This window comes from Anabrus simplex, chromosome 1 (genome assembly GCF_040414725.1).
Source record: "Anabrus simplex isolate iqAnaSimp1 chromosome 1, ASM4041472v1, whole genome shotgun sequence".
Classification (NCBI taxonomy): domain Eukaryota; kingdom Metazoa; phylum Arthropoda; class Insecta; order Orthoptera; family Tettigoniidae; genus Anabrus; species Anabrus simplex.
In genome coordinates, this window is record NC_090265.1 from 1,138,241,743 (window position 1) to 1,138,384,139 (window position 142,397).

The following is a 142,397-nucleotide window of genomic DNA, read 5'->3' on the forward strand; positions in this document are numbered from 1 at the left end:
ATGGAGAAATGCTATGAATATAGTGTGGATGTGCATCAGCTGTTTGTGGATTTTCGGCAGGCTTATGATAGTGTGAAGAGAAGGAAACTGTATCAAACAATGATGGACATGGAGTTCCCAACTAAATTGATAAGACTGGTACAAATGACCCTAACAGGTACTAAATGCATGGTTAAAATAGAAGGAAATCTTACTAAAGAGTTTGAAGTAAACCAAGGTTTGCGGCAAGGGGATGTGTTATCTACCCTGCTCTTCAATGTGGTTTTGGAGCGTGTGATGAGAAAGGTGGAAGTCAGTAATCCAGGCGATACGCTGTTCAACCGTGTAACACAGAATCTGGCTTATGCTGATGATGTTGATATGCTGTCTAGAAGATTGAAAGACCTAGACGAAGGACTGGATAGATTAGAAAAGGAAGGAAGTAAAATGGGCTTAAGAGTGAATAATGCCAAAGCTCATTACCTGTTTGCATCTAGGAGGACCATAGTTAGGGAAGACAAGTGCATAGAATTAAATGGGATTAACTACGAGAGATGTGAAAAGTTTAAGTATTTAGGAGTGCTGGTGACAAAAGATAATGACATGAAAGAGGAAACAAAAGCGAGGATTGCTGCGGGCAATAGGGCTTACTTAGCTTTATTGAAAGTGTTTAGATCACGCAGCCTTGGTAGAAGATTAAAGTTGACAGTCTATCGAACAGTATTACGACCAGTGGTAACTTATGGCTCTGAAACATGGACAATAACCAAAGTGGATGAAGAACTGTTGAACAGATGGGAGAGAAAAATATTGAGAAAGATTTTTGGCCCGATGAAGGAAGGGGAATTGTGGAGAATAAGGAAAAACAAAGAATTGGAAGAACTCTATGGACATCCAAGTATCGTAATCGAAATAAAAAGCAACAGATTAAGGTGGTTGGGACACGTGGAGAGAATGCCAGATAATAGGGCTGTCAAGAAGATCTATAAGGGAAATCCAGGTGGTAGAAGATGGAAAGGAAGACCCTGGAAAAGATGGCTGGATGATGTGGAGGAGGATTTAAGAAAGATGGGAATAAGAAGATGGAGGAGGCGTGCAGAAGATCGTGAAGATTGGGCTGCAATCGTCACAGAGGCCAAGGCCCTACAAGGGCGGTAGCGCCGAGGAGTTTGTAGTAAGTAAGTAAGTAATACTCTTAATAATCTCAATGCAAAAATGAACATAAACATGCATGATATTTCATGTTATTTTCCGCTCTTTGACATGCTAGCGGCCAGTGGCGGCTCGTGATAAAAATTTTAGGGGGTTCACAACAACATATTTGTTCATGTCTCTAATCAGCAAAAAAGTAACATAGGCACATAAATGACTTCACTAAAAGTTCCTTGTACGGTTCCTTTCACACAAATAATATGGTAGAACCCCTGTAATCGAGAATAAATTTTATACTAGACTAATCTGTTAATGTAGAACAAAAGTAAAATTCATAATAACGCTACTACACTGCGAATATTGAAGGATGCGAGTACTATTCTTGCTTTTACATAGCACGAAGTTCACCTGGGTGATACCGTAGAACAAAACTAAACCCCATGGCCTACCGACAGCTAGTCAGCCCGGTGGCCTGCAGATTATGAGGTGTCGTGTGGTCAGCACGAAGAATACTCTCGGCCGTTATTCTTGGCTTTCTAGACGGGGGCTGCCATCTCACCGTCAGATAGCTCCTCAATTGTAATCACGTAGGCTGAGTGAACCTCGAACCATCCCTCAAATCCAGGTAAAAAACCCTTACCTGGCCGGTAATCGAACCCGGGGCATGCGGGTAAGAGACAAGCTCTACTCCCACACCACGGGGCCGGCTGTGTTAGTGTAGAACAAAAGTAAAATTAATAATAACTTTACTGCACCTCGAACATTGAAGGATGCGAGTACTATTTTTGGTTTTCAAATAGCACGAAGTTCACCTGGGTATGGCGAGAAGCATAGAAATAATGTGTACCGCATTTACCGGTCGATTTTTAAAAAATACTTTTTTGCGAATTGACCCCAATAGTCTCCACATTATCTCGGTTAATCAGAGTTCTACTGCATCACATGTTAATTATTCTCGTCCTGGAAATTATAGACAACACTAGCATAGGGAATTCAATACTCGCGTTTTTGTGTGCATGAGAATTTTCATGTTTATTTATTTTTGCAGTCAAAAGAGGAAGGTCTGTGCACCCAGCTGAATTCCATACACTTCTTTGTTTGTTGAAAAATAAAAAGGGCAAACAAAAAAGCGCATTCCTAGACCTACATCCACAGAGGCACTGGCGTGTTTCGTACACTTCTCTCTTAAACTTACGCCTATACTCGCGTTTGTCAGTTTTGTAACTTTTTCGATAATCAAATCTGGTCTGCCCGGTCCTAGCCTTTTAATTTCTAACTTATCGTGAGTTTAATACTTTGCTGGTTAAAATTACCTGATTTGAATTAATTTTCTCTTGCACAAAGAATACCATGCTTACAAATCATTCAAGCAGAGAAGCAAAACACAACACTCAAATAAATTTCAGTTGAAAAGATTTTCCAATCACAAGATAGAGCAAACTTCTTCCCGCGATTAGGAACACCTGTTCATAACGAGCTAGAAAGTGCCTATTCATAATTACTAGCGAAATCTGCCGGTAATGTAATGCAATAGTAGCTCCTGGGAGGCTGTGGCTAACCGCAATAGGGGAGGTGGCGGACCCTTGTGGTCAACTGTAATACTGCCACTGGTTTGAGGGTAACTCTAGACTGAAAGGCACATACCTTACCGTGCTCCTCGCTATTGAGAATATCAGTGCATAAACCATGACGTCATCTGCTTTGCGCATGCGTATAGTCTTCAGCACAATAGCGCATTATCCTGAGTGCTCGCTGCACTGTCACCCAAACAAACAACTGTCGGTGTAACAGAGCTTCGATATAAGTTGAATGCTTTCGAACAATTGTCGAAATCAGGTCGAAAGAAAGGGAAGTTTTAAATTATCCATGAATGCGTAAAGATGTATTAAAACTGGGTGTTCACGTGCTCATGTGCTCCTGATAGCCCACCGCCACTGCCAGCGGCCCGCAACTAGAGTCAAGTTAGTTAGAAGTCGCGAGGCTTTATGCGAAGCGACCGTGCGGCCCCGCAATGCGCATCAGGTTAAATTGAAGTGACCAGGCTTCATGCGAACCGAGCTCAGTGTTGGAGAAAAGCCTATTGCATCTCTGGAGCAACTTCGGTGCAGTCAGCGGTGGTAGCCATTTTTAGAAGAAGTCTGGATTCGGTGTTCGGCTGTTGTGCAGTGCACACGTCTCTCTCCGGTCACTGGTGCAGCGGCTTTTCACGTCTGTAGATAAGTAGAGTGCTTTGTGTTTTGTATCCTAGTAATTCTTCCCTTGTAGTTGTATAGGTGCTTGTATAGTGTAATCATCTTTCGGGGTACTATGTCTGTAGATAGTGGCGGTGGCCCTTTAGGCAGACCTCCTGATAATGGCAAGGATGCCATTAGTGAGGATTTACACATGGACGCTAGTAACACGGATACCCAAGGAGACAGTTCTCAAGATACAATACGTGACATGGATCAGCGCCAGCACGTTCCTGTATCTAAATATTCTAACACTCATATTGGCCCCTACATAGTTTATGTGGAATCGACCGAATCTCAAAATAAAATCGGACATATTCATCCTATGACTCTGGGTCGGATTTTCTATGAAAAGCAAATTGGGGAAGTCAAGGCCATTCATAGGAAGGGACGAAATAGGATCCAAATTACTTTCATGTCTAGCAAGGCTGCAAACGCCTTTCTTTTTCATCCAATTCTGAAGGAAAAGAAATTGAAAGCTTTTATTCCGTCATCGAATATTCATCGCGTAGGAGTAGTACGGGGAGTAGATACTACTATTTCCGAATCCGACATTCTCACCTATTTAGAATCGCCATATCCGGTAGTGAAAGTACAACGTCTAAACCGTCGATCCTCCAAAGAGGGAAAACTGAATATATTCCTACAGGTACTGTGAAGGTTATATTTGAAAGTCAACAACTTCCGAAAAGTGTGTCCATTTTTAAGGTCATTTTAGAGGTTCAGGCCTTTATATTTTCTCCTTTATTATGCAAACGATGTCAGCGGTATGGACATACCGCCACTAATTGTCGTTCCAGGGAGCCGAGATGTGGAAAATGTTCACTAAATCACTCTACCGAAGATTGCACTCACCAACTAGTTAAATGCGCTAATTGTGCAGAAAATCACCCTGCGGGGGCTGAACGTTGTGAAATCCACAAACAACAGAAAGAAATTAAACGCATTATGAGTGTTGAAAACAAATCATATTTCGAAGTAAAAAACTATTTTGCCCCATTAGAGTCCATATCTAACCCCCTTATGATGCCCCAACATTTCCCTCCTTTACCCACTAGATCTTCCCACTCGGAAGAAACTCTCCCTCGAAAGCGTAAATTTACTATGGTAGTTAGTAACCCCCCGCCCACCTGTCACACTAGGTTATGACAGGGCATCATATCTGAATTTAATAAGTAATCCGAAAACGGTTCCAGAACATTCTGGCACTCCAATAGTGCGTTTGATACCTGCTACTCCTACCGAGACTGCATCTACATCACGGAAGCCAAGTCCTCAAGGGCAACCTTCGGATCCCCACGCGCCAATATCGGCATCTCTCTCTGTCATGGCTTTACATTGTAAATCAAACGTTAATTCTAATGAACAATGTCGAAACGCCTTTAACAAATTTGCAGATATACGCGAAGAAATGGGCCCAAACGTCCCATGGAAGCATAAGTTAAAATCAGTATATGATGAGTTTCTTCTATACGTGGGACCTTCCCCTACTGCCAAGTAAAACATGCGGATACTGCAATGGAATTGTAGGAGCATATTAAATAAGAAACATGAATTAGTGAGTTTGATAAATTCTTTTGATCCTGCGGTAATTTTATTGAGCGAAACTTGGTTGAAATCTCATTTTCATTTTCGTATGAAAGGTTTTACGGTCATACGGCATGATGCAGCCATCTCTGGAGGTACATGCATTTTACTCAAACAAGACATCTACTTTCAGGAAGCTCCATTAAACTATACCATACCGGGCACTCAAGCCTTTGTAGTAAAAATTTAAGATTGGACCGTGGTTTCAATATACTGCCCGCCTTGGATAAAAGGTAACTATGTCCAATGGGACAAATTTTTTTCACAATTCTCACAAAACAACACCCTAATCGGTGATGATTTTAATGCCCACAATCCTCTTTGGGGGAGCATATCTAGTTGCCCCAAAGGGCGGAATATTGGAAGAATCACCGTAAAACAGGAACTGGTTATCCTCAAGACGGTTCTCCTACTCGTTTAACAGCTCCTAACATTAATAAAAGTGCAGTAGATCTCACTATTTGCACAGTAGATTTGGCACATAAAACAAATTGGAATGTAATTTATGATACCCATCAAAGCGACCATTTTCCCATTCTAATAGATATAGGCCCACAGGTTATCAGGAATGTCTCTCACTTTACTGCATCCCGTAATCTCCGCTCTTTTGATTCTACGCTATTCACGACCTTTCTTGCAGATAAAATCCGCTCTACACTTCCAGCTCCCCATATTCTTGACTATGATCTACTATTATCCTTTATTCATTCTTATTTAGATACTTATCATCCTATTGAACGCAAGCGGTTTTTTAAAATGCAGAGAAATGCTATTCGTTGGTGGGATTCCGAATGTGCGTCTTCAGTTCGTCGCAGACAAGCTGCCTTAAAAGCTTATAGAACATCTGGCTCATATGATCACTATATCCAATATAAAAAAATAGTCGCTTCTATACAGACTATTTTTAATGAAAAACGACGAACAGCGTGGAAAGTATTTGTCACATCTATCAATCGACAAACTCCTCTCAAAGATATATGGGCAGCCATCCAACATTTAAGTAATACTCATACAAATTCTGTTTCTCAATCGCACCCTCACGGAATTGCCCAATTTTACCACCAACTAACACCAGATTACGTGGAACCTTCTTATGAATATAGTTTAATACCTTCCTCCGAAAATTTTCTAGTCTATTACAGAATATCTCCCTCCATGAGCTAGATATGGCACTCGAACATCGAAAAGATACTAGTCCGGGCAGAGATTCTATCACCTATAAAATGTTGAAATATCTACCGTTCCACGCTAAGCAAACGCTGCTAAATACATTTAACGCCATACTCGACAGCCATGCAATTCCTGTCGATTGGAACGATTTTCAAATTATACCCCTATTAAAACAAGGTAAACATCCTCAAGACCCAAACGGGTATAGAGGGATCGCTTTGGGTTCCTGCCTTCGTAAAACTTTTCAACGAATCCTCTTGCACCGTCTTCTATGGTGTTTAGAATATTATAATATACTTCCAGTGTATCAGTTTGGGTTTTTGAAAGGCCGAAGTACGGCAGACGCTCTTAATATATTTTTTTTAGAGATTTATTACTCGCTCGAAGTCGAGGTGACGTTTTGACGGCTATATTTCTCGATATAAAAGGAGCATATGATAATGTGGACATTGGAGTACTTCTTGCCAAATTACATAAGTGGCAATTTCCTCTTCCGTTTATTAATATCATACGGCAATTATTCACCAATCGTCACATTTTTCTAAAGACCAATGGCCAGAGTCTCGATTCTAGGTACACTTCTAAAGGTCTCCCACAAGGTGATATTTTGAGCCCTATCTTATATCTGTTATATACCTTTGACTTAGAGCGGGTGATTTCTCAACAGGCTAGAATCCTACAATATGCTGACGATGTAGTTATTTATTCCATTAAAGAATCGGCACTTGAATCCCGTACTACCATTGAACGTACATTAACGATCCTCCATAGATGGCTCCTACATCATAATTTAGAAATAGAATTTCAAAAATCCTCTGCAATGATTTTTACGAAGAAACGAAATTATGATCATACGCCAATTACCTTTGGTTCCTATGAGATTCGTATCAAAACTTCGATCAAATATTTAGGCATTAAAATTGATAACAAATTACTCTGGAAAGAACATATCGAATATATTCTTTCCAAATTAGAAACTAAATACCTTATCATTAAATCTCTCACTAAACGCACTTGGGGATCGGATCCATATGTCCTTCTTACGGTATATAAAAATATTATCCGGTCAGTATTCGAATATGGCTGTCATTTTCTTGATATAGCATCTAATAGCCAACTACGCAAACTTGATACCTTTCAGTTTAAAATACTCCGCTTAATCATGGGGGCTATGTCTTCCTCCCCAACGAACGCACTTTTAGCTGAAGCATCGGAACCGCCATTAAAATTTCGACGACGACTACTCGCTAGCAAATATCTTCTTAACAAATTAAATAAATATCGCCACCCAATCCTCCCGAAACTACAGCTGTTACACGAATATTATCAAAACCGGAATGTTAATGAAGAACATCAACCGGCTCTATTATGGGCATTTAACCAATTCGGTCACTTTCGTACTAGCTTGGTACAAACATTAAACCACCCGAAATACTCTATACCTTTTCGAGCTAGTACATTTAAACCCGACATTCTTCACACTATCTTCGAAACTAGTCCTCCAATACTACGAACAAATAATCATGTCACGAACAGTCTATTTCAATTTGCGTTCAGTAGGCATAACCAAGAGCAATATATTACTTTTTACACTGATGGTTCAAAGAATCTATCCCCAACTGGTGTAGGTGCTGCATTTTACTCCCCCCAACTGGATGTGAACAAAAATTACACTCTCCCACACCTCGCTTCTTCTTTCACGGCCGAAATTTTCGCCATACGCCAGGCTTTATTGTACATAAAATATTCTGGAATATTAAAAGCTCTCATTTGTACTGACTCCTTAAGCACCTTGGTGGCTTTAGACAATCCCGAACATACCAATAATTGGTACATTCAAAATTTACGCAAATTAAGTTATGACTTGTCCCTCCGTAATGTTAATGTATTATTCGCATGGATTCCGGGCCATTCTGGAATACACGGTAACGTCACAGCAGATATCCTAGCTAAAGAGGCCGCCCAGGGTACTGGATTAGACTACTATATCGCAGTTCCACACACAGACTTATGGGAACACTGTCGTCACTTCATCCACGATCAGTGGTGTGCAGAATGGCGCCGAACTTCCCAGTTGAAAGGTAAGCATTTATTCACGCTTATGCCTGATATTCCTCATAAACCGTGGTTCACCGGGCGAGTTGGCCGTGTGCGTAGAGGCATGCGGCTGTGAGCTTGCATCCGGGAGATAGTAGGTTCGAATCCCACTATCGGCAGCCCTGAAAATGGTTTTCCGTGGTTTCCCATTTTCACACCAGGCAAATGCTGGGGCTGTACCTTAATTAAGGCCACGGCCACTTCCTTCCCACTCCTAGGCCTTTCCTATCCCATCGTCGCCATAAGACCTATCTGTGTCGGCGCGACGTAAAACCCCTAGCAACAACAACAAACCGTGGTTCGCCTTTGGTAACTACACTCGGCGTCATATTACTACAATCATACGGCTCCGTTAAATCATGTCTGTACGCCTCCTCATCTCTATCGCCTTAATCTTATCGAAAGTAACTTATGTCCATGCGGTCGGGCAGTAGGTACTGTAAATCATATCTTTTTTCAGTGTCAGACATATGAACATCAACGTCGCGAATTCATAGCTAAGCTTCTTCATGCGGGTTACCAACTGCCGTTAAATGTTTCGTGTTTAGTGTTCCAACCGACTTTTCGCGTTGTAGACTTAATACTTACTTTTTTAGTTACCTGTAATATCCAATTGTAACTTTTTCGTTCCCTATAGGTACGAACTTTCGTATCCCAACCCCTATTTGTGGTCCGGTCTTGTTTGTTTGTAGTAAGACGTCGTGACAGACCACACAGACGTGAAGCATTAGAACCCTGTGTCCCAGTGTTTTTGTGTTATGCCTTGATAGTTTAGCCTCCATATTATTGGTATTTTCCTCAGTTTCATTATTACCGGCTGTAATTAGCTTCATTACATAGCTAACCCTACTATCTCGTAGTGTACTAATTTCTTCTAATGTTGGCACCTCTCCCAGACATTAATTATCCCGCAAACCCAGTGACTGGACGTAGCGTCTTACGACGATGTCCAATAACTAACCAAGAAGTAGAAGAAGAAGAAGAAGAGCTCAGTGTTCGGAGTTGATGAAGTCGACGCTCTCGATTCCAGGCTTCAGTCGTGCCTATTCCTACAGTGTCGTGCGAGCATTCAACTGAAGCAGATCGCTGATAGTGTTCGCTGTTCTTGCCTGGTGCTGAACTGTTCGGAGTGTGTGAAGCGACTACGTCCTGTCACTGGCTACCTATAGATAAGTAATAGAGTGCTTAGTTTTAAGGGATGTCTCTAGATAGTGGAGGTGGTGGTTTGGGTAGACCTCCAGATTCGATTCCGGTATCGAAAGAAAATCTAATCCTGGAACAAGTTTCTTTAGAAGGGATGATTGTGGATAAAGATATACCTAATCAAGAAGTTATGGATAGAGACAGAGTTACAACTCCTAACACTAATAATAATTCAGTGTCTCACAATGATAAACCCAACACTTATTCAGACATGCACATAGGGCCGTATATTGTCTATGCCGAATCGGATGATCCTGAAAAAAAAATAGGATACCTCCACCCGATGGCTTTAGGCAGACTTTTTTATGAACGGCAGATTCCCAACATCAAAGCCATTCATAAAAAGGGCAGAAATCGAATTCAAATTACTTTTAGCACTCGAAAGGATGCCAATCATTTTCTTTCCAACCCGATTCTTGAAGAGAAACGCTTGAAGGCATTTGTACCTTCCTCAAATATCCACAGAGTTGGTCTGGTGCGGGGGGTAGATACAACTATATCAGAGACTGAACTATTAAAGTACATTGATTCACCATACCCAGTGATCAAGGTTCAAAGAATGAATCGCAGATCTTCCAAAGAGGGTAAGACCGAACACATCCCTACCGGTACGGTAAAGGTCATCTTTCAATCTCAACAACTACCAAAGACCGTTTCCATCTTTAATGTCATTCTGGAAGTCCAAGCATTCATTTTTGCACCCCTCATTTGTCGTAAATGCCAACGATATGGCCATCCATCGACAAATTGCAGAGCTAGGGAACCTCGCTGCGGGAAATGTGCATTAACTCATAACACCCAGGAGTGTACACAGACATTGGTGAAATGCATCCATTGTGACGGAAATCATCCGGCAGGGGATGAAAGGTGTACCGAACATCAGAGACAGAAGGAAATTAAACGGATCATGAGTGTTGAGAATAAGTCCTTCTTGGAAGTAAAAAATTATTTTGCTCCTTTGGAACAGGATTTTAATCCTTTAACATTACCGCAACATTTCCCCTCGTTGGTACCTTCTTCTAGTACGTCTGACCCATTAACCCCTCGTAAAAGGAAGTTTTCTGCTATTGTAACTAGCCCACCCCGAAAACCATGTAGACCAGGTTTCGATAGAAGTAACTACATGAATTTGATAAGGGACCCTTCACGAGACCAACAATCGATTCCGGCAATCAGATCTCAGTTACTTTCTAACTCTGGGAATGTACCCCAAATTCATAGTTCTACTAGTACAGACCAAGTCCGTTCTGGGAACTGTGTTCCTGAGGCTTCTGTCTCTAAGAAGGGTGAATCTTCTAATGTACGCATTCAGTCTGAGGGGAAATTTCAAGAATTATCGAAAAAAATTGACTTCATAATGAATCAAATGGGACAAGATATTCAGTGGCGTCATTTACTTAAAGTTTTACACGATGAAGTTATTACTCTATTAACACATCACTAAAAATGAGAATTTTGCAGTGGAACTGTCGGAGTATTTTAAACAAGAAACACGAGTTAATTCAGATTATACAAGTTTTTGATCCACAAATCGTTATCCTTAGTGAAACATGGCTCAAACGAAACTATCACTTCCGAGTCACTGGTTTCAATGTCATACGTTTAGATGGTTATGTTGCGCATGGTGTGTGTATCCTTATTAAAAATAGTATCGATTTCCATGTCAGAGAGATCAAATATGAAATTCCCAATGTTCAAACAATCGCAATTACTATCAATAATTTAACCGTAGTTTCCTTATATTGTCCTCCTAAAATTAGACCGACATATGACCAATGGAAGAATTTCTTCGCACAATTCCACACGTCCACTATTATTGGGGGCGATTACAATGCCCATAATCCAATTTGGGGAAGTGTTTCTTGCTGCAAAAAAGGCCGGGATATCGAGAACATCATAAATAAATCCCCTCTTACAATTTTGAATGATGGATCACCAACAAGGATCACTGCGCCCAATACTAATCCCAGTGCTGTCGATCTGACTATTGCAACTATTGATTTGGCTCATAAGCTTTTGTGGCAAACAGGGAATGATACCCACCAAACTGATCATTTTCCTATTTTTATTACTATCACATCAACCGAGCTCCGAAAGCCACAAAAATTTCCGAAGAGTGTACGACAAATGAAACATATGGATACTTCCTTATTTCAAAGGTATATTCAGGATAACTTGTCCCTTGTCGATAACGAAGGGAATAATGATCAATACCAGACATTACTAAATATTATAACGCTGTATTTAGACACGTACCATCCACCTGAAATTAAATACCCGTCTCAATATTCCCCACACGTTCGATGGTGGGATGAAGAATGTTCGGCATGTGTACAGCGTCGAAAAAATGCTTTAAGGAAATTCCGGCATGACGGGACAATGGCGTCTTATCTTCAATACAAAAAAATAGCCGCCCAGATCCAAAAATTATTCAATGAGAAACGACGATTGGCTTGGAAAATGTTCACAACTTCATTAAATAGGCAAACTCCTCTTCAAGACGTCTGGTCTGCAATTCGAAATTTATGCAACTCCAACCGCAATAATCCACCCCATAACGACTGGGATAGTACGACTCTCCTTCAATTTTATCAAACTCTAACTCCTGATTATGTCGTACCTCAGCTCCAATATCCGCTAACTGGTATTACGCATAAATTTCAAACCTTGCTGCGACCTATCATCCCATCGGAATTCGATGTTGCTTTATATCATACGAAAACCACTTCCCCAGGAATGGATTATATATCCTATCATATGCTTAAAAGTTTACCCCCACAAGCTAAGAATATCCTCCTTCACAAATTTGAATATATCTTGGAATTTGGTACTATACCTATGGAGTGGAACTATTTCGTATTAGTACCTATCAAGAAACCTGGTAAACCGAAATATGATCCAACTAGTTACAGAGGAATTTGTCTAAGTTCTTGTATTCGGAAACTGTTTCAAAAGATCTTACTCAACAGAATAATGTGGGCTCTAGAATATTATGAATTACTACCGAAGTACCAGTTTGCATTCCTCAAAGACCGCAGCACGACAGATGCTTTGAATATCTTATTAGTCGATATATTGTTAGCAAAATCCAGAAAACAACACGTTATGGCTGCCTTTTTAGATATTAAAGGTGCTTATGACAATGTTCATATTCCCATCCTACTCCAGAAACTAAGTACTATGGATTTTCCTTCCACGTTGCTTAATATCTTAGGACATTTATATACGTATCGACGCGTAAGTCTCCCTCAAATCGCTCATCAAAGCAATTGCCGCTCTGTATCCGTTGGGCTTCCACAAGGGGACATTTTAAGTCCGATTATGTATATGTTGTATACTGCGGATCTTGAAAAGGAAATTGTAAAAACGGCTCGGATACTGCAATATGCCGATGATATAGTAATCTACTGCACTCAAAATACCATAGAAGAATGTCGTCTTACTCTAGAGAAGACTTTAGAATTCCTGCAGACGTGGATGATACAAAATGGTTTAGAGATAGCACCGGCAAAAAGTTCAATTCTCATATTTACCCACAAACGTATATATGATAAGTCTCCCATTAGATGCGGTGAACAGGAAATCTCCGTCAAAGAAACCGTTAAGTATCTAGGGGTAACGATTGATAATAAACTATCGTGGAAAAATCATATTACAGAGATCTGTCGCAAAACGGAACAAAAGCTACATGTATTAAGATCCTTAACGAACAGAACCTGGGGAGCTGACCCAGCTACCCTGTTAACTGTATATAAAAACATTATCAGGTCTGTTTTTGACTATGGTAGTCAGTTTATCGATATGGCTTCGTTGGATCAAAAACAGCGATTAGACAAAGTACAGTACAAAGCTGCTCGACTGATTACAGGTTCAATGAATTCGACTCCTACAAATGCTTTACTAGCTGAAATTACCGAACCACCGTTACATTTACGACGCAAACATGTCGCTACTAAATATCTTCTCAAGAAAATGGCCCGTTATCATCATCCGATTCTTCCCAAGCTGCAGTTATTATCTGAATATTTTGGAAATGGACCTGTAGTACAACACAAATATCCGGCACTCCTGTGGGCTTATGTTCAGTTTATATATTTACGACCTCAGGTTGTTCAAACAAGAACGCACCCTAAGTACTCTATCATGTTTCCTGCGACTATACAGTTACCTAATATCATCCGTACAAAATTCGATGATTCCAGTATCTCCGAGAATTTAAACAGACTGATAGCAACTAAGTCATTCAAAATTATTATAGATCAATATAATCAATACATTCCATTTTATACTGACGGATCAAAACATCAAGACACATCTGACGTAGGAGCTGCTTTTTATTCCCCTCTGCTGCAATTATCTAAACAATTCATCTTACCCCAATACGCATCCATCTACACAGCTGAAATATTTGCAGTTCGTCAAGCGTTAATATGTATTAAACATTCTACGATCCAAAAGGCCCTCATCTGTACAGATTCTCTCAGTGTTCTTCAAGCATTAGAAAATCCTACAAAGGCGGACAATTGGTATATAGAAAATCTACGACAACTCTTGTATGATCTAACTATACTAAATCGTTCCGTATTATTTACATGGGTGCCAGGACATTCTGGCATAACAGGCAATGTCATGGCCGATAAACTGGCCAATGAGGCAGCTGATGGACGAGGACTACGCTACCATATTGCACTCCCACACAATGATGTATGGACAATTTGTCAGAAATTTCTCCGAGAAAAGTGGAACGAACATTGGCGTCAATCTGCACAATTTAAAGGTACACATTTCTACAATATTCAAAATAACATTGCTATTAAACCATGGTTCGCAAAAGGCAAGTACACTCGACGTCATATCACTACTCTAGTCAGACTTCGCTTGAATCATGCCTGTACACCGGAACATCTGTATCGTTTAAAGATTAAGGTAAACAACTTGTGTAATTGTGGTCACTATGTCGGCACTATAAATCATATTTTGTTTCAATGTGAGAAATATCCCCGACAGCAACAACATCTTATTTCCACTTTACTATCACTCGGATTTCAACTTCCTCTCACTATTTCTTGTTTAGTATACCATCCGACAGTTCGCTTAGCTGAGTTACTGACTAACTTTTTTCACGCATGTAATATCCTGATTTAATCTGTACGATCCTGCCTCCCTTATTTGTGATCTGGTCATGTATGTCTATAGTAGTAAATCGCCGTGATAGATCACACTGGCGTGAAGATGTAGAACCCTGTGTCCCCGTGCTAAATCCCTGCAACCTAACACATGTCAACTTGTTCTGTTGTACATATCTGTAGTATTAGACGCCTCGAATATTCCTCATGTCTCTTTCCTACACAACCTCTCTCAATACACTAGTGTGTACTTCCGTTTCCCACTACCCTCCAATCTATCCCTTTTTGTAACAGACACTTTGATTGGTAAAGTTTAAAACAACCCAGTGACTGGACGTAGTGCGCTGCGCAGAGTCCAAAAACAAACAAAGAAGAAGAAGAAGAAGTGCCTATTCCTAGTTAGGGATATTTCATTCGTACGTTTTGGCTATCCTGGACTGAGTTCGATCGAAAACGAAGGAGAATTTACTATGGCGGGAATGAGTGATAGGTTTGTATCGATGTTCAGAATTTTTTCAGTTTTGGAGTTTGAAAATCGTTATTGGAAGTTTTATATTTTTTAAATGTGTGTATTTATGCTGTTTAAGGCTTGGGAAATGCGAGGTTTGCGACGATGATGATGCTAAGTACACGTGTCCCAAATGTGAGGTTAAGACATGTTGTTTACGATGTGTGAATATCCACAAGCAGGAGTTGCAATGTGATGGTGTGAGAAATAAAGTGGCCTTCAAATCAATAAGTACATTCACGAATTTGGACTTGCTTAGTGGTGAGATATTAGTAATGTATATTTGTTCACGTGACATTTAGGTGTTTATTACATAGTACGGGCCTGTGTATATGTAGCCTAGTTAATATTACATTTTAAAATATGTAACTTACAGATTACAGGTTGCTAGAGGAAGTGACCCGTTCAGTCGATTCATATGTAAGAGATCCGCTGAAGAATTACACAAGACAGTTCAAAGACTTGCCTGTGGTAAGTGATCTGTGTTCGTATACTACTACTACTACTAACAACTTACTACTACCCTACATTGTTACTGATTAACAGTCTGCCTGGTGGCCATGATGCTTAAGGCGTCACTGTGGTTAGTAGGTTCCAGTCCTGCTGGTCCAAAAAAATGTCACCATCAGAATGTTGGCTGGCAAGGTAGAAGAGCTGGTGGTAAAAGTTTAGACTTACTCACGCAAGTTTATAACATACCGGTAGTAATCATGGCTGACGGTGGGCGAATGGACACTGCCATTGGTTGAAGGCTAGTCCAATGAAATGTCGTTCCCATAATTCAATGCAGGAAGAAATTATGACCAATTTACGCCATGAAAAGACCTAAGAGTGAGGCAATGTAAAGGAATAACCATATGAAACAAATAAGATTAACAATATCTGGCTATCTTGAAGTATGGCAGTGACATTTCATAGGGCAAATCTTCGGGCGATGGCACAGTCCATTCGTGCCACCGCCAGCCACGATTATATAAGAACATGTTGAAATAGTTGAGACGTTTCGATGCAGTAATTACGATTCTAAACACTACAAACCATACAAAGAAAGTATTTTTTCTAGCACTGGCATACCAAACACATTCCCGACCCCCTTGTACTCGGCGACAACATGAAAAAACACGATTGACAGATGCACTGCTGCCTAGACGTGGAGGTGCTATGTACGAAGAAAGATGTAGTAGGCTTTGCTGATATCAATTGTATCATTTCCTGACCAGTAACCCACATAGAATGCCGTGGTGTAGTAATGTGAAAAGAAAGGTGATTGTGGTCCAGGGCTAAGTACCGTAACATGTGAAGAGAAATGTAATTGTGGTCCAGGGCTAAGTATCCTAACATGTGAAAAGAAAGGTAATTGTGGTCCAGGGCTAAGTACCGTAATATGTGAAAAGAAAGGTAATTGTGGTCCAGGGCTAAGTACCCTAACATGTGAAAAGAAAGGTAATTGTGGTCCAGGGCTCAGTACCATAACCAATCCAGACCAATGGTCTTATCCATGCCCTACCCTAACTGGGGGCTTACCCCCCTCCCAGATCCCCTTTGCTAACAGATGGACTAGTTCCTAAGTACAGTGGTTGGCAGCTTTGTGCTTCGTCATCGGCGAGTCATACCGCGCATAGATATTGCCGATGCAAGCGGTAACCATGGCACTAATGCTGCGTGAGATGGACTGAACTTTTAATGAGCTGGTGATATACAGTTGGTTACGGTACACATTCATGCTATCTCCAGTTCACTTGTAGGCGCCGTGGTATGCTATTTGATATGTTCATTACGCCTACAAGGAAGGAAAAGAGGTGCGAAAATACTAGGTTTTTGTACTATTACTTGCCACAGAGATATATCTCACTTTATACCCGACCCCATAGAGAAACAGGACATGGGTTGGACACACATTGTTACTGATTAATGCAATGGTAAGCATTCTAAATGACAAATATAACATGGCTGTGATATTGTCACATTGATTGTTACATGCTCCATATTTCATTGTTCCTCCTTTGTAAGTAAGAAAGTGGTAATTTAGAATGTTTGTGTAACAGGCTCATTCCTGTCATGAATACGACAAACATTACTTTGTAAAAGTACCATAATTTGAGTGAATGTAGAGCAGGGTCAGCCAACTGCATGTGCATGTGATGTCAGGTAACACGTCACACACTGCTCGGGCAGCGAAACGAAGTACTTAGTACTGTAACTGAGAAGTGAAGGCTGGAGGGGCGAGGGGAAACACAACGTCATTCGTAGGGGGAGGCCCAAGGGCTGCAAGTACAATGCAGTATGTGTAGTACATATTTCTCTCTACATATTTTATTGTAATGTAACTTTGTTATGAAGTAGCATAAGAGTTATAAAGCAACTTTATTTCTACATATACAAAATAAACTTGTTTCCTTTCGGTGCATCTTTGGAACTAATATGGAACAAAAAAAGTTGCTGTGTTTTACAATATCATGCACTGTAAAAAGAGTGCTAATAATAACAAACAGTACAGTTTTACAACAAAAATAGTACAAAGATTAATCTGTCAACTCAAAACGTACTTCCTACCTCATATCGATACTCAGTTGCCACTCATGGGTTTCCTTGATTTTTGTAGTCTTTTTCATTGACTAGTTTTTCAATATTTGGAGTTAATGTTTGAGAAACAATAAGTTTAAGAGCACACTTCAAATTGTGATCTGACAACTGGCTTCTCTCTTTTGGTTTGGTTGTTTTTAAAATAGAAAATACTAGGCATACATAGAACCGATATTACTCAACATTCTTGCTGCAAACCTATGCAATCGGGGAAAACTTTTTTGTGAAAAATGTCTATAAAAGTAACATAAATCCTTCTTATTTACAAATTTATCTCTTAGTTCTCTATCACATTGCAAATCTATTAACTCTAATTGTAGGTCTGGATCAACTTTATCTACAACAACTGAATATGGCGTGGTTAAAAGTTGAAAATCAGTTTCCAGACACTCCAAATTGTTAAATCTGGAATCAAATTCCAAATAAAGGTTTTTTTTTTTTTTATTTTTATGATTTTGACCTACCTATCAATATCCTCAGCTGTAGCACATTCAAACACTGTAAGCAGTTATTGAAAATGTGGAATAGTAATGTTCATGAACTGACGCTCCCACATACACAATTTTAATTTGAACAACTTCACTCTATCAAACATTTCTGTAATTATTAAACCCTTTCCCTGGAGAGAAACATTCAGAATGTTCATATGACCTGTTAAATCTGCAAGAAATGCGAGGTCACAAATCCACCTACTATCTTGTAGTTCGGGGACTGGCACATTTTGTTGCTCCATAAATGTAGCTATTTGTCGTAGTTGAAAAAACACATTGAGTACTTTGCCTCGACTAAGCCAGCGAACAGCACAATGATAAGGCAAATCACCAAGTTCACTGTCATTTTCTGCTAGGAATTCCTTGAATAGCCGATGACGTAAGGTCCTTGATCTTATGAGGTTAGTAATTCTAACCACTGCTATATCTTGTCGTAGTTGAAAAAACGCATTGAGTACTTTGCCTCGACTAAGCCAGCGAACAGCAGAATGATAAGGCAAATCACCAAGTTCACTGTCATTTTCTGCTAGGAATTCCTTGAATAGCCGATGATGTAAGGTCCTTGATCTTATGAGGTTAGTAATTCTAACCACTGCGGTCATTTCATTGTTCAGTTCAATGCTTTTTGCACATAGATTTTCTAAATGTAAAATACAGTGAATTGGAACAACTGTGTGAGCTATATTGAGAGTCTTCATTTTTTGTATTATGAGCCCAACTACTCCAGAATTGCGTCCTACCATAGAAGGTATTGCTATTGAAACTATTTTGTTCCATGGTAAGGAAGCATTTTCAACAACACTTGCAATACAGTTGAAAATGTCGATGCCTTTCGTGGTATTCTTCATAGACACTGAATCCAGTAGTTCCTCCCAAATTGTAAGATTTTCGTGAACCCCTCGTATGAAAACGAGGGCCGTGTCGGAAATATCTGTGCTCTCGTCAATTGCTAAGGAGTATGCCCGGAAGCTTTTTGTCAGTTCTAATAATTGTAGGTAGACATCATCAGATAGGTCTTGAATTCTTCTCGACACTGTGTGCGCGGACAAGCTGGTAGCTTCAAACTCATCAATGATATTTGGACAAAACTCCTCACCTGCTAGAATTAAACATTCCTTTACGAATTCACCATCACTGAAAGGTTTAAGTTTCTTTGCAATTAAATATGAAATTTTATAATTCAGTCGAACTGCTGACTCGCTGACAGTCAGGGCTGCCAACATGCTCAGTACTCCCTACACGTGCCACGGGTAGCCTGAGGATGGCGCCAGCTCTACTTTAGATTCTCATTACTATTCTGTTCAGCTGCCTGCTAGCCACTCACTGCACAGCACACTGGCGTTGTGAAGTTAGTCCTCTGATTTTAACCCTACCCTCTCATACCTTCGATATGCCTGTGTGATGTCACAAATGAAATTGGGCATGAGGAATTGCAAGATACTTTTAAAATAGGGCAGAAATCACACCTAAAATTTCCACATTCCTCCACATCAGTGTTACAAAATCCAACCAATCAGGTGATAGGAAGAGGCAAAGCCGATTTGGAAACACATACACACACTTTCTCTCTCTCTCTCTCTCTCTCTCTCTCTCGTACGTTAGTATTATCCATAACCACCCCTCTCCAATGCATTTAGAAGGAGTAAATCTCTTACTGTCAAAGAAGATAAGCTGAGATGGACATGGTTGAACCAGTATATGATTTTGTTACATACAAGCTTTTAGGCCTCACAAGTCACTATCAGTAATCTATATATATAAAATAAGAGTTTTGTCTGTACATTGCTCAGAATTTCAAAAGGATGGCATTTCTGTACCAGCCGTGCCCACAGTAACAAGGAAATGCACTTTTTACTTTTCCGTAATTTCTGTCTGTCTGTCTGTCTGTCTGTCTGTCTGTCTGTCTGTATGTATGTACACGCATCACGAGAAAACGGCTGAAGAGAATTTAATGAAAATCGGTATACAAAGTCGGGTAATATGTCGCTATAACCCAAGCTATAAATAATTTTACTCACGCTGAGTGAAATGGTAATTTAGGGGAAGGTCTAAAATTTGATTCTCAAATATTTGTTATTAATGGTCGTATCTTAACGAAAATCGATAGGGGAAGTCGAGGAATAAGTCTCTACAATCTAGGCCATAACTAATTGTATTCACGCTGAGAAAAATGATAGTTTAGGGGAAGGCATACAGTGGAATTCTCAAATATGTATGTTATTAGTGGTCCTATCTCAATGAAAATCGGTATGCAAAGTCGGAGAATAAGACGCTATAATCTAGGCCATAAATAATTTTATTTACGCTGAACGAAATGGTAGTTTAGGGGTAGGCCTAAAATTTAATTCCCAAATAATTATGTTATTAGTGGTTGTATCGATAAATACTACGTAAGATATGTAGTATTATATTTCCGATTATTTATGTCTTATACATTGTTACCATACCGGCTATGATCACAGACATTCATGAATTTGGATTTTTATTACTAAGTCCTTATCAGCGTCGAGTCACGAGAAAATGGGTAAACAGGATTTAATGAAAATCGGTATGTAAAGTCGAAGAATAAGGAACTAGAGTCTACGCTATAAATAATTTTATAAGACGCCCTAATATCACAGAGTCTAAAGAAAACTAAATGTGAAGAACTACAATGAAGAAAGCTTATAAAATTGATCAACAGTAACATTACATTGACCATTGTTTGTTGTGATGTGCTTTGTCTTCTGTTTCCATTCATCTCCGATAAATATTGTCCGGCTCCATGGCTAAATGGTTAGCGTGCTGGCCTTTGGCCATAGGGATACTGGGTTGGATTCCCGGCAAGGTCGGGAATTTTAACCATCATTGGTTAATTTCTCTAGCACGGGGGCTGGGTGTATGTGTCGTCTTCATCATCATTTCATCCTCATCACGACGCGCAGGTCGCTTACGGGTGTCAAGTCAAAAGACCTGCACCTGGCGAGCCGAACATGTCCTCGGACATTCCCGGCACTAAAAGCCATACGCCATTTCATTTCCGATATATAGGATTACTGCTGCGTACCGAGTATTTTTTTTAACATTTGCCTTACGTCGCACCGCCACAGTTAGGTCTTATGGTGACGATGGGATAGGAAAGGGCTATGAGTGTGAAGGAAGTGGCCCTGGCCTTAATTAAGGTACAGCCCCACCATATGCCTGGTGTGAAAATGGGAATCCACGGAATAACATCTTCAGGGCTGCCGATAATGGGATTTGAATCCACTATCTCCCGGATGCAAGCTCACAGCTGCGTGCCCCTAACCACACAGCCAACTCGCCCAATTGTAGAAATGGAACAGTCTGCCTAAATACTGGCGGGAAGTACCTGGGGAGTTATGTAACTTTCTTCTTTAGCATGCCATTCCTCTGTTTCATAAATTTTCCGATACTAAAGGTACGTAAACACACTGGTTCATCATAGTATTCAAGCTATTCAATCCCTACTCTGAGGCACTGATTGGAATGTGAAGTGTGCATATTTAACGGAATAATAGCAGAGAAGTGTTCACGGCTGTCTGTGGCCTGGTCATTCCAGCTCGGGGACACTGTACTGTGATAACATTGCTTTTAATCGCTACATTCCTACTGACGTTTTTGTAATGACCTATGTTGACTTCAGTTAGGAAAACCACAAAGTCAGTCTTTCTGAGAACCCCGTAGCGAAGCACGGGTACATCAGCTAGTTTTCTCATAAATACTAACCCAACTGCCACTGCCAGTAATTTTTACGGTGACAGTAATAAAAATTAAGGTCGCTGCATGACCTAATCAAACAGTGCTTTGCAGTAAACCAGAATCTAACCCATCGCTCACAGTACTTTTCGGTAAACGAGAACATAATCAGTCATTATGACCCTGTGGGATCATTGAGAAAGGGGTTTATAGCCCTCCCTGGACGTGTCGTGACTAACACTAATAAGTATTAATGTCACGGCATAATTTAACATTGCTTTCCGGTAAGCCATAATCTAGCACTAAGCCAGAGCTTGACTAGTCGCTAAGTGATTGAAAGAAATCAGCTTCATTTCCCATATCAAATCGTATTTACATTAAACCAAATTAAACCAAACAACAAAACTCACTTCAGAAAAGAAAAGCAGCTGTAGAGAACATTTTTTAAAAATAAGATGTAACATCGATATGATAAAATCCTTTTCTAAAACTTAAAAAAAAAATGAACAATTAAGAAAAACATATTACTCGCACACTTTTTAGTGATAGATTTTTGTACAGGGGTGAGGAGTAAGGAGGGAGCTCTCCCGGTTCCAGTAATACTGCCAACTGAATGGAGATGAAATCTGAATTGAATCGATAATATGATTGATCGATATGAATTTTCTAAACCTTTATTATCTTAAGCCAACAACTGTGTCATACACACATTATATAACATGTCTCGTTGCGAACCTTGTTCCTTGTTAATATGTATGCAAATGGTACCTATTAATAGAACCACTAAAATAGTAAAAACTAATCTTTCCAAATTCAGTAAATTGACTGTAGGTGAGATAGACGAGTTTGTTCAGATCCTCAAATTTACATTAAATAATATTTTCTTCACTTTTAATGATACTGTATACCAACAGAAGGGTCTTCCTGTGGGATCACCAGCCTCGGGAATCCTCGTTGACATTTACATTGATTTTCTTGAACACACATCCTATGCAAAATAACAGTATCAAACACTGGACACGCTAAGTTGATGACACTTTTATTTAGATTCCCATACTATAGACTGCAATACAGTACTTTAATTTCTTAGTAGTTTTGACCCTCATATAAAGTTCACGATAGAATCCAAAACAACAACTCTTAATTATATCAATCTATCACTCGCAGTCATAATAAAACCCCTTCCTTTGATATTTACAAGAAGCCCACTCACACAGTTAACACAATTCACCAGACTTCTCTACACCTGGGGATGCAGGCGAAGGCAGCTTTTAATAGTATGATTTTCAGAGCACTTGCTATTCCTTTATCCCGTAAGAATTTTAGGAAGGAAATTAACACCATTTATACAATAGCTGGATGCAATGGTTTCAATAAAGCCTTTTGTGAACAAAATTCTTAATAAATTTAGAAGTAAACCCAAGACCACCTCGGAAAAAGAACCTCCCCCTAAAAGAGAATTTTACCACATTTACCTTTAACAATAATAACATATATCCGATTTTTAAAAAAAGTTAAAAATAGCTTTCAAGACCACTCACAACAATGCTAAAATAGTTTATGATTCCCGCACCTTCAATGGCAACAGCAAATTTATGAACTCTGGGATATACAAATTTAAGTGCCAGTCTTGTTTTTCAACGTACGTAGGACAAACAGGCCATAGTTTCAATATAAGATACACCGAACATCTTGATGCCTTGAAGTATAACTTCTACTCAGCCATGAGAAACATTGTAAGGAACAAAATCATAAATACACAACAATTGACCAGGACTTAAAGATTTTATATTATGAACAGAAGGTCCCTTACTCAGTATACTGGAGAATATTTATATCAGTATTGACCAATAAAACAATTCCTCACACAACCTAAATGAAGTCAACGAGAAGAAAAATGTATTATTGGAAACCTTTGTCCCGCTCCTCTGTCAACAATTTATTAATAAAAAAAGTTACACTACCAACGCTCCAGAACTAGATCCACCCTTCCCTCCTTCCGTACCTTACTCCTCCTCCTTCCCCTTTCCTCTTCCCCACCCAACCACATCAGCACAGATGTAAGCTATACAAAAGCTTAGTGTCAATGTGACATGAGACTGACAAGGTCGTACCACTTGAGACGACATACCTTTTAACAGGTAAGTTGATTGAGCCTTTTCTTTTCACACGATATTTTTGGTTTTGGTTTCATCCATTCATTCTCTTTCTTCCCATTACAGGTGATCCACACTTATTAATCCCGCTGCACAACACAGTGTCTCACTTTTTAAAAAGAATCAGCAAGTTTTATGTCAATCCAACGATTTTTCAGACGAGAGAATTTTTTTTTTACCTCAACATGTTTTTACTTTGTCAATTATGATCATTGTATTTTAATTCCACTTCATCAGTATTTTTAATTTGTTTGTGTAGTGTAGTAATTGAACTTCTACTGAGGATGGCCTTTAGATTAGGCCGAAACTTGTATAGATATCATCCCATCTAATATAGATGGTTGTTTTGTATTGAAAAGGAGGATCATATAAATACTTTTTATTTGTAAAGTGATAATTTCAATTATTGTAAAGTGATAACCATCAATACGGAATGAGATTTGTAACGTGCAATAAGTAGATCCATCTTCCCTTCCCATTTCACTGCCCCACCCAACTCTCCTCACATATTTTAGTTATTTTTATCTTCTTAAATTAGTTTTGTTTTAAAATCAATAATTTAGCCCTGGAGACAAGACTTTCACACGTGCAGAACGACTGTCTTTTGTTTACATGCTTGCAGACTTCTCTGGAAGGATGTTGTCAAGCGGTGCTCAATGCTGCCAACCTCTTTACTTAGCAACTGATGAGTGAGTGGTGCTTCGATTGGTGGTGGTGGTGGTGGTGGTGATTATTGTTACACCATTGATCTGGACTGGTTCTTGCCATGCAAATGGTTAAGGTAGGACCTGGACAAGACCATTGGTCTGGATTGGCTCTTGTCGTGTGGACGGTTAGGATAGGATCTAGACAAGACCGGAGATATAGGGACAAGCAAAGGGGCGCTTTTATTGTGCTGGGGTTGGTAACGGATTATGATTATCATAATTGATGGGAATGAGATCACGTGCCACTTTATGTTGGCCAGTAGGAATACAAGTAGCTACTTCAGCAATCAAATGGCATGTAATACTCTTCATTAGGTTATAAAAGTAAATGTATTTCTGTGGGCAGGATGGTGGGTTCCTGGACATCGCTATGAACACATTTCTCCTCTGAGACGCATTCCAAGTAAGATTTCATTCATTTCCGCTTATAATGTTAGAAAAATCTTGTCTCAAGGGCTTGGAGTTTTACCTTTTAAGCATAACAAAGGTAATATTTCAGCATGGTTTTTTGAGAAGAAAATTATGTGTAGTTTCACCAAAGCAATGTTATGTAGCTGAAGGTGTTCCTGAGGAATGAAACATGTTCTACAAATACTATATATTTGCTTAAAGCAAATATATAGTATCAAACAGGTGAAAATTTACTTTTATTGATTTAATGTAGTCACTAAATGACCATGTGGGGTCTCCACTTCTGTAGTATAACGGTTAGCGCAGTTAGCTGCCATCCTCTGAGGACCGGGTTTGATTCCCTGAACTGCCAGAAATTTAAGATTGTGGTTAAAAGATACATGCAGCTCATCTCAATTGTGGGTGTGCTTAAGAAGTGCTGCACCACCTCAGAATTAGGGCATGAAAGTGAAGCTTCCACGGTGTGTAGAATTATTTAGGTCTTTTTCCGAGTTAAACCGTGGTGTTGTTTTCTGTACATTCCATACAGTTTGCCGATGTTTCAAATACATTGCAGTATTCTTTGTCAAGGCGACTGAAATACCCCTACTTGATCCGAGGTAATCAGTCTCTCAGGTATCAATCACACTATGAGAGTGGCTCCTGGCCTTGGCCTTATATATCCTATCCTCTCTGGCTGACGTAAGCCCCCTCTCTTTCTCGTGAGAATTCTGGAACGTGTGTGTCACAGCCAGGGATGAGACTTACCTGCACTTTTATGTAATTAGAGGTTCATCCTGCGTGTTTATGTTGAGGTCTGTATCTCTTAATCTATGTATGATAGGCATCCAAGAATTGCTGATTTTATATCTTTCTAAATTCATATTGTTCGGGTGTTTCTTGATTTAGATAGCCTCACGGATTTTCCTTTCGAGATTCCAAGGTATAGCTGCTATGATCTTGGTCTTGTCAATTCATATTCAAATATAAATTTAGAAGGAGGATATAAAATCAGCAATTTTTGGATGCCTATCATACATAGATTAGGAGATAGAGACCTTAACATAAAAATGCAGGACGAACCTCTAATTGCATAACAGCGCAGGCAAGTCTCACTACCTGGCTGTGACAAATACCGTACGTTCCAGAATTCTCACGAGACAACCATAGGGTTTATGTCAGCCAGAGGGGGTATGATATTTAAGGCCAAGGTCAGGAACCACTCTCGTTGTGTGATTGCTGCCTGGGAGACTGATTACCTCTGAGTAGGGGTATATCAGTCGCCTTGACAAAGAATACTACAATGTATTCGAAGCGTCAGCAAACTGGATGGAATGTACAGAAAACAACAACAACACGGTTCAACCTGGAAAAAGAACTAAATAATGAATTTACAGTTTACCATGTGTGGTCATTGGGGTGGGGGCTCTCATGGTACAACTTCAGTAAAAGTGCTAGGGTAGCACCTCTAGAGCACACTATAACATGCACAGGGGGCGATGCTACCAGTTAATGAGGAAAAGCCTTGTGAGAGGTGGGTGAAGACCTTTATTGGTCTGCGCACATCCTTGATAGTGGCAAAAACCAAGGGTGCTCAGCAAAGAGTGTCTTGAAAGGAGCATGGCTCTACCACTGTTTCGTGACAGACCATTGCTTTAATCAGTAACAACCGGGCAAGTTGCCCGTGCGGCTAGGATTGCAGAGCTGTGAGCTTGCATCCGGGAAATAATGGGTTCGAACCCCGCTGTCGGCAGCCCTGAAGATGGTTTTCCATGGTTTCCCATTTTCACACCAGGCAAATGCTGGGGCTGTATCCTAATTATGGCCATGGTTGCTTCCTCCCCACTCCTAGGCCTTTCCTATCCCATCGACACCGTAAGACCTATCTGTGTCGGTGCGCCGTAAAGCAAACAGCAAAGAAAAATAATCAGTAACAATATTATGTAAGACTAGCTGATGTACCCGTGCTCTGCTACAGGATTTTCAGAAAGACTGGCTTCGTTGTTTTCCTAACTGAAGTCAGCACAGGTCATTACAAAAACGTCAGTAGGAAAGTAGTGATTAAAAGCAATGTTATCATATAAAATACTTGACCAAATGAAAAATTGTACATTTTCTCACTTTTAACGAACAGTACTTGGGTGCCGATCTAACAGTCCAAAGTTCCAGAACTGGAATGACCAGGCCACAGATAGCCGTAAACACTCTTCTGCCCTTATTCCGTTAAACATGCACTCTGCTTATTCCAATCAGTGTCTCAGAGTAAGGATTGAATAGCTTGAATGCTTTGATGAACCAGTGTGTTACGTACCAGTAGTATCAGAAAATTTGTGAACCGGAAGAATGGCATGCTACAGAAGAAAGTTATCGAACTCCCAGCTACTTCCCGCCAATATTCAGGCAGGCTGTTACACTTGGTATGACCGGGCGAGTTGGCCGTGAGGTTAGGGGCTCGCAGCTGAGAACAAGAGTTCCAAATGGAAACTGCAAAAAAATCTCCGCTAGTGCACAGGAATCAAAGAAGTGAGCAACATAAGGGTAAAAAAAATTACAGAAACAAACTTAAAAATATATCTTGCCCGATTTCCTGCGATACTTTGCCTCTGGAACGTCTCTTCATAAGGTCCAGCAGTAGTCGGACAACATAGCAGTGCTCCAAGTGCCTAGATAACATTTTCCGTAGGAGAAATATCCTGTTGGAACCGTTCGCCAGGTTCGTCACTAACAGTGCCAAGGTTATCTGGGAAGAAGTCCAAATGATCGTAGTTTAAGTGATGTATTACATCCCATGTAGTGGTATGATCTCAGTAGTTCCTGTACAATATTGCGATAGCTTTCTGCCTTGTGGTTGCCTAGAAAGTTCGTGCACTTGTGAAAGACAGCCACGCCATATTTTCAACACCACTCAACAAATCAGGGAAATGTTCGTTAGTCATTAGTTCCCTAATTTGTGGTCGTATAAATATTCCTCCCTTTATTTTTGCTGCATGATCGTAGGGAACTTCTCTTGCAAGTACTTGAAAAAATGAAATGAAATGGCGTATGGCTTTTAGTGCCAGGAGTGTCCGAGGACAAGTTCGGCTCGCCAGATGCAGGTCTTTTGATTTGACGCCTGTAGGCGACCTGCACATCATGATGAGGATTAAATTATGATGAAGACGACACATACACCCAGCCCCTGTGTCAGCGAAATGTCAGGTTAAAATTCCCGACCCTGCCAGGAATCGAACCCGGGACCCCTGTGGCCAAAGGCCAACACGCTAACCATTTAGCCATGGAGCCGGACTTGCAAGTACTTGAATGTATATGATGTTTTGTCTATAGCTTTGACTAAGTTTTTGGCAGACCCAATTTAATGTTCAGTGGAGGTAGATACACATTGTAGGAGTCAACAAGAGGAGTGTTCACCACATTTCTCCGTCTAGGCAGTAGTTCATTCCGAGCAGGTCAGTTTTTCCCATAGTAGTGGTTTTGCCTGTCCCTGCTGTCTCACTCTCATAGAAAGCAGCAGTAGTTTGTATACCCTAACTGCATGCCAAGCAGAATTGCAATTACCTTGAGATCTCCACATATGTGCCATTTGAAGTTCTCATATTGGATAAGTGTGATTAACCGTTTAAAGTTTTTATGTCTCCTTCAGGTTAACTGCGTGAGCAATCGGAACAGAAGGAAATTTGTTCTCATTGTGGAGAAGTACTGCTTGGAAACTTTGCTAGTATGTATGAACAAGCGCCACTCATTTACACACTGAAATCATGGTCTAGAGTCTCCATAATGGAGTCAATATCATTACAAGAACCATGTTACCTTCCTTGGAGAAATATTCAGAAAAAACAGTATGGTAGTCATGAAAAATACTCACGTTCCACGACAAAGAAGATTCCATCCTTTTAATTGCAATGCTAAAAGCTCAGTTTGTTGCTTCGACAAATTTAAATCACGAACAAGATCATTGAGATCCCCTTGAGACAAAAAGTGTGGTTCATTTGACTCTACAGGGCCCAAATGTTGGGTCGGCATGAAAATCTCTTCCTCAGTTTTCTTTGATTTTGTCACTGTATTCACCTTCACTCACTGTCACATTTGCTGGAGGTACTGGTACTGGTAATTCTTTACTGTGACAACCCGGCCTTATAGCAGATTTTAATTTAGGATACTGCACAGTTCTCTTTGTTTTCAAGGTGATTCCAGCTACTTATTTATTTACATGGCGTGACTTAGGCAATGAAGCCTGCTATGCTGCCAGACCATGTCTTTATAATGTTATTATTAATACAACTTCCCCCATTAGGAGGTTGCCACAAGGACAAAGTATGCCAACTACACAGTATTTTGTCTTCTAAGTTACTGGTAAGTTTGCTAGTGTGCCAGATAGAAATAACCACCACAAGGCTCAGGAATAAATTTGCAATGAATTTGGGATATGGCATGATATATGGTTCTTCAAATGTTGTATAGATGATTGCGGAGTATGGTTACTGAACCTTGTATTATGGCTATAGCGATGTCATGAAGTCGTGTCTGGTTGAGACTGAGAGAATCCCATAGCTGTACAAGTAATTTAGGGATTGTGCCTTGAGCTGAGATCATGAGTCCATGGACGGAAATATTGTCTTATAGTCCTTATAGTAGTTCATGGTTGGCTGGTAAATCGACTTCTTTTCAGCGTCCATCTCTTCGGCCTGGCCGATGTGCCACTCGAAGCGTATTGTGGGATCTAAGATTACTCCTTGCTTGCTAGCTGGCTGAAAAGCTATCATGTCAATACGCCTGTTACTCCCGCCGGTAGCTAGGCGAGAGACCTCTTCGTGCACCGTGAAACTGTGATCCCTCAACGAGGTCGCAATCGTGTGTCGTATTATATGATGGTGGGAATTTCTCAATACCTTCCCGTGAGGATAGGCACCCGAGACATGGGCAAGAGTTTCGTGCTCTCTGTGGCAACACCGACAGAGTGTGTTGTCCTGGGACCTTCCCGGCACGGATTGAACGGCGCACACATTCACTGTCATCTTGATGGCCCCTCTCCATTCCGCACAGGATAAGCCTCGGTGATCTCTTATCCATTTGTTCCCTGGCATGTATTCCTGGAAGAGAACTTCTCTTATATACTGTTTAACAATATATTACACACACACACACAGTATAATTTGGAAGGACATTAGAGAAGCTGGATTGGATGTGGCAGAAGTAATGGACCAGGAAAAGTGGTAGGACAGAAAGGAGTGGAGCAGGCTTGTTAACCACACCCGGGCGACTGGAGTGGGACATTGATGACTGTATAATACTAAACTTTACACTTAGTTATAAAATCACATTAAAGGAAAGAAATGTAAATAAAATAATCCAGAATAAATAAAATTGTCCTAATGCATCAATGAAAACAAATTTAGTAATACTTGGTGATAGATGGAATGAAATAACAAAAGAGATAAACAGGATTCATGTATTTACACTCAACTTGATTCGTCCAAGTACTGCTGCGAGCATTTCTTTTTAAATACTGGCTCAGATAGTGTCCCTTAGGTCATTGGGCAACAAATTCCATGTTGGAATTGTACTGACAGCAAAAGAATTATTGTAGAAGGTGGATCTGTAATTTGGTATTTTGAGAGTTAGGTTAGCTGCAGCTCTGGTCGGGATGTTGTGAATGGTTTAGAGCAACTGGAAAAAAATCTGTTAGATAAGAGGGTGTCTGCTTGTATATTATTTTGTGGAGTAGAAGCAACGAATGATAGTTATGACACTGGTTTAGTTTAAGCCAATTTAGTTCATAGAATGCAGGGGTTATATGATGAAATTTTGGAATGTTCAATATAAAGTGGACGCAAGCATTCTGAGCTCTCTGAAGTCTATTAGAGAGGGTGCCACTTAGTCTGCTGTACATGATGTCACAGTAGTCAAATAAAGGCATTATTAGCTGTTGAACGAACAGCTTTCCGACCTTAAGAAAGGAAGTGAATACTCTTTGGCATATAGCGGTTTCGTGTTCTGTCCAAAAGATATAAATTTCTTGATGATTGATCCGTATTGAACTGTGATCACGGTAATACTTTTTTTTTTTTTTTTTTTTTTTTTTTCATTTTGCTACTTGCTTTACGTCGCACCAACACAGATAGGTCTTACGGCGACGATGGGACAGGGAAGGGCTAGGAGTGGGAAGGAAGTGGCCGTGGCCTTAATTAAGGTACAGCCCCAGCATTCGCTGGTGTGAAAATGGGAAACCACGGTAAACCATCTTCAGGGCTGCCGACAGTGGGGTTCGAACCCACTATCTCCCGAATACTGGATACTGGCCGCACCGAATATACCGAATAAAATAAACAATGTACAGACACAATGGTCTTAAACTGTATGCACAACCCATAGAATTCAAGTTGGGATTTGTGTGATTTGCTTTATGGCTGATGATGACCTACAGTTAGGTCTAAACTAGTCCCTGAAGGGAGATGTAATGTAAACATTGCATAGTTTGTATTGAAAAGTTGGACCTTAAAAATAAAATATTTAACTATTATTGTTCTGTCCAGTCTTTGTTTTTGTCCATTAAACCTAAATCTTTAACTTTGTTTTCAAAAGGGATAATGATTTAATTTAATATTATTGGGTAGATATCTACATTCGTTAAGTGATAATGGGTCTTGGATGTACCTATCATTGTAGCTTGAGATTTCATGGGGTTCATTCCGAGTCCATTTAATCTAGTCCACATTTCAATGCGCGTAAAGTCACATATAGCTTCATGAATACCTGTTAATTTTGTGTGAGCATAGACCTGCAAATCATCTGCATTTAGATAATATTTACGGTTTTCAATATCCCTTTAATCAGCCTAACACCTGTAACTCCTGTCAAACAGCAGCATAAGTGGGGAGCCTATTTCTTGTCCTGGTCACCAGCCTTACACCTGAAATAAAAGTTCGTAGCACTTTTTTATAAGATGAGTAAGGTTTCATTTTTCGAACTTCAGAGTTAACTCTCCACATATATAACAAAAATTAATTGCACTATTTACACAGGTTTGAGTCATTTCTTCTTAATTAGCACAAAACACAAACCTCACAGACCTAGAACAAGAACAACAAGCAGACACATACAAGTCACCTTTCATGCTGTCAGAACTCTCAATGCAGAATTGCAACTGGAAAAACAAACACATCATGATCAGTATCATCCCACAATATTAAAGGGTTCCCACGCAAACTGTAATTTATGGAAAAAATGCGAGTAACAATAAATCTCAAAGTATGTTTGTCTGTGTTTTTTTCATGTAAAAACTACTTGACTGATGGAGCTCAAATTTGGCACACTTTTAATATTATTATTAATATTATTATTAATTATATACAGTCGTATCAGCACACACTTTATTAAAACATAACCGGTTTTCGGACACTAAGGTCCATCATCAGTGTTAAATTTAAATTTAATTTCACATGAGTGTGTTGTCAAAATTGGTTAAAATGAGTTTAAAATGTAGCCCTGTTGACATCAACTGTAAAAATAAGAAAAAGAAAAAACAAGTGTAAAAGTATGAAAATAAAACATATAAACTTACAATGTTGTTGTAAAAGGTATGGACATACCATAGGAAGGGCTGGCTTTTCCTCGTGCTCAGGTTGTTGGTCGAGTACTGACAAATGTTCACCTTTAAGACCGGAACCGCGCTGCAAGCACATGATGTTACGTCACTTCAAGGTTTCGTTGGACACACCTGATGTTACGTCAACTCAAGATTGTAAACAAAAGGTTGCTTTCGGCCGGTTATGTTTTAATAAAGTGTGTGCTGATACGACTGTATATAATTATTAATAATAATAATAATAAAATAACTACATCAGCACTGTTAACAAGAAATGGCTTTGATATTTTATAATGATTATAACACTTTTAATAGCTGATACCTTTGGTTAACTAACAGGGTACTTACTATCATGCTAGCTCTTAAGTGGCCTATGTAGGGAAAGAAAATGTGAAGGAGTTCCGAGGAAAGCGTACACTGGAAACCCATAAAATTGAATACACTGCCTACACAGTAGGTCCCATTGTCAGTGAAGCACACCAGATGTATCAGAAATTTGATTTGCCAGAAAAATGTTTATATGAACTTTTGTTTGTAACTCTAATAATTTCCTAGAAAAGAATGTTTCTGTTTTGGCGCATACTTTCGTGGATTGGAGTGTGATGTCCTTACTTTGAATAAATAAAATGAGCCACAAAATGGTGGAAACTGTAGCATTTAATTCTAGAACTGCTACACACATTTGTGCGCGATTCACAGTGCCCACTCACTCTCATGCCTTGTCTTTACTTTTTGCAGCAACCAAGTACAAATTATATACAACTGACTCCACTAAATGTCTTTGATTGGCAAGGAACTTGAAATGATTAAACAAATGACAAAACAGAAACATACTTGGTCACCTATCATGGAATGGAGGTTCACTGCAAGATACTGAACTAATATAACTGAGATCGTTTTAACTCTCGCTCAGTCGCAGCATTCCAGATTCATAATAATAATAATAATATTAATAATGTTATTGGCTTTATGTCCCACTAACTACTTTTACGGTTTTCAGAGATGGGGAGGTGCTGGAATTTAATCCCATAGGAGTTCTTTCATGTGCCAGTAAATCTACTGACATGAGGCCGACGTATTTGAGCACCTTCAAATACCACCGGACTGGGCCAGGATCGAACCTGCCAAGTTGCAAGTTGGGGTCAGGAGACCAGTGCCTCAATCGTCTGAGCCACTCAGCCCGGCTCCTGATTCTTAACATTCTCCAGGTTGTTATCACAAATTTTAGTGATATGTCTTGGAAACATACTGTTCTTTAGGGAACTGTTTTTGCATGATATCCATACGTACGCCAACTATCCCATATATATATATATATATATATATATATATATATATCAAAAATAAAATATTAATAAAAAATAAGTTCTCCTTTGAATTTGTACATATGCGGGCACCTATTAAAAATGCTTTATTTCATTAATATTGCTGTCATATTGGTTTTCTGTCCTTTGCCAGATCCTTTAAGACTTCGGGAAAATTACAGAGAGAGTTTCTGAGGATGTAAAAAGAGCAGGTGGGGAGTGAATGTCTGCGATTATAATGAAAAGTGCCCAACTTGATTATGGCTGGCAGGAAGCAAGGGGACATGCCATTACTGTGAAAATTCGTAACCCAGTCTTTATATGGGAAATGACGTATGGCGACTTCCCCATCGTGTTTCTGGGGTAACGCTAAGAGCTGCGTAATTTAATGAAATTTTACTCACAAGGTGTATCCTACTTCACCTAGAATTCTGTATAATTCGTAGAATTCCGTAGTGAAGCATGGGTACATCATCTAGTAATATTATAATTACCAAGCAAGTTAGCTGCGCTGTTAGGGTCGTGTAGCTGTGAGCTTGCTTTCGATAGATGCTGGGTTCAAATCCCATCGTCGGCAGACCTGAAGGTGGTTTTCCGTCGTTTCCCATTTTCACAGCAGGCATCTTAATTAAGTCCACAGTTGCTACCTTGGTAAACCTAACCCTTTCCAATCCTTCACTGCTGAAATCCTTCAATGTGTCAGTGCGGTGTTAAACCACTAGCAAAGAAAATAATTTATCTCTTTAATTTCTGTAACTTTTATAACAAAGTTTTGTGACAATAAACCAAACATTTTTGTGCCTGGGATATTTGGGAAATGGACCTAGTTTTTTAAAGTGTCACAATTCCAATAATACTCGCTCAATTTAGGCAAAATTTTATTAATTGTAGTCATATTAAACAGCAGCTTGAATTTTTATTTACTGAAAGACGTTTTAACAGAGACCATATCCTAATTAGTTGCTGAACAGTAATTATAATTATACTAATTTGCTAGTGACTGTTATTTGTAACCAGATCTTAACAGTACCTGTGTAGGTCTAACACCAAAATGACCACATGCCTATGCTATTTTTGCAGCAATTCGTGTATTATAGACTGAGGGAGGCAGTTTAGAGTGTAGGATGTAAGTGTGTTGACTGGCTTTATGCAGTCACTGACACACTGTGTGATATTATTACCCTTCTTTGTTAAAATACCAAGATAGTTCCTCTATATACATGTATTATATTTTCTAATTTTGCTTTACCCCATTTATTAATGCAAAAAATACTTAGATCTGTCTTAGAAAGTTTCTCCTGTTGCAGCATCTATATAAACTGCGTGCTGCTGCTACAAAACGAGGCACAAGACTGTTATTTTTGCCTGCAAACTTTTCACGGCATAAAGAAAATACAACATATTTGAATTGGAAGACTCAGGTGATATCATGGAGGATCGAGTGGGTGTTCTCACAAAGTGATATTAAACATATTGATAACAGGTAAATGTTAAAATTATGAGTAGAATTCATTTATAAGCTAATACTGGGATTTTCTTTAGCCTGTAATAATAATTGGACAAACTTTCATTGAGGGTATTCAGCATGGTAACATGCACATGACACCTAATGCTTTGCCCAGCATGTATAAGTAAATGAATGATAGAAAAAATTAACACACACTTTTCAAAGAAACCTGTTAGATACCCTCTAAGGAAGTTTTACCTCATGTTTATTGGTTAGAAACCATAAAATATTATTTTCTATCCCTAATGTGGATATTAATATTAATGATTGAAGAAGGTGAAATGGTATTACTGGACTTCTCTAAATGTTAACAAACGACACCTCTAAAGGCTGTCTAGAAGTGAGTGGGATGATAAAAGGAGAAAGCAGAGTTTTAATATTGAAAATGTTTTTTAGATCACACAGTATAGGGCCCCACTTCATCCAAAACGTAAAGTTAAGCTATTTCACTCAATTGTGACTAAAGTATTGAAGGTAGAGAAATTGTGAAGGTGTCAAAACACGTGTTTTGGAGAAAGAAAATTTTGGAAATTCATATGTTATTTACGAAAAACCCATAAAAAGGGCAATTTTTAATATGAACTTGTTCCACAATTATTATCCAATCTTTATTTTCAAGACCCGCATTTAGTGTTAAGAAAATGTTAAAATTCTCAAATATTTATTTCTATTCGTTTTGTTTATGGGACATGAAGAACCTATGAAAAAGATATCATAATCTTGCCAAGGATGATTCAAGGTAGAAGAGGAAATTAGAGCTCGGCACTTAGGACTAAAGTCAGATGTCGGACTCAAATGCACATCCGACCGCGGCCGCTGTAGCAGAAGAGAAACCCTGTTTTAATGACAATGTTATTTTAACCTTCAAAGTATTGAAGGTAGAGAAATTGTGAAGGTGTCAAAACACGTGTTTTGGAGTATCCTTTAGCAGTATCCTTCGGTTACAATGAGAACCCTTTTACTGATTCATGTGTTATTATGGGCAAATTCGGGCGCATTAGTTTGTATCCGTTATCAATATTCATACACTCTGCCAAATACAGATGACTCTACTCCAGCGTTAATATTGAGTGCAATCGATCATCTTCCGTATCGATTCCTCACTACGTGCGAGTGAGTTGATCTTGAGCGAGCGTGAGGTCTCCTCACAACTCCACTCCACTCATTCTCTTTGCACAACTCCGAGCCTCCAACTCATGTAAACAAACATCGGGATAATGTGTTTTTGCAATAAGCGCAGTGCCAGCAGTTGTTAACTTCTCAGGATTAAAGGCTGAAGTAAATGATTGCTTAATTTTATAACTATGTACTGAAATAAAATAAGAATGTGATACTTCTTCTTCTCGAGATACTGTGGTGTGCATAATTTCCGAGATTAGGTTATATACTTTCATGTCTTGTTAAATTTCAGAAAGGCTGTTCTTGTGTAAATTTATAGTGAAAATGTTTCATTATTCTATGGGGAGCTTGAAATATGTTTTCATAATACATGCACGGTAAACCTAGGTTAGGTAACGCCGTTTGAAGTAAGAAAATGGAAATGTTTGCCACAAGCCTCTGGAGTGATGCTATTACAATTAAACAGAATGAAAATGAATATTTGTCTTCAGACTATTGGAATTAGAAAATACGTGCTAATGAATAACCCGCTGCTTGAAAAACATCCGCAAAAATGTTTAAACAAACCGATTGTTGTTTCATACTTATTTTAATGGGGTTTTTTATGCAAGTTTGGCATCTTTCCCAACTTTTATGGAAAATTATATATAATGTTATAAGAACAACCTTAAAGTGAAATGTTTCTGCATTCACCAACAAAAATCTGTCAAAATGAACCACAAACCGTAACTACAGGGTAGATATATCTTGTTTTATTGCTGTCACTGTGTACCGGTATATAATGTACTGTATGATGATACAATTTATGTTAATACAGGCAGATGTCTCTTGAAAAGGTGTGCTTATTTTGAAACCTTGAGTTAAGGTAAACCCCCATTTAAGGTTAAAAAAATCAGGTCCCTGTAAAAACGTTAAGTAGTTGTTCTACTGTAATTATAGTAATAAATATTGTATACATTGTAAGATTTTGTTGATGAAAGCGTTTCAGTTTCTTGATGTCCCAGCGATATAGGGTCCAGGTTTCACACCTGTAGAGTAACATAGAAATAACAACAGCTTGGTACACCATTATTTTTGTGCAGATTCTTAGATCTTTATTTTGGAATACACAATGTGAGAGATGTCCAAAGGCCACATGGGCAGCTGTATTCTGTTTTTAACGTCTTTCTCAGAGGTACAAGGCGTTGAGAGAATACTCCCAAGGTACGGGAAGTGCTCCACCCTTTCCAGATCTGTGCCAGATATGGTGATATCAAAATCTGGGGAGGTGGGGGAGGGTTCCAGGAGCAGGCTGAATGTTGACAGTTAGGCCAAAACGTTCATAGGCTGTGTTGAAGAAGCAGATGACAGATTGTTGAAGCTCTTCTGGTATGTGGGCTGGTGAAGCATTATCATCTGCATATTGCAATTCTCTGACCCGGATGAAATAGGTTAATTTTTGGGGGCGAAGTCTGTCTGTTCTTTCATCAACAAAAACTTGATGCATCATGAACATCAAATGGGATGACTATATAACTAATATAGCAGTTCTCGAGAAAGCAAAGCTAAACAGTATCGAAGCCACTATCATTGGTCATCAGCTTAGATGGGCAGGCCGCATCCATCGTATGAGTGCCAGCAGACTCCCTCGGCAAATCCTGTATGGTGAATTCAGCACTGGCAAGAGGACTCGTGGTGCTCCTCTGAAGCGACATAAAAGACCAACTTAAGCAGACCATGAGAAGAGTAGATATAAACCCAAATACTTAGCATACTCTCGCATTGGATCACCCTCGCTGGCGTGCTACCATCTCGGCTGCAGTTGCACAGTTTGAGCAGGAAAGTCGAAGATAGGAAGAGGAAACTCGCCAGAGAAAGAAGCCACTTCAAACACTGCCACGCCCCCCACCTTCCAACGGATGAAACGTGTGGCCGCATGTTTTATGCAAGAATTGGTCTGATAAGCCATCAGCGCCAACTGCAGGCACGAAACGAAAACTCGTATAAGAGTATCGGCCGACAACGACAACATTGTAAGCAATCTCATGGTTTACTTCTCCTTCATGTTCTAAAAGTTCCCTTTTCCACATTTCGTGAAGGAACATTTTCAATGTTCAGTTGCTTGTCTAAAGGACTAGAACTGTGGATGGAAGATCTGTATTAATGTCCTTTGATTTTATGTGGAGATTTCAACTTTGACTTCAGGTTGAATCCTGCTGCACAAACAGTCATTACTTATTTACATGAGAAGCATTTTTTAACGTATAGTATTAAACACTTGGGGATCAGATACTCATAATGGAACAACTCTCGATGTAGTTTTCAGCAAGATGACACCACTCAAAACGATGTATTATACTTTAGCACTCACAGAGCAATACTTGTATCGGTACTCAAACAAAAGAAATCACATGTTGAGGATGTATCAATCACGAGTCTGGCAGCTGATGAAACCATTGACGTTTATAGACATCATTAGTGAGGAATTCAAGAAGCAAAATTGTTCGAAAAGAAAAAGACTCGAATACATCTGGCAAAAGATGTATTTATTTGTATACAATTATAGTAATAAATATTGTACAGTCAAAACTGGTTAGGATGTTTTTGCGGGGACCAAAAAAGATGTCATAAAGCGGGAACATGCTAAAAAATGAAAAACAACTTTGGTGTTAAATTTAAGGTTAGGTTTGAACGTAAAAATAATTACGATTGAAACAAAGAAACAAGTGTTTACAATTATAATTAATGAACGAAATGAAGAAATAATAAATTTTAAGAACACCAACATCGTAAAATTTCAAGATGTTCTTAGAAATGTGAAAAATTCACGTTGCTGACAATCATGTTTAAAGTTGTAACAGGAAAGTCCAACATTTGGGTGATTTGCACACGTTTCATGTGTGGTTTAGTATCCATTTTCTCAATTAACTTTAATTTTTCATCATCTAAAAACTGTCTAGCTTTCTTTTTCTCCATAACTGAATGTCCTGCAAACCACTATGCATAAGTACAATAGGCCTAATTTATCTATGTTGTTACACAATTCATTTACGAACGTAAAATTAAGCACCAACATGTCAGCTGTATATGTAAGTACAATATGCCAAATTTACGTACATTGTTACACGTAAGTACAGTAGGCCTAATTGACGTACACCAGTCACTCAGGCCTCTTTCAGGCGGCGCGGAGTGAAAATAGTTCATGCGTGCTATGTCCTTCATATTTCGTTGGGAGGAGGAGATGGGTACATTTTGAGGATACTTTCTCTAAATGATATCACGCTTTCCCAAACACGAGACCACTGGTATTTCTGACATTAAAGTTATTAAGTTCTCATTGTCTATTTTGGGTTCCATAATGACCGCTGTACATCACACAGGAAAAGAAAGAAGCACACAAATAACTTCTAAATTGAAAATGAAAAATAAATACTGTACGTCAAATAGGTGAGAGCGGGCCTACTTTTGTTTATCGTCGAAATCCATTTCTACTTTCTTGTAGGTACACTATCGGGTTCTGTACTGATGTCGCGAGCATGGCTGATCCGTTGTGTATGACGACATGCATAAAAACTAATGTCCAATAACAAGTAACTGTGGGCGTGGGACCGCGACTCTCAATAGGCTGCCCGCTCAAACATTTCTCCCGCGTGCTGTTACTCTCCGCCTCCGCATCATCTGGAATATTCTATTTGAACAATCACCTCTTAGTTTAGGATAGGCAGACCGGCGGCTAAAGGCGGAAGCGGGTCGAACCCATTCCATCTGAAAGAAGCCTCCTGAACGTAAAATTAAGCACCAACACGTCAGACGCAAAGATAATAAGACTGGCTTGGGACTGATGTTCCCTGCAGCTGTAGGCCGACACACAACCGCGCTCTGTGGTCATGAAATTAAGTTCTCTACCAAATCCTTACCCAGCCCAGTTGTCGCTGGCCTGTCGTGTGCACGTGGCCGGAAACGGTAATTTAAATTGCTTTTGGTGGGAGTTACAAACGTACTAAAGAGTGACGTAAATGTACTATCCAGGTTTCTTTAGCATGTATTTAATAGGACACGTCTTGGGACTTAATGATGGCGTAATAACCAGGGAAACGTGCTAGAGAGGGACGTCTTAACCAGTTTCGACTGTACATTGTAAGCAATCTCATGGTTTACTTCTCCTTCATGTCGTAAAAGTTTGTTTCCACATTTCGTGAAGGAATATTTTCAGCGTTCAGTTGCTTGTCTAAGAGACTAGAAATGTGGATTTTTTATTTGCTTCAAGTTTGTTGTTTAAGCGAACTAACAGATTATGAAACAAAATTACATCCTATTGCAACACTGCACGTCACTCCATGTTGACTTGACAAGCAACTGTCATCCAACATTCTCGGGTTTTCATTGGGCACCTCATGGCACTGTTTGATCAGTCATCAATCAATCACCAGTGATCTGCATTTAGGGCAGATGAACAGGTGACAGATTCTGTATTTGTTGTGTACTTAGTCTTTTCTTAAACGATTGTAAAGAAATTTATTGAACATCTCCCATGGTAAATTATTCCATTCTGCAACTTCTCTTCCTATAAATGAATATTTGTCCCAATTTGTCTTCGTGAGTTCCAGTTTTATCTTCATATATCGCACCCGCAGTAGAAAAGTGTCGTGTGTCAAAAAATTTGAAGTTTGAGTTACATACATCATCTGTTGTGGTCTTTTATGCTCTTTCATCCCAGAATACTGTCGAAATTTATTTTGTCAATGTTACGATTTTACTGGCGTTACTTCAGTTTTATCTATATATATATAAAATAGCTTGTCCTGACTGACTGACTGACTGATTCATCATCGCCGAGCCAAAACTACTGGACATAATGAAATGAAATTTTGGGGATACATTCATATTAAGATGTAGGTGCTCGCTAAGAGAGGATATTTGGATATTCCGTTGCTGAGGGGGTGAAAATGGGGGCGAAATTTTAAAATGAGTGTATCTATATCTCAAAACTTTAAAAGTTTACAAATGTAAAAATTGGTATTTAGAATCTTATTTAAAAATAAGGAAACACGTATTTTTTTGTTTTCAGAAAATCCCAATAGGAGGGGTGAAAAAGGGTGAAAATGGGGGAAAATGGGTTGAATGCCTTTAATCAGGATACCGGTACTTATATCTCCGAAACTGAAGATATTACAGACCTGAAAATTGGTACTTTTGATCTCTTTTAAAAATAAAGAAACACGTATTTTTTTGTTTTTGGAAAATCCAATTAATAGGGAGGTGAATTTTTAAAATGAATGAATCTATATCTCCAAACTTTTAAAGTTTGCAGATGTAAAAATTGGTATTTAGAATCTTCATTAAAAATAAAGAAACGCGTATTTTTTGGTTTTCGGAAAATCGCAATAGGAGTGAAAAGGGGTGAAAAAGGGGTTGAATGCCTTTAATGAGGCTACTTATATCTCAGAAACTGAAGATATTACAGACCTGAAAATTGGTGTTTGGGATCTCCTTTAAAAATAAGGAAACACGTACTTTTTTGTTTCTGAAAAACCCAAATGGGGGGGGGGGTGAAAAGGGGGTAATATTTTAAAATGAGTGTACCTATATCTCAAAACTTTTAAAGGATATAGATGTAAACATTGGTATTTAGAATCTCCTTTAAAAATAAAGAAACACGTATTCTTTTGTTTTCGGAAAATCCCAATAGGAAGGGTGTAAAAGGGTGAATAATGGGTTGAATGCCTTTAATGAGGCTACTTATATTTCAGAACGTGAAGATATTACAGACCTGAAAACTGGTATTTTGGATCCACTTTAAAAGTAAAGAAACACGTATTTTTTTCGTTTTTGGAAAATCCAAATATTGGGGTGTGAAAAGGGGGGGGGGGTGAATTTTTTAAAATGAGTGTGTCTACATCTTAAAACTTTACAATTTACAGATGTAAAAGTTGGTAGTTAGAATCTCCTCTAAAAATAAAGGAACACGTATTTTTTTGTTTCCTGTAAATCCTAATAGGAGGGGTGTAAAAGGGTGAAAAATGGGTTGAATGCCATTAATGAGGATACATATATCTCAGAAATGAAAGATATTACAGAACTGAAAATTTGTATATGGGATCTCCTTTAAAAATAAAGAAACACGTATTTTTTAGTTTTTGGAAAATCCAGTTAATGGCGGTTAAACAGGAGTGACAAATTGGGGTGAATTTTTTAAAAGACTATATCTACAGAATATCTTGGAAACGTAAAATGTTACAGACGTAAAAATTGGGTGTTTGGAATCTTCTGTAAATGTAAAGAAACATAGGTGATTTGTCTTTGAAAACTCCACTTAAGGGGAACTCAAAAGGGGTGAAATTTTAAAATGAGAATTTTTACAGTATATCTAAAAAAACTTAACATGTTACAGAAGTGAAAAATGGCATTTTTTATCTCTATTAAACATAAAGAAACGTGTATTTTTAGTTTTCGGAAATTCCACTTGGGTGGAGGGGGGGGGGTAAAAGTGACTGAAAATGGTGTTGAATTCTTTTAATTAGGCTACTGATATCTCAAAAATGAAGATGTTTCTGACGTGAAATTTGATATTTGCAATCTTCTTTAAAAGTAAAGAAATACGTATTCTCGGAAAATCCAATGAGGGGGGGGGGGTGAATGAATTGAAAAATTAATTGACTTAATTGTATGAGAATACATACATCTAATAAAAACTATATCTGTTACAGACGTGAAAATTCGTATTTGGATCTCTTTTAAAAACAAAGAAAAAGGCGTTTTGGTGGGGAAACCATCTTGGAGGGCAGGAGTGTAAAGGAGTTGAATTCCTTTCATGAGGACACACAAATCAAAAACTGAAGAAGTTAGAGTTGTGATAATTGGTATTTAGAAGATCCTTTACTATTAAAGAAACGAGTATTTTTTGCGGGAAAATTCACTTAGGGGGAGGGGGGAGTATTGTGAAATGAAGTGAGAAAAGTAAATTATGTTTATGGGGATACATATATCTCAAAACTGAAGGTAATAGACGTGAACATTGGTGTTTGGAATCTCCCTTAAACATAAAGAAACAAGCCTTCTTTTAATTTTTCTTGGGGGTGGGGGGGAGGTGGCGGTAAATAAACTTAACGGCGGTGGGGTGTAGAACGAGGTGAGACCAATTGATTTTACTGTTATTAATGGACTTATAAGGATCCTCCATTGCTCAGGCGGCAGCGCGCTGGCCGCTCACAGCTGGGCTTCGTGGTTCAAATCCCGGTCACTCCATGTGACATTCGTGCTGGACAAAACGGAGGCGGGACAGGTTTTTCTCCGGATACTCCGGTTTTCCCTGTCATCGTTCATTCCAGCAACACATAATAATAATAATAATATTCCGGACTGCGCTGGAAACGGCTCCTGGACGGTTATGACTAAGAATGTAGTCCGGCCACGGGTTCAGTGCCGCCAAGGCACCCAATATGACACCACGCCGGATCTCCTGAAGGATTTTGTCCATATTAAAAATGATTATAGGAAAAGATGGCAAAGATTTACAGACCCAACTGACCGGGAGGAATACCTGAGCCTAGCCCGGGAAGTACGAAATCGATTGCTGGAAAGGAAGATTGAAAAATGGGAGGAAACGTGCCGTAAAATAATAGAAAACCAGTCAGGTCGGGAATTTTCCTGGATTCTCGCAGAAAACGAGTCAGATCGCGAATTTCGGCGGATTATATATCTAAAACAATAAGCATTCATTATAAATTTCAGTATAAAACCGTAGCGAAGCACGGGTATCTTGCTAGTATTTTATATTTTTTCACTAATATCAAGTAGAACACTGTATCATCTAAGTTACGACAGCAATTTGCTTATTAATATCAAATAGAACACTGTGATATTTAAGTTACGACAGTTTCCAGCAGCGATTCACTTCACATATACGGCTTTGTAACTTATATGCGACAGTAATGACATTATTTTGGTGCCTATGACGGCCTTCTTTAATGTGCAATATGCTTGTCACAGTAGAAAACATTGTATGTGAGTACTGCTATTCACATTCTCATTCTGTTCGCATGAGTTAAGTAGCTATAAATACGCCTGGTCAGTTTTCTCGTGGAAAATATTTACAGTAGTTCAGTTAGCTAAGGAAAAGTTTCTATTTGAATCCCAGCAGCAGCAAAATAATGAAGCAGGATACGTTGAAGGTGAATATTATGAAAGCAGTCCATGCCCCTCACTGGATCCAATGATCATTAATGCAATGAAAGATATTTTAACAGAGGGTGTTGAAAATGAGAATGATTATGATGATACACATGTAAGTGGCAATGTTATGTGTTCATTTTTGTTACACTAAATTACGCTAATAATACAAATATTTAAGTTACATTTTGTAATATGACATGTGGTGAAACATATGCAGTATTGCACCTCATTTTAAAAGGCAAATTTGAAGGACAGTGAGGAGTAGGAAGGAAAAGAATGTCATTTCTCAAGAACATTCAAGACTGGACTGGAATAAGAACCGTCGAACAACTCTACCGTGTTAGTGATTATAGAAGAACACTTCCATATTGACAGTCAACATCCAGGAGACTGGGCACGGCATATAGAAGAAGAAGAATTCCTCCTCTAACATTGTTATATAATCTTCTACTGTTAAGTCATCGCACCATATTACTACTTTCTTCTCCTCTGCACAATTTCTGCATTCAGCAGTTTATCCAAATACTCCTTCTATTTTTGCTTTACTTCTTCTGGATGTGCTATCAACTCTCCACCTTCCTCTTTCATCAACTTTGTATAAACTCTTTCCTGTTACTTCATATAATTCCATACAGCATTCTTTTACTACCAACTCTATCCGTTTCCATCTTTTGTGTAAATTCTTCCCACTTTTTCTTCTCTTACCAATTTCTTAGATTTCCTTTATTGGTTCAAGTTAGTTCAAAATTTAACCTTCTTTATTTTAGGTTCAAACTACTGCTTATGTTAAAACTTCTTGACATGATATTAACATATCTGTGATTTTCGTAGTAAAAAGGTTAGATTTTACTACTAATACTACACTATTTACTGAAACATACTAAAATTATGATGTATTATCATTAGAAAAAAAAGGAATGTACTGTATTTACATTTTTATTAAATAGAAAATAATGACTTTGATGTGCAAGTGAGATTAAGAAGACCCATTTCAACAAGTGTTGATCATTTTGAAAAATGGGATGAAACAAAGTTTTTTGGTAGATATATAATTCATAAGCGAACAGCAAACTTTGTCTTGCATCAAATAAAGAATGCAATTAAAATGCTGTCTGCACGAAATAATGCTATTTCTCCAGAAGCAATGATTCTGGTTAATTTTATTATGCTGCAGGCAGGTTTCTCATTAACATCGAGGACCACAGTGGTATTCATGTGTCCACAAGGGGCAAAATAGATAAGAAAGGTTTCTACAGCTTTAGGACATTTATCACAGCATTATATCAACATCCCAGCTGCACATGAAGAAATTGCTAGGGTTAAGCATGGGTTTTATGTGATTACTTATTTTCCTATCTATATTAGTGCAATTGACAACACTCATATTAAAATATAATCCTGTTATAGCTTTATAAATTCCATTACAGTGAAATTTTATAGTACACCCCATGATACTCAGATGATTACATAATTTTAGGCCTTAAATTGTTCGTAAAACCAAACAAAATCTATGTGGTTGTAGGGATAGATGGTACTTAAACAGTCTGCTTATAATATTCCATAATGTACTGTTGGTGGCATGATGTACTGTAATTGTGGTACATAAAAAATATTTCTACATAAACGATATAATACGTCTAAGAAACATAGCCCGTTCGATGGCTGTAATCAATAAGGCATCTAGTCTATATTAAGGTCCAACATCCTGGTTAACCGGTTCAAGTCTCACTCGCCAGAAGTATTTTTACCATCAGAATATTGGCCGGTAGGGTAGGAGAGGTGGTGGTATACAATTTATAATCTCTAGATTGCGTGTCAAAGGCCTGGATTCAATTCCAAACCTCTCAGCCCTGTTTATTTGAGTGAGGACATATGACGGTGTTGATACTGATTCGTCCGTTGGATCGGGATGCTAAGCCTTGAACAGAACCGTTGGTGCTGTTCGACAGCAGTAAGCTATCTCGGCACCAGGCTTTACCCTCTCCCTTCGTACTACCTTATATCACATCATTCATTTCATTGACTCTCTGATGTGGTTGACGTCAGGAAGAGCATCTGGTCTTTAAAACTTTCTACAAAGTTTCATTTCAATTCATACCCGATCCTGTAGAGAAATGGGGCAAGGGCTGGACACACACATACACACGTGTGCGCGCATGCACACACACACACACACTCTACACACACGTTTTCTTTCTCTCTCTCTCTCTAGCGTGATTATGAGTTGTGAAAATCTAAATTCATTTTAATTACTATTAGGTAACAAGTGGTAATTTTTCTATGCTTGTATTAGAATTACATATTTTTAGATTTTAATTATAGATATATTCACTGAGTTTATATTCGAAACTACTATATAAGAATATAACTAAAGAAAATTAGGGAATTGGAGCTTTAGAAGGTGGCATTAGGGCTAATAGTTTTTAGTTTTTCCCTAGGTGTTTAGGCCAAGTATAATTCAAAACAGAACACTAGCAGGAAAAAAAAAAAAATCATCTTGTACTGGTGACAGCCCTTTACTGTATTTAATTAAGCACCATGATCTGGGAGCTTTATTGCATCCCTCAAGAAAGTGTATCTTTCTATAAGAGTATCACTATAATCTTAATTAACATCTCCAGTATAATTTCAGGGATTTTGTGTTAGTACACTTGTCTGAATTATTACTGTATACTTTTTTTGTGTAGGATAGAAGAAAGTTGCAGATTGACTGAATTGCTTGACCGTCATGTGGATCCTGCTCAGTGTCCTCGATTGTTGAAGGAACCTTTACAGTTCTACCAGTCAGCAGGCCATAGTGGCATCAGCCTCCTTTTAAAAGGAGAAAATATACGTAAAGCTAACTCCAGGTTTCACCTTCTGGATCCTTCCATGACATTACGACAGGCCCTCAAGGGCAAGGCAGTTGTCGAATTTCCTACAATATATGTGATTTTAAATAATCACAAGGATGCTTATGAAATAGTGAATTCAGGTAATTCTTCTCTTATAACAAAGATAAATTTTAAGATGGTTAAGGATAGTTTCACTAGCATTAAATAGTGAAATGTCTACAACAATACAGTAAAATATCGCTATAACAAACATCAATATAACAAAATGTTCAGATATTCAAAATTATTTTTAGGCCCCTTCCCTTTTCCTTATTTAATGTGTGTTAAAATATTTCATTTTACCTAAATTCATACTTTCAGTGTAACAAATTTATAGTCAGTCTTTTGCCTATATTTAACTTTATTTTTAAACGTACCAATGCACCTAATACCAGAGAGCACACTTTTTTTATATAGCTGATTACAGTGGAACCTCGATTATCCATTCTCGGAAACTACGTTTTCCCAGAATATACGTTCAAATTACGTGGTCCCGCGACATTGTAATTAAATCACGTTGTAAAAATTCTGCATTATTCGTTCCTCGAAGAAACAATTTCCCAGATCAACCGTCCAGAAATTTCAGTCCCATCAACGCTAAATCCTCGATTAGTCGGTTTTTAATAAACTGTGTCTCACGAAAGGACAGCTGTGGCATACTTATGGATCTTGGCGCTAACACACCGTCATTGTAATAATTATAAAGTAGGCTACTGTAGGTACTGGAAAAGCGATCGGCGTTGAACTTGCATAAGAAACCATCTTAGCATCGCATTCGCGTGGTATTTTTTAGAGAATCTCGGAAAATCCTAAAGCAGAGAGTGGCCTCAACAATTGTAAGGAGACGCAGCGCATTTCGACAGCTCTGCTTGAAGACGGAACGAGTTTAGTCAAATGTTTGCACTTATAAAACATCCACATTATGTCCAGGGTTAGATGTTGATAATTTTTTTTTTTTTCAATCGTACTGCTGAACAGGTTTTCGGCACTTTCCTCAAGGCACTGTAGAGTAAATGGGGTTTTAGGCAGGAGTCGAAACTGCTCCTTATTAGTATTTTAATATTATTGTACACGATTATGTTAGCGAGACCAAAACAGATGTTGCACCTACATTAAAAAAAGAAAGCCATGGGAGGTCTTGGGATTGCCTATTACTGTTTTGGTCTTAATGTAAGACTGGAAATTTTATGTTTTCGTGTTAAAATGCCAAAAACCGCAGTCGTTTTATTTGCGCACGTTACATTTAAATGGTTTGTATAATTTCCAACTCGTACTGACATGTGCAGCGAGCTCACTTTCCAGATGACCTCAAGGTCACGAATAACCGTAATTTATGAAGATTAGATTTTTTTCTCTCTTTCCAATTTAATTGGATTAGTGACGAGCAGAACTGAATATAATGCATTCGAGAACTATTGAGAATCGATACTTACATTCGAAACCGTGTTTTCAAATTCAACATAACCTTTAAAAGTCGATGTAGGCCTAATTTACGCGGTACAAGATTTCCAGAAACTGACTACGAACAGTATACCGGAGACCAAATTACAATGAAAGATTAAGAAAAGAAGGGATTTTGCTATCATGTTGGGCGCTTTTGTATCTTATGAGCTTTATTTTATTAGATGAGAGAATTAAAAACTACTTGTGGTCGATTGTCGTTTGGCTTGGCGTTATTAGATATTTCGAAGAGTTTGGCTAATCAAAGTTGCTGAACTGAAAGAAGTTTTCACAGGGAACTGACGAAGATTCCCCCTATAAAACTGAATATAAAGTATCGAAAGTTTGAACTCGCGTACCGGTTATTAATGCGGTTTCGTGGTCTAACATGCCTGTCATCCATCGGGCCCGCGTTCAGTTCCGAACAGGTCAGGCAATTTTACCTGGATATAATCGCTGGTTCCAGGTCCACTCAGCCTACGTGATTACGTTTAATGAGGAGCCATCTAATGGTGAGATGGCGACCCCGATCTAGAGAGCCAGGAATATCGGCCAAGAGGATTCGTCACACTGACCATGCGTCACCTCATAATCTGCAGGCCTTCGGGGTGAGCAGCGGCCGCTTGGCAGGCAAAGTCTCATTGGGGCTGTAGTTTGGTTCGGTTTATGAGTTTTTGTAAGATTATATTTATACATATTTCATTTTTGTGATGTGTAGCCAAATTGTTGATGGTTTTCATTCATTCCCGGATATTCCGTTTTCCCGTGTTGTACGTTTTATTTTCATGGTCCTTCAAAAAACAGAGAATCGAGGTTCCACTTTATTAGGGTTCGGAAGTTAAAGATCTAAAGATGTACAAATATGCCCTAAAATCTAGCTAAATGTGACTGAAAAATAGTAAAATATGACTTACGGAATTAAGTTATAGATAGAAAATGTGCAAGTATTACTAACATCAAATGTCTTAAGTACCAAAAAGTGATTAGTGATACTACAGCAGACAAATTTATTAATGCGAACAGACAGAGCTACAGTACGTAAAAATTTTCAGTATGCATTCACACTTAATCACTTTACCACCGCTACCTCTACTTCAGATGCTTCACCAGAGAGAATTGTTCCTTCAGTAAGCCTACTGAAGATCTCTTTCACATAATTTCTTAATTTTATAACTTTACTGCATTTCACGTGAGAGAATTCACTGTTGTACTAAAAGTGTGACCATTATGTCTAAATTCGTTGGTGGTGAGAGGGGAAGAAGGCTGTAACTAGACCCATCAAGGATGGACTGGGCGAGAGAAAACGTGGAATTTCCTTGTTTGCTAATTGCTTCTCGGCTAAATACTGTATATCTATTGAAGTGACATCCTCCTCAATGAGACGTCCGCACAGCGGCTCTTTCTCGGAATCAGGTCTTCTAAACCTGCTACCTGTCTATTTCTGGAAAAGAAAAGTATGTCTACTACAGTATTTGGAAATCCTGTGTTCAAAACTCGATGTAGATAAAATGTACCTTGTTAAAGACGATGCCTCAATTTAAGCAAAAATGTTCAAAATATAACCAAATATGACCTTATATAATTATCGTATTTACGTGCATATTCACCTCTACCGCTTATTTTCCCCAAAATATGACCTTATATATTGTATTTACTCCCGTATTTACCTCTACTGCATATTTTCCCCAAAATATGACCTTATATACCATATTCACTCGTTTATTTACATCTATCGCATATTTTCCCTGCTCACAGACTTCCCTGATTTAAGTGGGAGACTCCCTATTTTTGGTCCTTTTCCCTCTCTCCTGATCGCAGAGACTTGTCTCCCGATTTTGGTAGCAGATTTAGTATTCCTGTATTTTTTTTAAATCCAAGGTTTTCTCTCGTTCTGTTAGTAACTGGAAAGAATTGCTGTTCAGTGGGCACTGACAAGACAGATGCAATCAGCTGGTGGTGGTCTTAAATATGACAGCATCTCTAACGTAATGCTTTTTATTTTAGCATTTCCACATAACAATGCCCACTGTGAGGCTATTTTTTAGCATATTTACAAGGACAAAAGCTCAGTCAAAGTTTCCAGAAAAAGAATTCTGGAAGAAAAATAACCTTAAAACCCATTCAACAAGGCCAGTGCTTTGAGCATAAATCTAGTTCAGAAATTTATCAAGAGGCCAAAGGCAGTTACAATGAAAAGTCGTGTTCTAAAGCTCAGATACATGCAGTATTTCAGTATTTATAAATAAATAAATAAATAAATAAGAGAAATTATGTAATTGAATAGTAAAATGTATTAAATATTCTTCAAAGTCACATCATCAATGACGTCATAACATGTCGGGATGTGCTGCAAAAAAATCCTTATTTTTGACTTTTGAAAGTTGGTACTTCTGTGCTCATTTTTTTCAGGACTGAAAACCGAATTTTATTTTTCCCTGCAGAATTTTCTCCACCCTCTGTTTAGCTCAATTAGGCCGATCAGCTGACCAGTTTCCTCGAGTTGCTGCTGGATTTGTGGGATGAATATTGTCCCGAGGTCCCAGCTGTAGAGCTGACAGCCAAGCGATAAGATATGGTAAAAAATACATTTGCAAGAAAAAGCATGAAGTTTAACTTAAACTCTCAACTAAGATTGCACCAGTCACCAAAGCAATTACTAGGGGCTGTATTATTTGGTAATAGCAATATGCACAAAATGTTTTCATATCTTCTTTCTTGCCTATATATGACCTTGTAGGTACTTAAAGTACCGTATTTTAATAAAATGAACTCTCAGAATCTGATTTATTGCACAAATTGCACAAATAATCACAAAATACACCCCACTTCATACGAAAAATTCTAAATAGTTACTGGAAAAGCTCTTCAATAAACGTTGAAATTTTTCTGAGAACTTGACTATTGTAGTTTCCTTCTCAATTGCTTGATAGGCTGTATATTCTCTACACAAATGCACGCAAAGTGATGAGCACTGTGTATCGGATGTATGTGTATTCAGTTCCGTGACCTCTGAGGCAATCAATAAAAATCGGTATATGTTATCGATCACTGCAAATGGCGTTGCGGTCGTAGCAAGATCAGTCGTAGATAACACAGTGTGCATTATGCTCTTTGGCAGTGAGAGTTCGCTACTGGCAAATGTCCAGCATGTAAGTATAAAAATACCAAAAACTAAAGTCACAACAGGTTTTTTTCAACTACTGAGGAATACAACATTGAGGTGTTCTACGTATTTGATGCTGCAAGAAAGATTCCAATGTGTAAGTACTGTAACATTCGTATTACGTGGAAACGGAAAGACACGTGCGATAAACCCTGCAGACAATCAGAAACACACAAAAAGAAGAAGAATGAAGCCAAATTAACATAATTCTAAGCGGTAAATAAGAATCGGCAATACTTCACACATCACAAAGAAGTTGAAAAATGATAGAGAGCACTTTGTAATAGACGCAACAAAAGCATTCATGCAAGCCAGCATTTGTACAGAAAAACAGGATAATCCTGTCATGAGGACATGGATGATTATAAAAGGAAAGGTAAATAATACTGTCTTTCTTGTAAAATACGACAGTATTAATAGGCCTATTGTAAATAAATCACCTGTTTGAGCAGTAATAATGTTATTGTTTTTTGTCCCACTAAGTACTTTCACGGTTTCGGGAGACATCGAGATGCCAAAATGTTGTCCCGCAGGAGCTCTTTTACATGCTAGTAAAACTAGTGACACAGGGCCGATGTATTTGAGCACTTAAATACCACTGGACTGAACCTGCCAACTTGGGCTCAGAAAACCAGTGCCTTAACCATCTGAGCTACTCATCCCTGGTCGGGCAGGACCAGCATATCCATGAACATCTTCCAGGGCTATATGGCTTTACAAAATGCAGTGAAAGCACATTTGGTACAGGGGAAGAAAGAAGACATTGTTAGTGAAGTTTTAGATGGTTTGATAGAAGACAACAGTGAATTTGCATCCAAGTGTTCATAAGCATTATGGTTTCTGAACGTCTAATGTGGTCAACGAAAGGGGCTTCTCTGCTTACACAAAGATACTTTCTGACTGTCACACAACTCTGCATCCTGATAATGTTGAGACCACGCTTACTTTGAAAACAAGTAATTCAAAATGTAAAAAGTGTGAGCTATGTGTAAATTCATATTAGAGCAGATCACCTAACTCCATTTCGAGGTATCAATTATTTATATACCGGTATTTATTTCTATAACATTTTGTATATTTAGTTGTTCTAAGATTAAATAACAATTTAATACATTACAAGAGTTCACTTTAAAACCCCTTATCAAAAATTAGGTTTACCCCATACTATAAGAACGATATCACAAGAAACATCGGTCAGTATGACAATTTATTTCACAAAATACCTACCAAAATAGTGTCAGTTTTAACACAGAGATCAACAGTGTTATTTCCCCAAAAATAAGGTCCTTAGCAATTATGATATTCCCCTATAGACCGGGAATTATGTGTAGAGCTTTCGTTTTAAAAGATATATCACTGGAGGTCAAATTTAGTTAAAATTCTGAAGAAATAGAGTACAGTAAAACCTCGTTATTTCGAAGTCATTGGCACTCAAAAATCGGACTTCGAATTACATGATTTCAAATTAACCGCCAATTCGCAATTCGGAAGTACCAACCCTTGCCGCGTTACAAAATATTCTAAGGCCCGTTACTGCATGCAGTTAACCTTGATTCACAGTTTATACCTTTCAAATGCCACGAAAAAGAACTATTTCCAAAATGTATCCAAGAAGGTGCATTTACAGTATTCAAATAATGCACTCGGATATTTCACTGGCAAACATAACCTCACGCAACGAAAAATAAAGAAAGAAAAAAGCACGATTCAAAGACGAGGAGAAATCTATGCTGGCTCCCATGTAAAAGTGCTTTATTAATTGGATTACTATACTATATGCATTTTAGATGCCTTGTATTTACACAGAAAGTACCCGATGCCCTTAAAATCGAACTTTCCTATGACTATCCTTGTACGATTTCCCGCCATGGCACTTCTCTCGTACTTCAGAAATGTAAACACTTGCCGCGTCACAAAGTATTATAAGACCCATTAATACATGCAATCACCTCGATTCACAGTTCAAACCTTTCAAATGCCATGGAAAAAACATTCCGAAATGTATCCAGCAAGGTGCATTTACAATGTTCAAATAATGCACTTGGATAAATCACTGACAAACATAACCTCACGCAACGAAAGAAAAAAATCACACAATTCAAAGATGAGGATAAATGATGCCGGTTCCCCTGTGCAAATGCATTATTTTTTTGGATTTCTGTACTGTTCGCATTTTTAAATGCTTAGTACTGGCATGGAAAGTGCCCGACGCCATTAAAACATTGTGGCTTATCGAACTTTCCTATGACGAGGGGACAAAGTTTCTCGCTTCCCTGTGCATTGCAACGCACTACTATGACCCCCACCCCGACCCTTGTACGATTCTCCGGCTGGCACTTTCTCCTTTAAAACCATAAGACCGTTTGGGCTCGCATTAAAATAAAGCAATGCAGTTTCACTGGCAATGACAATATTGTACGGTGCCTACGAATTTATTATATGAGCCACGTTTTTTCATCAACTGTCGGCATCGCCAGTGTTCGCGGATTCTGTTTTTCCGCACACTGCCTGTTGTGTGATATTACGGCTTTCCTTAAAAGGTTGAATACAAAAGAATTCCGATTTCATTCAACTTAGCAATCATGAAGCGTACTGTAGACCCGCCGAAGTGAGTGTAAGTGCAGAAAGCTACCCCTCCACGTTCCGGAACACGCGTTCTATTATGACGCGGAGCAGATAAATTTTGAGTTGAAATTACTCTGTAACATACTATTGTTTTAAAATGTGAAGGCAGTTTCGAATTAAAAGTCTGAATTTCGGTAATGGGTCGGACATTGTACTTCGAATTACGAATTATCCGTATTTCGAATTAAACAATTTAAATAACATGCAAAACTGTATCTCATGTTTCCGGGAACGAGAGCGTCTTCGAATTAGGCGGGATTTTGAATTAACCGATTTCGAATTATCAAGGTTTTACTGTAATTAAAAAGATCGAGGTGAAAATTTGGTAAGTTCCCTTACAAATCGGAAGGGTTGACAGGTATATGTTGACGGCTCCACAGTGTGGTCGCACACTGCTGGACGTCTGGCAAACGGCCCTGCTGTTCTGAGCCTCCGGTACAGTTTGCCAGGAAACGGCATCCCCTGAGACAGCTGCAAGTTCCGCCGACAATTGTCTTGCAGATGCACTCCGATTTTATCGGGCGGTTAAGGCCAGATATCGGTCCTGCTGTGGGGTGGTTACCCTTGGTCGACCTGGTACTGGCCTGATATACAGGGTGAAGCGTAATTCGCGCACTCGGGCGTCGCAGCGCGACTCCTCACATACCAGTAATAAAAAAATGTCTCTTGCAAATTTTCGTCTTGCGAGTATATCCGGTAGAAAACGGACGTTGAAGAGTAGAAATCTGGCAACACTGTAACCGTATGTAGGGTAACTACCGCTGTCAGCACGTTCTCGTCGTGCTGTACATTTGGTGCAGTGGGTAGAGATTTTGGTCGGCATGCAGGAGGTCGATGGTTCGGTCTTGGGTTGAGGCGCATTTTTTATTTGCTAATTTCCATCTGACATTACCTACTGTAATACAGTAAGACACCGTTTCTGAGGTCACATGCATCCTACATTTACAACATAATAATAATAATAATAATAATAATAATAATGCATTGAGATACGTACTAAACCGCACGCGGTTACCAGACGCAATGTTGAAAGACAGAATTATTGGGACCATGGTGATAACACATACAAATTGTATATACAAGTTTTGACATTATTCGCAGAGCACGTTGCTAGGCCTACTGGTAACGTAAGGCCCTAACGAAATGTAATGGACCTGAACGAGGCAAGAATAATAGTTGGTACTAATCTATGGGATCATTGGAGGAGGGTACAAAGAAAACAGGTTTCATATCTAGTGGATGAAGTGGTGCGAATGAATTCACGCCCACAATGTGGAAAGGGCGCCTTTCAAAGCTGAGCAATGAAAACGATTGTTCGTCCATTTCTAGGATCGTAGTATGTAAGTGCAAATGGTTTCTAGAGGACCCACTGCAATCGCTGTTGACGATTAAGATGCCAGATACCATACCACCTGGACTACATTTACGAAATTAAAAAAATACGCCTCAACCCAGGATCGACCACTCGACCTCCTGCATGCTAACCCAAAACTCTATCCACTGCACCAACTGTACAGTACGTCTAACTTATGCTGACAGAGGTAGTTACCCTACATGTGGTTACACTGTTGCCAGATTGCTACTCTTCAACGTCGTTTTTCTGCCCGATATACTCGCAAGACGAAATTTTGTAAGAGACATTTTTTTATTGCTGATGTGAGGAGTCGCACTGCGATGCCCGAGTGCGTGAATTACGCTTCACTCTGTAGATGTTGATTCCCATAGGGAACCTATGAGTTAGCTGGAAAATTTATAATGTCCAATAACAGACCAACTACATTGGTATTATAAATTTACTCATTCGGGACAAATATTTCAGGTTCTCTATGGGAATCAACATCTATATCATCTGTTAACCAGGCAGGCATCAATTTTGGAAATGAGACAAAGTGTCTCATAGTACATTGGCACTGCCGGTTGCCTCAAGTAGCCTACGCTGTGGCCTCCACGGTATGCGCTAGCTATGCGTATTGATGTGTGTGCTATTTACCAACTGATGAGCCCAACTTAGCACACTGGGGCGAAACGCTGGCAACCAGGAATGGTTAGCTGGAAAATTTATAATGTTCAATAACGGACCAGCTACACTGGTACTGGCCTATGACTAACATTTGCTGTGCCTCAAAATCATCTCCAAAGCCTGGGAAATGACACTTCATGGCACGTTCAAGGATACGGCCACTTTGGCCTGTGTCTGACCTGCTTCCAGGTGGCTGAGTATTCTACCCTGCAAAACGAGGTCCAAATGGTGCCGTTGTTCCATTATGTTGTCACGTTCACCATGAGGCTACCCTGCACACTATAACAGAGCAAACATGACTGAGGGAATATGGGGCGTAGGCATTGGCTGTGTTTACCTTGCTGTTATGCCGCTAGTCAAAACAGAGCGAACACGTAAGGTTTGTAGGTGCATATGTCATGCAATTTGCGGTCTATTTCCTGTTGCCCTGCTTACTCGTAACTTATGCTAAACTTTTGGACACTAGTGTAGCTGAAAAAATTGATGGTGTAAATTGTCTGTTAAAAATTAATAAGAGTAAATTAATTAAGGTGCATCAGAATAGACTAAAATTGTACATGTAATGGGTCAAAGGGCTGAGAATTGGCTCCTATTTAGGTCACAGTAGGTATGCTTCTCACTATCCCAATGACGTTTTGGAAGTAGTGATGACTGCTGGTAGGGTTAATTTGAATTACCCTGCTAAGTCACGTCCTGAATTTCATGAGAAGAATTTAGAGATTCAAACCTGGATAACCAAGGGGCCAATAAATAAAGTTGGTGGGATGGAGTACCATGTGTACTATCATAACACCTGTCAGAAAGGCTGTGGCTAGCGAGAACACAGCCTAGATGTCAATCTCGCACTTGGGACGACAGGGCCAAGGGTTTAGTCCCATATAATAGCGGAGAACAGGGAAATGAGGTGTCTCATAGACACATCCTGAATACATTCAATAACCGTCTGCTAATAAACAATGTGAGTTCTAAGGAGATAAAGTGCTTTACTCTGGGCTGTCTTGGTGTAGAGAAGCTCCAGCCAGTTAAAAGTGAAAATTATACCCATGGTGTATGTTTGTAGTTCAGAAGAACATTTTTATGGGATGCAATGAATGCACACTAGTGTTATACACAGACAAAATAACAGGGTTTAGGATAAGTTGCAAATTTCTGCACAGATATAGTACTGTGGGAGTACAGTGGAAACTTTTCTTTACAGGTCACCCTGTAAGAAACAAGAAGGCACATATTACACTGAAGATGCATTGTAAAGTTTATGTAATAATTTCAATGTATTTTTCGAGAAAAATAGGTTGGGGAAGGATTGAATTTTCAGGTGACTCCTTATGAGAAAACTCCAGGAATATATTTTTAAAACGAGGGAGATGTACAATTGTCTACCACAGAATTGAGATTGGTAACCTATGTGAACATAAGTAAATTAGCAGGGGCATATACAGTCTTTAGGAAAAACATAGAACAGACTCAGGTGTTATGTTACCAGCTACAGAGTGAGCTAAATATTTTTTGCCAGCATGAGGTGCAAATGGAGATTAGTCGTTTGCAAAGAGTACGGGAAAAGAGGGGCAAATTTAATTTTATTGGCGCGTTATCGAAAACCTTATTCGGTACTTCGGACAGTGATGATGCCGAGTTTTATCAGGGTAAAATATCAGAATTACAGAAGGAACAACTTTCAAGGATTAAGCTTGCGAAAGAATAATTGTAGTAAAGTCTACACTACATTCAATGAACAATACTTTGTATGACGTGACAGCTAACGAGTCAAAATTTTAAAAAAATTTGGAACAAATAAAAGGGTTTATGGAAAACGAAACGAGTCGGTGAAGACGTAGTTCACTCAGATACTGAGATTGCCATTAATCGATATTTAATAGAAACAGAGAATCTTGTATGATCATTATAAGGTTAATATCACCTGGGATGATGTATGCACAGTTAGTGATAATTCAAATGCAAATTTTAAGCCCCTCTGAGATTTTGAAAGCCTATAAATCACACGGACAGTTTCTGTAAGGGATGACCCTCCCATTAGAGTTGGGTATGGCTCAGGATTATTTGTTTTACAGGATTGCAAATGTATTCATTAACAAGAATATGCTGGTGTATGTTGTAGTAATATCTGTAAGCGACAAGAGAATTTTTCAGCTATATGAGATACTTTCTTTCCCCACGCTAATTAAGGAAAACAATGAAATGTAAAATGAAATGGTGTATGGCTTTTAGTGCCGGGATGTGTCCGAGGACTTAGGCTCACGTGTTTTGAAAGCGATCTGGTGTTATTTTAGCTTCGTTGGAGCGGAACATCTTTCCCGCTAACGTGTAGCCTCATGGCGTCTTCAGGTATGCATTCATCTCTTGTTGACGAAGAAATTGAATGTTTCTTCATAAGTAGTGATTCTTGATAATGAAGGTGGAGAATATCTAAGTGGCGACATTGAACTACAAGAAATTGCGAGACAAAGTAGTAATGATGAATCTCATGCGGAATTGTCACCCCTTCCTCAGATAAATTATTTTTCCCCAAATGTAAATGATTTTGATATTACCAATTCTTGGATAAAGAATTTTATATTATATTTCAGTAATAGTATCACCGAGTGGAGTAGCCGCGCATATTAACATGCTACGGCTATGGAGCCAAGCTCTGCACTCGGCAGGCGAGTGGGTTCGAACCTCATTGTCAGCTGTCTTGAGAATTCCTTTTCTTTTCTTTGTGGTTTCCCTTTCCGTACTCCCAAGCAAATGCCGGGTCAGTTCCTATTCATAAGCCACAGCCGATTCCTTCCACTTCTGTACCCAGTTTCATTCACCATCATTCATTTCATATTCATTATCTTCTCAACTGAGGTTTGCGTCGGGAAGGGCATAAGGCCAGAAAATATGGTGTAAAATATAATCTCACTTCATCCCCGACATCGTATTGGGCTGCAGGGCTAAGAGGACGATATGCATTCCATTAATAATATCAGCAAATATGTATCTGTCAAAATGCTTCTTCCTTAAAAAAAACCCGGCCCACAGGGCTCGGCTAGTCATCAAAACTCGGCAGTGAAAAGGTTTAACGTTTCTGCAGGGGACAACAAAAATAAACATGTTAAGCGAGAAAACGTACTACTGAATATGCAAATAAAAGCCATCCAACAGGGATAGGGAAACATACGTACATATATTATCATTATAGACTGTTATGCCTTTCAGCGTTCAGTTTGCAAGCCTCTGTGAATTTACTAAACGTCGCCACAATCCTCTATTTGCAACTAATGCTGTGGCTTCATTTAGTTCTATACCTCTTATCTTTAAATCATTAGAAACTGAGTCTAACCATCGTCGTCTTGGTCTCCCACTACTTCTCTTACCCTCCATAACTGACTCCATTGTTCTCCTAGGTAACCTATCCTTCTCCATTCGCCTCCCATTACCCCACCACCGAAGCCGGTTTATGCGTACAGCTTCATCCATTGAGTTCAATCCTAAATTAGCCTTTATCTCTTCATTCCGAGAACCCTCCTGACATTGTTCCCACCTGTTTGTACCAGCAATCATTCTTGCTACTTTCATGTCTGTTACTTCTAACTTATGAATAAGATATCCTGACTCAACCCAGCTTTTGCTCCCGTAAAGTAAAATTGGTCTGAAAACAGACCGATGTAAAGATAGTTTCGTCTGGGAGCTGACTTCCTTCTTACAGAATACTGCTGATCGCAACTGCGAGCTCACTGCATTAGCTTTACTACACCTTGATTCAATCCCATTTACTATATTACCATCCTGGGAGAACACACAAACTAAATACTTGAAATTATCGACCTGTTCTAGCTTTGAATCACCAACCTTACATTCAATACTGTTGAATATCTTACCTACTGACATCAATTTAGTCTTCATAAGTCTAATTTTCATTCCATACTCATTGCACCCATTTTCAAGTTGCAAGATATTAGTGCCCCCATTATTGCCGAGCTAAGCCCAGCCAGTGAGCGAGAGATCCCAGGGTGGGCCGTTCGTTCCTGGCTTTCCGTTTTTTAGAGGCATTTAAGGGAAAAGGGGTGACAACCAAGCACAAAAAATAAAATTTTGAAAACAACACTCTTACATTTATTGACATAAGCATCCCAAAACACAAAAATATCCTTGCTGGAGTTTTATTACAATAAGCTTTCATAATGTCGGGTCCTCCTGTAGCAATAAAAAAAGTAATCCTCGTCCTCCATTCTTACTCTTCTGGAATGAAAATTAACAAAGGATTAGGCCTCCACTGCCTTTAAAATTAAAATATTTAAATGAAAGTGTCCAGAGACTTCAATAAGGATTTACAAAAAATTAGTAGGCAGCTATCTCGCTTATTATTCCATAATAAAATTAATTTAAGGTTCCATTAATTTATAGTAATCTCAACACATGGTCATTGTTAAATTCTGATGAATTTCAATAACTAAAGTGTATAATGTTCATTGATAACACCAGTAGAAATTCTGATTGAAAATCAAAATTAATTCCAAAATTGTATAATTTATTATTATTATTATTATTATTATTATTATTATTATTATTATTCTCTAACATTATCTGCATAGCATTTTATTTTTATCATCACACGATCATGTTTACAAATCATTCTCATAGTAATCGTAATACACATTTTCCTAATTAAGTAGATTTCCAATTAATTATTATTATCATTACTCGTTATCACCCAAATTGAGCTGATTATGCCGTTTGTGAACCTTAAACTTATATTTGCATGGCATTTAAAGTTTCAAGTCAGTTCGAAAATATTTTGGAATTTTAATGAAAATGCATTGAAGGTTTTCTCATATCCACATGTGAGTTAGTTGAAGATTAATTTACAAATCGCTTGCCTTTGCTAAAAATGAACTCTACTATCTTTCATCTAAATCTTTAAATAATGCAAATGAAATCTCATCAAATTGTTTCTTAAGGTGTGCTAAATAAGTCAACGTGCTGGCATACAACGTTGAACACAATCCGTGCTGTTGCAATAAATGCACGACCAGATTAAATTACATTAAACAATGGAAACATGGAAAATATTCATAATTGCAACACACGCACACATCACATTCACACAAGGTAACACGTAATTTTTATATACACTATTTACAACAAATCCTGCCCTTATATTTTAGTTAATTAATTTTAGCATGGTCGCGTCAAAAATATCCGGAGGATGAATTAGTGTCTGGAAATATTCTTACTCCAGTAGTGGCTAGTGATCGAAATTCGTGATATCACTTGAATGAATGTTTCTTAAACAGCAACGGAGATTCATCTAAACTTCTGAAATTAATCTGAAGATTCTAATAGAATTCCATAATCATCACCATCACATGAGTTGCAAGTTGTAAATGTAGCGTTTGTGAGCTTTAATCACATTATTATTACTCCCTGTTCATGAAATGTATTCAACATGTGCTCCACTTGTAATAAATCACATCGTGCTCCCAATGACACAACAAGTCATTCACCAATAAATTCTCCAGTTAATAAATTAAATTAATATCCTGCAGGATTGCCGTATTTCAGCCGCATCATGAACTGAGCACATTGAATCTCACATATAAGGAATCTAAAATAATTTAGAGCTCACGACCGTTTAATTCCATTCTTAAACCGATCTTTACTTGATTTTATTATTATTTTAAGTGATTATTAGATCTATCAGTCCTCCTGAAATGTCGTGAAATTAGATGACTCGATCCTAAAGAATACAAGTGATCTGAAAATGACACTAAATTCGACCCTATCTCACAAGTTTTGCACGTAACTCCAATCCAGATTATTTCCAATATCATAGGTAAACAAGTAAGGATTATCATGTGGTCAGTGATTTTTTAAATCTGTCTAAATCCTATGTATGAGAACTCATTCAAAGACAGACTACACAGCTAATCTAATAAGTTCCAAATTTCAGTCACACACATGTAACTCGACTACCATGACATCTTAAGAAATAGAAAATGAAATAACTCAATCTACTACAAGAACTAACAGAGCTACGATTTAGAGAAGAAAGATCCTCTAGCTTTACAAAGATGAGAAAGAAAATAAGCAGTTAAATGGTACTCAAGTTTAGCTGAGGTTCGATTCCAGGTTGAAGTCAGTCATTCCGCCATTCTCCCGATCAGTCACCCTCTCCGACCAGATGCGCCTCACGTGTTTAGAAGGTCACGAAGACACGGCAGTAGACGTCCCATGATGAAATTAAGATGCACATTGTAGAGGAAGAATCCATCTTGATGTACACAGCGATTCACTGGGATGAATTCCGTCACGCTCCAGAAGTGTAGGCTGTAACTAATACAACAGATATTAAAATGTGTACACACACGCTGGAGTACTAAATGTTCTCGTAGAGAAATAAACTTAACTTGAATCACTAATGTTGAGATTCACTCCATAAGATTTGATAATAAAACTGCACTAATTTTAGCAGAGCGGATGTCTGCTTGCACGGCAAAAATTTCTTCCCACGTGGTTCCGATGAAAAGTAGTGTTGACCAGAGCAGAGTAACAGCGTAGAACAAAGCAGCAGAGAGTGATTTACTGCGAACACGACATTTTATAGTCTTCGCTTGGGAGGCGTGTACTTTTTAGAGACAATCATTGGTTCACGGGGTCTCTTGTAATTGGCTGTGACTGTTTCTGGAAGTTTGCCTGCTCGCAGCACAGGTCGTTGGCGCGTGGCTCACTGGAAACACTGGCTTGTCACATGATCTACCCTGCACTCAGTCGAACACGGATCAATACATCGTCCTTCTAAATGACAAAAAAACAGTTTGGTGCTCACCCACAGCTTTCCAAATGATGAATACAGCTCCTGGTGAACAATAAAACTTTTTATATTGACTTGTCGTAAATATTCTAAAGATAGCCAAATTTGAAGGGGACATTAGACTGCAGGCTTTCAGCACAATCTGCCATTAAGACCAAGTCATCAGCATAGCTTACTACATTTCCACCTAACTGAATCCCTCCCTACCATTTTGTACCTTTCAACAGATGATCCATGTAAACTACGAACAGCAAAGGTGAAAGATTACAGCCTTGTCTAACCCCCGTAAGTACCTCAACCAAGAACTCATTCTACCTTCAATTCTCACTGAAGCCCAATTGTCAACATAAATGCCTTTGATTGATTTTAATAATCTACCTTTAATTCCATAGTCCCCCAGTATGGCGAACATCTTTTCCCTTGGTACCCTGCCCTATGCTTTCTCCAGATCTACGAAACATAAACACAACTGCCTATTCCTCTCATAGCATTTTTCAGTTACCTGGCGCATACTGAAAATCTGATCCTGACAGCTCCTCTGTGGTCTGAAACCACACTGGTTTTCATCCATCTTCCTCTCAACGACTGATCGCACCCTCCCTTCCAAGATGCCAGTGCATACTTTGCCTGGTACACTAATCAATGAGATACCTCGATAGTTGTTGCACTCCTTCCTGTTCTCTTGCTTATAGATAGGTGCAATTACTGCTTTTGTCCAATCTAAAGGTACCTTACCAACACTCCATGCTAATCTTATTATTCTGTGAAGCCATTTCATCCCTGCCTTCCCACTATACTTCACCATTTCAGGTCTAATTTCTTCTATTCCTGCTGCTTTATGACAATGGGGTTTATTTACCATCCTTTCCACTTCCTCAAGCGTAATTTCACCAACATCATTTTCCTCCTCCTCATGAGCTTGGCTGTTCGCAACACCACCAGGAAGATTTCCTTTTACGCTGAGAAGATGTTCACAATATTCCCTCCAACTCTCCTGTGATTCCCTGGGATCTATTATGGGTTCACCTGAATTACTCAAAACACTCTTCTTTTCCTTTTTCCCTCCCTTCCTAAGATTCTTTATTACTGTCCAGAAAGGTTTCCATGCTGCGTGACCTAGCCTTTCCGGGTTATTACCAAAATCTTCCCACGACTTCTTTTTTGGATTCAACAACTATTTGTTTCGCTCTGTTTCTATCACCTACGTACAATTCCCTGTCTGCCTCGTCCCTTGTTTGGAGCCATTTCTGATAAGCCTTCTTTTTACGTTTACAAGCTGCTCTCACTTCATCATTCCATCAAGATGTTCGCCTTTTCCCATCTTTACACACAGTTGTTTCTAGGCATTCCCTTGCTGTTTCTACTACAGCATCCTTGTATGCCACCCATTCACTTTCTATATCCTGAACCTGCTTACTGTCTACTGTTCGAAACTTCTCACTAATAATATCCATGAACTTTTGTCTAATTTCCTTGTCCTGGAGATTTTCTACTCTTATCCGCTTGCAGACAGATTTCGCTTTCTCTATCCTAGGCCTAGAGATACTTAGTTCACTACAGATCAGATAGTGGTCTGTATCATCAAAAAATCCCCGGAAAACTTGTACATTCCTAACAGATTTCCTGAATTCAAAGTCGGTTAAGATACAGTCTAATATGGATCTGGTACCCCTAGCCTCCCCTGTGTAGCGGTGAATAGCCTTATGCTTGAAGAATATATTCATAACTGCTAAACCCACACGAGCACAGAAGTCCAGCGAACGCTTCCCATTCCTATTAGCTTCCATATCTTCCCCACATTTACCAATCACCCTTTCGTATCATTCAGTTCTATTTCCAACTCTCGCATTGAAATTGCCCATTAGCACTATTCTATCCCTGTTGTTGACCCTGACCCCAGTGTCACTCAATGCTTCATAAAACTTGTCAACTTCATCCTCATCTGTACCTTCACATGGTGAATACACTGAGACATTTCTCGTCCTAATTCCTCCAACTGCCAAATCTACCCACATCATTCACTCATTTACGTGCCTAACAGAAATTATGTTGCGTGCAATGATATTCCTGATAAACAACCCTACCCCATACTCTGCCCTTCCCTTTCTAACACCTGTCAAGTACACTTCATAATCTCCTATATCTTTCTTGTTATCTCCCCTTACCCGAATATCACTTACTCCTAGCACATCCGGATGCATCCTCTTTGCTGACTCAGCCAGTTCTACTTTCTTTCTTCCATAAGCCCCATTAATATTGATAGCTCCCCATTGAATTTTTTTTGTTCGCCAAGTTGTTTTCAAGGAGTCCCTCGCCTGTCAAATGGGAGTGGAACTCCGTTACTCCCATAGGTCCGTGGCTTGCTTAAAATGTTCTGAGCTCAGTAAATTCATGAAGCAGAATGCTACCCTACTTACACATAGTCCAAGTGACTCTCCTCTAAGGGGTTATGGACCACCGGTGGATTGTATAGTCCTAGCCGCCTGAGCACAAGGAGGGCCTTGACTCAGAATATGTCCGAGATGCCCACTCCCATTCCGTAGCAACTGGTATCTTGACTCTCAGGACCACTTACTAGGCCACTCAACTTCTTTTCCGATGTGAAGGCGTTTTATGTCGTGTATCCGTGGGTACAGTGGAAACTATAGTATCTACAATTTCTCAGGATGAGAGGAAAGTATTAAAAGGTGTGAAAAAACACAAGACAACAATTATGAAAACCTTTTCTGCTGGGGCCTTTAAAATAACAAGTCCAGTGAACGGTGTGACAAGCACCAAACAACAAATATGAAAACATAGGCATGGGGGCCAATAAAAATATCCAAGTATTATTGCTGATCACACTCTTTCTAAAACAAATGTTAGTAGAAGCCTTTTATTTCAGAGCAGTGGGTTATGAAACATTATTTTCTGGCTACACTCTTAGACAATGAACTGTAGTTTATACTCAGGCATGAAAAATTTTGACCAAGATGAATCATTGCAAGAGACTATTCTCAGTTTAGATCCCGTATTGAAAATCAGTTGAAAGGAAAAACTTAGTTAAGCATTGAATAGGTGGAAAACAAAGTTTTATTATTCTCCTTTCAAGTCAAATCAGAACTCAAAAGATCGAGTTCAACATTCACGACCTCTGCACACTTAAAGATGCTGATGCAAGTCCATTGTCTGAAAGATTTTAATGTTGTCTTCATTAGAAAGGAATTTCACTTTTTCTGTATCCATACGTAGGCTATCACAAGACAAATATGCACTATGCTAGTCAATTTCGCATGATTATGTTCTTAATCCAGATATTGGCTACTGTACCAATACACTCTACTCACACATATTGATGATATTAAATATTCAGGTACTAAAATAGAAGATGTGGAAAATTTAGTGTTGGAAAAAGAGAAAGAATTATATGCAAAGCAGTTATGTGCTGATGTAAATGTATATAAAATCGTAGTGTGGACAGTAGTGGCCATAATAATTTTGTTTGCTGTAAATGCTGTTCGTGTTTCTCGGGGAGATTTAAGGAAAAGCATTGGGATCATGCTACTGGTTGTTGCACGAAAATTTGTTTTAAGCAGAAAATAAATAATAAGAATAGGGTTAAAGGGAAGTCATCGGATGATGACATAGTCGTCCATTTGGAGACACCAAGATTATCAGGTAGCCGCCCTCGTATACGGGAATCAGAGGAATCTAATATGATTGAGATTTAAGATAGGGCACAAGTACAAACACCCCGTAGCTTGAAATATAAAGAAAAGGGAAGAGTTTAAAATCTAAATGCCACAGGCCTCGCACATTTCAAGGTAAAGATGATGCTTGTTGTTTTAAGGGGCCTAACATCGAAGGTCATCGGCCCTCAAGGTAAAGAGAAAGAGATGCTATGTAGAGGAGAAACTCCACATCTAAAGGGACATACAAGTAAAGTATGAATAAACAAAAGTTTCTGACAGAAATGCTTGCGTCAAGAGGACGCAAAGAACTTCTGCCTCTCGCATATGAAGGAGCTGAAGAAGCCTGTAAATGAGACTCGAATGCATGTAATTTAAGGGGATGCTATTGGAGGACCTGCATAAATGATATAGATGTTGATTCCCATAGGGAATTATAATTATAATTGGTATTATTGGACCTGTATAATTCGTAAATAATGGTGTAATGGTAAAAGAAAGGATATTTTAAAAGTAGAAGACTGGAGTATTCTACATTAAGTTGGAGTCTGTAGCAAGCCCAGTAGTGAGGCAATCTTGCAAAAGGCATGCTGTGTACACTTGGGAGCGGAAGAAGTGTAGTTTAAATGGCTCGAGGACATAGATCAAGTAATAATAGTGGAAATGTACGATATTGGTGCTGTCACGTTGGTGACGTGTTTATAGGTCTTCCCAACCATATTTTTGAAACGGCATTCGTGCTGTAGAAATTGGTATCATTCGGAAATTATTTCCGCCCTGTATTCCACTATTACTTCCTGCGTTGCTTTGCTCACATTATTTATTTGGTATCATCTTCATCATTGTGGCTATGCTTTTATATTGCTTTAATGTTTTTTTCTGTAATTCTTAAACTTGCCTCTAGTATGATCTCTTGCCCTAAGTTGTGGTGTTACATTGAAAGCGAGTCTTTCCCTCTCTTCTCTCCTTCTTCGGCCAATCACGGCACTGGGCCTTCCTTGTTGGAGATCCATGCTGATTGTAGGCGTGCAACGCCATGAGTAATCCCTGGAGCAAGATGAAGACAAGACATGTTTTGTTCTTACTTCTGGATAGGGTTCCGATCTACCATATGGATACTGGATAACCGAGTTCTGCATAGAAGATTTAGCCCTTAGTACTGCTTTATTTAACTTGGGAGAACATCTTTAATTTTAATTACGAATTTAGCAACTACAAGATAATTCCATTATGTGAGTAATGTATACTAGCATCTTTCTACATACTCCAACACAGCATGTAAGTCTCTTCTTCATTTCTATCTTGCATCTGCTTCTGGCTGCATGAAGAAGAATGAGCTGGAATTCATTCGTCTTTGGACTCGTGAGTTTTGAACTTGGTGAGTCGTCCTACTATTCTTTTTTAAGTTAACTTAATTTTCTCTAATTTAAGTTTCCAAATTGTACTTAGTCAATACCTCCAAACCGTTTCTTTAAAAAATGTGTGTACACTGTCTATGTGAGTTACACTGAGTATATAACCACTGCAAATTGTGAACTTCCTTAGTGAGAAGTAAGCAATATCATGGTCTTGTTTGGCAAAGGTGGAATTAATTGAAATAATTCACAGATTAATACTATTGGGCAATTCAAGGAAACTACCATGTGCTTCACTGTTAAAACTACGCGAGATTTCACTTGGGTACCAGTCTCTTGGTTCATTTTTATTTCATGTTAACTTCTGTTTCACCTTATTTTTTTCTTTGTTCTCCTGATGATACCTATCTTGTTGGACCATTGTTGTTTTGGTGGTGGCTAAGGTCTCTTGGTGTGTTTACGTCACCATAGTAACTGGTCGCATTGGTGATAGTTATTATTTAAAGTTGTTTTTGTGGAGTTGTGATTTTTAATGATGTGTGCAGATATTGCCCTGCTTCTTGGTGATATTTCGTCTAGCTATCCTTGCTTTTAAGTAATTTTATTTATTCCTCTTCCTCTCTGGTGCTTATATTTTTGTGGCCTTCTGTCACATTGAGCCCAGTCATTTTCTGATCTGTGAGGCAAGTACTGGAGGCCGTTTGGAATCTCTGTGGTGATCATTTGTTCTGCCCAGGTGTTTTCAGAGTAATGAAAATGTTTGGATAAGATAAAGAATTCTTGTCAAATGAACATATTACTGGAAGACAAGATGCATGAAACATGTTAATAATTTCACAAGAGTTTTTTGGCTGTTTGGAAGTTATGTAAATGTGTCGTTTAATTTTATTTCTCCGTCCGGATGGTACGTTAAGTTTTTAATCCCTAGATTTGATTGTAATTTAGTTATTGGTGTTTTTCTTTTCTTGGATGTTTTCCCTACTAGTAATGGCTTTATCACGTAGTTACATAACTTTTGGAAGCACAGTGCCTATCTACTCTTCAAGAACTTGCTCCGTACTTCAAGTTCATATTTGATCTACGACTTTTACATAATTTTTGGATCTATCAACATGCAGTGTAATTTCTAAAATTATACAGTGCCTCATAAACTTCAACTGAACTCTTCAAGAACTTACTCCGTACTACATTTAAGTGCATATTTGATTCTTCTTCACACACAGTGCTCTCTAACATATATGTCTTAATAACGTATTTGATCTACGACTTCTTCATAGACACACATTACTGATACTTAAAATTATACAGTGCCTCATAAATTACAATTAAAATACGTATTTGACTTTAGACTTCTACATAACTTTGAAATCTCAACGCACAGTGCTCCCTTATGTGTATAGTGCTCCATAAACTGCATCTGACAGCATCTTCTAAACTTCATTTTTACCTGTGCATCTTATTTATGTTTTTTGGCTATATTTCAGTGCACAGTGCTCCTTAAAGATTTTAGTGCTTCACTAGCAGAAACCAAACAGAATTATTCACACTTTGCATTTTATTTTTCTATGCATTGTTTTACACTTATTTGTAATTGGCTGGTGATGACCATGAATACTATTCGAAACCGGTGCCAGTTTTAGTTAAATAGGAATGTAGACTTACATTTCTTATTTTAACAGTATTGAAAGGTGGAACCGTTATATACCTTCTTTTAACTTAATATTGAACTCACTTCAATACGGAACAATGTGAAATTCTTATCTCTTAACCACTGTACCTCCCGCGAATTATTTTTAAAAGGAGCTTATGGGAAGGGGTGCAACCTTGACCGGCTGGAAAGAAGGTATTGTCGGTTAGGCCTCCACTTCCAAGCCTTAAGCATACAGCTATCCAAGATAGTGGGTTCAAACCTGGCAGAGGTAGTCAGATTTTTGAAGGGCGGAAGAAATGTCCATTCAATGCTTCATGTCGTACAATGTTGGCATGTAAAAGATATCCAGTGACAAATTTGGTGTTCACCTGACAAAATTCAGTAAAACTCAGCCGTAGATGTCCAAGAGAGATTTAGTTTATTCTGCCATCTAGTAGGCCTAGAGTAAAATGGAACATCAAAATTGACGAGCAAACAGCCAGATGACGTCACATTAAAGTCTTAACACATGGTAGTTGAGGCCATACTATTATTTATTTATTTATTTATTTATTTATTTATTTATTTATTTATTTATTTATTTATTTATTTATTTATTTATTTTCTCGAAATTGTGTATAATTCAGTAATTTCATTCTTGATGAAATTATGCAAGTAAGTGAATTTTCTTTGTTCAACCTGAAGTACATTAGAAATCTTTGTGGATATCCATTTAGCTTATTAAATTGTGAGATTCTCACTTTTCTTTCCTCTTTTGCGGTAGACAATATTCATGGCAAGAGAAACAGTACTAGTAATTTAAAGCTTATCAGAATCGGAATCTAACTTGCCATCAGACAAAGCGTGAGGTCAGTGTGTTTCCTGTCTTCACACCAAATGCTGTGACATCATCAACCTGCCCACACTGACTCGGTTCAGCGTGAGTTTACATGAGATGACAGTAGTGTGTTCCCACCTTACGGCTCCCTTTTTTCCTTCTGCAGGCATTTCTAGCCATACATCTCTTAGTCTCTTAATCTGTATAGTAGCTCTTGTTTCACACTGTAACGTCCTCTTCCTTACCATGTTCCGCTCCTCGATAACCTTTCCCACATTCATCATCAATTATTCACTTTGTCTGGCACTGCTGATATTGTGTCCAGTTTCGATTCCCTCGTCTGCAATATCCTTCTTTCTATTAATATCCGGTTCCCTTTAGGACTATAATTTTCATTTACAACTATAATTCTAATTGATTGCCTCCACGAACGTACTACGCTGGCATAGCACGGGGAGAGGTGATGCTCCCATGTGGCGGGTCCCAGGTATTGGATAGGAAGATCCTAACTGGCTTGCCGGCGGACTTGAACGAAATAAAATAGCTCTCGCGGACTGAACACACATCCCTGTGTGGGTGGGGGACGCAGGTGAATAATACACCCACAGTATCCCTTGCCTGTTGTAAGAGGTGACTAAAAGGGGCAACCAAGGGATGATCAAATTAGAACTGTGAGACTACTTGTAATTAGTACCATCACGCGGGGAACACCATGGGTCGCTTTTACTTGCGCGTAGTACCACTATGTTAGGTACACAATAGGTTTGTGATTATGAGCAACACCATAGTGTTGCCTTGTCTATGATTAGTACCCACTATGTGAGGAACATCACAGGATAGTATGAATCCCTGTGATTAGTACACTTATGTGAGGAACACCATAGGTGAGAAACATCATAGGTCTGTGTTACATGTGCACATTACATTACCTGTGAGTAGTACCATAATGTGTGGTCTGCTCTACTTTTGATTAGTACTGCAACATGACAAATACCATGGTTCTACTTTCCTAGCGATAAGTACCATTATGAGGGGCCGATGACCTGAATTTTGGACCCGTTTAGACTATAAGCATCATCAGTTCAGGATTGTGCTTTAGAAGCAGTCCCCTGGACAGTAATACTATTGTTTAACGCTAGTTTCTGGGAATGTGGAGCATTGGGGGTCGGATCCACTGACTGTTTTAACTTCATATCCTTCCATTCATTCTTCATCATCATGTTTTGAATTCTGGTCAGTGGATGATTTTGGACTTTTAGATTGTCATTACATTTCGTACCATTGGGGGCCGGTGACCTAGATGTTAGGCCCCTTTAAACAAGCATCATCATTATCATCAATTGATTGCCTCATCCATTTCTCTCTGAAATTCTTCTCTTTCCTCTTCATTTGTGATTATACTGTCCATATTGAATTTCCTCTCCTTTTCAGAATCTAACTTGCCATCAGACAAAGCGTGAGGTCAGTGTGTTTCCTGTCTTTACACCAAATACTGTGACATCATCAACCTGCCCTCCACAGTGACTCGGCTCATCGTGAGTTTACACGAGATGACAGTAGTGTGTTCCCACCTTAAGGCTCCCTTTTTTTCCTTCTGCAGATATTTTTAGCCATACGTCTCTTAGGGCCGATATTATAATAGAGGTTTAAACTGTTGGTTCAGTTTAATCTTCGGTTTATCTGTTAGTCATGTATTATAAAACTTAATCTTAAGTTTAACTAGAGATTAATTTTACTGCCACTCATCTAACGCTTAAACTGAAGTTTAAGAATACATAACCTTACAACATGACAGAACTAATGGACCTCGAAGATAATTTTGAGTTGTTTGAAGAAATACTAAGTGATGACAAAGAAGTGGTTCATATTATTGAACGACCACGGGCACTATGAGTTTTCCGAGCAAGAGGACGTCATTTTCATATATGGAATTAAAAAATAGTTTTTAAATAAGTTTAGGCTTATAAAACAGACTGCCATGACCATATTTCAGCAATTGGTGCTAGAATAAAACATGCATCGAAAAGGTAAGAATGTAAAAATGACTTTTTGAACTGTTTGAATATCAAAAGTGTAAATTTTAGAAAATAAAGTAACTTCCTTCTACTTCAGAAATCGTGCTGTAGAACCCCTCAGTCAGTTACTAATAGCATTGCGGTTTCATACCTCCCGTAGTATGTTTATTAAAATGGTAGATTTCGGAGGAATTCATAAGGCCTCTGTTTCACGGACTACAGTATATAAATATTTCTGAACTAACTGCACAAGCAGTTCTATTTCCTTACAAGTAAAATTAGGACAACGTTTATTGCTTTTATCCGCCATTTTACCTACAAGAAGTAAACAAAACATTATCGATAGTCATCTTTTCTTGCAAGTCACTGCAAAACATTATCGACAGTCATCTTTTCTCGCAAGTCACTGCTACCAAGATCGTATATATTAACCCATTAATACCCAGAAAATATTTTTTTCGAGTTTTCTTGTACTTTTTTGAACATTACATCTATAACCGATCCTTGAAGCAAGAATACTTAAAAAATCTGAACATTTCAATTTTAAGCACCATTTTTTGGCGTATGATATATCATACGCTGGGCAGCAGGGGGTAACATATTACACCAAGTATAGTTATGATTTACTAAGAACAAAAATAATTTATTGCAACATAAATTAGAACTAAAAACTGAATACTGATCTTATAGATGGAATTTAAGTAATTCAGAACCCTCTGGGGCAAGGAATACTCGTGGGGAAAGTCCCTACTTTCCAACTATCATATGATGTGTTAGCATGATCTGAAGCGAATTTTGAAGCCCACTGTTGTTTTTTTTAATACAACAGAAACTTATTAGTAACAGTAACCACAGAAAACATTGTATTGTTTGTTTTCATGATTCTCTCCATCACCATTTAGTAATCACTTCATCATATGGAACTGAACAAAGCACTGGAATGAACTTACTGACACTCCACTATTGAATGCATGATGGTTGTGGCACATCTCTCTCTGTAAACTTTACTGACTTCGTAAGCTCCTCGTTTACCCAATTTCTTACTTTCGTTACTTTCTTTTGTGGATTCCTGGATTTATTCCATTCGGAAGATACATCAATGGATTCTGTAATTGTAGGAGCCTTCTGTAGTGGTACTTGATTCTCATCAGCTGCAGTAAATACTCTCTCTGAATTTTCAAAAATGCATACATCGAGTCACTCTTCTAAGCCACACAGAGTTTTCTTTACCCTCTGACCTCGATGTCCTGTCTAAGTACACCCTTCCCTACATCCCAAGCTGTAGCACAATCATCATCACTAGGCCCATCGTCTTGATCACTGTCATTGCCATCAACAGCTCCCGTAAGCACTAATCATATTTCATCTGCTTCTGAAAATGGGTCATTATCACAATCACCATTTTCTAAGCTGTCCAAAATGTTCAGAATGGCCTCCCCATCTGTTATTGTATTTTATCTGAAATTGAAAAATTTCATCTTGTGAATGCCCAGCGTATGATATTTCATACGTTAAAAGATATTTGTGTTTCAATGCCATCTCGATCAGTGAAGATAGTAACTATCATACGAGGTCAAATCCTCATACTATTCCCGTAACAAATATACTGAAATATGATTAATTTTTCATAGCTCAATTCCACAATAATTATAAATATGCACCGGTGCGTTATTTTTGTCAGCCTGCTGCGCTACCCGCACTTTCTTGCCAACTATCATTGTAACAGGAGGAAAACAACAATACCATTAGCTAGTAAACATTATTTGCGTCCCTGATGCACTAAATGATACCTTTAAATGCAAAACAGTCACGGTGACTTAGATATAACACAATTTGGAAAGCACGTTTTGCGTATGATATATCATACGGTGGGTCAGCCATTATAAGACTCAACATCGGTTTAAACTCAAGTTACAGTTTTAACTCAATCTTCAGTTTAAACCCTCATTATAATACCGGCCCTAAGTCTCAGCATGAAATGGTCTGAATCTGCACCTCCTCCCATGTAAACCGTGACATCTGTTATATATGAACCATGCCTTCTTTGCACCAGAACATGGTCAATCTGATTGACCGTCACATCATCTGGGGTCTTCCATGTACCTTTGTGAATAGTTTTATGCGGGAACATTGTGCCACATATATTGAGATTTTTGCTAATACACAAGAACCTCGTTAATCCGGATTTCCGGTTTATCTGGATCGAAAATAATAAATAATAAAGATTTATTTTTACTTGTACAGTATTTCTTGTACGGTGTCGACTCTTCTTGAATATCATTTCCGCCAAGGATAGTTAAGGACAGGAATTGGAAGTAATTCGGCCACGGTCTATCAAAGGTACCGTCCCGGCATTCACGAGGAATTGAGAATGGGAAACCGTGAAAAACCATTCCAGGACAGCCAAGGTGGAAACCCACGCTCTTCCGAATGCAACATGCTATTAATTCACTGATGGTGAATTAAAAAACGAAACCGGCACTCCAGAAGACACAATGACTCATGGAGAGGCAACAATGCAGCTGGACAACTGATGGCCTATTTAGAATCCTTGACTCCACACTGGCAGACTGTTGTTAGTAAATTGTCTTCATGATTGTGCTGCATGCAAATGGAAAAAACAGAAAAAAAACCACACATTATTTTAATGTATAAAACAGAGTTGTAAATGTATGAAAAGTGTTCTTATATTTTTTTGTACAATTGAAAAAAGGTATTGCTGTACAACTTACGTTAATAGATTATATAAAATGTACTGTATTTTTTTTTTTAGTTTTAGTTTTATCCAGATTTAGTTTTATCAATTCTGGTCCCACTTAATCCGGATAAACAAGGTTCTTGTGTACCAAAATCCTCCAACCTCGGCCCATTTTTATTGCATTATTCATGCAAACTATGCAGCTCCATATTTGGTCGTAAAGTGGTCTCCCTACCCACTTTAGCAGTTAGATTGCTGAGAATAATTTTCTCATCATTAGCTGCAGAGAATCATACTTGCATTCCAGTTGTCCATAAAAGGAGTCCTTATCCTCATTGCTTGCCTCCTCTGTTGGGGCATGTGCACAAATAGGTTGAAATATTTCATATTAATTATCAATGTGTACATCCTTCCATTTACTGGTTTCAAGTTTAGGATCACTAGCTTATATGTTCTGTGTACAAGGTAAACTGTTCCAAAACTGGTCATTCCACTACTACAACAAAACATCATAAAATCGCCATTGTGCAAGTCTCCTTCCACCTGTATTGCTGTTTGTTTATTTATTTATTTATTTATTTATTTATTTATTTATTTATTTATTTATTTATTTATCATATGGCTAGAGACACAGTGTCTGTCTTAGGTAGGATCTACAGTTCTCTATACGTATATCTAAATTTTGGATGTCTGTAATTTCTGGGGTCGCGAGAGCAAAGTCACTAGTCCAGCATTGCTCATGTCCGTAGGTTTAACCTAAAAGTACTCTACACATGAGCCCTGGATAGTGCTAAGGGAACAACGACGATCAGGCGTAAAACATTTACCTCCTGATCAGGATACAGTATAGAACTATGACAATTACGAATGTACTGCTATTATTCCTATTTTATACTTTCTAAGCTGGTCTTTCAAGTTCCTGAATGTACCCATCCTACCCAAACTCAGTACATTCCTTGTAGCCATTCTTAGTTCGCTTTTCCTTATTTGTCGCCTGATCAGCACCATAGAGGCAGTCAGGTTTTCATCTGTTTTTGACATTTTCGTGACTATTGACTTTTTGCATAGCCAGGCAGCCATCCCTGTGCACATCGAACAGTGGGGGTTGCCCCTTTCCAGCCTTTTGAACTGCATGTTCATGTGCCCTCACACCGTATGAACACTGCGGAGAGGTTTGGAATTAAATCCAGGCTTTAAGCACGCAATCTAGTTATTAGGAATTGTATACCACCACTTCTCCTACCCTGTCACCATTCTGATGGTGAAAACTTTTTCGGCCTATGGTACTCGTATCAGCTAACCACGGTGTCGGGCCATTTAGACTTCGCGCCTTAACGATCATGCCACCAGGCAGGCATTATCTGTAAGATATTAACATTATTAATGTTTTCTACAAAGATATTACTTACTTCTGGTTTTACTCACAATCTCCTGATTTTTTAATTTTTTAACGTTGGCAGTTATGGACAAATATGAGATTGTACTTAGTGTGAAATGGTTAAAAATCTTGTTAGTGTGTTAACTAGTTTATTACTTCCTCTCTTATATTTGATGTAATATACAGTAATAATTTTTCTGCTTATTTGATAATATGACAGTATTGATTCCAAAATTATCCATAGCAGATTTTACCAAGCATTGGTGGTTATTGTTTTAAGGGAGCAAATCAGCTGGGCTGTTAGCCCTCAGCAAGCATTTGAAAAAATATTTTGTTAAGAAGTTAACCAATTCCATCACCAAAGAATTCACTTAAGAGTTGGACTTACTGTCTCTAGCAGATTGGCTGTTCAATAGCCCAAGCTTTTATCTTGCACAGTAGATCTTAAGAGCCAGGTCCATATTTGCTGATCTTGAGGACATAACAATATGTACCTCTAAGAGATAAATTACCATGAAGCTGTACATTTTGAAAACTTAATATTGAGTCAACAGGATTTTCTTTTAAATATTTATTGTATTGTGTATTGCAAGAATAATTATTTCAATCCTTTTTCAAATAAATGGTATCATTGTACTATTTTATGCAGAAAAATTTAAAAGTTTCGTAATTCTCTTTTCAGATGAAGAGGAGGAGGAGGAAGATTCTCTTCTGGAGAAGAAGCGGTCAGGTCCTCTAGTTCACAAGCTCTGTAGAAAGCAACTGACCAGAACAGAAAAGAGAAAGGGCAATAACCTCCTCTTTCACAATTCTGACTATTCAAGTGAAGGATCTGATATAGATGACAGCAGTAAAGTAGCCAAAAATTCCAGAATAACTGCAGTAAATAGTTCATCACCAATAAATGAGATTCATGAGAAAAATATTAAGGCAGTAAAACAAGATGTTACGGTTTTGTACAATGAAGTGCAATCTGAAGGCAAACTTCCTAGTGCATCAAAACTTCTGAATGGCATTGGACAGCTTAACGTTCCCCCTTACGATGTGCTAATTAAACTTCCACAGTGAACTGCTCCTGTTCTTTTATTCATACGTTGGTACTACTTTACAAATGAAATCAGTTGCGTAGCACTATCATATAGAAACCAGGCACACACATTGTGTGAAAATTATTTATATTTTTGAAATGTATCAAGAATATTTAAAAATTAAAACTGCTGTCTCTTAAAACTGAAGTGGTTCAGTATTAATCTCCATTACATAGCAATAATTTTACAGAAATAAATCATCAGTACTATTGTCTTGTATTTGTAAATAAATTACTTTTTTGGGACACTTTCTGCATGACTGCAATGAAATTTGGTATATTGCATTATAAACAAACTCCCTAAATCTTGGATCAATGTACCAGCCAGTTTTGAAGTTGCAGACTTTGGGGGGGGGGGGGGGGGGGGGGGGCAGGCAGGGGGGCTGATGACCTAGCTGTTAGGCCTCTTTAAACAATAAATGTCATCTTTTTTTTTTTATGTATGACAGACATATTTTAAAATAGCATTTGCTACCTTTTTTATTGAGATAGAAAGCTGGACAAGGCCTGATATTAGAGCTCTCTTTATGTGCTATACAACACGGCAAGATTTTAGAATGAAATATGTTTTTCAAAATTGAGTCAAATTTTGATTTTCTTGAAATGTTATAGTTTGAAAATGTTAAAAAATAGCAAAAGTTGTTCATACTTGTTAATAAATCTCTTAAGTTTTATCTTATGATAACAATGGGTTCATGTGCTACAAAAGCTTTAATTCTGAAATATTTCTAGTGACTGAAAGGAAACTAGTAGAGCACTTATGCTGGGAGTGATTATTTGATTCATACAGTTTCAGGTATTGTTTAGTTATTTGAAGTTATTTATTAGGCTTACTGGTGATAATCCTTACAGTAGCATAGTTCCTTGTAACAGTTCTGTGTGGTCTTTCCCTGTTATATTTCATGTTTCACATTGTGTTGTAGATGATGAGTAAAGGACAGAAAATGAGTTCTCTATTGTCTTTTCACTGTTAAAGACAATATAACTAAATTTGTGCAATATAATTTATTTGGACAAAAACATGAAAACTGTTTATTAATTTGATGAAACTCATTGAAAGTAAGCATCCAATATTAATAATAGAAGATAGTTATGGTATTGAGTAGACCGTACAACTAGCATCTCAACACGAGTATCAGGCGGCCGTATATTACCCGATTCCCTAAGGTGACCAAATGCCTTTGGGAGTGGCAACCCCATTGTAATAACAGCCTAAAATGAAAATGACACTTTAAAATCAGCCTCAGTAAAGGCAAGGGCATTCCCCAGAATGCTGAGATAATAACAAATACAATCTTAGACGAGTATGTAGATAAAGTGGACTATGTAAGTGATAGAATAATCAAGATAGTGGTAAGGACAGAGAATGGATTAAAGGATTTCATCCAAGACTATGCACCCAAACTGGATGCAAAGAAGATGACAGACAACTGAAGAGGGACAGACGTTGATGAATTGTGGAGAGCTTCACTTACTTGGGAAGCATGCTGATGCAGGTTGCAGGGGGGGGGGGGGGGGGGGGCGGGGACTGAATACATTCACAGGTAATCCCTGCCTGTTGTAGAAGGCAACTAAAAGGGTCATGTGGCCATGGTCCCCTCTTTATTTTTTTATTTTTTTATTTTTTTTTTTTTTAGGGTTAGTTGTAGACCGATTTAAAATTCTCGATGTGCATGCTGCTCGGAGATGGGCCTCTTACATGTGCGATTACGCTCGAAAGCCCGCGCAGTGACAACACAGGTCCCCGCACAACCGAATGCCAGAAGGACATATTATTAATGGGTTTTTAAAAATTTTTCTCTATGTTTAGTGCTCTGTACACGTTATGGGATATATGCTATTGCGGGTGATTGGAGGAAGGCAATCCTAGTACTCATTGCCTCACCCATCCCGTATTAGGCACCGTCCAACATTGGACCCCGGACAATACCGGCTACGACCAGGTGGGTATTGTCTTGGCTGCTTGGTTCGGCTACAGAGACCCGTGATCGAAGTGGGTGGCATTCGAGGAGGATGATTTCGGGCATGGCGTCGGAACCACTTCCGCCTGCCTCCTCGGGTAGTTGGCTACCCAAGTCTTTAACATTTGATTCCCTAAGGGGGACAACCCCTTGGGAACAAGCGCAGCGTATTAGTCTTGAGTTCCAGCTTCCCTAAGTTCCTGGTTGCTATCAGAACCAATGGGCAAAATTTCAAGCTGGTCAAATCGATTCTTTTCAGTCGACACATCGCAGATGTATACGGTGAACTTGAGGATCTTAAGAAAATGCACAATGGTGGTTTGCTTCTGAAGACGAGCACTACTCTCCAAGTGGATCGGTTGCTTAAGTGCGACCTTACTTACTTACTTACTTACTTACTTACTTACTTACTTACTTACTCCATGGCTCTACGGTCCTTTAAGGACCTTGGCCTCCTTGACCACAGCTCTCCAGTTGTCCCGGTCTTCAGCACGCCTACGCCACCTCCTGACTCGAACGGTCCTCAGATCAGTCTCCACATCCTCCAGCCATCTCATCCGGGGCCGACCTCTCCTTCTCCTGCTCCCAGGGTGTCCTGTCAGTCCTTTCCTTGGAAGTCTTCCCTCCTCCATCCGTTGTACATGCCCCGCCATCCAATTCGTCTCATTTTGATTGATGTCACCAAATCCAGCTCCTTATACAATAATCTTATTTCTTCATTTGTTCTGATTCTCCATAAATCTCCCTCCTTCACCGGTCCAAATATCTTCCTCAGTACTTTCCTTTCCCACACATTTAATCTCCTCTCTGTGGCCTCAGTCACCCATGCCTCACTCCCATACATGAGCACTGTTTTAATTATTGTTTTTTAGAGAGTCAGTTTTAATTTCCTGCTTAAGTTTTTACTTCTCAGAAGGGGATACAGTGCCCTGTAGGATCTGTTGGCAGCCTTAATTCGATTTACAATATCTGTCTCAACTTTATTTTCTGATGTTATTACTGAGCCAAGATATGTGAAGGTTTAACCATCCACTTGTAGTTTTTCAGTGTTCCTTCCATTTCTCTCCGTTACCATATATTTAGATTTAGCCTCACTTATCTCCAAGCCTAAGGACCCAACCGCATCTTTCAGCTCCCTCAAGGCAGTTGTAAGTGCCTCGTTACTTCTGCCAGATATCACCACATCATCTGCATAAACCAAAATTTGGATCAGTCTATTGTAAATATTACCACCCAGATTAGTAGTTACTGATCTTACAGCTTTCTCCAACACTAGATTAAATAACACTGGTAAGTAAACTCGTGTCCTCATCCTGAGGTGGTGCAGCTCTTTTTAGGCACACCCCCATTGGAGGTGAGCTGCATGTACCATTTCAACCACATACCAGCCCTCCTGCCATTCGTAAATTTCTGGCAGTACCAGGAATCGAACCCGGGCCCCCGAGGATGGCAGCTAATAACACTAACCGTTACGCTACGGAGGCGGACAATAACACTGGTGATAAGGGGTCTCCCTGCCTTAGGCCTTCTTCGGTTCTGAAAGATCTTGACAGACTTCCCTGCACTTTTACCTGACTTCTGCTGTTCTCCAGGGTCATCTTAGTCAATTTTATTAACTTCTATGGGAATTTAAACTCCTTCATTGTTTCCCACAATGTCGATCTCTTAACTTTGTCATAGGCTTGTTTAAAATCTATAAAAAGATGTCCTAGTCGAACATTGTATTCATATGTCTTTTCCAGAGTCATTTGCATGGTGAAAATATGGTCCATCGTCATACTTAAATAACAGATATCAGTTTGTTTCGATTAAAAATAGGTCCTGTCCTCAGTCAATTTATATTCATTCTGGCAATCAATGATTTTAGGCAAAGATATCAAGGATAATTAAATAAAAAACCACCTATTCAATACTTTTTTATTTAATTATCCTTGATATCTTTGCCTAACGTCATCTTCAATACGGAACAATAATGAGAGTTGTTACTTGTAATCAATGATTTGCCGCAAAATGTCATAGCTCATGCTCTTATATCCTCTGCGGACTATACAACGTTAGTTACAAAACACTAGAGCATCTCAGGTTTGCATCAGATGTCACAGGAAGCTCTTGCAACTGCAACACACTGGTTTTCATCCAATTGGCTGTTGTGCAATCAGGATAAAACTCAATTTCTCACACTAGGTTTATGCAAAGATATTGAAAGTCAGTCAGTCAAACTTTTGGGTTTTCATATCGATGCCAAATTGAACTGGGAAAAACACATTGATCATGTTTGTAAAAAAAAAAACTATCACGAGTGGCCTATTTGATATGGAATTTGAGGGATTTACTTAGGATAGCATATTTTGGTCTCTTCCGTTCACACATTACTTATGGACACTTGTTATGGCGGCATTCTTCTTATGTATATAATATTTTTCTAATACAGAAAAAGGTTGTCCTCACAATGGGTAGGGCTGGTGCAATTGACCATTGTCAACCTCTTCATAAGCTTAAAATACTGACAATTATAAATTTGTATATTTATATATCATTGACATATGTTAAAAACAACATAAATGAATTCAGTACTGGGGAAAACATTCACTTTCATGATACTCGGGGAAAATCAGACATTGACATCCCAATTCACAGGCTGTCAAAAACTGCTTACTCACATAAAATCACTTGTTTAAGATTATTTAACAAATTATCACATTCTGCACAGTCCACTCCTTTAAGTAGTTTTAAAAGGAAAATGTATGGTTGGTTAATAAAAAGGCAATTTTATAATACATCTGAATTTTTAGAAATACATAAAGTTAGTATTAAGTTTTAATAAGAAGGTGTTTGTTCATTTAGCCTTATTAGTATTAAGTACTAAATTATTATCAGTTGACGAAGCCTATTTCATTGTACATCGTTGATGGCAAATAAAGATTCTTAATTCTTATCATAGATTCGGGTTCGTGCCTCCTGCCCAGGCCTCTGTTAGCTTGCCGGAATTAATTTGAAAACCCTAATAAGTGCAACGTAGGGTAGAATCATTATTGCCCCACTGCAAAGCTGAAATTTACCTATTCCTTATGTTGCCACTACCTTATACTAAAAGTTTCCTGTTCGACGTCTGTTGTGCTTCATGATCAGAAGACCTTAGCATCTCAAATTTACCCTACATCACACTAAGACAAGCTTATCACTGGATAATGTAACATTAAACAAACCTAATTGAATATTTTATCCTCGTGTCCCATAAAGTCACACAATGCTAATAGCACTGAATAACAAGTGCATTGATCCTAACATATTTACACTACCGGTACCGCCCTTTAGGCGTGTCAAATATTTATATACAATGAAACAAAACGAAGATTCCTATTCCTCTCTCACGATAAGAAAAACATATATTCAGACTTATCTGTGACACTGGGACTTCATGGCTCGTCCATATGGACCTAGCCCATTCTTGTGCTAACAGCATCTTGGTCAGCGGGTCCGTGGATCAGCTCCCTGGATTGGTCCATTGTGATGCCATCAACTCGATTACCTGGTTTCTAGGAATGTCTCGTTTGTAAAGTTGATCACCTGCCCGTATTGATAGATGTAGTACGGTCTCGTACCTAATCCGCCCTTCACGTTAGATTAGCGTACTGCCGATAACTGCAATTTACACACACAATTAATATAACTGTTTGTGCATCCCGTCGCCCCTAGTTCTCGCGTGTTAGGACTCCGAAGTCTATTGAGTGTTTCCCCTATCTGGGATAATACTGTAGTCCATCCTGCATAGCTCCTAATTACTGGTACATTACCCTCACGTGAAGAAGTTATTTATTACGAACTGCTACTCAAATCTGCGCACTAATTCCGCAATCGAAGTTTATTCAAATATTCTTCCAAGCACTGAGTAACTACTGTAATTCATAAGCTACCCAAATGAGGCTGACCAACACAGCCACTCACTTTGCTTAACTGCTGCAACCTTGCAATGCACTCTATCTCAACTCCAGTCTTCAAAAGGCTTCTCATCAGAAACGCCACACAGGGAAAGCACCAAGATACAAACACTTCTCCTTTGTGCAAACTAAAGCTTGGTTCCCACGATCATCCCATTCAAATCATACTAAAAAAGGCGACTGCACTTAGTACAACAGATCAGCTCAAGACACTCAGTAAATTACTTCAAAATTTCCTGTTTTTTTAAGTTTGCCAAAATTTGTTCACATGAGTAATTATTGTCATATTTTCAAAAATTGCCAAGCCTGCTTCATGCAGCGTTTCTTCTTATAAGTGTGGTATTTGTGAATACCCAGACAGCATTCGAGTAGTTCTATCCTTTTCCCTCGCTTCTTCGCTCTCTCACACATCTTGCCAAGCCCAGTCTAGCTCGCTTTTCCCCCTTCGAGCTCCAAGCTTCCTTTTGCGCCATTCCAGTGTCGACTCCCTGTGCAGCGTTCCTGATACGTTAAACAATAGCTCTATCGCCATGAAACGATATGATTCTTGACCTCCGCACAATGTCAAAAAAATTCTGTTATCGAGCTATTTAACGTCATCATCTACTTCCTCACTCTTGCCTTCACTTTCCTCGGGCCCCTTGATCTCGCTCAACAATTCCACGCGCTCTTGCTTCAGGTGGGAATAGATGTCCAGTAAGGCAAGAAATTTCCATTGGTGTCCCTGGCACGCATGAGAGTCGTTCTGTTGCTTTTTTAACCGCCTTGTTCTTCGCCGGTACCCTGTTTGAAGTGACCAGGCTTACTCCTTTCCCGTTGTCTCCTTCAGTTTCAATTTCCATCTGGTCATTTGGATTATCTTCGCCTACGACTCCACCTTCTACTGATTCTTATTCTTCATCTCCTTCTTCAATCTCTTCGTCTGTTTGGTCTCCATCTGCTTGAAAATGTCCCGGCGAGTAATATACCTTTACGTTTGCTGCGTTCAACGTCTTCTCTATCGCCCGGTCCAGACTTCGCACATTATATGAGGTATTGTTATAATTCTGAATAATTCTATAAGGTCCAATGTAAAGCTCAACAAACTTGTGGTAAAACCTTGCCGGTGGATTTGAGAGAGCCGGCGTCTTCACTTGAACAAGTTCATTTACCCTTAAATGTCGGTGAAAACGTTTTTATCTTATCCTTCTCAGCCGTCGTTCGCCCTGTACTTTAAGGTGTTCTGCCGAAGTTTGCACGCACATTTCTGGTGATGGCCTCGGGTCATTTGGACTAGTTATAACCCCGTGCCACGGTTTTCTCGGATGTTCGTTACAGTGAACTACAGATGGTATCTGTCCCGTTGATTCGTGCCGCGTGGAAGTAATACACATGTGATAATGGGTATCACGCTCAACCACTTGTAATGCTCCCTGGGGCAGTAAACTCGGCAGTACTTAGCTATTTCTCTCATGATCCTCTCATTTGTGTTCGACTCTGCGCACCGAATACCAGAAAGTACGTGTCGTATTTCCAGTCGTTCCATTTATCTTTTGAAAATCACATAGGTAAACTGGGACTGGTCACTTAGAATGATCTCTGGTTTCCCTATCCTTGGAATAATTTTGTTTCTGTGTTGGTTTATTACTGCCCTAGTGTTAGCCTTTTGAACGGGGCACAGAGTTACGAACTTAGAAAACGCACCCATGCAAACTAAAATGAATTTTAGACCTCTGCTGGCCGCCGGTAAACACCCGTAAAAATCTATAACAAATAGTTCCCTAGGTTTACATGGTAGCAAGGGCCTCGAAGCTTGTTTGAGTAGGTACGGATTCGGCTTTATGCGCTGGTAATTGTCGCACGATTTGAGCACCTGCAATACCAACGTTCTTAACCGCGGCCACACAAAAGTTCCATGTAACATAGATGCGACTCGATCGATCCCTGCATGTCCGGTCCTATGATGAGGTAACCATATTAAATATATTTGAAGGTTAGGGGACACGAGAATCCGAATCTTCGTGTGCTCCTCATCTACAAATTTCTGGAGGATAATATGGAAAAAGTGGTAAGATGCTGCCCTTATCTCTGCCTCTATGAATTGTGGTGTACCAGGTTGAAGTTCTGTCTTAAAGTAGCCTATCATGAGACGAGTTGCAGGATGATTCAACTGTTCTCCTGCATTGCCCCGTAGTGTTTCCAATATTTCCTGGTCTTCCTCTCCTAACGTTACCAAGTTGATGGATTCTTCCTCGGGATTCGGGATTCTGCTTAAGGCGTCTGCGAGAATATTCAGTTTTCCGGGACAATGCTCCATGGCTAAATTGAACTGCTGGACAAAGAGTGCCCAACGAGTCACGCGCCCATTTGCCATATTGGTTTTAAGTATAACGGTCGGTCATAATTGAGATTGGGAACCCGTATACATATTTCTTTCAGTACCTTAAACCCGCCACAATTGACATCATCTCGAGTTCTGTCGTGTACTTTTAACTCATGAGACCGCGATTACTGGCTCATTTATGCTAATTAAATAATCTTGTTTTCTTTCTCGGGCGTCTCCTGGTACAGGACTGCCCCTATCCCGACTTCTGAGGTGTCAGTCTGTATGATGAATTTCCGGTCGAACGCTGGATAGCCTAACTTAATTGAAGTTCGCTAGTTTTTTTTTTAAGTATTCTGAAATGTTTTAGCAAATAATGGCCCCCATTTCTAGCGGTTACTACATTTCAGAAGTTCTTGGAGGGGTGCGACCGTATCAGTATATGCGGGACAATGGTCCGCAAACATTTGACATAGGCCGAGAAACTGACCTATATGCTTTACTCAGCACGGTGTTGGGAAGTGCTGGATCGCCGCGATCCCCACTGGGTTAGGTCTTACCCCATTTTCATCGATGACGTGTCCCAGATACAGAATACTTCGTTGACAAAAATATGACTTCTAAGTTTAATTTATAATTACTCCTATTCAAGTCTTCCAAAATTAAGTCCACTCTCCTCAGGTGTTCTTCTAAAGTCTCTGTACTTACTGAAATATCTACATAGAGGATAGTAAAATCTTTGACCTCCTGGCTTAGGTTTCTTTCCAGTGTACGTATAAGGGCGGAACTCGAGTTTATTAAACCGAATGGGAGCCGATTGAAAATGTACGGCTGATTGCCGAACATAAAGCCCGTTATCATGGCATGTTCCCGCAATATGGTGGAAAGATGACGTTAAGTCCACTGTACTAAAATACTCCATACCACCGAACTTTTTAAGAGGTCCTTAATTGCTGGCGCTTGGTCGTATTCGGACACCAATCTTCTATTTATAGCCCTCGCATCCAGGCATACCGAACCGAACCATAGACCTTCCGTACCTCACATTAACGGATTAAGAACGGTGTAATCGAATTCGAAATAACACCATTCTTACCCATTCCTTCCATTTCTCTGAGTTTTGGGAAAAGATGTTCTGGGTTCAGATAAGCCCTCTGCTTATAGGGTTCCCTACAATTCACGTTTATTTTGTACTGGAAGTTGGGGATCTTGCCAGGTTTCTATTGAATACCGTCTAACGGCGCTCCAACAAGTTCCGTAACTTCTTATCTTCTTCCCCTATCCTGGCTTCGGATACCTTTTCCGGCATTAAAACCTTGAATTTGTCCTCCATTTCTTGTTCTAAATTTGCTACCATTATCTCAAATTCTTGGAAGATACACTCGTGATTTTCCAGCCAAACTGGTGAAATCCCATTCAACTCCTTTTCCCCTTGGTCAGCAGAAGATAGCCAAATTCTTTCTTCAGGGTTGTAATCTCTAAAGGTACTCGTCCACGATGCAACAAAACTTACATGCCACTTTTGTGTTGCGCAAGAAAAATGGCAGGCACTGTTTACACACAGCACGCAAGTTTGCCGTTTTTCTTGTTGCGCAACACGAAAACTTGCGTGCCCAAGGAAATGTTGCACCGAATGTTTACACCACGCTATTTAAGTGGCGCAAGTTTTCTCGCATGCAACTTTCCTAGTCAGCTGTTCTATCGGATGTGAGGGTTGATAGTAGCAAGCATGTCTTCTGGCGAGGTGTTATCGGCGGCTTGCTTATCGCTAATTTTATTATGGCGACGAAAATGAAGACGAGAAAGAGCGAAACGGAAATGTTGGATGAGGGAACGGATTTTAGGTCGTGAACATTGTGTTGTTGTTAATAACTTGCTATAGGAATTGTACATGGGGGACCAAGTCTTCTGCAAGAATATCCTGCGAAAGTCAGCGGCTGATTTTGAATATCTGCTGAGAAGAGCAGCTCGGTTGACACAAAAGAAAGACACGCTAATGAGAAAATGAATATCACCAACGGAACGCCTTGTGTTGACATTGAGATATTTAGCAACAGGTAAGCCGATTTTCTTAAAATATGGATTTTATACAGTACACATAAGGAATCATTTCTTTTAGCTTATTGTAATTTCCTACATTTTGTTTTGTTACAGGTGACAGTTATCAGTCATTGATACTGACATGCTCTATTTCATGTGTAATATCTGAAGTTTGTGATGCTATTTACATCGTGATGAACGCTCTCTGCCGTTTTTGTTCATTTCTGTTGTCCGTTGCCTCAACCTTCCATAAACATTCTTGTGTTTCAACTAAATACTCGTCATCTCCCTCGTTCAGTTCGTGTTCTGAGACATTGTAACCTGTAAATGAACTTACGTAAATTATGCAATTATTACTAAGATGGGTACCGGTATCTATTTTGAGGCATGTTATATTTCATTTACAGTAAAGGATATACAGGTACGTATTTATTTATTCCCGAGTGTAAACCTCTCAAACATCAGTATAATGTCACAGCAGACGGCCACGTGAGAAAGTTGCGCCACAAAAATGATCTAAACTTTTCACGCCACTTTCAGATGGCGCAACTTCCTCTCTTCCGCTGTGTACACGATGCCACTTTTGACTTTGCACGCAACTTGGAAGTTGCACAGAATTCGAGTGGCACGTGCAACTTTTCGAATTGCATGACTGTTTACACGAAGCCACTCAACTTTTCTTGCTCAAATCGAAGTTGCATGCCATTTTAGTTGCATCGTGGACGAGTAGCTTAAGTTTATTCAATTTCACCTCATCCCGTATACCGGCATTCCGCAACTTAACATTGTTAGTCCCCGTGTCAAAAACTACTTGATATTCGCCGAGAAGATCCGCCCCAAGAATCAGGTTGTATTCCATTTTAGGGAGTACCACACATGGATGAGACATGGTAGAATTGTCGACCTCAGTGTCCATGAGGACAAGTTAGTGTTTTGTCTGGGACATCACTCGAACTTTGAAATTGGTATTATGGGGATTCGAACCCTGGTCTGTAATTCGGAAGCAAGTACTCGCGATACTACACTTATGGTTGCGCCAGAATCCAGAAGCGTACGTATTTTCATATTATTTACCCGCACGAATATTACCGGGTTATTCCTTCACAGTCCTGATATTCATTTTAACTGGGCCATTAATTAAGTCTTATGGTCTTATGATCCTACTGTCTACAGACACCACACTCCATCCTTCCTCCATGTCGTCTCCCTTGGAATTCGCACTAACTTCTTTGGTTAGATTTGCTGTTTTATTACAGCCCGCGCCACCTGTCTGATATTTCGGTGCGCGCAAGTTCAAGTCACGTCCTCGGATCTTATTAACGTGATCCTGATACTCCGCCGCGTTTGAATAGCCTCTTTTCATTGTTCTTGTTCCCTGCTTTTCTGTTATAACTCTAGAACATACTGCCAAGATTCCCGGCTTCTCTCCTCTTGCTGCGGGCGGCATTTGCCCCTTTGTCGCGTTTGATTTTCATCTCCCCTGTCTTTCCATCGAGAATACGGTCTTCATAGTCCACTGCGTGTTTCATACCTATAGTGGTACGGCATTCCAGACGATCCCCAATTATAATACGTCGATCTTCCTCCTCTTCTTTCTCTCCCGTCCTCATATTCTCTTATATCGCTCCATCGCACAGTGCGTAATTTTAGGAATCTAGCCGGCCAAAAATCGTATCTCGGAAACTAATGGACCGATTTACATAAAACTTAGTATGTAACTGCTATTATTGGAGATAATTAACTGTGTGGTCAATCAAGTACAAAGAACAAATTACTACGCCAGGAATAGAATTAGTCATCTTTGTAATTTTAATCATTTTTTGTTATAGCTTTAAGAAATTATGTATGTATGTTGGGTATTCAGCCCGAAGGCTGGTTTGATCTGCAGCTCCGCCAACGGCTGTCATAAATAGCCTAGGCGTCACTGAAGAGGCGTACCAGGGAAATGAGGAGTGAGGTAGTTTCCCGTTGCTTTTCTCACCGAGCCAGCCGTTGCTATTACATATCAGTCTGCCAAGCCCACTGAAATGCTTGCACCAACCGACCCTATGAGCGGTATTTTCACACCACTCATAACAGGGACTGACTGCATCAGCAATGGTATTACTAGCATCACTCGTACCTCAGTCACTTTCATATTGTCAAAGCCAAGGATGAGACCGAGACAGGTCGATGGAAGTAAAAAATTTGATATAGCCCATACCAGAAGACATAGTGTACTGTAAACACTACATCCCGCCAGCAAAGGCATTTTAAGAAATTAAATGGATGTTAATAGTGGGACATGCTGTTTAGAATGTTTAAAAACCGATACAGAAATACATGTACTTGCCAAACAATTTATTCATTAGATGCAGTTACATCTGAATCGCTATCGTCACTTTCATTATCTCCTTCGGCATAACCAGATACAGGAGGCTCAGACAATAAGTTGAGCACTTCTCGTGAAAGCGGAATCAACTTCCTCCTCCTTGATTTCCCTAAGCAGGTAATATAAGGGTCCGATGATATAAGCAGCCTACGGAAAAGGTCAGTATTTGTGTCTTTCTGGAAGGTTTCCTAATTATGTTTATTCCTGGTCTCCTGGGCTTCCTCGGAGAGGTGTCCAATAGGTATAATACAGTGCCATGACCCAAGAGTTTGTGCGAAGTTACAGGCATGTAGTACGATTTGTATTTTTGTAAATACAATTGTATATTTTCTTTTGCGTACATGCCAAATGTCACTTTATCAATAGCATACCCACACGAGAGTTTCTACGATGGCACGTGCATGGTTTATAAAATGTATATCTACTCCAGTAATATCCGCAGAACTGGAAGCCTCTCTGAAGAATCTTCTAGCGGTTTCCATCATTGGTATTGCCAACACTTTGCTTCGGATATCAACCAATAGACGCGTTTCCTCCCTGAACTTCTGTAGTGAAGTCATCTACAGTATATATTTATTGCGTGTGTATTTTAGGCTTTAAATCAGTGCGTAAATGTATTGTGTTGAATGAGTTATGCGATAAGCCTACGTGTGTGATTTATTTCTTTAACATTAATACTGTGGTCTTTTGTAGTCATCTGCAGTAGTTATTTACTGTGTCTGTTTTCTAGCTTTTATTGTCTAGATAAATTTATTAAATGCAATTAAATACATCACCCACCCCTCAAGTCCATAACATTATTTGTCTATTTTCTCTCACAATTTGCCTTATATTTCAGTGCTGAGGTTTCTTATGTGCCGTAGTTTACCTCTGATTCTGTACAAACCAAAAGAGGACCCTGTAAACCCCACGCCCTCTTCAGTTCATAAAAGTAATTTGTAGCTTAGTTTCTTCAACCTTTTGTCTTGAACTTACATACCGAATTTCACAAATTTATGTGTCGCCGTTTTCCCGTGATGGCGTTGAGGGGAGCCGTTCGATAAGGCAACCCTTTTGTCATAAGAGCAATGCTGTTTTCTTAACATGGAATGAGCTATAGTAGGCTAATGGCAGGCTCATCCTGAGATTGTTGTGATGCACGTCCTTCTGCAAGGCTCATTCTCTGCTCGAACCAAATTTATTCTACTTCAGCAATTTGTCCCTTTTCCTACTTTATTTTGTCCAGCGTGATCGAATTTTAGCACAAAAATACTGACAGATTTCCTTATTGACTTGGATATATCCTCGAAACAATCCTCAAAGCCTAAATGTTCAATTACAACATTCGCAATATCATCGTTCCGCTTATATTCCCTGCTGTTCCTGAACAGCTCGAAAACCGACCTCCGGATGACAGAGTATATGGCTTCTGAAAAAATTAATTACTCTCATGGTCGCGCCTGGTCGCAGCAAAAATCCACAGTGTTATATTCATTAAAGTATAGATAACTCGTCCAAAATACTTTCATTGCGGAAATCAAAGGCAATTCATTTTGAAAGTCAGCTCAAATTCGTATAATTAGATAGCGCTTGGACACCATGTACCTGAATTTTAAGTGCATATTTCGGACAAAAATACAGTAATTTTCAGAAAATGCTTCATACTATATAAAAATACATACCTTCATCTAATATAATCACATTGCAAGCTAAAGAAATATTTAGTTCTGACGTCTTTACTGAGCCCTCACATAATAACAACTGCGCGCTCGCCTCGCCAGAATATGATGCCCTAACGGAGGAGAGCCATTTTAGGCCTTCGGTGAGATTAATCAGACAGCGCGACTTTTTCAATACTTAATTACTGCACCGAAGAGTCTTATAAACACGACTAACAGAAAATGCGCACAAAATACAAGGGTTGAAAATATGATTTTTGACCGGCTGGATGCTAGAAATTACCCACTGTGCATCGGTTGGGTCCCCAGTACGATTTTCTCTGGTAGTGGCCCCGCTTCCCCCTCCCCAATCATCCGCGACGTTTGTGTCCCCGAACTGTGACTATTTCCGTTTCACTTTCTTACTGTATGTGCGAGCTATCATCCGGCATTAAATCTACTGTATGTATAGCTTCCGCGTGACGAATTCTTGGATGGTTCTGGGCCGTAGTCTGATTTAATTGACTCATTATTGCCTCAATTTCAACTGCGGTCTTCACGTTTGCGGCTAAAAGTGTGCGCTGCACTTCCACTGAAAATTGCTTCGCAATAGTGGACATTACTTCATTTTCTGGGGGCGGATGGTCTAATTCGCGCATTTTGATTAATTGCCCTGTGAAGTATTCCGAGAAAGGAGTAGGTAATGATGTCGCATAACGGCGAGAACACAACTCCATTCTTGCTTGAATTCCTCATACGTCCCAAGCGTGTACCTGAATGTGGTCATCCTCTGAGAGACGGTATCCCAAGGAATTCCTTAGGCATATCATCAGCTGATCCTATCATGTTATATACTGCGATGCGCTTTGCACTTCAGGCGTCCAATTGCGGACCAGTGGTGTTTCGTGCATGAAGGGCTTTTGGGTACCGCCTTTCCAAAAACACTTAAATTTAAATTAATAAACTCGCCAGGTCTCTTCCTATCAATGGGCTCGAATCGTACTGTATAATACACAGTATATGCCAAGTATTACTATCACTACTCCCGATTCGAGTCTACTATGTTGCGAACAATGGTTCATACAGCCACGAACCGCTAATATTAACGTAATATTTCCCATTTATTGATGTAGCGAAGTCGTAATTATGTAGTGTGATATTCAGTTATACAATGTTATCTTTATTATTTCGGCTGTAAATATTTTACTTTTCTATTTTCAAGAAAATAGCAAAGGGTTTTAGATCGAGGCTGCTGTCCAGCAGCACAATGTTTTTTCTTTAGTCTTGAGACGGTCGGACTCTGGCAGCAGGGCCCTCAGTAGGTCCCCAGACTTTGCAAGTGTGCGGGGCGCACTGTTTTCTCTTATCCCTCGTGGCCTGTTCAATACGTGCCCATAAATTCTCCAACGTTAATGGCATAACTTTATTCTCTATACAGATACCAGTCATTCTGTAAGGAGTCTTGGTCTACGCGTTTATGTAACTCACGGTTCCGTATTGAGCCCTGACAGCAATCCCTGTGACCATTTTTGTAAATTTTAATTCTGTATCTCAGTGTTGGGTTAGGCCGCGGCGAAGCAATGCAGTCGGAGATCCATGAAGGCTCCACTCAAGGGACGTGCAAGTCCGACGAGTTGGGTCACAGGTTAATTAAGTGGACTGATATCATCGTGGTTTTTAACGTAGAATGTAATCATCATTTCTGCCTAAATTACGTGAATATTCCGCAATATAGTATTAAGAGATTGAGAATATTGGCATATTCGTTAAGATACATTGACCATCATTTAATCTTATCTTAAATTAAATAACTAACCTAGTGTTCCTACGCTACTTTAAATGAGAACTCCGTAAAATGTTTTATTTATGGAAGGATTTTCCCTTTAATGATTTTTAAATAACTTCAGAAGTATCAATTACATTAAGAGCAAATTAATGGCAACTCAAATGGATATAGGAACGAAAATATTATGTTAAATAGAAAATAAACACCTAACTTCAAGCTCTTGTTACAAATAAGTTATAACATCGTCAATCGAAAAACAAAAAGAGACAAAGTGTCCCCCTGCTGAAGGCTTTCAGTGAAAGATCAGTCATCAATCTCGCATTTTTCTAAAATAAATCACTGGGAATTAAAGAATCATCCACTTCAGAATGCTATTTTCTACCCAAATATCTCACAATATTCCGTCATTTCTCTTTTAAAAATCACCGCATTACATGTCGGTATCTGTCTATCTAGCAACTTGAAAAATACCGTTATTCTAACTTCATAAAATCACCATAAATGCAATAGAAATGTTTGAAAGACACAGGATCGTAACATAATATGACATCCATCAAAATCATGCATTTAAAAGACAGACTCGATCCTCCCATACATTCATCGGTGACTGCGCCTAGATAAAGGACATCAAAAGACATTGCAACGTCTACAATACCCTTGTCTAACTACGTTGATTCTGCGCCTCCGGATACCACTGCGACGTTTGACCTGGAATACTACATTAGCACTAGGCGTCAACTCAAATGATCTACAAAATCCAACTAGCAAAGAAATGATTTACTTACCATAGAAGATCATATTTCCTTTACGACATGACCTCAATATCTTTACGTTACCGATTATCTTGCGAAGATCCTAAACATCCCTTTAATATCGTGCGCTCTGGTCAATCTTGTATTTAAATAGGATAAATGTGACGACCAACTACTAGTGTTCGTGAGTGCAACATCCTATAACATTATTCTAAAATACGGCCTCGTACCTAAATAAATTATTCATCACGACAACATCAAAATTCATGCATGACCGACATTGTTCCTACCGTCAATACCATCATCAGGACCTTCACATAACATCATCATAAAATTCGCAATCCTAATGACACGTCTATAATCATCACATCTCTCTATCCACGTAAATACTTTCAAAGATCCTACCGTAACTAACACCTTATTACATCGCACAACTCGTCATGCACAGCGAATTCACAATATTAAAGAACAATCTATTCAGGCAATTACGTAAAATTACTAAATACGTTGCCGCATTAACTCCATATCACCACAATAGTATCACACTTCTATTATCAAAACACTGTATTTCCACACAAGCACATAACATTTTGAAGACCACAGAAACGCACGTCGCAAAATACCGAGCTCCTCCGAGGTATTCTGAGCTACAAGTTAAATTAACGTTCAATATCATGACACCATTACGATACCAATAACATCCATGTCGAAAAATCTTTCCGTAAAACCTTGCTAACAAACATTAAAGAAATCTTTCACAACCATCGCATATTATCACAACGTAGTCTGGCTCACCACACTAGACGTAACGATCATAAGTATTACAACGCAATATCCAACAAATAACGGTCGTTTTCAAGTTAAAATTGTTCATGTCAAATCGACAACGAAATAAGTACTACTCTACAACTACAATAAGCAATTACGTGGCGGAATATATAAGATATTCAAGTACTCATCCTGGGTTGTTGCTCCACGACGGTGTCACCTTCCGAGTTCAGCTCTCACTCAATAACATTATCAAGTATTGTCCATCACATTTCTGGTCAGATCCTTTGAGGTCCCTCTATTTTAGTTGTTCATGTTGATACGTGCACTCATCTCATCTGAATAATTAATTGCTGACGGTTCCATATTACCTGAAACTCAGAGATATCAATTAGAACAAGGTTATACACCTTAATACAATTTTTACAGTTCAAATGATACACTTGCCTTTTTCATTCAATAACAAGATATCTTGTTTTACAATATTATATGTTTATAATATGCCAATATCTCTCTAATATTTCCTTTCAACACAATCTTTTCCCTATGAATTCTTGCTTCCGATCTTTCTGAGTTGCAGATTGAGAGTGTCAACTTCTTCAGAGACAAAACAGATTCTACCACAACATAAGAATTGCAGACGGTTTGCTTTTCAGAATTCTTCTCAGCTTCTAGCTCCCATATGTTTCTGACAATTGGAAACATTTGACACATAATGCAAGACGATCTCGTACAAATCAGCTGTACTAGCAAAGGAACTTATTTAATAATTGCCGCCTCGTATTTAGGTTAGTAATCGACAGTTTCTTTTCTTCATCTCGATCGTTGGATCGTGCGAGACTAGATGTACAAGGTATGGCCCTCTCATATGAATTTATTATTTACATATTTCATGGCCCTCAGTAACATTCTGTCATAGATATTCTGCCGTTCATGCATTTCGGAAAGTTTACTTGAGGAATACGTATTATTCATTTAATCCTGCCCTATGTTTCCCGATGTTTAACTTTCTACTAATATTTCCGAGATACCACGGGGTTTAGAGCTTGTTATCAATTCGCTGATATATTCAATTCAGCGATGCCGTTCACGTAATTAGACAAATCAACTGCCTTCTAATTCATCTGGAGGTGTGATAACCGGACATAAGATTTCATTGACATTATTTCTCGACATAAACTTCCAATGTGTTCACCAATCTCATCCTGACATACATTGGAAGGTTATAGTATCCCCCCAAAAACGTTCACGATTCCCTGCAGTCTCGTTTTACTTACATAACACAAATATCAAAATCTGTCTAGAAAATAGCTGTTTTGAAACTGCTCTAAGGATCTTTCTTTTATGTTTCAGTAATATGCAGAATAAAATCCACAAAACAAAAACCTATACATTTGGAAAATTTGCCTTTATTACCCCTTAAATTTAAATTAATAAACTCGCCAGGCCTCGTGCTACCAATAGGCTCGAATTAAACCTCAATGTTGCCACCTTATGCATGTGGTAGCGGGCAATTTGAAAAATCCCACGTGCTCTTGTTTGTAAACAAAGCCACATGCTTTTTCGACAGCTGTCATCCACCATCTTGCATCGCTAACCTCAGTGCCGTCATCTTGACGGGGCTAAACCTTATAGTTACCAACTTAGGCACGTGGTGGCGGGTAATTTGAAAAATTCTACATGCTTTACAAAGCCACATGCTTTTTTGACAGCTGTCATCCGCGATCTTGCATCGCTTACCTCAGTGCTGCCCTCTTTACGGTACTACCTTTGAAATGCGGTGGCGGGCAATTTCCACGTGCTTTACAAACCCACGTGCTTTTTGACAAGCGGCCATCTTTAATCAACAGAGCATCGTGCTGCCATCTTTAGCTACTACCTTTAAAATGTTTTAGCGGGCAATTATAAAATTCCACATGCTTATCAAAACCACGTGCTTTTTAATAGCTGCCATCTTTAGTCAATAGAGCATCGTGCTGCCCTCTTTCCTACGAGCTTAGAGTCAAAGCAAGCAGCTTATCTGCTTGCAAATCTGAATTGACTTAGCAAAAATAAATCCCGGTTTTGTTACGTCAGGAAGGGCATCCGGTATTAAAACCGATTCTCGCTATTTAAAATCCAGGTCCTTGTTAAGACTAGAATCGAACACAATACAACATGTGTTTAGAACTTGGCAGGGGATACCTCTGTTCTAAGATCAGATTACAAAAGAAGTGATTAAAACATAACACTAGAATCGAACACTGTACTTGACGCCACTAACTTCAACATGTGATTTGAACATTGATTGATGTGTTCAGAACACTAAATAAGTGATCAAGACTAGAATAGAACACGATACAACATGTCTGGGGATACCTTTGTTCTAAGGAAAAAATAATAAGACTAGAATTCTAAACAGCTTACGCAAGATAGCGGCTGTTATAACCTCCTTTTCCTCTACCTGCTCTGTCAAGGCATAGCTCTATCAAACATACAACGCAAGCTTATGCATAAGGCAGTGCGCATATCGCGTAGCTGCAGCGATGCATGTTTAGACTTGAACACATACTGCTGTTCAAAACATGTTACAGCTAGAACACTGCGTTGCAAGACTAGAATCAAGCACTGTTCAGAAAAAATGCCTTCTCAATATACTTACTGAGCTGCTCTTTCTCCTCCTCTGTCAAGGCACATCTCTATCGAACATGCATTGCAAAAGCAAGAGTGTGCACGTGCTGCAGTAATAACATCATTGTGCATGTTTAGACTTGAACACATACTGCTGTTCAAAACATATTATAACTAGAATCGCAAACTATAGTTCGATGTTGAAGAACACCCCATTGCAAGACTAGAATCAAACACTGTTTAGAGAGATACCTTTTCCCTTCTCAACATATTTACTCAGCTGATCTAAGACGATGACATACTTACGAATCTAGACACCTTTTTTCTTGACATACTTACTCTTCCTTGAGTGATGTAGTATTTAAGCAAACGATTGAAATTTTATCTTGCAAAGAAGAGGAGGGGGTAGTAGGTGGAGGCGGTAATACCTAATCTAACATAAAAGAATATGCCAATTCTACATTATTTATTACATCTTGTATGTAAATGTTTTATCTTGAATCGTTTGCTATAGTGCTGTTTGTGTATATTTCTCCCCTTCTCAATGCAATTCTTGTATGTACATGTTTTATATTACAATGTTTATGTACTTTACCCTTCTTAAATAATAATGTAATTCTCTCAAGTTAATAATGCTAATTCTTGTACGTACAAGTTTTATCTTGAATTAAAAGCTGTACTACGCTCTCAGTGTACCCCTCCCTTCTTTCTATCTTTATACAATATGTACAGTTATATGTGAAGTAAGACATCTGCTTTATGTGAAGTAGTACCTATCAACAGTGGCGAAGCGTGAACTAAGAAAGGGGGTAGACAGAGATTTATTTTCTTTAAACTGTTTTAATCATATTATTATATGGAATTTTGTTTTCGACGCATACATCTGTATTCAGTATTATATTAATGACTCTGAAAATAAGACAAACCCTATAACAACCTATAACCCTACGTGCACTTGCTTTATTTTTAAATATAGACGAAATAGGCCGCGGGAGTTGTCAAATAACAACATACTTTTAGAATAAAAATAGCAATATATTTCATTGTTATGTAGATTTAATAAGAGAAATAAGAAATAAATAGTTGTTCGTACAAGTCACCTTAAACAATATTCTTGTAAATGAGTTTAATCCGCCTGTCCTTCATTTCGGCAAATATATCTATTACTCTCGTCTTGAAGTCAGGCGTCTTGCTAAGATTCCACCGAAATTTCTTCTCTATAGCTAGAGAAATACGTTTTAATTCATTTGAATGCACTCATTCATAGCGCGTTCACTACAAACTGCCTTTAACGGAATATACAGCATCAAGTTAAGCAATGTTTTCCGTATGCGTACTCTAGAATACCTTATTAAGACTGGAAGCCAATAGTTGTTGGGGTTATAATACCGCAACTAATATTGGCGGGCAAGAAAATGCACGTACTTGAAGGGTTAGGTGTAAGTTTACTATACTTCGTATTTAAATATTATTAATTTATTTTTAGACGTGTCTTATAATAATAAAGTAAATTCAAATTAATAACATTAAAAGCATGTCTAAGATGGTAGCCAATAAGAGCACCTTTATAACAGAGATCCAAATACTAGCCAATGGGAGCAAGAAGAGACGCTGGTAAGTCTGTGTACTGGGCGGAGACATCTCGCTATAGGAAAGTCATAGTTCCACAGTCAGCACCTACATATAGCGTTAGTGTTGCTCTGTCTGAAACCTTTGAAAATCAAAGGGAAAATACACAGAATGGACAGCGTCTACTTTCGCCTACAGGCTTCGTGTAACTAAAGCGAGCCTTAACATTGCCGAAGTGAGAAGAAAATAAGTAAAGCCTGGAATACAATAACGTCACGAATCTGGAAATAATTAATGTTCTAAAAAGTAATTGACCGGGCGAGTTGGCCGTGCGCGTAGAGGCGTGCGGCTGTGAGCTTGCATCCGGGAGATAGTAGGTTCGAATCCCACTATCGGCAGCCCTGAAAATGGTTTTCCGTGGTTTCCCATTTTCACACCAGGCAAATGCTGGGGCTGTACCTTAATTAAGGCCACGGCCGCTTCCTTCCAACTCCTAGGCCTTTCCTATCCCATCGTCGCCATAAGACCTATCTGTGTCGGTGCGACGTAAAGCCCGTAGCAAAAAAAAAGTAATTGAATTAACTAGACAATATTTCTTTCACAAAATGTTAAGGGTACACGCTGACTACCCTGTCTCCCCTGACGCTTCGCCCCTGCCTATCAATACTACTATGCCCCCAGGCTAGAGTGTTGGTAGAATTTGGAATGACAAACCGTTTGCAATCATCATTATTAAGGGCTACCTTACTAATTAAATGAGTGTACAACTGATGCTTCTTGCTTCTAATAACAGCCATTTGCTTATGTAAAATAGGTGGATTACTATTAATACAATTTTTATAATTTTCTAAACTTTGCTGATTCTGAACTACCGGTACATACTTTTAAATTCCTTTTAATCTCTTTATTTGTAGTTGATTTAAGAGCATTATGCAATATGATTTGGGTTTAGTAGCTACAATGAATCGATATTTCCAGCACATTCGTCTTTCATTTCACCTAGACCTTTTTTGTTTACTAGTGGCAGATTATAATCATTATTTCCAGGATAGTTACTAGTATCAAACTTACCTAAGTCTGGCTTTATATCATTATAATAGTCATCAGTTTTTATTTGGTAAATAAGCGAATCGGTATCTGTGTAGAGTAATTGCGCATTATGAGCGTACTTCTTCATCATATAATAATTCATACATCAGTGTTTTAGCTAATTCAAGTACAGCAAAGCCAACCTAGGTAGGTTTGTCGTACTTAACCTTAACACGATTCATCTGTAAAAAAAACCTAACTGTTCATGTATGTTAGTACAGCTATGGAAATTCGGTTTACCTATTAAATGGTTAGCGCCATACCTTTGCTTAATATTTTCCCAGTTTGTAATTAATTCTACATCAACGCGTTTGTCAACATTTTCCATAGTCTTACCAAACACACTGTTATTCATGAGCTTGTAGAAATCTTTCTCAAACTCATTAACTGCATTTGTTCTTAAATTATTGTTAAGATCAATATATGGCTTTAGCCACGGTGACTGATTAAATTCTAGTACACGATGAATTTTAGTTAACTTCAAATATGCTGCAAACACTGCTTTAAATTCCGATGATAAATGACATACATAGATTTTTCACACAAATTAGCAATTAGCATCTTTGTTGTTGATGTGATGTACCGAGACTTCATATTTTCAGGGCGGAACGGTATGTTGTACCTCTTTAGGATACTGTAAGTCAACTTCAAAGAAATAGCCTTTATTAGCATCATCGTCCAGGGTGTGCAGCTGTAAATCATCAATTTCGCACTGCGTTAGCCACCGGAAACTATTTAATGGTAGATGCTGACTCATTGCCCACCCATACTGATTGTAAGCATCAAGATAAACAATATACTGAGATTCCTGACTAGAGTCAAAACTCGGTATGTACTTATTATTTGCCTTAGAATACCGCACACTACACTGACTTAGACCACCTCGAATAGACGACTTTATAAAGTGCCCATATCGATATATGTCAGCAGTTCCAAATTTTATTGCGTGTATTTTAACATAGCATCCCAACTTAACCCAGGTGCTGTAAAATACTGACATTGATCAAGGCTGTAGGTTTTCTTGCAAACACAGCGAAAATTTTCTAAAACATCAGCTAACAAAAGTACACCCGTCTTTAAATAAAGTCAGAATATTCGCCCAGCGTTTGAATGTGGAACTGCTCCCAGATACGTTGTGCATGTAAATAGTCATCATCACTAATATCTGCTGAATTCAGCGAGCTGTAAAATTATTGTTGTGATGGTAAGGCGCGTTCTTCGAGGCGTTCTAAGCAGTCAATATATTCATAACAGAAGACACCCTTACGCCGAATTAAATTAAACTGCTCTTCTTCAGGAAAAACACGTCGAATTTCTGTAAATTGTTCTGGCTGCAATTACTCGAACGTTTATCAAGGCTACTCGCCATAAAGCGAAACGAGTCAAGAAATCTCAATTTTATAGTATGCTCCTCATCTACTTTTACGCACTTTGTAAGTGCAATGTACCGCTCTTTCTTCTGAGGGATTATATCTATTTTTTCATCTGAAGCTCCAAATTGTGAAATAATAAAATGTGAGTCGTAACCAGATAAGTTATGAAAAATTACAGGCATAAATTTTGGAAATCTGTACTTAAAATTACAGCTATTATGAGCAGTGGCATCTGTACAAGCCAGTTAAATGGTCATGATCGAAAACATTACGGTCATTTTTAGAAAATTCGCCATCACAAATACTACATTTTGTAGCACGTTCATGTTCTTGTAACTGAATTTCGGTAAGTGGTTTCATAGGAATGTTAGTATTTAGAATACTACTAAGTCGTACTGCGTCACTTTCAAGTCTTTCTAAAAATACATAAGCAGCATCAGGTCCTCGATACAGCTCTAACTTGTTAAGCGTACTATCATAACTACACTTGATGTAATACGCGAAGCTATACGGGATATGCATGTGTGTAGTATTAGTAAAAGAGTTGTCTGGATTAGGCGCGTATGTGCTGAATGGTTTGAGGATGGCTTCAAAGTCTGCGTAAATAACAAAAGGTACCCACATCTGCTTGTTATAATTCATAAATGTTAAAACATTATTGCCTGTAGTAGGTATCTCTGTACATACATGATTACAGTCATTCTTAGAATGGTTTATTAACTGATCTTCAGTTCTAAAATACTGCAAGCATCTGTCGCATAGCCACTTTTTGTTACACATGTTTGACAACTGACTACCAACAAGTCTACTCAAATTTTTAATCCAACAAAACTGACTCTTCTCACTGTTTTTGATATCGAGTAAGTTAACATGAGTACTCTTCTTATTACATGTATAATACAGAGGGCCTACTACAGACTTTTTGTCTACACCATACACATTAATGCTAATATTATTTAGTTGTTAAAACGCTTAAGGGCCTTTAAATGCATAGGAACTTCTATGCAATCTAAATGTTGTTGTGTTGAATAGTGAGGGTACGATGACGTTCTATTCGCTACATTCGGTTTTACAGGATTTAAAACCGACACAACAGCCTAGGCAAAACACGCCTCGTCATCATTTTGAACTTCACAAAGAGCTTTTTCGCTGAATCCATTTCGGCAGTTCAATGTATGTAGATCCTCGCAAAGGATTGTACTTATTGATGTTAACTTCTAGATACAAAATTTCAACTAAACCCCACCCTGATTCTTTTTCTTGAAATTCCTCGCTCTTCGTTGAAATAATGTTCGAGATATCCCTAAATACATCACTGAAATGAGTTGACTCACTCAATACAAACTTCTTAGTATTAAATGATTTAATTTCAGTTATTTCACTTTCATCTGTGCTCTTAATATACAACGCAAAAAGGTGACGACGAGCACCTTCAAATACCACCGGACTAAACCAGTATCAAACCTGCCAAGTGGGGCTGAAGGCCAGATAAGCTATGCTATCATTAGAATATAGGGCATATTCAGTGGAGTGGAGTTGTAGTCTTATCTTTCGCAAGTCATCATCAAATTCAGATTATCTATTTTGCTCACTCATTAAGAACATTTATATCGTACCGGTCTGTCGCAACGCCATAAAACCTCGGCGACCAATTGTACATATGCTCCATCCATCCACGAGCGGGCGAGAGAGCGAACGTGTGACGTCATGCTGTCATCGAGTCTTCGCAAGCGAAACCAGCCCGAGTCTGGACTCGAAAGAGTCGAGTATCGCGATTCCAGGCATCACTCGCGCACATCACTAGCAATTATGTAAAAGTATACTGTCAGATTATTATTACCACTTCAATTATCGTCGCCAAAATAGACCTACAACATTAACACTAACGATGAAAAAATCCCGAAACAATATTTAATGTTTGCTGGCTAATAATCATCTTGTATTCATCGTATCACGTATTATACCAAGGGAGGAACGTGGAACTATAATTCCAAACAGTTCCGACAATAGTTGATAGATCAGTGGAGTCGACACTGGAGTCGAGTGTGTCGGTTCCAGAGGTAGCAGTCTCGACTCTTCGCGACTCCGTTAGCAGCCCATCCCTACTGTTATGTACCCACCATTGTTTGCAATTTATAGTTCTTCATATCATCACTGTCTCCATTGAATGTTGCGAATAAAATGTCTTCACAAAGACTTTTGTTGTTGAGTACGGTGCAGGTAGAAAATAATGGAATTTTGAAGCTCCAGGAACAGTTATTATTATTATTATTATTATTATTTATATTATTTATTATTTTGAAATAATTGTTGAAATATGAGGTGTGCTTAAAAATAAACCGAATCTTTGAAATAGCTGTGTTTCAGCAGAGCAGTAGAATACATGCAGTATGTGTATGTCAATTCCATCACCGGCAAACGGAGCAAACTGTGGCCACTGAGCACTCGTACTAGTAGGTGTAGATAACAAATGGACATTTGCTGTGTTTTGCTCTGACCGTTAGTTGGTATTTACTACTGTTGAAATGAGCACATGCACAAGCTGTTCGTCGTAATAGTGCCAATATGAATGCCTTTCTTGTACAGTACGCATTTTTTTACTATCTTTTTCTTCACGCCAACGCCCAACATTGGCTTTAGTTACGCCGTATATTTTTGCGTCTGCACAATTATTCTTTATTTTCGTGAGTTTAATAACCAATAACTTAAAATTGGCATCATAATATCGAAGAGAACCCGTTGAAAATTTGCCGGTAATAGCTGTTTCACGCGTCTCTACAATACGACGATCCATCAGCAAAATATTCTTGCTGTCTATAAAACTGTTACTTTCACTGAGCGTCAGCTACACGCATGTCTCGCTTGCCGGGTTTGGCCAACTTCAGCGGCTAGCGATATTTAGGCCTAATTGCGGACGTTGAATGTCAACGAACAAGTTTACTGCACCGATGTACGGTCATTTCCCCTTGCGGTTTTCGCGCACATACCTCACAATTTCATCTTCGACTTCTTTAAAGCGTCCTTGTTGCGGGCCACTGAATGAGTTTTTTGTACAGTACGCCCTTTTTTAGCTATATTTGTCTGCATGCTAACGCCGAATATTGGCCTATGCTGTATTTTCTTGCGGCTGCACAATTATTCTACATTTCCGAGTGATTAATAACCATTAACTGAAAATTGGCATCATTATATTGACGAGAACCTACTGAAAATACCGGCAACATCTCTAACACTTATCTTTACAATACGACAATCCACCGCGAAAATATTCCTGCTGTCTATTAAATTTTACTAAGCGTCAGATACATCAGACGCTTTATAATTCTGCCACTGAACCGTGGCCTTTTAAGAATTCGAAGGCTCGCCTGATTTGATGCCATTCTGCAGATTTCAGAAACGTTTTTGTAGAGGCTAGTAGAACGTCATTCTCTCCTCGCTACGTCCCGAGATCCAGTGACGTTACATAGAGGCACTGTACACGCGAAATCTTTAGTATCTCGTGGTCAGAAATCAGTACAGCCCTCAGAACCACCTAGTACCCGCTTACACAGTCTCTCTCATTGGTCACATCTGTTAGACGCCTTAACACATTTGAAGTGTGAGGGGGAGGTGGAGAAAACGGAAGTAAGAGGATATCTAGCATGAACGAAACACACGCAGAGGGGAAGGTACTTGCTCCACTGCCTGCCCACACGTCCCACTGGCTCAACAATGAAGGGAAGTACCACACGCCTCCTTCAAGGCAACAGACGTAATTTGTATGTCAACTCACTGATGGCCAAATTTTCCAGTTTCTTTGTAATTCTTGTGTGCGAGGTCTGGCTGAAATGTTCGCTGTCTCGACTATGACTTCCATTACGAAATGGCATCGCGCTCAGCCACTGTAAGGAAAAATGACCCTTATTTTCGTCAATATGGCCCTGTTAAATACTACTACTATTACTAATAATAATAATAATCCTCAAAAACCAAAGTAAAAATAACCTGGCATTAAATAATTATGATTATCAGAGACACATGAGCGTTTGGAAAACCGTTCCTATGAAGTTATTGTCACGGCCTATTAAACAATTAAATGCCATATTTTGGGGTGAGATTACATCGTGCACACTTCATCGCATTTAAATTACTGTTAATAGTTTTCCTTGATTAGGAAAAGCTAGTATACGCAGAATATTTAACCATATAAACATCCTAATCAGTTCCCGAAAAAATGGAGTTGGGAGTGGCCTCTAAGTGCGCAACGTCGCAAGCCACACCTCCTGGAAGACGAACACAGGTGACGTTGCCTTGGTTACTCCCTTACCCTCAGGGTTGGCCAGAATCTTCGCCCAAACGTTACCCGTTTCCTTTCCCACCGGGAATTCTTGTGATTGTACAACTGGTTGCCGCGCCTAGCGATGTGTAATAAAGAGGCGGTCGTTTATTATCAACGAATTATGTGTGCGCGCACGCGGTGGTGAAAAGGAGCAGCGTGGCTACCGCGGTAGTTGCCAGTGGTGTTCATTACTATTAGGCCGCAAATGCAAGACGACCCTTGATTTTTCACATGTGATTCTGAGAAAAAAGACCGTCGTCTTGGATTTGAAAAAATACGGTATCACTCCAGAGGCTCCTGTAGCAAACATTTCCGTTTTCTCCCTCAAACGGCGTCACCTAACCTAACCGTAGATGTATCATAAGAACATTTCAAACGCATGTAGAGAAATGATCACCTCCTCGCTAAAATTTTACATGAGAGCAGCCTTTCCGAAATGTAACTGGACGCGAGAAAATATAAACTATCCTCTGAAATCAGTGATGTACTCTGCCATATGGCAGTTTGTAGGAGAGAGCCTAGACCTGGAGGTATGTAGTACTTTTTAATATTTTGGAGCATGAATGGCGACTTGTATTCCGCGGTAGAATGACACCCAAGGTATCCCCTGCCTGTTGGTGGGGGCGGTACCACCACTTCTACGTAATACCGACTTTTAAATCATTTTCTTGAAAGAAAAACACCTGACTACATTAGATATTTTTCCTTTCCCTGTGAGCTAGGCAGGGGTCGCCCCCTTGCCCCCCGGGCATGGACGCCCTTGTGTACCATATCTAGGTGTAACACATTCTAACTTAATTTCTGTATATAACACTAAAATTAAGAAATCGTTTATTCAGCCTTTATTTTTAACGAGTTGGCAATCAATCAGTCAATCAATATTGATCTGCATTAAGCCAGTCGCCCAGGTGGCAGATTCCCTATCTGTTGCTTTCCTAGCCTTTTCCTAAATGATTTCAAAGAAATTGGAAATTTATTCAACGTCTCCCTTGGTAAGTTATTCCAATCCCTAATTTCCCTTCCTATAAATGAATATTTGCCCCAGTTTGTCCTCTTGAATTCCAACCTTATCTTCACATTGTGATCTTTCCTACTTTTATAAACGCCACTCAAACTTATTCGTCTACTAATCTCATTCCACGCCATCTCTCCGCTGACAGCTCGAAACATACCACTTAGTCGAGCAGCTTTTCTTCTTTCTCTCATTTCTTCCCAACCCAAACTTTGCAAATTTTTTGTAACGCTACTCTTTTGTCGGAAATCACCCAGAACAAATCGAGCTGCTTTTCTTTGGAATTTTTCCAGTTCTTGAATCAGGTAATCCTGGTTAGGGTCCCATACACTGGAACCATACTCTAGTTGGGGTCTTACCAGAGACTTATATGCACTCTCCTTTACAACCTTCTACAACCCCTAAACACCCTCATAACCATGTGCAGAGATCTGTACCCTTTATTTACAATTCCATTTATGTGATTACCCCAATGAAGATCATTCCTTATATTAACACCTAGATACTTACAATGATCCCCAAAAGGAACTTTCACCCCATCAACGCAGTAATTAAAACTCAGAGGACTTTTCCTATTTGTGAAACTCACAACCTGACTTTTAACCCCGTTTATCAACATACCATTGCCTGCTGTCTATCTCACAACATTTTCGAGGTCACGTTGCAGTTACTCACAATCTTGTAACTTATTTATCACTCTATAGACAATAACATCATCCGCAAAAAGACTTACCTGCGATTCCACTCCTTTACTCATATCATTTATATACACTGACTGACAGAGCAAATGCAACACCAAGAAGGAGTGGTTCGAAAGGGATGAAAGTTGGGGAAAAAACAGAGACGGCACGGACGAATAATTGATGTTTATTTCAAACCGATATGCAGGTTACACAATGCGCACGGCATCGACTCAGTAGGATGTAGGACCACCGCGAGCGGCGATGCACGCAGAAACACGTCGAGGTACAGTCAATAAGAGTGCGGATGGTGTCCTGAGGGATGGTTCTCCATTCTCTGTCAACCATTTGCCACAGTTGGTCGTCCGTACGAGGCTGGGGCAGAGTTTGCAAACGGCGTCCAATGAGATCCCACACGTGTTCGATTGGTGAGAGATCCGGAGAGTACGCTGGCCACAGAAGCATCTGTACACCTCGTAGAGCCTGTTGGGAGATGCGAGCAGTGTGTGGGCGAGCATTATCCTGCTGAAACAGAGCATTGGGCAGCCCCTGAAGGTACGGGAATGCCACCGGCCGCAGCACATGCTGCACGTAGCGGTGGGCATTTAACGTGCCTTGAATACGCACTAGAGGTGACGTGGAATCATACGCAATAGCGCCCCAAACCATGATGCCGCGTTGTCTAGCGGTAGGGCGCTCCACAGTTACTGACGGATTTGACCTTTCTCCACGCCGACGCCACACTCGTCTGCGGTGACTATCACTGACAGAACAGAAGCGTCACTCATCGGAGAACACGACGTTCCGCCATTCCCTCATCCAAGTCGCTCTAGCCCGGCACCATGCCAGGCGTGCACGTCTATGCTGTGGAGTCAATGGTAGTCTTCTGAGCGGACGCCGGGAGTGCACGCCTCCTTCAACCAATCGACGAGAAATTGTTCTGGTCGATATTGGAACAGCCAGGGTGTCTTGCACATGCTGAAGAATGGCGGTTGACGTGGCGTGCGGGGCTGCCACCGCTTGGCGGCGGATGCGCCGATCCTCGCGTGCTGACGTCACTCGGGCTGCGCCTGGACCCCTCGCACGTGCCACATGTCCCTGCGCCAACCATCTTCGCCACAGGCGCTGCACCGTGGACACATCCCTATGGGTATCGGCTGCGATTTGACGAAGCGACCAACCTGCCCTTCTCAGCCCGATCACCATACCCCTCGTAAAGTCGTCTGTCTGCTGGAAATGCCTCCGTTGACGGCGGCCTGGCATTCTTAGCTACACACGTGTCCTGTGGCACACGACAACACGTTCTACAATGACTGTCGGCTGAGAAATCACGGTACGAAGTAGGCCATTCGCCAACGCTGTGTCCCATTTATCGTTCGCTACGTGCGCAGCACAGCGGCGCATTTCACATCATGAGCATACCTCAGTGACGTCAGTCTACCCTGCAATTGGCATAAAGTTCTGACCACTCCTTCTTGGTGTTGCATTTGCTCTGTCAGTCAGTGTATATAAGAAAACATAAAGGTCCGATAATACTGCCTTGAGGAATTCCCCTCTTAATTATTACTGAGTCCGATAAAGCTTCACCTACTCTAATTCTCTGAGATCTAGCTGCCTCTGTGGATCCGTGGTAGAGTGTCGGCCTCCGGATCCCAAGATAGCGGGTTCAAACCCGGCAGAGGTAGTCGGATTTTTGAAGGGCGGAAAAAAGTCTATTCGACACTCCATGTCGTACGATGTCGGCATGTAAAAGAACTCTGGTGATACATTTGGTATTTACCCGACAAAATTAATTAAATCTCAGCCATAGACGCCCAAGAGAGATCCGGTTTACTCTAGGTCCGCTAGATGGCAGACAGAGTAAACCGGAACGTCGAAATTGACGAGCAGACAGCCAGATGGCGTCAAATCGAAATGTCTGCAAACGGTAGCTGAGGCCATACGATTATTATTATTATTATTTATTCTCTGAGATCTATTTTCTAGAAATATAGCAACCCATTCAGTCACTCTTTTGTCTAGTCGAATTGCACTCATTTTTGCCAGCAGTCTCCCATGATCCACCCTATCAAATGCTTTAGACAGGTCAATCGCGACACAGTCCATTTGACCTCCAGAATCCAAGATATCTGCTATATCTCGCTACAAGTTTAGCTTCAGTGGAATAACCTTTCCTAAAACCGAATTGCCTTCTATCGAACCAGTTATTAATTTCAAAAACATGTCTAATATAATCAGAAAGAATGCCTTCCCAAAGCTTACATACAATGCATGTCAAACTTACTGGCCTGTAATTTTCAGCTTTATGTCTATCACCCTTTCCTTTATACACAGGGGCTACAATAGCAACTCTCCATTCATCTGGTATAGCTCCTCCGACCAAACAATAATCAAATAAGTACTTCAGATATGGTACTATATACCAATCCATTGACTTTAGTATATCTCCAGAAATCTGATCAATTCCAGCGGCTTTTCTAGTTTTCAACTTTTGTATCTTATTGTAAATGTCATTTTTATCATATGTAAATAATATTACTTCTTTGGCCTTAGTCTCCTCCTCTGTCTAGACAATATCCTTGTAACCAACAATCTTTACATACTGCTGACTGAATACTTCTGCCTTTTGAAGATCCTCATAAACACACTCCACTTGTTCATTAATTACTCCTGGAATGTCCTTCTTGGAACCTGTTTCTGCCTGAAAATACCTGTGCATACCCTTCCATTTTTCACTAAAATTTGTATGACTGCCAATTATGCTTGCCATCATGTTATCCTTAGCTGCCTTCTTTGCTAGATTCAATTTTCTAGTAAGTTCCTTCAATTTCTCCTTACTTCCACAGCCATTTCTAACTCTATTTCTTTCCAGTCTGCACCTCCTTCTTAGTCTCTTTATTTCTCCATTATAATAAGGTGGGTCTTTACCATTCCTGACCACCCTTAAAGGTACAAACCTGTTTTTGCATTCCTCAACAATTTCTTTAAAACCATCCCAGAGTCTGTTTACATTCTTATTTACCGTTTTCCACCGATCAAAGTTACTATTTAGAAACTGCCTCATGCCTGCTTTATCAGCCATATGGTACTGCCTAATAGTCCTACTTTTAAGACCTTCCTTTCCATCACATTTCTTTTTAACTACCACAAAAACAGCTTCATGATCACTAATACCATCTATTACTTCAGTTTTCCTATAGAACTCGTCTGGTTTTATCAGCACCACATCCAGGATATTTTTCCCTCTGGTTGGTTAAATCACTTTCTGAATCAGCTGTCCTTCCCATATGAACTTATTTGCCATTTGTTGGTTATGCTTCCTGTCGTTCGCATTTCCTTCCCAATTGACATCTGGCAAATTTAGATGTGCCGCTACAATCACATTTCTTTCCATGTCGTTTTCCACATAGCTGACTATACTATCAAACTGCTATCCTATCAAACAACTGCTATTGACCACGTTATTTACGCATTTATTACGAAAACCTCTTATCCTCTTTCATTTCCAATTTTGTTTAGAGAACAGCAGTCGACGAGAGAGCTGCAAGTGCACAAGTGAGAAAACTATACCGTACCGAAGATGATCGATCGCATTTTGTGGCAAACGTTTCAGTTTTCTTATTCAAACAGCTTTATCTTTGCTAACCATCCTATACACATGACGAAAACATACTTCAGGCGCTAGCAGAGAAATGCTAAGCTTCTCGCTCTAAATTTACGTGATAATAGCCTTTCCGTAATTTGATCAGACGTGGGGAAATAGAAACTAACCTCTGAAATCAATAATGCACTCTGCCATACCTTGAGGTGTATCCCATTCTTGCTTAATTGCAGTATTTAGCATTAAAATTAAGAGATCATTTATTACGAAAACATGTTCTCTTTCATTCTGAATTTTCTTTACTCCGTTATCGCCTTCGAATGTCGACAAGGGCGCTCGCTAGTGGACATAGCGAATAAACGACACTGAAGGTGATCGATCGCACTTAACATAATCGCTGGGGTGCATAAATATCGGCAACGGAAAAATCGAGCGCGAATAATCGCTCGTAATAACCGATGCGTCAGTGAAAGTGCTTTCGCTGTAACTGAAGGATAGTACACAGTTTAATATAGTAATTTAGAAGGGACAGACGAAACGGTCGTTATCACGGGGTTCTCGTTATATGCCATACTCGCTATAGCGGACTTCTATAATCCATCACAACAAGAGCACATATCAAAACATAACAAGTATGCAATCACCCAGATATAGATCGTGTATCAATTACTCAATGAAAGCGGAATTAAACAAGAGAGAAAGAAAACAAAATGCAAAACTAAACAAACAGAAACGACGCAATAACACGTTTTAATGTAAGGCAAATTCATACTAAATATATAGTCAACCGGCTCCCATAACATCATAAATAAAGGCTTAATGATAACTAATGTAAAGAAAAAAGACCTAAATTGCTGGACTCACATACAGAAGCACACAAAGAAAAACGTTTTAGACCGTAAGTCATCAGAGCAATCCATCAATTGAAATCACATTTATATCGGTTGAAAAACCGATTGTAAAACGCATTTCGGTAAATGATTGCCTCTATTTTTTCTTGGGAATGGGGCGAAATTAAAACAAGGAATAATAATATTTAAAAAGAAAGGAAAAGTATCTCTGCCACGAGATGGGACATCATCCAACAGTACAAAGGAGTATATAAAATAGATATTGTAACGTGTTGGCGGGATAGATAAATGAATAATTGAGTGCATAACCTGGTAGCGTTTTATTTCTAAGATTTATTAACTAAGCACTACAATTACAGATTTACACACACACACAGACGATAGCCGAGCAACAAGTTACACACGTACACGGTTCGTGCTCTCTCTCTTAGTTTCTCTTATGTTCCATCTACAATGACACACACACACAGATATTATTTACAGTACACTCTCTCAGCCACTCAGTCACACTCGTTAGCGCTGTCACGGTTCACAGCCTACACGTCAGCCTCGCAGGTCGGGATAATATCCGCTGTTCACTCAACCCGTTGAACTCCGCAGTCTTCACACGTCGTATCCTAGTGTTCCCTTCTTCGCCGCTCCAGAACACTCCAGCTTCTCCTCCAGCAGCCAGCCTCAAGGGACACACACACACGACATCAGGAAAACAGGAACGAGTCCTCGGTTCCACAGGCAGATACTTCATCTGGCTGCACACTCCCAGGTCATCACTGACTGCGCTCTAGCGAACTCAATCTCGCTAACTATCACTCAACAATTCTCACTGACTAGCTCTGCTCTTTTATACCTGCGCCAGCCTTTCTGGAATAGTCCGGATGTTCGATGGATCGAGGGACCTCGCGAAATAGAAGACTCCAGATTAGTCTTCCAGTCGTTTCCGTAGTTCGCTGCGGTGCGACCGCAGATAGAAGTGAGAAGGGCCGGCCCAGTGCTTGAGTGTTGCTCGCGGATTGGCGCGCTGGAGCGTAAGGGGGTTGGGGCGATGGGTGACGGCCCCGGCGCGTAGCGAGTTAGCATGGCGGACTCGACAACCATTACATTGCCCCCTCCTTAAGGCTGCTCGTCCCGAGCAGCTCCACGATTCGCTGCAATACAGTTTGTTCGGTTGGCCACCACCTTCCCATGGGGGATCCGCTAGGTCCGGTTGATGGCGTCCTCGTTCCCGTTGGTAACGATCAGCAAGTCCTCGCGTGGCAGCCGGAACTTCGGTTGTTTTCCTTTCGTCCACACCCGCGTCTAGTTTCAGGGCTTGAGCGCCTTCGTAGTCCTCTGGTGTGATGCCCGGGACTGGTTTGCTCGTCCCAGGTTTAGCCCTGCAGGATTTCCTCTTCTTCCGGGGTGCGGAATTTGATGTTTGTACCGGCACGCAGGTTCGTGCCGGAACAAGTGTCCTAGTCAGGTGGCATCCTCGTTCGTTGGTCATCGGTTCGTCTTCCATTGCTGCTCCGTCTCCTAGTAGAGGTCCCTCCAGCCGTGCCGTTGCAGTCGCTGCCTCTGTCTCGTGGGCCATCATCAAAGCCGGTTCGTAGTTCTCTTTCCTGCCGATCGTCCTCCCTGGACGGATCTCAGCGCCACGTAGTTTATCACCGGTGTCAGCCGCCTCGAGCTCGGTGTCACCTCGCGATAACTCTTCCACAGTCACGTCGCCTAGTCGCTCGATCTCGGCGTCGATTATCCGCGGCGTTATATCTGTGTGCTGAGTCCTCTCCTGCGACTGGACTCGGTAGGTGGCTCTCTGTTGCTGGACACCGCAGCGTACGTCGAGCACTCCCATAACCTCCTCGTAGGTCGAACTTGGCTGGGGGCTGCGTTGTACACGTAGTCCGGCGATCAGATATTCGGCACTCTTCTTGGACGTTGATCCGGTCTCGAACTGGGTCCGGCGTGTTCTCTTGGAAGTAATCCCGTCGTCCCGTAGGTTTTCCAACTTCACGATGGTGGAGCCGCCGTCGCTGCTAGCAGGATTCATTCGCGTCTCCACAGCCATCGTTTCCGCACGGAGGGCACTCACTTCCACCTCTGGGCCTCGAACTCCGGACTCCACAACCGCGAGCATCTCTTCGGATCCCTTCTCGTCCAGTTCGTTGCCATCCCGCTCATCGTCATCGTCGACCTCGGTTTCGAGAGAGCGCACTTCGTCCTCACTCTTCCGTTCACTCAAATCGGTTTTCAACTGGTCCGGGTTTGACCTCCGCTCAGATCTCAGTTCACTAATGAGTTCGCCATAGGAAGATAACATTTTGTTTTCAAGCTCACTAAACTTGCTTAGAAAAATCTGAAGCTGTTCGGAATTCATTTCGCTAGTAGATATTTCTGTCGACTACAAAATTCGCTACCAGGTACTCGATTCTGACACCAGTTATACGTAAAAGTTTATCCACTAGTTTATCACACTTGTCCATCCCACTTCTGACGCCAGTTGTGACGTGTTGGCGGGGTAAATAAATGAATAAATGCGTACAGCACCTGGTAGCGTCCTATTTCTAAGATGTATTAACTAAGCACTACAATTACAGATTTACACACACACAGACGATAGCCGAGCCACAAGTTACACACGTACACGGTTTCACACTTACACGGTTCGTGCTCTCTCTCTTAGTTTCTCGTATGTTCCATCTACAATGACACACACACACACAGACGATTATTTACAGTACAGTCTCTCAGCCACTCAGTCACACTCGTTAGCGTTGTCACGGTTCACAGCCTACACGTCAGCCTCGCAGATCGGGATAGTATCCGCTGTTCACTCAACCCGTTGAACTCCGCAGTCTTCACACGTCGTCACCTAGTGTTCCCTTCTTCGCCGATCCAGAACACTCCAGGTTCTCCTCCAGCAGCCATCCTCAAGGGACACACACATACGACATCAGGAAAACAGGAACGAGTCCTCGGCTCCACAGGCAGATACTTCATCAGGCTGCACACTCCCAGGCCATCACTGACTGCGCTCCAGCGAACTCAATCTCGCTAACTCTCACTCACCAATTCTCACTGACTAACTCTGTAGGCAACTAACTGCTCTTTTATACCTGCGCCAGCCCTTCTGGAATAGTCCGGATGTTCGATGGATCGAGGGACCTCGCGAAATAGAAGACTCCAGATTAGTCTTCCAGTCGTTTCCGTAGTTCGCTGCGGCGCGACCGCAGATAGAAGTGAGAAGGGCCAGCGCTTGAGTGTTGCTCGCGGATTGGCGCGCTCGAGCGTAAGGGTACGGCCATAGTGCACCGCTTCCCGCTTCCTGCTTTATCGCGGCGGGCGAGCGGGAAAGAAAAGATAGTGAAAACTGATTGGGGCGGCCATAGTGCACCCGCCTACCTGCGTTAACAAGCTCAAACCGCTTCTACCCGCTTTAACAGGAAATAATTTTTATTTCTTTTCCCCGCTTGAACCGCTTTACCGCCCAACACGCCCGGTCAGTCTGCTGATTATCTTCCGACTGCGAACGTTGTTCTCACTCTTGCTTTTATAAAATGGAAGCGGATAAAGATATTTTAATCTCCAAAGTATTTATGAAAAGTGTAATTTGGGACAAAAGGTTGCAAGCCCATGCCTACGTTGTTGACAAAGCATGGGAGGAAAGAGCTGATGAAATGGGTGTTGAAGACGGTAAGTGAGAAATAGACAGTACTTGTATTATTATTATTATTATTATTAACAAAAATTAAATCGTCATTATTATATCAAACAACTACATTAGTAGTCACTAAACATTACTGCATTTCCGAGTAATGTGTTTTCAGATATTTCCTAATAGTTGAATAGTTTTGAACGGGACTTCAGATGATCAGCGAGTTATTAACAGTGTAAAACTAAGTAAATAATCAATCGATAAACTAATAATTCTGTTTGTTTTCTCAGATGGGGTTCTGCGGAAAAAGTGGAAGTATCTGAGAGAACAATTCGCCATAGGAATGGGAAAGTTCCCTCCCTGTCGTTCAGGTGATGCTGGCGGTCATCCAGAATCCAAATGGCCATATTCTAAATCACTGACGTTTTTAGTGGGCACCAAGAACTACATCGAGCAACTTGAAAAACAGTAAAACTCCAGCTCATCAGGAAAATGAGCATTCTGAAATGGTTGCTCACACTGCAGCTGGGTGTGGAGAGTATTCAGGAAGTGGGAAAAAAACGCACAGCTCAGGAAACACAGCAGGATGAAACCATATGCTTGCCAAGAAAAAGGAAGCGAGACGAACTAAGTTCAAAGTATAACCAGAAAATGATACTGATTGAGAAAAAAAGGCTTCTTTGTTGGAACGCGTCATACAAGAACGCAGATGTGACCGATGTGACGACAATGATGTTGCATTGTTCTTTCGATGTGTTTTGGCTTATGTAAGCAAAATACCGCACCATTAGAAACCGCAACTCAGAAACAGAGTTCAGCAATTAGTTGACGAGTTCGTTTATCCGAATTTCCAGGATATTCCACACATTCCCAGCCCTAATTCCAGTCATGGTGGTACTTCATACTCAAATGAACAGACCATTCAGACCGCACTTCATGGTGATGCATTTGAGACATTGTGCAACTGTTAGGTGAATTTGTGTTACGTTAAAAAGTGTAATGCTAAACATTTTCATGAATATTTACTTCGTATTCATTCTCTAATAAAATTAGTTTTGAAAAAGTGTACTTTTAACGCTTCCGCCATTAATTTATCGTTGAAATTAAATGTTTTTATTTTGTTTCATAAGACGATTTACGTCGCACCGACACACATAGGTCTTATGGCGACAATGGGACAGGAAAGGTCTAGGAGTGGGAAGGAAGTGGCCGTGGCCTTAATTAAGCTACAGCTGCAGCATTTGCCTGATGTAAAAAGGGGTAGCCACGGAAAACCATCTTCAAGGCTGCCGACAGTGGGGTTCGAACCCACTATCTCCCGAATACTGGATACTGGTTGCACTTAAGCGACTGCAGCTATCGAGCTCGGTAATTAAATGTTTATAGCCCAACTATTGTTATAAAATCCTATTCAAAATTACCATATCTCATTTTCCCTTTTGTATAAATAAAACAATCAAAACTAATAATTCAAAACTACTTTCATCAAAGTTACCGTAAGACGTTCTTCTGGAAGAATTTTCTGTTGGTGAAAGTTACACCATCCTTTTCTTATCGGGTATTCGATTTTATTCAAGATGTAGTCTGTTCATCCATTCGGAAATATTCGTAAAATTTCTCTTGGTGAGCTTTCAGTTGAGGTAACAAAGTACGTTATTCCCCTACTTTAAGGCGAGTTCTGTTCATTTCGTACCGCGCGAGTTGGCCGTGGGGTTAGGGGCGCGCGGCTGTGAGCTTGCATCCTTAATTAAGGCTACGGCCGCTTCCTTCCAACTCCTAGGCCTTTCCTATCCCATCGTCGCCATAAGACCTATTTGTGTCGGTGTAACGTAAAGCCACTAGCCAAAAAATGTTGATTTCGTGGACGTTTTTAATTCTTTCTTGTTTAATTTTATGATAAATATCTGTTGTCAACAACATACACATTAGATCCTCGCGTGACACCTCTATCTTGCCTACTGACAGATGCTTCCGGCCTTCCGCGAGCGGTGCACTATAACCACCACCAGCTAGAATCGCGCGGGTTCACCTCGCTGCTTGCAACTGGCGCGGTTTACGCGACAAAGCGAGAAGCGGGAAGCGGTGCACTATGGACGTACCCTAAGGGAGGTGGGACGATGGGTGACGGCCCCGGCGCGTAGCGAGTTAGCATGGCGGACTCGACAACCATTACAATATGAAGAAACAGTTACAGCAATGGGTTAAAACCAAACAGAGTAATTATGAACCAAGGGATGGATAATTACACATGAAAAAAACAGCTGCGTTTCATATATTCCCACCACACAGCGAAAAATGAATCGTTTTCTTGGTGATCACACAAGAAACGATTCATTTTAAAGAAGTACAGAGTAAAAATTTCATACGCGTGTATCATTAATAATTAAGATAAACCTATAAAAATAATCTTGACTTATAAATTAGAAACAAATACACAGATCATGGGTTACGCTCCTAAATATTTATATTCGTATATATATGCTCCTCGTTCTTATGCCTGGAGTTTCACAATTCTGCCTTGGAACCAGTCGATGTTTAGGAATTTGTAATTCTTGTCCCCTCCAACTCAGAAGTCCCGTGTACAGTTCTGTGAGGATAGGAACTTGATTGATCCTTCCTCATTTTGGTACGACTCCTGTAGGGTACCTAGAAATAGAAAACCCTCATAATTTTTGTTCCCGAATATTTTGCATGTAAGTTACATGCCAACAGAATACCACGCACGAATACAGTTCAAAAACAGATCAAAGGGAGTTGCACCTTTCTGATGTGACATGGCTTTAACAAAGAGACGTGAGCTCTCGTTATTCTCCCGTTACCCACGTCCATTAGTTTGTCGGTCACTGGATCCAAAAATCCACTATCCTTTTTGGAGTCGACCATCGCTGAGCGAGTTGCCACACGGTTACGGGCTCTGTTTAGATGTTCGACAGCCTCTTCCCATTTTGCCTTTACATCCCTGTTTCCTTGATGACTCAGACAGGTACTCGATGTTCCACTTTCGTTGAAGTGGATCGGCGATACAGTACTTCTGCTAGAAAAAAACCCGCTGGTGTATGACGGTGAGATTCATGCACAGCGTTGTTGAGATCTAGAACAAAAAGGCTAGATTACTGTCCCACCTGCGCTGATCAGCAGTTTGCAGTTGAATGTAGAAGCATTGTCCACGACCAAAATCTTAGGAAGTCCAACGGCGGTGCTCGAATTTATATTTCGGACCTGGAACACCCACACAAATTTAGAGAAGGCATCAATAACAGATAGGATTCCTACAAGATTGTTTTTTCATTAGAGGACCAAAATAATCAACGAATAACTTTTCTTCTGGGTAACATGTAACATTCGCTGAATGGTAGGCGATTTGAGTGCTTTGCTAGGCTTACATCGTTGACAAATATCACAGCTTCTCACGTACTTTAAAACATATTTTTTTGATTTTTGGCCAGAAGAAATCTCGTAAGATCCGATGCACGATTTTATGTTAACCTAAGTGGGTACTTAAATAGGAATCATGGAAGCAATGTAGCATCATGGATCTTAGTTTTTGAGGAACAAAAGTTTTGTCCACCCTATTCCTTTCGTTACGACGAACCAACATCCCTGTTTGATCAGAAATGATTTAACTTGAATGGACCCTTCTGAGATCCATTTGATTAATTTGGAACATTCTTTATCTTCTCTTTGATGCTCAGAAATATCAGTGAAAAATCAAGGATAGTTTTGGAGTAAATTGACAGATTCATTCATGCAGATTAGAGTTTTCGTCAGACTCGATGTCAGATGGTTTGACTCCGTCGAACATCCGAGACAAGCAGTCAGCCACCACATTCTCCTTCCCTCGAACGTGTACGACGGTGAATTTATGAGCAGATAGTCGCAGGATCCACCTAGACGTCCTTCCTAGTCTTTTCACCTTGGCGCTCATCACGACAGGGTTTGGTTATCAGTGTGGATAAAAGAAATGTCGGTGTTCGAAGTAGGAATGGAATTTCTCCACCCCAAAGAAGAGCCAGACATTCTTTCTCATAAATGGAATATTGCAATTCAGCTCCGTGCAATAACTTGCTGAAATACGCAATAGGAACAGTTTCCCGTCGTCCGTACTTTGATTCAATACTGCGGAGACAGCGAGGTCGCTGGAGTCATACTGTACGACAGAGTTCCTAGAAAAATCAGGGCTATAGAGGAATGGGCCTGACCAAGAGCTTTCTTCAACAGATCGAATGCTTGGCTTTGGGGTTCGGCCCAGACGAAACGGCAATTATTTCTTTTCAACACATTTCGAGGGGCCGAAATCTGGGAAAAATTCTTGATGAATTGACTACAGAACCCGACCATACCCAGGAATCTCCTCACACCACGGACATTTCTGGGTTGAAATCTTGGATACACTTAACCCTGTCGGGGTTCACACTAATACCAGAATCTGATATCACATGACCGAGGAAATTTAGACGTCTGGAGCATAGACACCTTTTCCAGATTTACAGTAAACCCATGTTTGCGTAAACGACAAAGTACCTCACAAAGATGAACAAGGTACTGTAGGGAGACCTTCCTTTTCAGGAGATCATTGACACAATCCTTTATAGCAGACAGTTTGAGTGGGGAACAACCGAAAGGAGGGGATCTAACTGGGACATCATCTTTTATTCAATGGAATACGAAAAATTCTTCGCACAATCCAAATCCGCATTCAGAATATCAGAGAAATCCTTCACTGTTCAACACCACATTCTGAGTTTCCGTCATATTACAAGAAGCGTTGGGTAATTTAGAATTGGAAACGGTGTAAATAGCGGCCTTCCGGAAAGGTGTTTCAAAAGGGTAATTCTTGCCTGATTTAAAACGAAAAGCGTGGTTTTAAATTGTCGTGGCATGCACCCATAACCTTACTTTTTTTCACAATTTAGCACACCCCAGACTCTCTTTGCTTGCCCCCCTCCCCTCGCCCCCCAGCACAACGGTTACTAACTCGACCTCACCAATCCAGACCAAAGGTATTTTCACTGGCCTGGTCTTGTAAAGATAGTCTTTGCAGACTTGTTAAACACGCAGTGACCTCATCCAAGCTGTGCGATCTCGTATTTCTGGCCTCTGTGACATCGTCCTAGCTGCACCACATTTGATCTTCAACCTATGTTTCGCGAAAGCTTAGAGGAAGCGTAGTAGAGTTCACTAGACCCTAAACATAGCGCTGGTGAAAGTTACTTACGATTTTTATAAATTACATTTCAGTTGTAGTCCGCTTCTGTGGTGTAGTAGTTAGCGTGATTAGCCACCACCCACGGAGATCCGGGCTCGATTCCCGGCTCTGCCACGAAATTTGAAAAGTGGCACGAGGGCTGGTACGGGGTCCACTTAGCCTTGTGAGGTCAACTGAGCAGAGGTGGGTTCGATTCCCACCTCAACCATCCTCGAATTGGTTTTCTGTGGTTTCCCACTTCTCCCTCAGGAAAATGCCGGAATGGTACCTAAGTTAAGGACGCGGCCACTTCCTTCCCTCTACTTTGCCTTCCCTTCGAATCTTCCCATGCCTTCATAAGGCCCCTATTCAGCATAGCTGTCTGGGCGAGGTACTAGTCCTCCTTCCCAGTTTTATACCCACCCAAAGTCTCACGCTCCAGGACACTGCACTTGAGATGGTAGAGATGGAATCCTTCACTGAGTCCGAGGGAAAAACCTACTCTGGAGGGTAAACAGATTAAAAAAGAAAAACATTCAGCTGTAAATCTCTACTTTCACAGGAAATGAATCAGAGTCCAAAATACCGATTTTTAATTTTCATCCACTCTGTGACAAGAGACCACCGGTGTTCTAACTTCTTGTTCAGTAATTAAATGATTACGGTATTTACATTTTAGCAATACAAAATATTGAAAGTTCACGACTAATACAGCATTCCAACAAAACAATTTTCCACAATACGCAAATTAATAGGCCTATAAATGCTGCAATGGAATGCGATCGTAGTTCAGTCACAAAAAAGGTAAAAGGAACAAACGAACTTACCTCCTTACAGCAAACTTGGCAGAAGACTACCCTTCTATCCGGAGTGAAATTGGGATCCCCTGTGATTCATCACTTCAGCCAGTAAGACGACGATTTTTCTTTGCAGTTACAATTTTTTTTTTACGTCACGCTGACACAAATAGGTCTTATGGGATGGGAAAGGCCTAGGAGAGGGAAGGAAGCAACCGTGGCCTTAATTAAGGTACAGCCCCAGCATTTGCCTGGTGTGAAAATGGGAAACCACGGAAAACCATCTTCAGGGCTGCCGACAGTGGGGCTCGAACCCACTATCTCCCGGATGCAAGCTCACAGCTGCGTGCCCCTAAGCGCACGCCTAACTCGCCCGGTTATTTAGTTCTGAAGATAAAGCACACGCGTACAACAGTTCACATCAAGAAGGAGGTGTAAGGGATATGGGTTGTACAACGTAGTTAAACGTTGATTGGTTCTCACATATGTCTGAGAAGGTTGGAGGGGTTGAAGGCTTTGAGGTCAAATTGTTCCTTGTTTCTCCTGACGGAAATTTCTCAAGAATTATTTCTGGTGACTTCTGAGAATTCCCATTTTTTGTTCGTGAGGTAAACATATCTTGAGAAATGAGAAGATAATACAGTAGAGCACAGCAATTGTAATATAATGCACAGGAAGAAAATCGGCTTCTTTAAAATAAATTCAAAAGGCATCAAATATGCAATTATACTCCGAATAGGCACATACCCCTGAAATAGGCATTTATAGGCACAATAAAACCAATGAAATCTAGCTTAAACGACCCTAAAATGGATTTATATCTCAAAAGCCTACGTTTCTGAACACAGGAATAAAATTGGCGAATTCCCATCTCTACTGATGAGTTTCTTTCAAAACTGCTAGTACCCCCATTTTTCTGTCCAATCAGAACAGGAGCATTGTCTGAACAGAATGTAAGGCAGTTCTGAATTGGCACTTTATTTAATTCCAACTGTGACAAAAGCAGCTTTCCTATATTTTGCCCTGTCGAATCCCCTTCCAATTCAGGTACCAATAAAACAGTACTTATAATACTTTCTCGAGCAGCATCATAAAAAGTAACCACTATGGAATAAAACCTGGAATCGGTATCATTGCTTTCATCTACCGACAAAGAAAATGGACTGTTCTGTAAACATGCAACAATGTCCTGTGTTGCCATTTAATTTAGGACAAACGTTGTTTTTGTGCGACCACAACCATAGATTTTTGCGATTTCCAACGTAGGAAACATCTTTCTGAACAAAGCTCCTGCATGATCAGCTGCACTCAATGCAATGTTATGTTCCACTAAAACAGGAAGTAAACAAACACTCGGCCTTGATCACATCATACAGAGTTCAACAGCTGCAGTCGCTTAAGTACAGCCAGTATCCAGTACTCAGGAGATAGTGGGTTCGAACCCCACTGTCGGCAGCTTTGAAGATGGTTTCCCATGGCTTCCCACTTTCACACCAGGCAAATGCTGGGGCTGTGCCTTAATTAATGCCACAGCAACTTTCTTCCCACTCCTAGCCCTTTCCTGTCCCATCGTCACTATAAGACCTATCTGTGTTGGCGCAACATAAAAGCCACTTGTAAAAAAAAAAAAGATTACATCATAAACATTATCTCCAGCTTTGGCAAAGTGAAAAAAGGTTTATTTTCTAACTTTTTTCCTTCGATTTCAAATCACCAAGATGTTTAACACACTTTAGTTAGGTCAATTTTTGTTGCCATATGCTATGTTAATATATCACGAGAGCACACAGTTCAAAACGTAAATTTGTCACCTTTTCTAGATTTCAGTTATACATGGGAAACTCAAGAGAGTAGGTTTCCCTAAACATCTAATAATGTTTTTTCATAGATTTACTCTGTTTACCAATAAACAAAATGATAGTAAGACAAAATAAGCAACGTTACTTCCATAACCTCAGTCAGGGTGCGAAATCAGGAAAAAACTGGTGGGGGGGAGAAGGATCGTAGGGCTTAACTACTAGTGTTTATTTCAAATAGTATATAGGGGTATATATTTCCCTTCTAAGTAAATTATCCCCTCTCGCTTAAAAATGTAAATTTAAAATGTTTTTTGTTTGAATTCTGTTGTTATAAAATTAATGATGTTCATTGGAAAATTATTCCCAGGTTTCAGGTGGACTTGCCACAATGAAACATGTTCAGAGTTGCCACCGCTGCGTTGTCTTACTGCTCAGGGTCTGGCAGTCATCCTATTATTTCTATCTTAGCTGTATTATTGTTGATGTTTTTATGAAAATATGCACAGTAATATATGTGTTACATGTTCCTCATTTTATAATGAAAGAATCCCCCCTGGGCAATTTTAGTAGGGTGGGCTGAGATAAAATCATCAGTGGGAGAAAACCCTCCCTTCCCCCCCCACGATGTTCCACCCTGACCTCAGCCTTGCAATACCTGGCAATAAATATGAAGCAAATTAAGTGATGATCATAATTCACTTGTTTTTCTGTAACTACAACACAACCTATGCTTTGCAATTTGCGGTGAAGAACGAAAGAATGATTTTTTTATACAGGACGGTAAAGGTTACCGAACAAATCAATGGAGAGAACAAGCAAGCGGTTATCCAAGAGTCAGTTTCTTTCAACACAAACAAATCGATATCGATTGACTCAGATTCAGGACGCATCTCTTATTTCCAGTCAAAGACTGTAGCGATCAGATGAATATAAATCAGAGGGATATATTAAATATTCACTGGTTACACAGAATGTATTGGTAGCCTGCGGAAGCTTGTTCTGCCGCATTTTTTTTTTTTTTAATCTTGGTACTGGAACCTTTCCCACCGTCCCCCACGACTCATGGGACCATGTGACAACACACCAACCCTTTCGGGTCACGAACACATGGGACCATGCTCCATGGAAGTCGATAGTCAAGGGATCTTTTTTGGTCTGTGCCGATTTCTCCTCATTGGGATTGTATACTTAATCCACTCACATGAAGAGTTATCGACCATTCGACTCAGCTAGATCAGAGCTACTCTCCCGTTCCTGAGGTCTGAACACGGACTCCTCAGGGCCGAAGAACGTTCGCGGCAAATGAAGGCTATAAAACATAAACTACCTTAAAGGCCTACAATGAACGGAAGAGGATTCTGGATGCATGTTTTTCGGTATAGATAGGCATGAAATCGTTTGGAACAATTTACTACTCACTCGGTGAAATATACAAATTTACATACACTCTTGATACTTGTTACACAACTAATCTGAGCAAATCACTTATTTTAGCAGCGGAAAAATCCGGGCTGCCATTGACATCGGTTGTTACCTCCACATTCCACAGACAAAATCTATGTGAAAGGCAACGTTAGCTGTTATTTTCTCTACTCCAATAAATTTTCCTTTTTGACACAGACGTAGATATCCATATCCCTCTCTACCAAAACAGAGAATAACCGAGAGGTTGTAATATGATTTCACTTTTTCACATACTATCACTTTGAATTGCCTGTGTCATATATTGCTTACATAATTATTATATTAGTTTGGATGTATGCTACACAAATTGTTTTGTGTATTATCGCAATTGTTTTGTGCGCGTCATCACCCGGTTTAGCATAAACCACTGAGTACCCTATCATATTCACAAAAACAAACAAAACAAGCCATGTTCCCCCAATGCGAGTATTCCATGGGACTGAATCCCGTATTACACATTAGACTCTATTTACACAAAAGAAAAATGTCCGCCTTTGAATGGTCGGCTAACGCTAGGAATCAATGAAGTAAAGATAAAAAAAAAAAAAAAAAAATAATCCGAACATTCCGACCATATCAGAAATCCGTCACTAAAACACGGAGAAGGAAAGGAAAAGGACTCAAGTCTTCCATATAAAATAAACACAGACTTGAACAACGAACTATCATTTGCAATCACTACCAGTGGACTTTCACGAAGTCTAGATTCAAATCGACATCGATTAAAAGTAACCAACAAAAACACATCCTGAAAAAGAAAATATATCAAACACATGTATCAATAAAGACGATGGCTGTAATTTAACCGTTGTAACCCGCTGTCTTAGCGAGCTGTTGATCGCTGCTGTGCCCACATGAGGTTCGAACCTGAGACTCTGGTCGTCTCCATCCAGGGTACTGTAATCAAGCCCTAATTAATCTACTCGTGTATCGAACTGTCATAACAAAAATAAACATCTACATTGCTTTGTAGGTCATGGTCTACGGGGTGGCAATTAAAGCACTTGCTGTCTTTATTCTCAAAGAAACCAGAATGTTGGTTCGGCCAACCTTTCTGCTTGTATATCTTCCTCCCTGTTCCAGATTCTCCCCTCTCAGCCATAAATTCAGCTGACACTTGTCCCACGGTCCGGAGACAAAAAAAACACCATTCAGCCTGCTTCCCGCTAGGCCTTTTTCTCTCTCTGTGTCCATCAAATTAATTCATTAGAAAACTGGCACATTTTATTCAATGCTCGGACCAGCCCACATACATTCAGTACACGAGAATCATTTCTCAAATTCGACCGTTAATTCACATTTCATTCTCTCATATCTCTGGAGGTCTGGAGTTCGACTCGTATCTTCTCTCCTTCCAAAGTGCACCATCCGTTAGCCCCTGACCATAGCAATACTCCTATTTCTCCGCCTCTGAGGCGAGTGTGTGTACCTATCAGATACTACCCTATCTATCGGTCGAAATCATCAATCAAAGCACCTTAGGTAAAATAATAACAATACTAATAATAATAATAATAATAATAATAATAATAATAAGAATCTTCTAACCTTTTGCTTGTAATGTATAGTATAAACACACTGCTCAAGTTACATTAAGAAAATAATAATAATAATAATAATAATAAAATTCAAATTAATTTAAATTATTAAATCCTTCCAAACCACTAACAGACCTTCTACATCTAACTTCAATAGTGTAGTGGAGGACAGGGGTTCAAACCTCGGCACGTCATTCCTTGAACATCACCAGTTACAGCCAAAACTTATATTACCATGCAACTACATGCTATTTCTGACTTTACGAACATAGTGCTGATTCTAGCCCAAGTTTTTCCTTTCATACGGGCACTTGTCGATGACTCTGTCACCTCGCTAATCCCTACGTAACTTAGGCACTTGCTCAGATGAGATCTACATTATTAATCTACATATCATTCTACTCCTTTTCCCCCCTCAATTCCTTCTCAGCACTAAATAAACAAATTATAATAACATGCAAATATATCCACTAAAAGGGGTCCCCTATTCCATACACTAACACAGGATCACTCCCTTCCCATATCTAATTAATTAATTGAAACAAAAATGAATAACAGGATTCCCGACCATTCTTGGGCGGATTAAACCTATTTATATGTTATTTTAACCCTATACTTCATGACTATTATTTACAAAGGGAAATACTAGCATTGGAAAGAAACATAACTTGGTACTCAACAGTTGACGTCTTCGGCCCTGCCCGGAGGATCCGGAGGCCTGCCCATGTTGGATTACTCCATGGCGCTGGATCCTGTAGTCCTGGAGTTCAGAAGTTCCATATCTTGTCTTGCGTAATCCATTTTAGTAACACACGGATCACTGAAACTAGATTGTAATTCACACAATTTATCAATTTCTTGCACACGTGTTACCGTTCACTCCTATTACTTCTTTGTCTACCCACTGCCAGTTACAAGGAGATGAATATATCGGCTACTTTCAGCTAGTCTATTACACTGTTAAACCGGGCGTTCCCTGCATTCGTATGATGCAGAATTTTCTATCCCTATCTTCTGTATGGTCTAATAGTTAAGGAACACTCCTCACTAGATTGTTAATCAGTTAATAATCTGACCTACGCTCTGTTCAGAAACAGCGTGATTTTATACAGTTCTTTGTTCTGCTCGAGAAATTCTACGTACTATCAAGTAGTTGTTATGCAAAATCCTACTTCATCTTTCACGAAGTCTTAGTCTACTTTGCAACCGATATCTTAAGTATATCTCATTACCGTACTCGTCTGTTGCCTATCACAAATTATAATCACAAAAAGAAAAAAAAACTGAAAGATTTTCCCTGCCGCTTTGTTCACAGAGTATACCAAGGAGCGGTAATCCGATAGCGAAGCGACCGTCGTTTCCCGTCGAAAGCTCCTCAACGACTACTCCAGTTCCCTGGAACTGCAAAAAACTTATACTAGCCCCGGTGGTAGGGGCGGTTTAGTGACTTCATCCCCACTCTTATTTTGACTGCTCCTGGATAAACCAGCCTGTCGAAATTAGCAATACGCTAGACTGCGTGACTCGGATATGCACAAGTACGCTATGCCATGCGGAATTTGATATGTTCGGCGGATCTGCCGTAATTAATTTATCATCTTGGAGGGGAAATAGGGAATCCCCAAAAGCATCTGGTTTCAGCCATGGCGTCCGTACGCTACGGGTCTTATATAACTTGTTTACCAACGCCTTTCGCTTGGAGAGTATTTTCTATCAGAACTCTTGACTTTATAATTCCACCAAAATTCAGCACACTCCTCTAACAGGTGCAGTTTTGTTAATCAAGCCTTATTTACGCCAAAAATGCATTAAATTTAGCCCGATCGCTCTGGCATCGCTGTACGCTTGCAGATGTTTTCCAATATGGAGTCGCTAAATAGTGTTCTTCTCCTGCTTCTTCTATGACGTGTGCCTAGCTCGGGGATTCCTTAAGCCACCCAGTGGGCGGGTGAAGGCGCCTCTCTGGCGGGCTTCGTATTGCACAACCTGACGATACCCCCAGCATCCACACAAAGAAAGCTTGCTGCCAGCCTCCTTACCAAGCATATCACTTGAAATAAATACTAATTGTGCCGGTACGGTCACATCTGCCCCTCCGTTGGTTTCAAGAAATTTGAAACGGAGTTGCGAATTTCTTGAATAATTACTACTCAATCCGTCCTAAGATCAATCTTCTGTAGCTGCTCTAAGTTTCTGTGATTCCAACCTCAACTGGGCATTTTCTCTCTGGAGCAAGAAACATACTCGTGCCATAATGTCGCGTCTCTGGTACAGCTCTACGCACTCCTCACAACTCTGGTCACTGAAATCATCTCGTTCCTCCACCGTCATTACATGGACTGCTGGATCTTCTTCACCATCTCCTTCTTCGTCCCCTGGATCCTCATCTTCGTCTCTCTCTAAATCCTCTTCCTCTTCTTCGGCATTCTCGTCCACCTGATTGGCGTCTATTCTGCTGCTTCCTGGAGGATGGTACAATTTCAAATTGGCGGCATTGTACACTGTCTCAGTCGTGCCGTCCATGCTCTGGACCTTGTAGGAATTATTATCCAAATTTTCGATGATCCGATACGGCCCAATGTATAACTCCGCAAACTTATGATAAATTTTATTTGCGGGATCGGAGATCGCTGGTCGTTTGACAAGAACAAGTTCTCCAACTCGCAGCGGACGATGGTACCTTTTTCCTCGCAATCGCCGTAATCGCTTCTCTGCCTGGCCTTTCAAATATTCCGCCGTTGTCTGTATGCAGAGTTCCACGGATAAGCGGGGGTCTTGAGGGCATTGGATTGCATTCACCCAGGGTCTTTTTGGAATTTCGTCGAAGTGAACGACGCTTGGGATCATCCCTGTCGACTCGTGGACCGTCCCATTCACACATTCCTCAATAATAGGAAGGACGTCCACCCATCGCCAATGTTGACGGGAACAGTAGATCCGGCAAAATTTGCCTATCTCCCGCATGATTCGCTCGGCTGGATTTGATTCGGGGTGGCGAATCGAACTCAGGTGATGCTTCACCCCTAATCGTTCAATATCCCTTTTAAAAGCTCCGGACGTGAATTGAGAACCGTGATCTGTCAAAATACACTCCGGTTTACCCATCCTCGGAATGATTTTATTCTTTATCTGATTGATGACAGCTCTGGTATTCGCTTTTTGTACGGGGCAAAGTTGGATAAACTTCGAAAAGACATCGACGCAAACCAAAATATGCTGCATCCCGCGTCGTGCCTTGGGTAAGGGACCGTAAAAATCTAGCGCGAAGAGCTCTTTGGGCTGCTTCGGCAACAAAGGTCGCGGCAGTTGTTTAAGCAAAAAGGTGTTGTGCTTCACCCGCTGGCATATATCGCATGTCATCAGTACACGGCGGACAATCTTCCTCATATTTGGCCAAATGAAGGTTTCCTTTAACGTTGATACAACCTTGTCGATCCCGGCGTGACCAATGGCTCGGTGTGCCAACCAGATTAAGTCCTCTTGTAAAACGGGCGGCACTACAATCCTGTATCGAGTGTGATTATCATCGACAAACTTATGGAGAATCCCGTTGAAGTAATTGTACCGTTCTGCCTTCTTCTCTATTTCTGAGTGCTCGGCGGTACCCGGTTGTAATTTCCGCTTGAAGAACTCGATCAATTTCCCTGTTTCCGGATATCTTTCCTGCTCCTCCCCTATAGTTTTCAACTTTTCTAGAGTGGCATGGTCCTCATCTTCCAGCTGGATGTGAAAAATGGAAGTTTCGCTGGAGTCCGGGTTTCGACTTAGGGCATCTGCAATAATGTTGTTTTTTCCAGCGCAATGCTCAACCGTTAAGGCAAATTGTTGGACGAAAAGACACCAACGATTGACCCTTTCGCTCGTCATAGTCGACTTGAGCATGAAAGTTAATGCCTTATGGTCTGTCCGAAGGACAATGGGGAAGCCATAGATATACTTCCGCCAGTGACCTAGGGCTGTGACGATAGCCAACATCTCGAGTTCAGTCACTGTGTATTTGAGCTCGTGAGATCTCAATTTGCGGCTCATAAATGCCAGATACGTGATTTTTGGTTGTGCCTCCGGGTCTTCTTGGTACAATACAGCACCGACCCCAATTTTCGATGCGTCTGTTTGCACAATGAATTTCTTAGAATAATCTGGGTAACCTAATTTAATGCTGTTGGCGAGGAGTTCCTTCGTCTTATTGAAAGCGGCTTCGCATTCCTCGTCCCACTTCCAACGGTTATTTTTCTTTAGCAAATTTTGGAGGGGTGCTACGACTTCGGTATACCCAGGACAGTGATCAGAGAAGAAATTACAGATCCCTAAAAATTGCCGAACGTGCTTGACCCTAGTTGGTCTTGGAAAGTTTTGAATTGCTTGAATTTTGACGGGGTTTGGGATCACGCCATCGGAGTCAATCACGTGTCCCAAAAATAAAATACTCCTTTGACAGAACTGTGACTTTGGAAGGTTGACTTTAAAGTTGTTTCGATCCAGATCGAGCAAGAGCTTCTTGATCTTTTCGAGATGGTCCTCGACTGTCTCAGATGCCACCAAAATGTCATCGATGTACCTTACCGTAAATGCCTTTACCTCGTCGCTAAGATTTCTATCGAGAGCTCGGATAAGAGCAGATCCCGCGTTCATAATGCCGAACGGAAGCCGATTGAAGACGTATGTCGTCTGGTCAAACATAAACCCAGTCAAAATTTTGGTCTTCGGGTCTAACTCTACATGATGAAAAGAGGAAGTTAAGTCGACCCCAGAAAACAACTTCATATGCCGAAATTTCTTCAGGATGTCCTTGATACAAGGGGCTTGATCATACTCGGGGACTAAGCGTTTATTAATAGCCCTCGCGTCAAGGCAAACGCGAAGAGACCCATTCGCCTTTTCGACAATTACGAGAGGGTTCAGGAAAGGCGTTGGGGACTTCATAATTAAACCACTAGCCTCCATCTCGCCAATGATTTTACTGACTTTGTCATGATACTTTTCTGGTACCGGATACGGTCGTTGCCTAAATGGTTCCCAACTGTTGACTACCAAGGTATATTGAAAGTTTGGGATCTTCCCCGGTCGTGAACCGAAAACTTCTTTACATTGTTCTAAAATTTTGAATAATTGGTCCTTTTCATTTTCCCCAATTTTGGCTTCATGAATTTTCCCTTGAATGGTTGAATCCAACGATGGTTCCTCTTCTGTCTCCAATGCTGCGATTGTCATTCCAGATTCCTCAAAGACTTTGTGGCAGATTACGTCCAATCCTATCCCGCTTTCTTCTCCCTCCGGGTTTCCTGAACAGATCCGTGTCGTCCAAATTCTTTCCTCGGTTTCTAAGTCTTCAAAATCATTTAACTTCATCTCGGTTTGGGCCGAATCAAATTTTAAACAAATTTCGTTTGTTTCCATATTAATATGGGCTTTATATTCCCTTAGGAAATCTGAACCGATGATGATATTATATTCAATTTTGGATAAAACGATAAATGGATGGGAAATAATATCCTTCCCAATCTCCAGTTCCAGATACGCTTGGCTATTGCAGATGGTGGTCCTGTCCGGAATTACTCCACGAACCTTGACATTTGATATTGGGATAACCGGGATATCATTTTTGGATTGAAGTTCTTGTAATAGAATTCTAGAGACAACGCTCACGCTGGCTCCCGTGTCCACAAGACAACGAACTCGAACCCCGTTAACCCTGATGTAAATAACGGGTAGTTCTCTTATGACCTTAATGTCTGTTTTCAACTGTTCCTCCAGTAAATCATCAGCTTGCACCACCCAGGTGTCTATTGTAATGACCGTCCATGACGTCTCCTGAGGATCGATAGCTTCCGAAAATCCGGCTATCTCCCCGCTTAGTAGTTGGGCTTTTTTTTAAAGCGATTCCCCTCTGTGGCCTCATACTCTGGCGCACAGGGGTTCAACCTCCCTTGATTCGCGTTATGCTGCTGTAACGCAAGACTCTCTGCCCCTTGACACTCATTTGTTTGGGAGAGTTGCCTTATGGGCTGCTCCCATATGTCTCCATTACTTCGCGCCTCGCGCAGTTCTTTAACGTAGCGTTGAGATTCTTTCTTACGGTCGTTCTGGTCTCCCTGACGATAATCTCCCCGTGGTTGCGGATTCCTATCGTTTCTAGGTTGCCATTTCGGATAGGGTCGCCGGTCCTTACGGTAACTGTCTCTCGTATAGGTTTGCCGACCGTAACTACGCCTATCCTCTTTCCACGGACGAGGATTCCACCTACTATCCCTTGAATGGTTATTTGTAGCGTACAATTCCCGCGTACTTGTCCCTTGGTCCTTTTGACCGACCAAATTAGCATTTCCTTGGCAGTTCACGATGTTTACCATTTCAGTCTGCCTGGTCCGCATGTGTTGGCCACCCGACGTCTGGTCCAGATGCCGTAACACTTGCTCCATCTCAACAGCTGTTTTTACATCTGCCGCTATCAAGATACGCTGCACGTCAGCGGGAAATTGTTTTGTGAGCGCTGCCAATAGTTCGCCTTCTGCCGGAGGGTTGTCCAACTCCCTCATCTTCACTAGCTGTCCTGTGAAGTACTCGCAGAAGCGCGTCGGTCCCGTCATCGAATACCGACGTGAGTACAATTCGAGGCGCAAACCCTGCTGCGTTTGCATTCCCCAATATTTGTCTAGAAATGCCCTCTTAAAGCTTTCGTACCCATCGAAGCAGTATCGAAATGCTTGGAACCACACAAGGGCCTGGTCCTCTAAAAATTTCTCGACAACCCGTAACTTTCGTTCAGACGAGATCCGGTTATCGCTCATGTATCCGTCCATCTCAATCAAAAATTTCTTTGGCGTCATATTGCCGCCGGGTTTGAAACGTTTTGGTTTGTCGTCCGCCATCTTCACCATGTTATAGATGGGGATAGGTTCGACAGGAAGGAGTGTTGAGTTATGCCCTAATGTCCCCGCTATCTGGTCTGGACTCATATTCATTGTCTGGAAGAGTCCTGATCTTTCGGATTGGGGCTTTGTGTCGAACGGATTAAATTGACTTGGTTTCATTGGGCTAAATTCCTTCCCAACTTCCTGAAAATTCTTCCCTACTTTAATTTTCCCAAACTCTTCCTTTAATTCCTGAATTATGGCGTCGTGGGTGTCTACTTTGAGCTTGACCTTCTGAGTCCTATGTGACCAATCCTCGATCCTGTCTGAAAGTTTATCGTCCCTCTTGTCGATTTCTTCCCGGATCGTGGTAATATTTACGGACGTTAGCTCTCTTTCTTCTGCTACACGCAGTTCGATCTTGTCGGTAAACTCCTGTCGTAACGCTTCGGCTTTATGGCGTACGTCATTCAACTTCATCTGGGTTTGGGATATTTCTCGAGTTATTGCCTCAGTTTCCCTACGCTGATTTTCTTGGTATTCGACTGTCGCCTTCATATGCTCGTCTAACTGCTCCGCGACACTTGTGCTTCGAGCCTCAACACAGTCAATGCGTTCAATTGCCGTATCCATGGTCTTACTGATCTCCTCCTGCTTTGCCTCAACGCTCCCTACTCGTTCTTCTAAACGTTCGGTTATCTTAATGCAGCGTTCCCGATCGACTCTCAATTGTTCGACCAATTCGTCCTGCCGCTCATCGATTCGCTCTAATCGCTTATTTATTTCCTCCCTTCCTACCTTACACTCTGTCTGTACCTGGTCTATCATTTCTTTGATGTTTTCCTGAACGTTTCCAATAGCCTGACTCAGTTTTTCCGTCATCATTTCCTGAATATCCTCACTATTTTGATTTAGTTTTCCCGCTAAATTATCCTGAATACTTTCACTCGTTTGAATCAATTTTGCCTGCATGTCCTCGTTAGATTGATTCAGTTTTTCCATTAAATTCGCCTGAATATCCTCACTCATCTCCCGTAAGAGTTCCTTTAACGCCTCCATATCCATGATAATACAACTGTTTTCATTAAAATGAGACCCCCTTCACCTTCGGACCTTGGACCTCGGGTTGATAGACGCACAAAACAATGTTCATTCAAGAATGCGTTCCCCCCGTTCAACTTCGAAAAATTTTGAAAATCCAAACATTACTTCCAAAACACCGCCTCAAACACGGCTAACTCGAAGTTGCCTAACATGTACACCCCTATTTCACCGAGTGCATAAACAACTTTTAAAAACCTAGCCTTCTTCATCAATAATCAATTTTGAATAAATTAATCACGCGCGCATTAAATTACCAACACAGGTGGTATATGCCAATAAAACAGGTCATCCGTCAAGCATTGAGGCAGATACACCCGATACAATAGGTCATACCGTCCCAAGACTTTCCGTCTGAAACCTAATTTATTGCCATTTCATAATCAGCTCAAGGGCCTGAGGTTACCCTCGCTAAATCACGAGAAATCTACCTTAATATGTAAATAACATTCACTACTAGCAATGAGGCCTACCTCAAACAGTACCTTCCGACTCATACCCGCGAATACGATTACCTGAAGGGTATCGATATTCATTTTTCCCCAGATTCTGGAAAATCATTTCATTGTTTCCTGGACTCGATTGACTCCTTATTTACCTTCCGGGTACGTCCATTGCTTTGAATGACCGTCATGGTTATTGCCATGATAATAATAATAATAATAACCACGACATACCGAAAAATTCCTCAAATTAACATTTATTATTTACTTAGTCATTCAGATTTACCTACTGGTCCAATTACGTGCATCCAAGTATGAACTAAATCAGTTCCTTGTCATAATTGGCCATTCCTATCCATTTTAACTTAGGCATATGTGCCATGCGCCCAATAAAGAAAAAAAATTCAAATCCGAAAATACCTACCGAAAAATGCCGAAAATGCCTACACGCAAATGCCGAAAGTGCCGAAAATGCCAACACGGAGGGCGCCATATGGAACCTTTCCCACCGTCCCCCATGACTCATGGGACCATGTGACAACACACCAACCCTTTCGGGTCACGAACACATGGGACCATGCTCCATGGAAGTCGATAGTCAAGGGATCTTTTTTGGTCTGTGCCGATTTCTCCTCATTGGGATTGTATACTTAATCCACTCACATGAAGAGTTATCGACCATTCGACTCAGCTAGATCAGAGCTACTCTCCCGTTCCTGAGGTCTGAACACGGACTCCTCAGGGCCGAAGAACGTTCGCGGCAAATGAAGGCTATAAAACATAAACTACCTTAAAGGCCTACAATGAACGGAAGAGGATTCTGGATGCATGTTTTTCGGTATAGATAGGCATGAAATCGTTTGGAACAATTTACTACTCACTCGGTGAAATATACAAATTTACATACACTCTTGATACTTGTTACACAACTAATCTGAGCAAATCACTTATTTTAGCAGCGGAAAAATCCGGGCTGCCATTGACATCGGTTGTTACCTCCACATTCCACAGACAAAATCTATGTGAAAGGCAACGTTAGCTGTTATTTTCTCTACTCCAATAAATTTTCCTTTTTGACACAGACGTAGATATCCATATCCCTCTCTACCAAAACAGAGAATAACCGAGAGGTTGTAATATGATTTCACTTTTTCACATACTATCACTTTGAATTGCCTGTGTCATATATTGCTTACATAATTATTATATTAGTTTGGATGTATGCTACACAAATTGTTTTGTGTATTATCGCAATTGTTTTGTGCGCGTCATCACCCGGTTTAGCATAAACCACTGAGTACCCTATCATATTCACAAAAACAAACAAAACAAGCCATGTTCCCCCAATGCGAGTATTCCATGGGACTGAATCCCGTATTACACATTAGACTCTATTTACACAAAAGAAAAATGTCCGCCTTTGAATGGTCGGCTAACGCTAGGAATCAATGAAGTAAAGATAAAAAAAAAAAAAAAAAAAATAATCCGAACATTCCGACCATATCAGAAATCCGTCACTAAAACACGGAGAAGGAAAGGAAAAGGACTCAAGTCTTCCATATAAAATAAACACAGACTTGAACAACGAACTATCATTTGCAATCACTACCAGTGGACTTTCACGAAGTCTAGATTCAAATCGACATCGATTAAAAGTAACCAACAAAAACACATCCTGAAAAAGAAAATATATCAAACACATGTATCAATAAAGACGATGGCTGTAATTTAACCGTTGTAACCCGCTGTCTTAGCGAGCTGTTGATCGCTGCTGTGCCCACATGAGGTTCGAACCTGAGACTCTGGTCGTCTCCATCCAGGGTACTGTAATCAAGCCCTAATTAATCTACTCGTGTATCGAACTGTCATAACAAAAATAAACATCTACATTGCTTTGTAGGTCATGGTCTACGGGGTGGCAATTAAAGCACTTGCTGTCTTTATTCTCAAAGAAACCAGAATGTTGGTTCGGCCAACCTTTCTGCTTGTATATCTTCCTCCCTGTTCCAGATTCTCCCCTCTCAGCCATAAATTCAGCTGACACTTGTCCCACGGTCCGGAGACAAAAAAAACACCATTCAGCCTGCTTCCCGCTAGGCCTTTTTCTCTCTCTGTGTCCATCAAATTAATTCATTAGAAAACTGGCACATTTTATTCAATGCTCGGACCAGCCCACATACATTCAGTACACGAGAATCATTTCTCAAATTCGACCGTTAATTCACATTTCATTCTCTCATATCTCTGGAGGTCTGGAGTTCGACTCGTATCTTCTCTCCTTCCAAAGTGCACCATCCGTTAGCCCCTGACCATAGCAATACTCCTATTTCTCCGCCTCTGAGGCGAGTGTGTGTACCTATCAGATACTACCCTATCTATCGGTCGAAATCATCAATCAAAGCACCTTAGGTAAAATAATAACAATACTAATAATAATAATAATAATAATAATAATAATAATAAGAATCTTCTAACCTTTTGCTTGTAATGTATAGTATAAACACACTGCTCAAGTTACATTAAGAAAATAATAATAATAATAATAATAATAAAATTCAAATTAATTTAAATTATTAAATCCTTCCAAACCACTAACAGACCTTCTACATCTAACTTCAATAGTGTAGTGGAGGACAGGGGTTCAAACCTCGGCACGTCATTCCTTGAACATCACCAGTTACAGCCAAAACTTATATTACCATGCAACTACATGCTATTTCTGACTTTACGAACATAGTGCTGATTCTAGCCCAAGTTTTTCCTTTCATACGGGCACTTGTCGATGACTCTGTCACCTCGCTAATCCCTACGTAACTTAGGCACTTGCTCAGATGAGATCTACATTATTAATCTACATATCATTCTACTCCTTTTCCCCCCTCAATTCCTTCTCAGCACTAAATAAACAAATTATAATAACATGCAAATATATCCACTAAAAGGGGTCCCCTATTCCATACACTAACACAGGATCACTCCCTTCCCATATCTAATTAATTAATTGAAACAAAAATGAATAACAGGATTCCCGACCATTCTTGGGCGGATTAAACCTATTTATATGTTATTTTAACCCTATACTTCATGACTATTATTTACAAAGGGAAATACTAGCATTGGAAAGAAACATAACTTGGTACTCAACAGTTGACGTCTTCGGCCCTGCCCGGAGGATCCGGAGGCCTGCCCATGTTGGATTACTCCATGGCGCTGGATCCTGTAGTCCTGGAGTTCAGAAGTTCCATATCTTGTCTTGCGTAATCCATTTTAGTAACACACGGATCACTGAAACTAGATTGTAATTCACACAATTTATCAATTTCTTGCACACGTGTTACCGTTCACTCCTATTACTTCTTTGTCTACCCACTGCCAGTTACAAGGAGATGAATATATCGGCTACTTTCAGCTAGTCTATTACACTGTTAAACCGGGCGTTCCCTGCATTCGTATGATGCAGAATTTTCTATCCCTATCTTCTGTATGGTCTAATAGTTAAGGAACACTCCTCACTAGATTGTTAATCAGTTAATAATCTGACCTACGCTCTGTTCAGAAACAGCGTGATTTTATACAGTTCTTTGTTCTGCTCGAGAAATTCTACGTACTATCAAGTAGTTGTTATGCAAAATCCTACTTCATCTTTCACGAAGTCTTAGTCTACTTTGCAACCGATATCTTAAGTATATCTCATTACCGTACTCGTCTGTTGCCTATCACAAATTATAATCACAAAAAGAAAAAAAAACTGAAAGATTTTCCCTGCCGCTTTGTTCACAGAGTATACCAAGGAGCGGTAATCCGATAGCGAAGCGACCGTCGTTTCCCGTCGAAAGCTCCTCAACGACTACTCCAGTTCCCTGGAACTGCAAAAAACTTATACTAGCCCCGGTGGTAGGGGCGGTTTAGTGACTTCATCCCCACTCTTATTTTGACTGCTCCTGGATAAACCAGCCTGTCGAAATTAGCAATACGCTAGACTGCGTGACTCGGATATGCACAAGTACGCTATGCCATGCGGAATTTGATATGTTCGGCGGATCTGCCGTAATTAATTTATCATCTTGGAGGGGAAATAGGGAATCCCCAAAAGCATCTGGTTTCAGCCATGGCGTCCGTACGCTACGGGTCTTATATAACTTGTTTACCAACGCCTTTCGCTTGGAGAGTATTTTCTATCAGAACTCTTGACTTTATAATTCCACCAAAATTCAGCACACTCCTCTAACAGGTGCAGTTTTGTTAATCAAGCCTTATTTACGCCAAAAATGCATTAAATTTAGCCCGATCGCTCTGGCATCGCTGTACGCTTGCAGATGTTTTCCAATATGGAGTCGCTAAATAGTGTTCTTCTCCTGCTTCTTCTATGACGTGTGCCTAGCTCGGGGATTCCTTAAGCCACCCAGTGGGCGGGTGAAGGCGCCTCTCTGGCGGGCTTCGTATTGCACAACCTGACGATACCCCCAGCATCCACACAAAGAAAGCTTGCTGCCAGCCTCCTTACCAAGCATATCACTTGAAATAAATACTAATTGTGCCGGTACGGTCACAGTACATAAAGACATAAAATATTATCGTTCATCCATAAAACCGTAAAACACACTGCTTTTGCGTAAATTTTATGGATAAACCATAAAAGTTGGCAGGTATGTTATTATATGGCCTCAACTACCATGTGACAGGCATTTTAATTTGATGCCGTCTAGACTGCCTGCGGGTCAATTTCAACACGTCATTTTACTCTACCAAATGGCAGAGTAAACTGAATCTCTCTTGGGCTCTTATGGCTGAGTTTTAATCAATTCTGTCAGGTAAACAACAATTGTTACGTGATAAATTTCATCTTTGGGTCCGTATTGACTTAAATATAGTTAAAAATTATTTGCAGGGATTTACATATATTTGTCCACCTATTCATTACAATAAAATATACGCCACTTAAATAGTTTGTATAAACATAATGTCTAAAGGACATGTTTTGTCCTGTTTTTATCCTCAGCTTATGATACAGGATATAAGACATATAATTTAAAAATCAGTACGTACATATGAATATAACTAATGAGAAAGAAAAAATTCTAGTACACAATAAAAGCTCAATTTTACAATGAAGAAGGTTTAATATATTAAACAGGGTGTCCACCAAAACCATATTTTAAAATTCCCTGACATTTCCCAGACATAAAAAACATTTTTCCCTGACTCACAATGACAAAAAATAGAATTATAAAGGACGTTTCCAGCTATGACAGTAATACTAAAATACATTTTGAAAACATAACATCCAAAAAATGAATGAGCATTAATGTGCATAATAAATTTCAAAACTTGGAAGTTGAATTTAGTCTAAATTCACTTTACGATTTAAAAACATTGATTACCATTACTGCTTCAGCAAAGAAATTTCTTTATCTATAGCCACCAATGACTATCGAGCTTCAGACATCACCCTCTGCTTTTTTTCTTCTAATTCTTTCAGCAACAAAGCAGACTTTCCCTTATTTTTTTTATTTTTTGCAAAGAATCTTCCACTTCCAATGCTTCATGTATGTCATTTAGATTTTGAACATACAAAGCATGAGCATTCCTTGCAGCATGGAGCATGCTCTTATTAATGGAGGCCTTTTCAATTAGACCAAGGTTTGAAAGGGATTCTTGTAGCATGTTCTCTACTATAATTTCTTTACTAACAGAAAAACCACATTCAAGTGAAACATTTCCATGAAACAATATTAGTATTATTTTCAGAAATGAAGACAACTTTTCTGTTTTCAAATTTACTGTTGGCAAAACAGTGTGGAGCCAAAGGTGATCTAACCTCTCGTCTTAAGAAGACAAAGACTTCACTATTTCTTTGAAAATATCATTGTCACAAACAGAAGTGAACTCCCTTTGTATATGATCAGCTTCGTGACCTGAATGAGATCCATTTGTTTTCAAAGTCATTCAAAGCTATCCTTAGCCGTTTGCTACTTAGAGGTTGCTTGGCTACACTTGGATCAAAACAAGAAATTCCTTTAGTCAGTTTATATGTCAGCAGTGACCATTCCACTAACTTCTTGCACAAAGCTACCATTCCTCTTAGACAATCTGCGCGACACACTAATATATCTCTATCATTTAATCCAGGAGTGCCACGAAGTGCTGCTCTAGCAGCATAACCTATGTCAATTTTAGATGCAGGCAGAAGATTTTCTTTACTGTCTAAATTAATTTTCAGGACAATTTCTGAAGACTGCAGTGACTCAGACTTAACAAACCTTGTCATGGCAGTTTTCATTGTTACAATGAGAGATTCATACAGGAGTGGAGCAAATGGAGTCTGAAACTGTTTTAGGAATAGTACCAAATCTCCAACAAGTGATAAAATAGACAACTTGACCTTAAGAAGTGAAGTTCATACTATTTTGAAGCTGTTACAGTTTGGAATTTTCTTGTCTCTGTTTGTTCCCTACACATATTTGTCAACATTAGGTAGGATGTCTATAACACGTTCAATGACTTTCAAATTTTCAAGCTATCTTATGGCACAATATAATTATTGTATAATTATCTAATAAAGTAATTGTTGTCCAGGTCTGCGCGTGGGAAGAGTGACTATG

The 142,397-nt window shown here is 39.8% G+C and overlaps 1 protein-coding gene across 1 annotated transcript; it reads left to right on the plus strand.

Annotated features, from left to right (window-relative positions):
* Nucleotides 1-14,936: 14,936 nt before the first annotated feature.
* On the plus strand, nt 14,937-78,680 carry LOC136876872 (box C/D snoRNA protein 1). Its single transcript, XM_067150632.2, has 6 exons — nt 14,937-15,035; nt 15,133-15,314; nt 15,430-15,524; nt 35,270-35,445; nt 47,427-47,713; nt 77,921-78,680. Exons 1-6 carry the CDS (start codon nt 15,016-15,018, stop codon nt 78,304-78,306), a joined length of 1,146 nt encoding a protein of 381 aa, XP_067006733.2. The 5' UTR covers nt 14,937-15,015; the 3' UTR covers nt 78,307-78,680.
* The last annotated feature ends 63,717 nt before the right edge of the window (nt 78,681-142,397 follow it).

Bases quoted from the DNA above. Each gene is read 5' to 3' on its own strand.
- LOC136876872 (XM_067150632.2), top strand. From the start codon at position 15,016: ATGGCGGGAATGAGTGATAG. The intron at 15,525-35,269 runs GTAAGTGATCTG...CTCCTGTTGCAG, and splicing joins AGTTCAAAGACTTGCCTGTG to CATCTATATAAACTGCGTGC. The intron at 35,446-47,426 runs GTAAATGTTAAA...TTTTTTGTGTAG, and splicing joins ATTAAACATATTGATAACAG to GATAGAAGAAAGTTGCAGAT.